This window comes from Lissotriton helveticus, chromosome 9 (assembly GCF_964261635.1).
Source record: "Lissotriton helveticus chromosome 9, aLisHel1.1, whole genome shotgun sequence".
NCBI classification, from domain to species: domain Eukaryota; kingdom Metazoa; phylum Chordata; class Amphibia; order Caudata; family Salamandridae; genus Lissotriton; species Lissotriton helveticus.
In genome coordinates, this window is record NC_136070.1 from 112695743 (window position 1) to 112839921 (window position 144179).

Genomic DNA, 144179 nt, shown 5'->3' on the forward strand with positions numbered 1-144179 from the left:
CGCTGCATGGCGCTAGCTTTACACCACCACTGCATCACAGAAGTGACACAGGATGGTTGAACAGGAAAATAGCCCCTTTCTAAAAGTGGTATTTTCAAAAAAGCTATTTAAAAACCATCTTTACTAAAAGATGTGTTATTAAATTCTGAGTTCAGGGATTCCAAACTCCATTTTTCTATCATATCCCTATGGGAAGATAAACTTATACAATATTACAAAGCATTCCCCATTCTGTCCTACGGGGCAAGATAGCCTTTCAATAGTGTAAAACGAAATTGGCCGTATTTCGCTATCAGGACATGTTACACACATCAGTGCATGTCCTACCTTTCACATACACTGTACCCTGCCCAGGGGGGTACCTTAGGCCTAACATAGGGGTGTCATCTATGCACGAAAAAGGAAGGCTAGGGCCTGGCAAGTGGGTGAACTTGCCAAGTTGATATGGCAGTTAACAAACTGCACACAGGCACTGCAGTGGTAGGCCCGAGACATCTTTTCAGGGCTACTCAGGTGGGTGGCACAATTAGTGCTGCAGGCCCACTAGTAGTATTTGATTTACCAGCCCTGGCACACTTAATGTACTTTATTAGGGATTTACTAGTAAATCAAATATGCCAATCAGGGAGAACCCAATCACAATAACAATTTACACAGGGAGCACTTGCACTTTGACACTGATCAGCAGTGGCAAAGTGCCCAAAGCATCCATGCCAGCAAAAACGAAATCCAGCACAACATCAAAAACTCAGAAGGTAGAGGCAAAAAGTCTGGGGAATTCACATCAAGGATGCCAGGTCTCACAATTGGATTGTGCAATACCTGTTTAAAAATGAGTGTCTAATGTGTTTATATTAGGTGACTTGTGGTGTACCCATACACCTATTATAAAGAAAAGATGTAGCCACTCCACTGTAATAACTTCTTACAGTGGAGTTCTGACATCACAATGCCTGCTGCCAGAACCAGAAGCAAAAGGGAAAGGCTGGTCAGGTCACAGAGCATAATTAAAGAAGCTGATTAAAGAACAAACACAAACTTATTTTCTTCTGCTATGTTTTTCTAGCTGTACAGTGACAAGCAGAAATGGGATTTTTATGGTAACGTTTATTTTTTTGCGTTCCTTAGGTCATTACGGAAAAGTTAGAATATTTCTGCATATTTCTACACATTCCACTTTGCACTTTTTTTGTTTTAAATGGCTTGCATTAAACTGAGTTACATCTTTTTGCAACAAATATCTAACAGTGTGATTAATTTTGAAACCGAGATTCTATTTTTATACTTTATGTTTACAAACATGCTCTCTCTTTCATGTGAAACGAGGTATGCACCAATGATGTAAGTGGTTTGAGGGAAAGATGATGGTGTTATCATGTATTAAATTGGATAAAATACCCCACCGTACATGATAAGGATATTTCAAGTCACCTTGGAATTCCATAATCTTAAAAAGGAACTCGGCATTCTGCCTCATTCCTTTATACGGGCATGGATCTCCTTGGTGACGTGCAATAAGTTTCTAAAATATGGAAGAGGGTACTTTATTCCATGTATAGCATTACACAGCACAGCACAGATGAGCATAACAGATTCTAACTCATACAGAAATCAAGTAACATAATCAAAATCAGTAAATCAGAGAACTAAACAGTTAAAATACAGACTTAATCAAAGAACTTAGGAAAGTTCCGGTCAGAAAAGAGTACATATCGGGAGAGAAATCTGGTATGGATTCACTTCCTACAATAAGTAAGAAAATATCCCAAAAGAGCATACTTTTATAGGGTTTCTGAACAAAGGATTTCATACATTCAATGCAGTTGTACACAGTTACCATAGAATAAATAAATCAGAATTAAATAGAGTAAAACAGCTGCAAGAAAATACATTTGAAATGTTTCTCATAATTTGACAACACTAGGAGCTTCTCGCCACTTGTACCAGAGCAAATATTGCAACATTTTGTGTAATTCTGCTAAAACAGATAGGCGAAATCTTGAATTTATACAGTTCTGCTTAAACAATATTTTAATATTCTTGAGAGGTCGTTGTTGTGCCCGTGAAAACAAATTCAAACATCATTTTACTAAAACATGAAAATTCGAGTTTGTCCATGAAGTATAGAACACTGGCAGCAAATGTCACAAACACAACGACGTAGGGGGCCTACAATTGGTATGTTACCAAGAGATCGATTTTTCATTAGTGCAATGCATTTATTTTTGAAAAACTAAAGGTAACACACTGTGATAAGAAAGACGACTGTTTATCACAGTGCTGCAGAAGGTGATTTCCCTGTATCAAGGGGCACTGACTGGCCGTTGTCCCTCCTTCGGAATTTCCCTGCATTTGCTGGGTTTTCTGATGTTATGCAACCTCCCGTTTATAGTAGAAACTACTGAGAAGTCTGTGTGACTCAGCTGCCCACCCGGTCTATCAAATATGTGAAAACAGCCGTTCAATGCGCGTGAATGGATGGTGCTCCAGACTGGTCGCCTCTCTGCTTCTAATATCTGAAAGAGAAACCGTGGCTGAGGCAGGCTCAGGCTGTGCTCAGGGTGATAACGGGATGCAGACCACAGCACGATCGCTCCGGGGTGGGAGGGGCTGAAACGTTACTTTAGTCACAGGGAAATCGAAACCGAAAGCGAAGACTAACGCTCATATAAAGAGGACCTGCAGACAACAAGACCACTGACTAGCATCCTGCCTACCGACTAGAGCTGTTTGGCACACAGAAGAAGCCACCATGGGTGAGATCACGTAATGTTTTTCCGTATAACCTTGGCATGAAGGCTTAGCAGCCGTGACTTTATATTATGACTTTTCACTTCTTAGGGGAGCTCCGAGGCATGTTTCCTATGTGTTATGTGTAGATTTGTGTGTTTTGTTCCTGTTGTGCATGTCGGTTACCAGCAGCTCTCCTTGAAGTGGCAGGCGTTCTTTAGTGTGTTATGGTGGGTTGTGAGAGAGCGCAAACTGATATAAATGTATGAGTACATCACACTTACCTATAGTAAGCACAAGTCATGATGAGAAATGCCATGAGTGCTAATAGTATCTGAAATTATATTCTAAATGTATAGCTAATATAGAGATTTAAGTAGAAGTGGAACTAATACAGAAATGTGTGACATTATATGATTTTATTAGACGTGATTATTTTGAATCTATGTCGTGTAGCTGTTAACATATAAGATGGTCTGTGGTAAAACGCAGAACGTGGTAGGCCTCAGGGCCAGAGCTGGAGCTAAAAGGGAAGGTGTTTCTTTTCACGACACAGATTGTTTAACGTTTTTGGTCATTGCATTAATGGGCCATGATTTAGAGTAATGTTTTCTAAATAATAGAATAAGAGTTTTAACATGCTTTAATTAAATGAAGAAATTGAATGCTATAATCATAATGTGAAATATTGTAGGCCTGAAATGTTTTAGCATTGATTTACACGTATATGTCTGGGCTGAGAAATGTTGCAAGCCTTTTTAGAAGTCTATGAGAGTTGGGTTCTTGGCGGCAGATATCTGTCTGCAACAGGAAAGGGGGGATCCAATTATAAGTGAATGAATAGAGGTCTGTTCAGTAGACGGCCCAGACATGGAGGAGGGTTCTGGAATGTTTAAGGGGTATCAGCGGGCCGGAGAAGAGACTGAGAAGCAAGGTCAACTCTAACGTCTGAGGCCCAATACAAAGCATCATGGAAAAAGCCTGAAGTTGCACCACGTGAGAGGCGTTTCGCAAGGGGCGTCTCAAATGTTGTTGACTGTTTTGTATTAGGGACAGCACCCCTGGGTGGAGTTAGAGCAGAGACCTGAGGACCCTTTAGAGAGCGGATGGGTAGGCAGTGAGGGGTCATGACTGGAGAACTTTAGGTTTTCACCAAGAGACTTAGAGTGGGTGACTTCCCTTGGGGGTCATTCATTGCTGACACCTTTGTTAGGTTGGGATTTGGTTAAGTAGGGATACCATCTAGAACAGGGTAGGGACGCCTAACCTGTGTTTGTTTTCCTCCAACCTAAATGAAGGAGAGATATGCGTCTATGTTGATAGCTTTGCTATTTTTAGAACTTGTGTTAGTGATTTCTGTTGCTCGTCTGAGGGCTTTTCGAGAGCACATGTATGTAATTGGACCTGTGTATCTCGTGAATCTCATTCTGAGATGCTTGTATTTGCAGCTCATTATATCTTTACAATAAACTTTTGAAACCTAGAAGTTGTCCGTGATCTTTGAGAGTAGAGTCCTTTCTTGGGTGAACTAATTTGCAGATAGGTGTACTGTTTCCTTCCAAGACAGGCAATAAAGGTTCAGTCGACCAGATCGAGGTTTGGATCAATAGATATAAGGTATCGATCAAAATCTCGCCCTTTCAGTTGGTAGCTATAGAGGATGGTTGCCTTCTTGAGGACGGTGACCTAGGCCAGGTTAGCTTACCCCAAGGCCCCTAGAAATCGATGATCGGAAGAACAGCCCGCAGATGAAGATCCGGATGACGTGAGACAGAAAAAGCAGCAGTATCAGAGAGAGTGAGTATAAAGGGTTATGCGTGTTAGATTGCGGTGTTTTGTATTGTATCTATGTTGTAATGTCTGGCGGAGTTGAATGTCTGTAGAGTGACTGTGGAACAGGTTGTGAGCGCGCGCAACCGGTGGAAATCTTAAGTTCAAGGAGAGCTTAAGTGGTTCGGGTGTATCGGACACCCAGAGTAATTGTCAACTAGTGTGAAGGGGGTCATGAGGTACCATTGATCACCCGAGAGACCGAGATAGGGGGAACGTAAGAGTGAGTGCGTGAGTAACGGACGCTGGTCGGAAGTTACTGTGTGTGTAAGTAACCTATCAGAAAGACGATAGACATCTCGTCAGTTGTGTTGACAATTACAGATAGACTGTGGACGTACAGTCGAGAGAAGTGACCGCTTGGTCGGAAGTAGTCATTTTTCAGTGTATGAATGGGACGCATGCATAACCGGGAGACGAGTTGAGAAAGGAGGGGTGCTGCTGCGAAGCGGAGAAAAGAGACGTCAGGTGGTGTCGCGCAGTGATTGGCTGACCGGAGAAAGACCGCGCTGTGATAGGCCAGCTAGCGAACACGTCATACAGGGTCGCGACGTGATTGGCCGACAGGAGAAAAACCGCGCTGTGATAGGCCAAGCAAAAAAAGCCGCGACAGGATTGGTGGATTGTCATCAGGAAGTAAACAGAGTAGCGAGGCTGGATTTTGTGCGCATAATTATGAAGTGTTTTAAATGGTTGAAAGCACTGTTTAAGAAAGAGAGGCGAGGATCGTATGAAGGGGAAGAAGCCCCGCCGGAGGGTACGCCAGCTCGTTATATGGCAGTAAATGTTGGGTTGCATACGATCCTTTGGATATCAGAGTGGAGTAAGATTACTGAAGGAAATGAGGAACTGACGTTCCCGAAGTACGGGACGTTCAGATTAGAGGTGTTACATCGATTGAAATCAATCATGACCTCAAAGAGACCCTTGCCTAGACCAACCCAGTTTGAAGCCCTTGAAGCATGGCTTAGGGCAGCGCATGAAAGGAATATGAACAGACGACAAGAAAGGGTGAAACGCTCGGTAAGGGCAGTACAGGATGCCAGGTGGGATGCGGATGCTAAAAGATGGAGAGTGCATAATTTGGAAATAAATAAACTGTACCCAGTGTTAGAGGCGCCAGTAAATAAAAGCCCCCTAGAAGAAGATGATGAGAGCGAAACAGAGGACAGCCTGATAAACAGATTACTGACAGACAGGCCACCCCCGTATAATAGAGCAGGGGGAGAGGTCGAGAATACAGAAGGAGAAAAGGGGGGCAATGCAGGAGAGCATAGACCGCTTCCCAGTTCAGAGTGGGATCCTGAGCCAAAGAAAGAGTTGCTCCAGCCTAGTCAGGTGCAACAGGTGGTCGGTAGGTTTGTGGTACAAAGAGCGCCGGAAACGGAAAGCGCCACATCCTACCCATTGCCAGATGCACTACAGGTACCTGTTACCATAGGTCCTATAATATCGATATATGACCAAGAGAGAGCAAGAGGGGAAGAACGGAAACGGAAAGACAGAGAAAGAGCAGAGCAGGCAAGGAGGAACGATACCACTAATTCCCCAAGTCAGATGCCGATACCCAGAGAGTGGAGCACCCCGATGCACACAGCAGGGGACCCAGGAGGAGATCCTGGGGGCCCTAGATGGCCAATGGATCTGAGGGGATCTGGACGAAAATCCTTTCAAGAGCTAAATGAGTACATGAAGCAGTGGGATGAGGCAGTGAAGGCTCAAAAGTGCATCAATGCTGCAGAAGCAGAAAGGGAAAGTCAGGACAGCAGAGCACGAACTCACTGCGGGGCTGGGGAGAGTAGCCCGGAGTGGGACTGTAGAGGGAGTAGGGGAGTCACCCATTGGGCCCGGAATGGAGGTAGAACAGACCTGGAAAACGGGGGCCCCGGGAGTGAAGGGGTGGCGTGCCCAATACTCAGTGAAGGGGAGAGGAGAGCGCAAGAGTACAGGAACAGCTTTAAGTGTCCACACTGTGTGCCTGGCACCAGAGAACAGAATGGGAGTTGTGAGAGGTCGCACCATAGTCCCTGTGATGACAGAAATGAGCGCAGCCCAGGGAATATGGGGAACCAGGAAGGATCGTATCGGATACTGAGCGATACGAGGCAAAGGGAGTGTAGCGACCAGAGGGAAAATAACAGAGAGATGTGCGGTGAGAGGAGAGAAGAAGACGAGAGTGGGCAGAGAGAGAGTAGGGATAAAAGGCCCGTGTTCCATCACCTTCCAAGATTGGATGGCCGAGCATGGGACCTGGAGAGATGGGAGCAAGGGAGGCCACCCATTAATTCTCCTGAGCCCAAACGCAGAGCTCGAAGTTGGGATGGTAGGGAGACCAGTGAGCCCCCTTCAAAAGACATATTGCGAGCTGAGATAAAAGCCAAGAGACTTGATGTCTCCAGCTTAAGGTCAGATCTGGATGACATGGTAGATGGTACCCTGCCTTTAGAAAGAATGGAAATGTATGAACAGGATGAAATACTGTATATGGCAAAGGACATCACACGAAAGGCGAGAGCAGTCCATGAGAAGTTAGTCGAACTAGCAGGCAAATATATGGTGGACTTGTCAAGAACCAAAGCATTACAGGGTAACCACAGGCTACATTACTCAGATCGAGATCTAGATGAGAGGAGAACGATTGGGCTGAAAACACACATAAGGGAATTGATTACTGGAATAAGGACATGGAGGGCACTAGATAAATGGGAAGAGAGGTGGTCCAAGAAAGGGACCGGCAGAAGAAGCATGATTGGTATAACACCAGGACAGCAGGGAATAGAAGCTTACCCTTTGCGTGAAGTTGCCAATGGGAGCTATGTACATGTCCCTTGGAGTAGGGGAGATTTAGCTGCTTTTACCACATCTTTCCCCAAGTTACGAGAGAGCCCCGTGGAGTGGTACAAGCAAGTCGAGAGGTTTGTAAAGATCTCAAAAGTCCTATGGATAGATCTGAACACGCTGTTTGACATTGTAGTACCAGGAGATCTGTGGACAGCATGCAAGGTTAGCGCTGAGTGGCCCACAACGGAGCCAGAGAGAGATGCTAGGACTAATGGGCCGTCCGAGATCGTGATGGCAAAATTCGAGAGAGTGATGACTTGGCTGAAAGAAAAAGTGCCAATGCAAGACATAGATTGGGTCAGAATAGACAGAACGAGACAGGAACCCAAAGAGACAGTCCATGAATATTACGAGAGATTGCTGAAGGCGTTTAAACAGTATAGCGGCTTGGATGTAATGGATCCAAAGGACATAGGGCAATTCGTGTCCAAGTTCGTCCTGGGACTGAGACCGGATATTAGTTTAATGATTCAGCAACACTCGATTTGTTGGCAAAGTAGACCCCTAGATGAAATACTGAGATATGCCAGGTACTGCTGTGATGAGGTAGACTCCAAGGCTAAGAAACTAAAAGAGAAGCTGATGGTGGTACAATTGCAGGCAGCAGGAAAGGGGGGACCGCAACAACAGCAGCAAGGGACAGGTACAGGAGGTAAGAAGCAGTACAGTCAGAACAAGGGTAATGAGGAGAGTACTACCTTCAGACCCAGAGTAGACATAGCTACCTTGAAGAAAACGACTAGGTGTCACCAGTGCAACGAGTTGGGGCATTGGAAACGCGAGTGCCCTTACAATGTAGAGATAGGAGAGCAAGAGATAGGGGAGGAAGAGGTCCAGAGCGCACCTATGAGAGGGGCGACGCCATACCAAGGAAAGGTGCTCAAAGGGGGGGGGGCTCCTCCCCGAGCCCAGTTCCCGCAACCTCCTCGAGTAGGGAGTATGGGTAAGACCTATAGACAAATGCCCCTGTTTGTGGAAGGTGAAGAGTGCTATTATGTGGACCCATTAACCGGACAGAGAGTGGAAAGAGAAGACTGCACCCTTGGGGCAGCCTTAGAGGTAGATCAGAGGGGACCCTATGTTGAAGCAGAAGTAGCAGGGTGCCCTACGACATTTCTGGTGGACACAGGAGCCACTAGATCCACGATCAGATCAGCTGCAGTTCCAGACCTGCCCATGTCTGGAGAGACCATACAGGTGGTAGGGGTCGCAAACAGGAGAATAACCAGCCAATTGACAGAACCGGTACAGGTGAAAATAGGGAAGTACAGCGATGAGCACCAATTTGTGGTTTGCGATTCAAGCCCTGTGTGTCTGCTAGGAAGAGACCTGTTGTGCAAATTGAATTGTACTATATATTGTACACCCCAGGGAGTGGAGGTATTGACTAATGATGATGATGCAGATTTCAAAGTTGCAAACTCAAGAATATGTGTGGAGCTGTACCCTACTTTGACAGTAGACGAGCTTCCCTGGGATTTGAGAGAGACAGTGGCATCAGAGGTATGGGATTTCACTGGGGAAGAGATTGGATTGGTCAAAGGGGTGGACCCAGTGAAAATTGTAGTGAAACCGCATGCTGAGTTCCCAAGAACACCCCAGTATAAATTGACTCCAGAAACGATTGCAGGCATAAAACCCGTGATCGAGTCCATGATTAAACAGGGAATACTGAAAGAAATCGTGGGTAGTCCATGTAACTCCCCGATTATGGGTCTGCAGAAACCAAATGGGAAATTTCGGATAGTGCAGGACCTTCGAAAGATTAATAACATAGTCGTTTCATGTTGTCCAGTGGTACCGAATCCATCAGTGATACTGTTTCAGATTCCATTCCAAGCTGAGTGGTTCACTGTGATAGATCTTTGTCAGGCTTTCTTTTCGATCCCTTTGGACGAAGATAGCCATTTTCTTTTCGCATTTAAGCTGGAAAATCGCGTCCTAACATGGTGTCGTATCCCTCAGGGGTATACAGAGAGTCCATCGATCTTTAACCAGCTTCTGAAGAAAAATCTTGAAAGTCTAGTGCTGCCCCAGAAGTCAGTTCTGGTCCAGTACATAGACGACCTCCTTGTGGCGTCAGAAACAGAAGAAGCTTGCAGGGAAGATTCCATTGCTTTGTTAAATCACCTAGCTGCCAATGGGCACAAGGTGTCCCCGGGAAAATTGCAGTACTGCCTGACAGAAGTACAGTACTTGGGACACAGAATTGAGAAAGGCAAACGAAAAGTGTCACCAGACAGGATAGAGGCGATCATGAAAATGAACGCGCCTCAGACACAGAGAGAGGTCAGGATGTTCCTAGGGATGGTGGGTTATTGCCGACAGTGGATCGTGAACTTTTCACTGAAAGCAAAGCCCTTGCAAAAACTGACGCACAAAGAGGTGAGTGATCCGGTACCATGGGACAAAGACTGTTTGATGGCATTCTTACAGCTGAGAGAGGACCTGTGTCGTGCTCCGGCATTGGGAATGCCTGATTACAATAAACAATTCTTTCTTTACTGTTGTGAGAGAGAAGGTTGTGCGTTGTCTGTGTTGGTCCAAATCCATGGGAATGCCCGTAGACCAGTTGCTTATTTTTCAGCTACTTTAGACCCAGTAGCCGCAGCGTTGCCCGGATGTCTCAAATCCGTTGCTGCAACGGGTGTCAGCATTGAGAGATGTGAAAATATCGTTATGGGGCACCCGTTAGAGGTGTGCGTGCCACATTCTGTTGAACTGTTGATGACCAGGACCAAAACACAGCATCTGACCAATAGCAGGCTCACGCGCTATGAGCAAGTTATTCTTGCTGCAGAGAACGTGACCCTCAAGAGATGCTCTGTTTTGAACCCTGCTACCTTAATGCCACTTCCAAATGATATTGATGATGATGATGAATATTCAGACCATGACTGTCTCGATGTGACTGAACTATGCACCAAACCCAGACCCGACATCGTAGATGAGCCACTGACCGACCCAGACGAAGTTTTCTTTGTCGATGGCTCATGTGTAAGAGACGAAGTTGGGCAGTTGAGAGCAGCTTATGCTGTTTGTACAATTGAAGGAGTTGTGGAAGCTGGGTGCCTGGAAGGAGTACACTCCGCTCAGGTAGCCGAGATTATTGCCCTAACACGTGCTTGCTTAGCAGGCAATCAAATTCGAGTCACCATCTACACCGACAGCCAATACGGGTTTGGGGTAGTTCATGATTACGGGCAGTTATGGTCTCAAAGAGGGTTCATGACTTCTTCAGGCTCTCCCATTCGCAATGGAGAGTTTGTGCGCTTGTTGTTAGAAGCATTGCAATGTCCAGCAAGTATCGCAGTTGTAAAGTGCATCGCACATACCAAAAATGAGGACTTTGTTTCGAAAGGCAATAGATATGCTGATGAAGTTGCGCGGTATTGCGCAGAACAAGGTTACTCTTTCACAGAGGTGGATGTGGGTGGAATAAATGTGAGAACTGAATTAGCCATGATACTGGAAACTGTTGATACTTGGGATGAATTGTCAACCATGCAAGAAAATGCTCCTGATTCAGAAAAGGAAACATGGGTAAAGGCAGGATGTGTAATGGGTGAGACTCATTTTTGGGTCTCAGCAGACGGCAGAGCAGTGTTGCCCAATGAGATGGTGAGTCCAATGGCTAGACTCATACATGGTCCCGTACACTTAGGGAGAGATGCTATGCTGAGAGTGTTTAGACAGACTTGGTACAATCCTAAGTTTAGAATAGCAGCAGAAGCAGTGTGCCAGCGTTGTGTGACCTGCCAGCAGCTGAATGTAGGGAAAAGAACACCAGTTGCACTAAGTCACATAGGAAGGTCTGGAGGTCCATTCAACAGAATGCAGATAGATTTCATTGAAATGCCAAGATGCAACCGCCTCCGCTATGTCTTGGTGGTTGTTTGTGTGTTCTCCAGATGGGTTGAGGCATACCCTACACGTAGGTGCGACACCCTCACAGTGGCTAAGTTACTGCTTAGAGAACTTATCCCTCGGTTCGGGGTGCCGGCCTTTTTGGAATCAGATAGGGGAACACATTTTAACAGCGAGCTTGTGAAGATGATTTGTGTTGCACTGAATATCGACCAAAAGCTCCATTGCAGTTACCGACCAGAAGCCTCAGGAATTGTGGAACAAATTAATGGCACGATCAAGTCCAGAATAGCGAAAGTTTGCTCCTCAACGACCCTGAGTTGGCCTGACGCCCTGCCATTGGTACTCATGAGCCTTCGTAGTACCCCAGACAGAAGAACAGGGTTGTCACCACATGAGGTGTTAATGGGGAGAGCAATGAGACTGCCATCTATTCCAGCTACTGCACTGTTAAATATCACAGATGATATGATCCTGGACTATTGTAAGGGGCTGTCTGACGCCATGCGTTCTGTGTCCCTTCAGGTGCAGGCTGCAGAGGTTCCAGCGTGCCAGGGCCCTTGCCATGACCTGTATCCGGGGGACTGGGTCCTGGTGAAGAAACATGTGAGAAGAAGCTGCTTGGATATTCGTTGGCGTGGGCCCTACCAGGTCATCCTGATCACAAGTACAGCTGTAAAGGTGGGAGGCCTGCCCAACTGGATACACGCGTCGCATACGAAAAGGGTTCCAGCACCTCTGGAAACAGCTCCTCTCTCGGATGGACGTCCAGCTGAGGACCAAGAAGCCATAGAGGGGGCTAGCCAAGCTGTAGAGGTGCCAGTGGAAGCAGGGAACGAGTCTGACCAAGCTGAGGACGGTCAGTACAACAGCGAAACAGAAGACGCTACAGAAGGAGAAGACAGCTGGGAGTACGAGTCTGACCCTGACAGGTCTGAAAGAGAGCGAGAACAGACCAGAAGGAGAAGGAGTAGAAGGGCACGTGGAGAAGCAAATTGGCCGCAAAGAAGAAGTTCTAGCCTGAGGTCAACTCCAGAAGCAACCCTTCCTCCGATATCAGAAGACTCAGACCCAGAAGAAGGTGCTCAGGGCGCTGAAGCATCAGACCGAAGAAGGTCAAGAAGAGTGCGTGTGCCTAACAGAAGATACTCCACACCTGAGTGGACATATCTGGCGACAAATGTCTGTGAAACCGGAGACAGGGAGGATCCGAGCGGTGGTGGTGTCCAGTTCTGAGCCCATTATCACCGTGGAAATACAACTGTTGGTACCCGGTGTCGAACAAGAAGGGTCACTAACATTCGTGCTCCCCAGACCTCCCCGCCTCAGCAAGTTAAAACACATGTTTCTTACAGAATTGAAATTCCCCGACTTTGGTACCACGATAACAGCACATGAAGAGCATACTCTTCGCATGGAAATATTGAACTATGCTATTGAAGCTGCAACCACAAATCTAATAGTCGATTGTTAAAGGACTTTGTAAATAAAGCAAGCAGAAGAAAAGAAGATTACCTAGCGCCCAGGAAGCAGAGAATTTTAGGGAACCCCTTGAGTGGATGGAGAAGGGCTAGGGTTGTCTTTTTGAACTGTGAAAGGACTTTTTGCGAAAAAAGGCTGTCAGCCTCCAGCTGTGTGGATTCTAAAGACAAAAAAAGGATTGAAAGAGACTGTAAAGGAACGAGAGGAAAAGAACTTTTTTGCAAAGAGAAAGGGAAAGCTAGATTGTCTGACGAAATGGAGGCCGGCACCCCGAATCGCAGAGCTAAATGTATAATAGGTACACTAATAGTAGGAGTGATAATATTAATAGCTTTAGTGGTAACAATTTCTTATGTAAAGGGACATGAGGAAGAGGTAAAGGTAACTGATGCGAATTCTGTAGTAACACTTACACCCACTGTTGCAGGTGAGAAAAGGGAAAACACTCAAGAGAAAGCGTTATTGGCTGCAGAAGCCCGCAGGTTACATGTAGACGAGTCCCAAGGAGACTTTAGGTCAAATGCTTATGCTAAACTTTTGTATGAATACGTGGATGCCATGGAGGTTAAGGATTGCTACGTCTGCATGCAGTTGCCTGCGTCTGTAGATGAAGGAATTCGATATCATCACCTCCCTCTGACATATGGCATTACATGTAGCTTATTGCTTAGTATATTTTATGAGAGAGATAGTTTTGAATACTATTTCTCCAATTATGATTCTGTGTTGCCAGAAGTCCCGAATTATAAGCAGATGAATAAATGGGATTACTGGAAGAGTGAAGACAGATTGGCCAAGTTCTTCATTCCTTGGATTACCTTAGATACTTCACATGCCCGTAGAAATAATCTGACATGCAAGGTGTCAGAAGTCGAGAAAAAGTTCATAGGGCAGGTGGATGATCGTTACAGGAGACAAAAGATTTTGAAAAAATCAGGACAAGGGAAATTAGATTGGACCGAGGAAGAGAAGTCACATAAGAGAAAGGGTAGTAGTGGTCCAATAGCTTTAGATAAAGCGCAGAAAGGAAAGTTATGTCTTCACCGAGCCAAAACGTATTATGAAAATGTATACGTGGGTGAAGTTGACTGTGAACATGCTTTTAATTTAGAGTACTACACTAAGGATTTCCTGAAGGGAATGCAAGTAATTCCAAATGTGTATTTTGTATGTGGAAGAAATGCTTACGTGAGACTACCTGACAACTGGTATGGATCATGTTACTTGGCAATTGTCTTCCCCAAAATATATCATGCACAAGACTTATTGATCATTGAGGGCCAGACATCATCGAGGGGAAGGAGAGATTTAGGCGATGCAGAAATGGTTGGAGATGTCTTTGGAGCTATGTTCCCTCTTTTGGGAATAATCCTTAATGATGTTAAAATTAGACGACTGGCAACAGTTGTCGACAGGTTGTCTGCCAGCACTGCTCAGTCCTTAATGCTGGTAGAAGGAGAGATGCAATCGATAAGGGCTATGGTTCTTCAAAATCGGCTTGCATTAGATGTCTTATTAGCAAAAGAGGGCGGAGTCTGTAAGGCTTTGAAGGTTCAGGAATGTTGCACTTACATTCCAGACCTTTCAAAACCCCTTGAGAAAGTTATTAAGAACATAACTAATATACACAAAGAGATCGAAGACTTGAGTAGAGAAAATGTCTGGGAAAAGGTGGGCCACGGAATGAGTACAGTTGGAGGGTGGTTTTCCACCTTAGGCAAAAGCTTTATTTGGTATATCCTAAAGCCTATCATCATAATATTGATCTGTGGGATAATATTGTGGGGATTGGTGAGAGTATTCAAATGGTACAGAGCAAGAAGGTCAGAAAGGGCCCAAAGAGAACAGTTGCAGAGATTGGCTGCCATACAAGATAATCAGTACAGGAGCCTGAGAGCTCTGGAAGCGCAGAGAATGCCAGCAATAACTGCAGTTTAAATGTTAGTGATGACCCCGAGAGGTCATCAAAGGGGGGAACTGAGAGAGCGCAAACTGATATAAATGTATGAGTACATCACACTTACCTATAGTAAGCACAAGTCATGATGAGAAATGCCATGAGTGCTAATAGTATCTGAAATTATATTCTAAATGTATAGCTAATATAGAGATTTAAGTAGAAGTGGAACTAATACAGAAATGTGTGACATTATATGATTTTATTAGACGTGATTATTTTGAATCTATGTCGTGTAGCTGTTAACATATAAGATGGTCTGTGGTAAAACGCAGAACGTGGTAGGCCTCAGGGCCAGAGCTGGAGCTAAAAGGGAAGGTGTTTCTTTTCACGACACAGATTGTTTAACGTTTTTGGTCATTGCATTAATGGGCCATGATTTAGAGTAATGTTTTCTAAATAATAGAATAAGAGTTTTAACATGCTTTAATTAAATGAAGAAATTGAATGCTATAATCATAATGTGAAATATTGTAGGCCTGAAATGTTTTAGCATTGATTTACACGTATATGTCTGGGCTGAGAAATGTTGCAAGCCTTTTTAGAAGTCTATGAGAGTTGGGTTCTTGGCGGCAGATATCTGTCTGCAACAGGAAAGGGGGGATCCAATTATAAGTGAATGAATAGAGGTCTGTTCAGTAGACGGCCCAGACATGGAGGAGGGTTCTGGAATGTTTAAGGGGTATCAGCGGGCCGGAGAAGAGACTGAGAAGCAAGGTCAACTCTAACGTCTGAGGCCCAATACAAAGCATCATGGAAAAAGCCTGAAGTTGCACCACGTGAGAGGCGTTTCGCAAGGGGCGTCTCAAATGTTGTTGACTGTTTTGTATTAGGGACAGCACCCCTGGGTGGAGTTAGAGCAGAGACCTGAGGACCCTTTAGAGAGCGGATGGGTAGGCAGTGAGGGGTCATGACTGGAGAACTTTAGGTTTTCACCAAGAGACTTAGAGTGGGTGACTTCCCTTGGGGGTCATTCATTGCTGACACCTTTGTTAGGTTGGGATTTGGTTAAGTAGGGATACCATCTAGAACAGGGTAGGGACGCCTAACCTGTGTTTGTTTTCCTCCAACCTAAATGAAGGAGAGATATGCGTCTATGTTGATAGCTTTGCTATTTTTAGAACTTGTGTTAGTGATTTCTGTTGCTCGTCTGAGGGCTTTTCGAGAGCACATGTATGTAATTGGACCTGTGTATCTCGTGAATCTCATTCTGAGATGCTTGTATTTGCAGCTCATTATATCTTTACAATAAACTTTTGAAACCTAGAAGTTGTCCGTGATCTTTGAGAGTAGAGTCCTTTCTTGGGTGAACTAATTTGCAGATAGGTGTACTGTTTCCTTCCAAGACAGGCAATAAAGGTTCAGTCGACCAGATCGAGGTTTGGATCAATAGATATAAGGTATCGATCAAAATCTCGCCCTTTCAGTTGTATGGCATTACAACGCGGGCTTTTACTCCGCATGCCATTACAACGCGGGGATTACAACGACAGTCATTACAACCACTTTCACTGGAGGGCGCTGGATAGTGGAATAGTTTAATTTTCTATTCCAACTCCAGCCCACGTTGACAGTAGGGAAGGTGTTGGATAGAAAATTAAACTATTCCCTATTCAACAGCGTTGTTACAGTTGTAACAACTTTCCTTGTAATCCCTGCGTTGTAATGGCAGTGCGGGGTAATCCCCGCGTTGTCATGGCTGTTCCCCGTTATGGTGAGGGTTGCACAGACTGCTACAGTTGTATAGTGTTATGTTTAGCAGGAACTTCAAGCCATTTGGCACCGAAAGGGGCACGTGACTTGTTCTTCTGCGCAACCCTTTCACACCTATCAATCATGACGATAAACAAGTCAGAATAAAGATGTCATGCTTTCCTATCTGTGCTGTATCTCAGATGAAATACTCTTTTAATTCATGGTGTAACCCTTAGGTGACATCATGAGAGTGCAGACCTCTGGAGCTTCCGAGGAGACAGCGCGGCAGGACAGACTGGCAGTGAGAGGTAAGCCAAACACCTTTTCACACACATGCAGCGTTGAATATTTGGTCTTAGAATAAAGACAAGACTGCAATTGCTCATTTAGTAGTGAATTCCCATTAACTGGTTGGAAATGTTCTTTAAAAACAGACACCTCCAGAATGGGTTTCACCACAAACACATTCAAAACATAGCCAAATATTGAAAAATAGTGAACCCTGCCCATATCTGCATATTTGTCTTATTTTTGGACGACCTATTTCTGATTAAATGCTGTCCCATTTCCAACATATTAACTCTTCGCCCAAAAATCAGTGTGGTCTTAATTAATTGTTGCCATTTCCCAAAGTGTTTTTATAATTTGTATTCATTTTCTGAGGTGCATAATCAGTTTTTTATTAGAAAAATGCCATTGATCTCATTTTCATCAAACCAAAAGCTCATGTTCTGCCCGAACTTGGTCCCAGGACAACGGGTCACACAAATTCAAAAATGCACTTTAATATTTGACCCGATCAGTTCATCTCAGTGTAGCTGGTCAACTCCATGGATGCCAGCGTCCTAAAAGTTGCGGAGTCACTTTTGTTTCCTTGATGACTGTAGGCACCCCAAAATGTCCACTGGGTAAGTGTATCATGCCCAGACAACCTCTTGGCATTCAAGGGCAGTTGGCTGTTCTACTTCCTTAGCTATAAAAGGATTAAAATAAGCACTTCTTGTTTTATGGCCGTATTACGAGTTTGGCGGTCCTCCAGCAGCACCGCCACCACTGCACTGGCATGAGGACGCCAATCCGCCGGATTCTGAGCTGAGTTGAATCCAGGGCGGGCGGTGCTGTGGTAGTCTCACCGCTATGGCTGTGTAGGGTTCATGGGAGAGCCTTAACAGCAGACCGCTGCAGTGACAACGCTTGCAGCACATTCCTGCACTATGTGGAATGCACCATGTTGTGCATGTCACACTGTGCAGGAACCGGGGTGCAATTCCAGCGGGGCATAGCGTATGCACAGCATGTGTCCTCCCACAAGCACCCCCAGGCCCAGAAGCACCAGCGGTCCTTGTTAGGGCTCTTACCCACACACTTGTGCTCTTGCCCACACACTTGTGTTCATGTGACACGTCTAATACACACCCCACTCCGGCCTGCTAGGAATGGTCTGATCCTGACCATTTCTGCTCCATTAAAGAGGATGTGTATCCAGATACATGACATCTGCCAAGAAAGGCTACTGCAGAAAAGGGATACTGGCGAGCGTGAGAGAGAGCATCCTATGTTAGTTAGTATGATATTCTTTATTATGACATTCTTCATGTTCACATTGATCCTTGAAAGTGCTGAAGTCATTAGCTAGTTACAAGGCTTTGAAGCCCGGTGGCTCAAAGGATCTGTAAAAGGAAGGCCAGCTGACATTGAACGCTTTCTTGGCTCCAAGAATGATCGGGGAAAAAAGGTTTAGGGGCACATGCATCAATGGAAATAGCATTCGCAAATGGTGCGAATCGCAAAATTCGTCCGTTTGCGAATGCAATTTTTGGGATGCATTATAATTTTTGTAATTTTCGCAATTTAATAAATCGCAAAATTGTGATTTCTTAAATTGCAATTGCATTTAATGAATCTCAAATTGAGATTCCTTGAATGCAATGCATCAAACTTTAAAAATTGGTGAATTAGCAAACAAGGGGAGCAAATTACCATGAAGTTGACCTTCGTGGTAATTTGCGAAAACTTTGAAAAATGCACTAAAGTGCATTTTTCAAAGTTCCATTTTACACACACACATGCCCTTGGGGCATGTGTTTGTGCAAAATGTACTTATAGGCAGATTTCAGGGGTGCAACAGGGTGTCCTTTGGACACCCCTGCACCCTTGAAATTGCATTCTCAATTTGCGAATTTCTAATGGTGAATCGCAAATTAAGAATGTCTTCCCATTCATTCCTATGGGCCTCTAGGCCCATAGGAATGGATGGGGAGGTATTCCTTAATTGCGATTCTCAATTAGAGAATCGCAATTAAGGAATTTTAAGAAATCGCTATTTTTTTAGCGATTTCTTGATGCATTGTAGTTTGCAATTCCTTAATTGCGATTCCCTATTTTTCGCAATTAAGGAATCGCAAAATGCAATATTGATGCATGTGCCCCTTAGGGTACTGTTGTTGGAGGTAGACTCTTGAAAATCTGAAAGGCAGTACCAAGATAAGTCAATTAAATAAAATACATTTGTACAGTGCACAGCTGCCTAATCAGAAGTGCCCGGTGGTTGTGGCTTAAGAAGACTGACATTAAGCGACATCTATCATTGAAGGTTAATCAAAGTGAAAGAGACATTTTTTTAACTCTCTTTCGAAGGTAGAGAGCGAAGGAGCACAATGGACATTGACAGGGGTAGCGTTTCACAACTTGGCAGTTAGGACTGTGAAGGAACTGCCTCCCCAACAATCCTTAAAACATTTTGGGACCTGCATCAGATGTAGATTATTGGACCTGAGTAATCTATCTTGCCGTCTCATCATCATGTTTCAAGATCCTACGCATGCTCCGAAAGATCTTCCGATGGATCCCCACCGAAACCAGGAAGACGGTCACCCAGGCACTCGTCACCAGCCGACTGGACTACGTAAACACCCTTTACACCGGGACCACAGCCAAACTACAGAAAAGAGTCCAACGCATCCAGAACGCCTCCGCATGACTCATCCTGGACCTCCCCCGACACAGCCACATCTCCGGACACCTGAGAGACCTGCACTGGCTCCCCGTCAGCAAGAGAATCACGTTCCGACTCCTCACCCACGCACACAAGTCCCTCCACGACCTGGGCCCTAGGTACCTCAACAACCGCCTGACCTTCTACACTCCCACCCGCCAGCTACGATCAACCAGCCACGCCCTCGCCGCCGTCCCACGCATCCGAAGAGCCACCATGGGAGGAAGATCCTTCTCCTACCTAGCAGCCAAGACTTGGAACTCCCTCCCCATCCACCTCCGTCTTACCCAAGACCACCTCTCCTTCAGGAAGCAACTCAAGACCTGGCTGTTCGAGCAGTAGCAGTCACCCCCCCTCCCCCCCCCCAGCGCCTTGAGACCCTCCGGGTGAGTAGCGCGCTATACAAATACCTTGATTGATTGATTGATTATAGGGTCCAAGACTGTTTCTCAGATAGAGTGCACCTTCCCCTTCAAACGTTCTCAACGCCAACGTGCTGGCTATGAATTTATTTCACAGCTGCTTTAGATGGCGATAATAGACTGCCGTAGAGGAGCTCTCCGGATAAGACATGCTTCTGCATTTTCAATAATCCAAAGTCCATGAATTTGAAAGGCGGGAAGGCCCAACCCGAGACTTTTGACGTAATTCAGGCAGGAGGTAATCAGTGTGTGAACCATTGTTTTTCGTGTATCACCGGGTATAAGGTGCAGCAGCTTCCTTAGCGATTTCAGATTGCTTCATTTGGGCAGAGAAGGAAATGGCTGAGTCAAAGATTTTACCAAGATTTCTTAGAGAGGCAGTGGGAATTGGGGTTCAATTTAAGGAAGTCCGCATCCATTTGTCCGGCCACTCCATTAAAGCACTCCTTGAGTTTGTTTAGAGTAACCTCAAATGTACCTGAAAGGGTAATAGGAGCTGGGTGTCACCAGCATATGATACCACCTGCACACTATAGAATTCAATCAGGCCAGCCACAGAAGCCATATATAGAATGAACAGAGTCATGTTCAAAGCTGAGCCTGTGGATTCCATATAGAAGGTGTTTAGGGGCAGATGAAAAAGGGTGAAAATGCACCCATTTGGATCTGTCTCCCAAAAAGGATATTATGCACAAGAGGGCCTTGCTTTGAATGCCATCTTTTTTTGTCTGTCCAGAACATGCTGCCAGACTATATCGAATGCTAGAAGACAGGTCCATCAGAACCATCATGGCGGAACGTCCACAGTCTAAGTTCTAATAATTTCCAAGACCTCCAGTAACTCAGATTCAGCTCTGAAGCTAGGAATAATGTCCTGCCATGGACACCTCAGATTGGGGCAGAAGCAGAGGAGCTCTTTGTACTTCAGCCAACAACTAATTAAGGTAACATGGGTGTTATTGCGGATGTGACCTTTAGCAGACGATGGGTCAGCATTGATCTCCTTTCTAATACCTTGGGAGAGGAGGTGCTTAATCCACGAGGCACACACCCAATCATAAGAAGTTTATAGGTAAAGGGAAATGTTGAGTCTAAATCATAAACTGAAATAAACCATGATGGCTCTTAGAGGCGTCACAGTGATTATTAAATTGCCTTCTATATTCCAGTGCCTCAGCTCATTCTCCAGTCATAGCTGCTGTCATCTCCAGTAATCCAATCCTAATCCTGTAATTAGTGCAATTTAAAAACATAGGTTTGGAAAAACTATTAATGGCTGGGAGCCCAGTGCTTGTGCTTAAATTAACAGGCCTGCCTTTTATGAATAACCGAGCATTAGCCCCATACACCGATATAGTTTCCCTTGGCTTCCAGGAGCTACGTGGGTGGAGGGAGGCAGTCGACATATGTAGATCGCCTTCTGCAATTTTTACCGGTGTTTATTAGAGAGCACATTGGCATTTCCAGGACTTAAAGTGACCAGGCTTTACAGTAATCTTAATGACATTCCTACCACTACTTTATGGGTAGTAGTGTAATTGCATTCTCCACTTACTATGCTTATGATAGTGGAAGTGCCCGGGTGCAGATATTGTTGTGTCCCTCCATGAATGAGTGATGAAGCAAGATCTGTGTTTCATAGATTCCAGACCATAGTTAGATTAAGAGCAGTACATCGTTTTGTTGGTGAGTGTAATATGGTTGCATAGCAAAGCATACTAGAGAAATGTCAGTGTTTTAAGGCATTGCATGGTAACTATATTGCCCATTGCAATTAAATTGAATATTTTTAAGCATTTATGGTTTTGATCCTAGTCACTAACCACAAAGTCCCAATCAGTATTTATAACTTCCTTACCTTTGTAGCAATATTTGTCTTATTTCATCCATGCTGTCTGCCACATCCTCTTTTCCCCTGCCCCAGACGAGCTAGGCACGCCCTTCAGTTGTACTCACCAGGTTTGGTGCAGAGGGGCATTTTCCCTATTACTTACTAGTGAAGACTTCACTTGTTTACAAAAGCTAGTGGACACCACTGACCAAAAGCCTGTGGAAACGGACAAGTACCATGAACAGTGGACTCTGGACACAGCGTATGGCATTCAACCATCCGCTATGCTAGTTCCTCTGCAAAAATAGCTAACCACCTCAACCACAAAAAGAGAGTCGCTAATAGCAACTCTGTGTTATAGAGAATATACAACAGTAGCCTTGTATAATGGTCCTATAGTGCCATAAATAAAACATCTGTGTGGCTTGCGAAAGCCACCAGAACCACAGGATTCATTTGAAGGAACATAACGTATGTGTTAGATCTGACAGCCTTAGGTTGGTCTTCCCCCAAACGTTTTGACTGCTTGCCTCCAATTTTGCTGAATTTTTGCTTCTGTTGGCCCTAGCACTCCATGCACCTTAACAATGCTAAACTGTACTAAAGTGCTTGTGCTCCCTTTCCTAAACATGGTTTAATTTGCATACCCCTAATTTGCATATTTAATTTACCTTTAAGTCCCTAGTAGAGGCCTGCAGTACTGACTGCTGCGCTGATGTCATGAGGCACTAGAATCTCCTGCACATCTCCTAGAATGTTATGCTTTGTTCAGCAGGCAGTTACAACCATACTTTGATGCTGGCTGGATGTTCACCTATGGATGGGATCTTTATTCTGAATAAACCAGAACTTATTACCTTTTACTTGTGGATCCTTATTTTACATTTGGCGACGCAGGATGGGATTTACCTGAAGAAAAGATCTCAACACCTACCTCTAAATATTTTTTAAAAAAAATAAGGAAACTTCACTTAGACAAAACCATGGACTTTACTTGGAATATTTTTCATGAGGTACTGCAGTGACATTCAACTCAAGAACATTACTCATATTTTGGTGGTATTCTATTAAAAGAAAAGACTTCAATTTCATCTTTCTCAAGGTAAGAGAAAATAAGGAAAAACAGAGTCTTTTGGCTCCTTTTAGCGGTGTGACCCTTTTTAGCCGGGTAACCATTGTTTTTACACCTTTACAGGCTGACCATTGTTTTTACACCTTTAAGATCGTCAAACTTTACATTTTTCGGGCTCGTTCAACACGACGCCCTCAATCTGCATCTTTTAAAAAGCTCCTACCTGCTCAACGTTCTCGCGAGCTGCCTTCTCAAAGAAGAACCCCATTACCAAGCAGAACTTCGAAGCCTCGCTAAACAAACAAACCGGCTACTTCGACTACCTCTGTTTGCAAAGCTTGCTGGGAAAGACGTAAGCGTGCCGCAAGGCACTCTGGGAGTCGTGCTTACGTAAGCGCCATCTTGGATTGGTCACTCTTACCGCTTTTCTCTTCAGGGCAAAGACTAAACGCTTGTTTTTGCGTTTTTCACACTGATCACCACTAACATTTTTATTGAACAGAAGTCTTCAAGGATTATCACATATTAAACTGACATACAAGGTACTATTTTAACCCTTATTTTACTCGTCAGGAATTCAAACAATTATTCGCCACTGAGCTGTTTTTTGTGTGTCCTGCTACTGTGACACACACACTTTTCCTCCATTCTTGCTGGAAGTTCCCTTGTGTGCACCTACTGTGACACACACACATTCCTTTGTGTGCACCTACTGTGACACACTCACATATTTGACTCTCATTATTGTTATTTTTATTACTATTTCCCTTGTGTTTTATTTCTCGTGTTCTCCTGTTTTTTGACAACATGCAAAATGTAACTGCTCCCCCTTTCTTCTTGTCCTCACCTGGAGATCCACCCATCAGGTGGAAAAAATGGCGTAAAGTGTTTGAAAGGTATGCAAGGGTATGTGGATGTAACTTGAGTGCTGAAAGAAAGACAGCTTTACTTTTACACTGTTTGGGAGCAGAAGGACAAGAGGTATTCGATCATTTGCCTGACCTTGATGATAGTAATTTAAATGAGTATGAAATATGTATTGCAAAACTGGATGAACATTATCTTCCTAGAGTCAGTACAATTTTAGAAAGATATCATTTTGGTCGGAGAACACAAATGGAAGAAGAGACAATTGAGAACTATATTACCGCTTTAAGGAAGCTTGCTTCCTCATGTAAGTTTGGTGCAAGTCTTGATGAACATATAAGAGATCAGTTCATGCTTGGATGTTATATTGAAAAGGTAAGGGAGGAATTGTGGCAAAAGGACGAACCTTCTTTAGAGGAAGTTCTTACTATTGCAAAGAGGATAGAACATTCTATCAAGTGTGTGGAAGTCATAAAAAAAAATGGTGAGAACAAAACTTCTAAAGAAACAGTGAATGTTGTAAAATCTACTCCTAGAGTAGGGGAAAATCACCAGAAAGAGTCTGGAAATAAAAATGTTCCAAGCAAATTACCCTATAAAAAGAAGGAAAACAGTTTTGATTTCTCCCAAGTAAAATGTTACAGGTGTGGTAAAATGGGGCATTTTGCTACGGATAGACAATGTCCAGGTTGGAAGGTCTATTGTGCTAAGTGCAAAAGAAAAGGACACTTTACTTCATGTTGTAAAGGGGGAAACTACAAAGGTAGAGTAAATGAGATATTTTATGATTTTGAAAATGAAAGTAATTTAGATGAGCACCTAGATTGTGGTCAAATCTGTATACAGACTGTAAGTGCTGAAGAAGCAAAGAATTCTCCTTGTGACGAAATTCTGGTAGAAGGTTTTCCCACAAAAGTTTTGTTTGATTCTGGAGCAAAAATCACTATTGTAGCGAAATAATTTTTCTTCAGTAAGTTGGGACAAAAACTTGAGCTGTCTCGCCCTGATATAAGGCCTTTTGGTTATGCTGGACAACCCATTAAACTACTTGGGGTTTTTGAAGGAGTCATTAATTATAAGAATAGGTTGACCAAAGCAAAAATTTATGTTTCTCAAAAAGGAGATAGCATAATAAGTTGGTTCGCTCTCAAGGATTTAGGCGTTATGCTTGATCCAAACTCGACACCTCCTATTGTTCTGAAAGAGCCTTTTCCCTGCACGTCTCAAACTGTTTCACTGGTTTCTCATGATTTCACTAGTGAACTGAAAATGAAATTTCCTAAAGTTTTTTCGGAAGACTTAGGGTGTCTTAATGATTATTGTCATCGTATCATTTTGAAAAAGGACGCTGTACCTGTTTGCTGCAAGGTACGAAATGTACCTGTAGCAGTCAGAGAACAAGTTAAAGATGAACTGGACAAGCTTGTCAAGGGAGGCATTATAGAAACTGTAGAGGGAACGGAGTGGGTTGCCCCGATTGTCGCAGCCAAGAAATCGGACAACTCTCTCCGTCTTTGTGTTGATTTAAGAGAGCTCAACAAGTGTGTAGTTACAGATCATTATCCTTTACCCAAGATTGCGGACATGCTTATGCTACTTAAGGGTGCTAAAATTTTCAGCACCATTGATCTAAGGTCCGCATACCATCAGATTAGATTGGAAGAAGATTCAAAGGATTTGACCTCTTTTGTGACGCCTTATGGCACTTTTAGGTTCATCAGACTACCATTTGGCTTAGTGTCAGCCGCATCAGTTTTTCAGAGGGCATTAGAAAAAGTCTTAAAAGGTTTACAAGGTGTCAGAGTCTATCAAGACGATATTCTAGTGTTTGGCATAGATAATTCACAACTTGATTTTAGGCTTTTTTGTGTCTTAGAAAGACTGTGTGATGCAGGTTTAACTGTCAAGATTGAGAAATGCAAGTTTAGGAAAACTTCCATTGACTATCTAGGTCACACAATCACTGAAGGAGGAATTTTACCCAAAGAGAATTTGATCTCCACCATCTCTAAGATGTCTCCCCCGCAGAACAAGGAGGAATTGATGAGTTTTTTTGGGGCTTGCTGAATATTATAGCAAGTTTGTGAAGGATTTTGCCTCTTTGTGTTCCAACATGAGGTATTTGTTGAAGAAAGGAGTGGAATTCGTTTGGGAAGAAAAATGTCAACAAGAATTTGAAGTCATCAAGGAGAGGCTAGCCTCTGCCCCGAAATTAAGCAGTTTTGATCCTTCTGAAAAATCCATTTTGATTACTGATGCAAGTTTGAAAGGTTTGGGTGCGGTACTTGTACAGAAAAGTGAGGGGACTGAGAGGGTCATCCTCTTTTTGTCAAGGAGTTTAAAAGGAGCTGAAACTCGATACTCTGTGATTGAGCGTGAAGCTCTCGCCGTTTATTGGTCAGTCAAGAAGCTTAAAAACTTATTATGGGGAACCACCTTTGAGGTTAGGACAGATCACAAACCACTTTGTGAAATTTTGAAGAAAAAGGGTATTGATGCAGTGTCAGGTAGGATCACGAAATGGGTTGTAGGTTTGCAAGATTATGATTTTGATGTGAAATACCTACCTGGAGTGGAAAACAAGGTGGCGGATGCTTTATCTCACCTTGTTCCTGTTTCCGAGGCTAGTAATAAGGAAGATTTTGATGAAGATGATTAAATGGTTTGTGTTGTTGAGGAGGCTGTCATTGATAAAGAGAGGTGGTTGAGGATGGTTCAAGAAGATTTGATTCTTGTGGAAGTACTTAAACTCTTAATGACAGGGTGGAAGGTTAAACCAAAGTCTAATGAAGGAGTTGAGAAATTTTGGCATGTCAAAGATCAGCTCTCAGAACAAGATGGCTTACTTTTTAGGGGCACTAGATTAGTTCCACCCCTAGCTCTTCGGGATGAGCTTATGTCTTTAGCACATATTGGACATTTAGGTGTCTCAAAAACCAAGGAGATTTTGAGGAGGTCATATTGGTGGCCAAATATGGATTTGGAAGTGGAGTGTAAAGTTAGGGATTGCATTGACTGTGCTCTTAGTGAGAGAGTGGCGAAACCTAAGGTCCAGCCTATGGTGATTAGGGACAGACCAAATACACCCTGGAAAGAGGTTGGTTTAGATATTTTGGGGCCCATTGTCTCAGGTGGTTGTGAGTGGTATGTTCTTGTTCTGGTTGATTTCTTTTCCAGATGGCCAGAAATCGCCATTACTCGTGGCATTGAGACTAAAAATGTGGTGGCCTTCTTGGCCAAACTTTTTGCAAGGGAAGGCATTCCTAACACCATTCTCACTGATAATGGTCCTCAGTTAGTATCTAAAGACATGGAACAATTTCTCTTAGAACAAGGTATCAAACACAAAAAATCATCCCTTTACCACCCAGAAACCAACGGTACTGTTGAGAGATTCAACCGTGTTCTTAAAGAAACCATCAGAATGGCTAAGTCTGCTGGCACAGATTGGAGGGCGGATGTTTTTAAGAAAGTTAAGGTTTACAGGATATCTCCCCATGCTGTTACTGGGAAGACCCGCTTTGAACTTTTTAGATCACGTACTCCTAATACACTTGTGGTACCCGCATGGGTTAATGATTTGCAACCATGTCCTCGTGATGTCAGTGATGATTGAATGGTGCGTGAATCTTCTAGGATTGAGAATAGAAAAAGAATTTTTGATGCAAGGAATTCTGTGAAGGTCACTCATGTCAAAGTGGGCGATTGGGTACTTATTAAAAACCCCTGTAAAAACAATAAGGCCCTTTCTGCTACCTTTAAGAAGCCTATCCGTGTTATCAAAGTTTTTAAAAACGCCGTCAAAACTGCAGACCATCGAGTTTGGAATTTAAACAGGGTGGTGGTGGTTAGAAATGATATTGTAGAAGCTTCTTGTAGTCGTCATTCTCAAACTTCTGTTGATAAACCTACCTCACTTCCTCGCAAGTCTGCAAGGGTTTCTCATTCTCCTGAGTATTTAAAGGACTACGTGACTGTGTAATTTATGCTTTAATTTTAACTCATTCTTTTTTGTAGTTTTGTTCTTGTTGTCAGAAGGGAGATGTGTAGCATCCTGGTTCTGTGTGTCTGTGCTTCATGACATCGCTGCACTGATGTCATGAGGCACTAGAATCTCCTGCACATCTCCTAGAATGTTATGCTTTGTTCAGCAGGCAGTTACAACCATACTTTGATGCTGGCTGGATGTTCACCTATGGATGGGATCTTTATTCTGAATAAACCAGAACTTATTACCTTTTACTTGTGGATCCTTATTTTACAGGTCTGCAATTGCGGAGCCTGTGTGTGCAGTTTTAAACTGCCATGCCGGTTTGACAAGATAAACCTCTTCCCAGGCCCAAACCTTAATTTTTAATACATATAATTCACCTCTAGGTTAGGCCCTAGACAGCCCAAAGGCCAGAGTGTAATATATTTAAAAAGCAGGACATGTACCTTTAAGATTTACATGTCCTGGTAGTGAAAAGCTCGTACATTTATTGTTCACGACTTCAAGGCCTATATCTCCCACAGGATAACATTGGGATTACCTTATTACACATTATAGATGCAATTTCCAAATGGGAAGGATTATGTTTGATGTCTCCAGAATCCTAATTTTAAATCCCAAGTTATGGTGAAGTCGGATTTTAAATTTCAATTCTGAAAATACCACTTTTAGAAAGTTGGAATTTTCTTGACTTAGCTATTTGGTGCCTGCAGTCTGTCTCTGGTCACATGACTGAGTGTAGTTGGCAGTTAGGCTTTGTGTATTCCACCTAAACAGCCACACACAATAGGAGCTTAGGTGTGACAGTGTGGGCAATCCTGATAGGATGGGAGGGAGGAGCTGGACCTAGGATCACTTACACCTGAATAGTCTGTGTCCTGTCCCCTCACAAAGGACTGCCTAGTTAGTCCTTGTAGTTAGTCTGGAGCAAGAGCTGACATGGAAGGACATCTGTGCACTTAAAACACTTGTCTTTGAAATCTCTCCCACTTCAAGGGCACCACAGGGTATAAGTACTCGACCTCAGACACTACCATTTCAGTACAATTCTGGAGCCATGGATACTCTGCCAGGAAGAAAAACTGTAATGCTGCTGAAGGAGTAGCACTCTGCCGGACTGGGCTAGTTGGCTGGCCTCCTGTTCTGAAGCCTCAGGGACTTAACATGCTTCCAACAACCTTGCATCTGCACCTGGAGTTTACCCTGCCAAGTGGTGCCACCCCAGACCCGGACCCTTGAAAGTGGGCCTAAAGCGCTTACCAGCTGAACAAATGCATATTCTCAGCTGAGCAGCACATCCTCGAGCCTAAGCAACACGTCTCTTTGGTTGAGTAGTGCATCTCTGAGCAGAATTGACGTATCGCTGCTGTTGCGTGGATTGGGCCTGTTGCAGAAGGTTCACATCGCCCTCACAGTCTTTAAAACCGACGCATTGCCAATGGCGTGGCGCATCTCCGATACAGGTCCTCGCATCTCTCCTTAACACCAGCTCGACGATGCCGGCCTGTGCATCACAGGTTTGCAGCTGTCTGGAGCGGTGCATCGCCAACTGTGTGCCACATCCTGGACGCCCGAACTATCATCACAAACCCTGTTGACGAGATTCCCGACAATGACGCATCATGACCTCGCACCGCAGTCTTGCCGCAACTTGGAACCAATGCATCACTTCAACTGTGCAATGCTTATTCGCATCAGATCCACACAATACTCTGCAATCAGGATTTAAGGACCTTTTTTCAGGCGGCCTAAGTGGGTCCCTGTAGCCTTCCTGCGCTCCATCGCGGTCAGCCTGAACATGTGACTTTGTCCCAATCCGGTGTGACCAGATTTCCCTTGTTGGCTCTTTGTGCTTTTGGGTGCTATTTTACCCGAAAACTTTCAAATTCAATATCTCAAGTTTCCCTGATTGTAGTTTTGTAGTTTTGGGCCTTGTTTTATTTATTAAATTCTACCTGGTTTGGAATCTTTTTTTGTGGTGCACTGTTTTAACTGTTTGAAGAGTTGCACAAATACTTTACAAATTGCCTCTAACTTTAGCCAAACTGCTCTGTGCCAAGCTATCAGAGTGTGAGCACAGGTTAATCTAGGGTTTGCCTGCCTCTGACTAGGATTGTGGTTGCTGTTCAACCAGGGCTCATACTCCAGTTAAACAGTAACCCAATTTCTAAGATTGTTGATCAGCGGTGAGAATCGGACTTTTGTCTGTGCAGTGCCATATAGTTTTAGTGTACACTACTATCCCTTTTACAATATATTTTATATATATTATTAATTACATTTTTAGTACGGTAAACTGGACAATTTGTTAAAATTGCTATTAAAAATTGTATTAGTACCAGTAAATAGAATGCTGTTTTGTTCTCAGTGCCTTGTAAAAAGAATAGAAACATAGTAAACTATATTATTCAGTAGGTAGTGTTTTAGTGAAGCCCTATTGGTGCCTATAGCTCCATTATGTAGTACTACTACAATTGTACTACTAAAATGCTACAAAATTCTATTCACAAACCTTCGGGTGTAAATCTCCACCTCTCCTTTGTTTTCTAAGGGGAGATCTACGTCTACCACTTAGAAAATATGTGAGGGGCAAGGGGGAGTGGCTGGACAAAAGTACATACTTACTACTAAATGTGAGGGGTTTACTGAGGAATAAGAAGGGGGTTCCACAAGTATGTAAGTACGTATTAGCGCGTTTAAAAAGGGACCCCTACAGGGTTACAAACAGTGATCACCTCTCACTTTACTGCCTATCCCCATACATCACTCATGCAGGTGAATTGTGTGTATCAGAGAGGTCATCCTACCTTAAGCTTTAGCATCAATACTGAAAGGGTATTCCCGTCGGATGCTGTTGTTACACAGTTAGATATCAGCGAATGTCCCTGATTACGGAACTGAAGGTAGAGGAGCATAGATATTTTGGGGGTGACAAAATGGTAGGGTACAATTAACTCTCACATGAAAGCAGCCACATCCTTGGTGATGCCCATTTAACTTTCGTTCTGCCATGTTTGCCGATCTTCACCATGTGTTCATTTTTTCTTTTTTTAATTTTGTAATTTTTTTTAACCTTAATTCCCTTGCTGCACTCTACTGTTTTAGAGGTATGCCCTGGTTTCTCCACTTTCACTTGATTTTCTGTTTATTTCCTTCTTTTTTTTTCTTGGCGGGAGAGGGGTGTTCCCTTAAGCCCCACTGCCATGAGCATGAAGCGACCATGATGCAATCATGAGGATCGAGTACTAAAGAGGCACTTGATGCTCATTTTTGGGCCATCGGTAAGGATGGCCCCTAGGTACGAGAGGTAAAATGCTCGAGTTGACACGAATGGAGCCCGGTAACCACTGTGTGCCCTGTAGCCTCCTGTATGTCATATTCCCTGAAATTATTGTGGTTTTATCCAGCAGATTTCCTAATCTACATAAGTGAACTAAAAAGTTTCACAGCAAAGAAAATGACAGGTGGGTCTCACACGCCCCGCTGAGTGATGCTTCTGTGGGTGAAGATGTTAGGAGACATCAAACCTGTTGAATAATCTCTCATGTCAAGGTGATAGTGTAGTGGCCTACCCCCAACCCAGAATCCAGGCAAACATACGTATTTGTATTTCACAACGAACTAATACTTATTGTGTGTTACTCTCCTGCAAAAAATATCAGTAAGAATTATAATTACTATAAACAACATTAGTAAAAGGCTGATGCAACCCATTCATAATTCATCACAAATTACTTACCTATTTGTCTCAGTCCTGTCAGTGTTATAATGAGCTGATTTAAAATTAATCTAGAATATTTAGGGCGATTTATCTAAAGCCCTTGCATTCCTTCATGCTCTCGGGCCATGCCCCTCCCATCACCTCTATCTTTTATACCTTTATCATACATGGGAGTCTATGGAGTGAGCTGGGGTTCACTCGCACTGAGCTCCTGTATGTGCCTCGGGTCAGATTTAGGAAGTGCACACTTGTTCTCGCTCCAGTTCCTCTGATGCGGAACCCTGCAAGGTCACTTGTACTTGCAGAACAAGCCTTTACTAGTGAGAGAGCACAAGTTTGAAAAATGTATAAGTGTACCATATTTACAAGCACGTAGTTAGTTAACATGTACTTTGCACCAGAGTGTTTATATTTAGAAGTGAAATACACAGAGTGTCTTATATTCAGTGGTGAAATGCATAGAATGTTCGAGTAGAGTAACAATGATCATAACTGTGTGAAGACTAATGTAGAGATGTTTGGGATGAATATGAAAACCTCACGTTCTCATGTTAAAGGAATAATGTAAGAGTTGAATGTAACTCTAAAAATCCAGTATATTGTGTAGGCCTCATGGCAATTCACAAGCAAATCTAAACGTGCTGCTAAAATAATGTGGGATGGGGTTAACGTGGTTCTTCCAAAATGTACTTTCGAATTTAGTTTGAAATATATGCTTTATAGATGTGTACTTTAAGAAATGTATGTTAGTTAAGAATGCTGTTTAAATCAAGTAAAATGTTTTCAGAGTGCAGGGACCCGCTTCATGTAAATCACGTAGGCCTGAACTGATAATGTCATCTCCTTTGATGTGCCATGTGCTCGTTAGAGGAGAAGTCGAGAGGTGCCAAGTACAGAGCTTCGCTTATATTTTATGACCTATAGATATGGTGAAGTCTGGAATTTGAGGCCCACTGTAGGACGGGCTGTATGCAGGTGCGAGGGTCTTAATCAGCTAGAATGAAAGGGGCTTTGTTCAGTGGCGCTTGGAGCAGGCCTGTAGGAGTTTCCAGGAATTTCAGGGGGTATCAGCGCACTGGAAAAGAAGCCTGGGAACCAAGGTCAACTTTAACGAGGGTCTTCAAGAGTACCATCATGGAGTTTGCCGCGCAAAGATGTACCACGTGAGGGGCGTCCCAAGGGGCGTTTCTTTTGGAAATGTGGTTTGGTATTAGGGAAAGAGACCCGGGAGGAGAGCAGAGCAGATGATTTTGGGAGCCTAAGGAAGCGGATGGGTAGGCAGATAGGCTGATCAGGAGAGACCCATTATCAGAGAAGAGACAAAGAGAAGTGCGTGATCTTCTTAGGAAGTCACCACGGCTGACACCTAGAGGGGTAAAGATCTTGCTAAGTAGGGATGTCACTTAGTATAGCGTAGGGACAGACTAACCTTAATTTTTCTTTTCTGTAATGACTTTGAGGTTGCAACTTGTATCCATTTTGGCAACCCTTATGGTTTTTGAGCTTGTACTTATAATTCTGTTTTTCAGACTCAGACTATTCAAAAAGTTCATGTTCATAGTGATACCGATTTATCTTCTTAATCTCATTTTGAGAAGTTTGTATCTTCAGTTATCTTTGACTTTATATTAAATCTTTGAAACTTAAAATTTGGTCAGTGGTCATTTAGAGTGGTGTAAGTTCTTAAATTGATTGATCTATTGAAAGATTACCTTTTACTCAATGACAGGTACCAACGATTCAGTCGACATAGTATGGGATTTGGTAAGGTAACTAGTAACCAGTAATCCCGCGTTAGCAGTTGGTAGCAGAGTGAGGATGGTTATCTTCTTGAGGAAGGTAATCTAGAGAGGTTAGTTTACCCCAAGGCCCCGAGACGTCGAGAGACGAGCAGCGGAAGAATCGTGTGCCGAAAGGTGCAGACGGTGCGAGAAAAGCAGCAGTATCGGAGAGTGAGTATAAAAAGGGTCATGCGTGAACAGATTGCGGTGTTTTGTGTTGTATTTGTATTGTAATGTCTTGCGGAGTTGAATGCCTGTAGTGTGAACGAGAGAAGGTTGTGAGCGCGCGCAACCTGGTAAGCTGGTTACCTGGTAAACGGGTGAACTGGTGAAATCTTAAGTTCAGGCCAGAGCTTAAGTGGTTTTGGGTGTATCGAACATCCAGGGTAGTTGTCGACCATAGTACGGAGGTCACGAGGTACCATTGACCGCCGTGGATCCAAGATAGGGGGAGTGTAAGAGTGAGTGTATGAGTAACGGACGCTGGTCGAAAGTTACTGTGTGTGAGTAACCTATCGGAGAGGGCGATTGTCTGGAAGTAAACGGAAAGACATTTCGCCAAGTTAAGGTGACAACTACAGAAAGACTGTGGGCGTACAGTCAAGAAAGGTGATCGCTTGGACGGAAGTAATCATTTTTTCAGAGTATGAATGGGACGCGTGCATGACCGAGGAGACGAGCTGAGAAAGGAGGGGAACTGCTTCGAAGGGGGACGGGTGACGTCGGCTAGAGCCGCGCTGTGATTGAGCGGTTGGTGGGACGTTAGCTAGAGCCGCGCTCTGGTTGGGCGGCTAGAGTGACGTCGGAGGAAAGTCGCGTACGGATAGGCCAGTTAGTGAGAACGGCGCTGAGATTGGTGGAGTGTTATCAGGAAGTAAACAAACGCAGAGAAAAGAGAAATCATGAAGTGTTTTAAGTGTTTGAAAGGGATTTTTAAACGTAAACGAAGTGAACATTATTACGGGGAAGAGGCTCCGCCAGAGGGTACACCAGCTCATTATATGGCAACGAATGTGGGGCTGCATACGATATTATGGATTGGGGCTTGGAATAAGCTTACTGAAGGGAATGAGGAAATGCAGTTCCCGAGGTACGGGACGTTTAAGTTAGAGGTGTTACATCGGCTAAAAGCAACCATGTCCTCATTGAAACCCTCGCCCAGACCAACACAGTTTGAGGCCCTTAATGCATGGATTAGGGCTGCACACGACAGAAATTTGAACCGGCGTCAACAAAGACTGACGCGATCGGTAAGAGCAGTGCGAGATTCTAAATGGGATGAGGAAGCAAAGCGGTGGAGGGTACAGGTTATTGAGGTGGAAAAAATGTATCCGATGAGGGAGGTGGCAGGAGGAGGAAACCTCATGGAAGAAGACGAAGAAAGCGAGTCGGAGGACAATCTGATAAACAGATTGCTAATGGATAGACCACCTCCGAGAGTTAAGGAGATAGAAGATAGAGGGCTCGCAAGGGAAGATGGGAATGCCATAGAGGGGTATACACCACTCCCTATATCGGAATGGACACCTATCAAAGGTGGGGAGACACCTCAACCTAGTACAGTACAGAGTGTAGTGGGAAGGTTTGTGGTGCAGAAAACGCCAGCCACCGAAAGGGTTGAGTCCTTTGGATTGCCAGATGCTCTTCAAGTGCCTGTTACCATAGGACCTATAGTATCGATCTATAACCCAGAGAGAGATAGAGAGGAAGAACAGAGGCAATTGGATAGAGAAAGGATCGAGATGGAAAGGAGGAATAACGTGACAAATGCATGGAAGCAATTGCCAGGTTCGGTAACATGGAACACCCCATTAGACACAACTGTCGGTCCCAATTCAGAACAGGGAGGACCGAGAGGACCAATGGATCTAAGGGGACCGCGGCCAAGACCCTATTCAGAATTGAGAGCTGATTTGAGGGAATGGGACGGGTCCATAGTATCCCCGAGTAACAGGACAAGGACGGAACCAGAGTGGGAAAGCAGGGGTAACGGGACTGTATCTCACTGTGGGGCCAGCGAAAGCAGTCAGGGTCGGGAAGGCCGAAGTCCCGAGAATAGAGGGGATGCATGTCCTACAAATCAGAGAGAACAGCAGGAACAGAATACGAGGAGTATGGAGTGTGAGGAAGTGTCTCGCCTCACGCAAACAGAGGGAGACCAAAGAACGCAAGAGTACAGAGATAGGTTTAGGTGCACTCATCACTCACACGCACCTGGGGAAAATGTACAGCACTGGCAAAGAGGGAACAGTGAAAGGTCACGTCATACATCGAGTGATCGGAGGTCACAGATGCATGAGGAAGAAAGAGGGAGTAATGGAACATCTTGCCCTGCATCCCGTGAAACTAGCCAGGATGGGGAGAGAGAGGCTAGGAGGCATGAAGGAGTGTTTCACCACCCACCCCGAGAGGATGGAAAGGCATGGGACCTAGAGAGATGGGAACAGGGGAGGACTCCCTATAACTCACCAATACCTAAACGTAGATCTCGGAGCTGGGATGGGAGAGATGCGGATGGAGGAGCTAAATTGAGTGTCTTGAAAGCTGAAATTAAGGCAAAAAGGCTTGATGTTACTAGTTTAAAATCAGATGTTGATGAGATAATAGATGGAACATTGCCTTTGGAAAGGATAGAATTGTATGAACAGGATGAGTTATTGTTCATGGCAAAGGATATTACTAGGAAAGCTAGAGCGTTTCATGAGAAACTGACTGATTTGGCAGACAGGTATGCCGTGGATTTATCTAGGACAAGGGCATTACAAAGTAACCACAGATTACAGTACGCAGACCAGGATCTAGATGAGAAGAGAACTATTGGATTAAAAACACACATAAGAGAGCTGGTATCAGGGATAAGAGTGTGGAGAGAATTGGACAAATGGGAAGAAAGGTGGTCGAAAAAGGGCACAGTTAGACGAAGTACAAATGTGATGACCCCAGAGGGGAGGGTAATGCAGATGGAGGCATTCCCTTTGCGAGAAATATCAAACGGAAATTATGTACATGTACCCTGGAGTAGAGGAGATTTAGCTGCATTTACCAACTCATTTCCGAAGTTGCGGGACAATCCAGTAGAATGGTATAAGCAGGTAGAGAGGTTTGTTAAAATTTCGAAGGTATTGTGGATTGATTTGAACACGTTGTTTGACATCGTGGTCCCATCTGATTTATGGACCCCTTGTAAGACTAGTGTTGAATGGCCAAATACTGAACCAGTGAGGGATGCTCGGACTAATGGACCGTCCGAGATTGTCATGCGAAAGTATGAAAGGGTAATAGCATGGCTGAAAGATAAGGTACCACCACAGGATATAGATTGGGTGAAAATAGACCGAACAAGGCAGGAACCCAAGGAGACAGTTCACGAGTTTTATGAAAGATTATTGAAAACTTTCAAGCAATACAGTGGACTAGATGTAATGGATCCCAAAGATATAGGGCAGTTTGTGTCAAAGTTTGTCTTGGGGTTGAGACCTGATATTTGTTTGATGATACAGCAACATTTAATCTGTTGGCAGAACAAACCACTAGATGAGATTTTACGTTATGCGAGGTACTGCAGTGACGAGATAGATTCTAAAGCCAAGAATCTAAAGGAGAAATTGATGGTGGTGCAAATGCAGTCCGCTGGGAAGGGTGGCCAGCAGAAGCAGGGGATGGGACGAAAACCAAACGGTCAGAACAAAGATAATGAAGAAGGGCAGAGACCTAGGATAGACTTTGCCACTTTAAAGAAAACGACAAAGTGCCATCAGTGTCACCAGGTGGGGCATTGGCGACGCGAGTGTCCCTTTAACCCTGAAAATGGAGAGCTAGAAGTAGAAGAGCAGGTTCAAGAAGTTCCAACACCAAAGGTGACAGTTCCAGGAGGCAAGGTGGCCAAAGGGGGGACTTCGGCCCCACGGGCCCAGTTCCCACAGCCACCGAAGGTAGCGACAGGGGGTAAGGTCTTTAAGCAGATGCCTCTCTTCATCGAGGAAGAAAAGTGTTATTACATTGATCCATTGACAGGACAACGTGTGAGCAGTGAAGAGGACTGTACCCTCGGGGCAGTCCTAGAAGTGGATCAAAGAGGGCCATTTGTTGAGGCAGAAGTGGCAGGGTGTCCCACTACGTTCTTAGTGGATACTGGGGCTACTCGTTCGACTCTGAGATCAGCGGTGGTTCCAGACTTGCCAATGTCAGGGGAAACTATTCAGGTGGTAGGAGTCGCAAATAAAAGAATGACTAGTCCTTTGACAGAACCAGTGTCTGTGAAAATTGGAAACCACATGAACGAACATCAGTTTGTGGTTTGTGACTCGAGTCCGGTATGTCTGTTAGGAAGGGATTTGTTGTGCAAATTGAATTGCACCATATACTGCACCCCACAAGGAGTGGAGGTACAGACTACCGACGATGATGCTACCTTTAAGGTGGCCAATTCAAAATTCTGTGTAGAACTATATCCTACTCTGACTGTAGAAGATCTTCCCCAAGATTTAAGAGATGCAGTGGCGTCAGAGGTGTGGGATTTCACAGGAGAAGATATAGGATTGATTAAAGGGGTAGAACCGGTAAAAATTCTGGTAAAACCAAATGTTGAGTTTCCAAGAACGCCTCAATACAAATTGTCCCAGGAAACGATTGCGGGGATAAAACCTGTGATCGAGTCAATGATACAACAGGGAATACTGAAAGAAATCATGGGTAGTCCTTGTAACTCCCCGATTATGGGTTTGCAGAAACCTAGCGGGAAATTCAGGATAGTGCAGGATTTACGAAAAATTAACAACATAGTCGTTTCATGTTGTCCCGTGGTACCGAATCCTTCAGTGATATTGTTTCAAATACCATGTCAAGCAGAATGGTTCACAGTGATAGATCTTTGCCAGGCTTTCTTTTCCATCCCATTGGATGAAGAGAGCAGGTATCTTTTTGCTTTTAAAATGGAAGATCGCGTTTTAACATGGTGTCGAATCCCACAAGGATTCACAGACAGTCCATCCATCTTCAACCAGTTGTTGAAGAAGAATCTTGAAAATCTAGTACTGCCGCAGAACTCGGTTCTGGTCCAGTACATAGATGACCTACTTGTTGCGTCAGAGACAGAGGAAGCCTGTAAAGCAGATTCAATTGCCTTACTGAATCATTTAGCCAAAAATGGACATAAGGTATCTCCGAGCAAGTTACAATACTGTCTGACAGAAGTACAGTATTTGGGGCACCGGTTAGAGAAAGGAAAACGTAAGGTGTCACCAGAGAGGATTGAGGCGATAATGAAAATGAATGCGCCTACAACACAGAGAGAAGTTAGAATGTTCCTAGGAATGGTGGGTTACTGCCGACAGTGGATAGTTAACTTTTCACTGAAAGCAAAACCCTTACAGAAACTGACGCACAAGGAGGTGAGTGATCCGGTACCATGGGATGAAGAATGTTTGGTGGCGTTCTTGCAGCTGAGAGACGATTTATGTCGTGCTCCGGCTCTGGGAATGCCCGAATATGAGAAATCCTTTTCACTCTATTGCTGTGAGAGAGAGGGATGTGCTTTGTCAGTCTTGGCACAGACCCACGGAAATGCCCGTAGACCAGTTGCATATTTTTCGGCTACATTAGATCCAGTAGCCGCAGCGTTGCCCGGATGTCTCAAATCCGTTGCTGCAACGGGTGTCAGCATTGAAAGGAGCGAGAGTATTGTGATGGGACATCCAGTGGTGGTGTATGTACCACATTCAGTTGAATTGCTAATGACCAGGACGAAGACGCAGCATCTGACCAATAGTAGGCTCACGCGCTACGAGCAAGTTATCCTTGCTGCGGAGAACGTGACTCTTAGGAGATGCTCTGTCTTGAATGCTGCTACTTTGATGCCATTACCTACTGTAATAGAAGGCAAAGGATGTGAAGACCACGATTGCCTTGATGTGACTGAACTATGCACGAAACCCAGACCAGATATTGTGGATGAGCCGTTGTCTGACCCCGATGAAATTTACTTTGTTGATGGCTCATGTTTAAGAGACGATACTGGTCGGTTGAGAGCAGCTTATGCTGTTTGTACTATTACTGGAGTTGTGGAAGCCGCTTGCCTGGAAGGAGTACATTCCGCACAGGTAGCAGAAATTATTGCCCTAACTCGTGCCTGCATAGCAGGAAACGGAAAGAGAGTCACCATCTACACGGACAGCCAATATGGTTTCGGTGTGGTTCATGATTTCGGGCAGTTGTGGTCTCAGAGGGGTTACATGACCTCCTCTGGTTCGCCCATTCGAAATGGAGAATTTGTGAGACTTTTGTTAGAAGCATTACAAGGTCCAGTTGGCATCGCAATAGTAAAGTGTGTAGCACATACTAAAAATACAGATTTTGTGTCACAAGGTAACAGATATGCTGATGAAGTCGCACGCTATTGTGCGGAACAAAATTATTCTTTCTCAAAGGTGGAAATAGAAGGTGCAGAAGAAAAGACTGAATTAAGTATGATGTTAGAAACTGTAGACACTTGGGAGGATTTAAGAATAATGCAGGAGAATGCACCAGAAACTGAGAAGAGGGCATGGGAAACAGCAGGTTGTGTGCGAAGTGAAATGGATTTTTGGGTTTCAGCAGATGGGAGAGCCGTGTTACCTGAAGAATTAGCTAATCCCATGGCGAGAGACATACATGGTCCAGTACATCTAGGAAGGGATGCTATGATGAGAGTGTTTAGGCAAACTTGGTATTGCCCTAAATTTAGAATAGCAGCAGAATCAGTATGTAAGCGATGTGTTACCTGCCAACAACTGAACGTAGGCAAACGAACACCAGTCACACTGAGTCACATTGGGAGGTCGGGGGGGCCTTTCAATAGAATGCAACTAGATTTCATCGAAATGCCAAGAGTTAATCGCCTTCGGTATGTGTTGGTGATTGTATGCGTATTTTCCAGATGGGTTGAAGCATACCCTACACGTAGGTGCGATACACTCACAGTGGCTAAATTGTTGCTCAGGGAGTTGATACCGCGCTTCGGGGTGCCTGCCTCTTTGGAATCTGACAGAGGAAAACATTTTAACAGCGAAATAGTGAAGATGTTGTGCTCCACACTGAATATCGATCAAAAGCTGCATTGTAGTTATCGACCAGAAGCTTCAGGAATTGTGGAACAAGTGAATGGCACATTGAAGAATAGATTGGCTAAAGTAGTGGCATCCACATCTTTGAGTTGGCCAGATGCTCTTCCTTTAGTGCTCATGAGCATGCGCAGCACACCTTACAGGAGGACAGGTCTCTCTCCCCACGAGATCCTGATGGGGAGGGCCATGAGACTTCCCACAGTTCCAACTACTGCCCTATTGAATATTACAGATGATCTGATCTTGGATTATTGTAAAGGACTGTCTGACGCCATCCATTCTGTGTCCCTTCAGGTGCATGCGGCTGAAGTTCCAGCATCGAGGAACCTGTGTCATGACCTGAACCCATGGGACTGGGTGTTGGTTAAAAAACACGTCCGGAAGAACTGCCTAGATGTTCGCTGGCGTGGGCCCTTTCAGGTAATCCTGATAACGAACACCGCGGTGAAGTGCGGGGGGCTGCCAAATTGGATCCATGCATCCCACACTCGAAGAGTTCCAGCACCTCTAGAAGAAACAGCTCCTATCCCAGACGAAAGCCCGGAAGTGGAAGAAGGGTCGCAAGAAGGGATTGCAGCAGCTGAGGAGGTGTCGGAAGAAGTTGGGAACGCAACGGATTCAGAAGAAGAGCGAAGGCAGGACGGCAGTGAGACGGAAGACGCAACTGAAGGAGAGAGCAGAAGTGAATACGACTCAGACTCAGATCCGTATCAGAGCGACCAAGAACCAAGTGAGAGGACAAGGAATAGGAGAATAAGGCTTGGAGCTGCCACTTGGCCAGCAAGGAGAAGAAGGCTAAGTTTGAGGTCGGCCCAGGAAGAAACGCTTACTCCTATACCCGAAGACTCAGATCCAGAAGAAGATATCCAGGATCAAGCCGAGGAGGGTCTTAGAAGATCAAGGAGGGTGCGAGTGCCTAGTAGAAGATACTCTACTCCCGACTGGACCTACCTCGTTGCAGATGTCTGGGGGGCACAGAACCGGGAGGATCCGGGAAGTGGACCTGGTCAGAACTGACCCGATCATCACAGTGCAAATAAGGTTTCTACTGCCAGGAGCGGAGACCGAAAGGTTGCTGACACTCAACATCGTTCATCCTGCTCTCCTGAGCGGAATAAGAAAATTGATTTTAGAGACAGTTGAGTTTCCAGTTTGCTGTTCACGATATCCAATATTGGAGGGAACTCTTCTTCGTTTGGAAATGCTTGAGCGAGTAGTAGAAATTCTAGGAGCACTCATTGTTGTGGATTAATACCATATTGCGAATGTCTTCAAGGGGGCGCAGAACTGGAAAGGTGAAGAAAGTGATCCTGATTAGAACGGACCCCTTTGTGATTGTGGATGTAGAGCTGATAGTACCAGGAGTAGAAATTGAAAAAACGCTAACTCTCAATTTCGTCCGTCCACTTGTCCTGAGCGAAATAAGGAGAATAATCCTAGAAAAAGTTGACTTTCCATGTTGTGGTACGAACTGCCCAGAACCTGAGGGAATGATACTTCGGATGGACATTTATGAAGACGTAGTGTCCCTCTTTGAGCCATACATAACTTTAGATGAAAATAAGACTTTTGAAAAGAAATTGTAAACTTGTTGCAAGATAACCTAGCGCCGAGTGGAAGAAGAAAAGTGATAGGGGTTTCCTTTTAGTGGATGGAGAAGGGCTAGGGTTGTCTAATTTCTATGGGACTTTGAACTGTTTTGCGGAAATAAATTGTCAAGCTTCCAAGTGTTCAAAAGAAAGACATTGCGAGAAAGAAAGACTTTTGGTTCAGGAAAGAGAAGAAGTGAATGCTGGAAGAAAGTCAAGAACTACACTGTTGGAGAACATGGAGGCTGGCAACCCGAACCGCAGGGCAAAATGTATAGTTGTTACATTTTTAGGAGTAGTGGTTTCTCTTATAATTTTAGTGGTAACTGTTCCATTCCTAGTGGGACACGAGAGGGATGAAACTGCAGTCAAGGAGGTCAAGGGAGTGTCAACACCGAAAACTACCATTATTAAGGAAAAGGGAAACATCAATGATAAAGACAAAGCGTTGTTAGATGCAGAAATAAAAAGGCTACATACAGATGAGTCACAGGGAAATTACAAGTCAAATGCTTATGCTAAATTGCTTTATGAATATGTTGATGCCATGGAAGTGAAGGATTGTTACGTTTGTATGCAATTACCAGCTTCTGTGGAGGAGGGTATCAGATACCATCATCTTCCATTGACATATGGAATAACATGCAGTTTGTTGTTGAGCATATTTTATGGACGAGATGGATTTGAGTATTATTTCTCGAATTTCGACTTGACATTGCCAGAGGTCCCGAATTTCAAGCATTTGAACAAATGGGACTATTACAAAAGCGAAGACAGATTACACAAATGGTTTATTCCATGGAAAACGTTAGATACTTCACATGCTCGAAGAAACAATCTGACTTGTCAAATATCAGAAGTTGAGAAAAAGTTTATAGGACAGGTAGATACTAGATACAGGAGACAGAAGATTTTGAAGGCATCAGGACAATGGGAAACAGATTGGACCAAAGAGGAAAGGGCACATCAAAGAAAAGGTAGTATTGGTCCAATTGCTTTGGATAAGGAGAAACGGGGGAAACTGTGCATACACAGGAGTTACTCCTATTATGAGAATTTTTATGTAGGTCAAGTCAATTGTGAACATGCCTTTCAATTGGAGTACTATTCTAAGGACTTTTTGAAAGGGATGCAAGCAATACCAAATGTATATTTTGTATGTGGAAGAAATGCTTATGTGAAGTTACCAGATAATTGGTACGGATCATGCTATCTGGCTGTTGTCTTCCCTAAAATATATCATGTTGAGAATTTAGACACACCAAAGAAAGAAATACCAACTAGATGGAAGCGAGGGCTGGGTGCAGCAGAAGTAGTTGGAGATGTACTCGGTGCTGCATTCCCTTTCTTGGGACTGATATTGAATGACATTAAGATCAGGAGGTTAGCTACAGTCGTAGATAGGCTATCTGCCAGTACTGCAAGATCATTGATGCTGATAGAAGGGGAGATGCAATCGATTAGGGCAATGGTTCTTCAGAACCGACTTGCTTTAGACGTTCTGTTAGCTAAAGAGGGAGGAGTCTGTAAGGCTTTGAAGGTCCAGGAATGCTGCACTTACATTCCAGACAATTCAAAACCTCTAGAGAAGTATATACAAAACATCACTGCCATACACTACGAAATTGAGGACTTGGCAAAGGTAAATGTGTGGGAAAAAGTAGGTCATGGAATGGGTAAAGTTGGAAGTTGGTTTGCCAACTTAGGAAAGGGTATCGTTTGGTACATACTGAAACCCATCATCATAATAGTGATTTGTGTAATCACTTTGTGGGGATTGGTGCGTTTGTATCAATGTTATAGAGCAAATAGGTTACAGAGAACTATGAGGAAACAAGAGGAAGAGTTGACAGCGATGCAGGACAATCAATACAAGAGTCTGAAAGCATTAGAGAGTATGAAAAGAAGTGGCACAGCTATGACTTCACTTTGAAGGGTTCTACATTTTAGTGTCTTGATGGTGATGACCCCTGAAGGTCATCAAAGGGGGGACTGAGAGAGCACAAGTTTGAAAAATGTATAAGTGTACCATATTTACAAGCACGTAGTTAGTTAACATGTACTTTGCACCAGAGTGTTTATATTTAGAAGTGAAATACACCGAGTGTCTTATATTCAGTGGTGAAATGCATAGAATGTTCGAGTAGAGTAACAATGATCATAACTGTGTGAAGACTAATGTAGAGATGTTTGGGATGAATATGAAAACCTCACGTTCTCATGTTAAAGGAATAATGTAAGAGTTGAATGTAACTCTAAAAATCCAGTATATTGTGTAGGCCTCATGGCAATTCACAAGCAAATCTAAACGTGCTGCTAAAATAATGTGGGATGGGGTTAACGTGGTTCTTCCAAAATGTACTTTCGAATTTAGTTTGAAATATATGCTTTATAGATGTGTACTTTAAGAAATGTATGTTAGTTAAGAATGCTGTTTAAATCAAGTAAAATGTTTTCAGAGTGCAGGGACCCGCTTCATGTAAATCACGTAGGCCTGAACTGATAATGTCATCTCCTTTGATGTGCCATGTGCTCGTTAGAGGAGAAGTCGAGAGGTGCCAAGTATAGAGCTTCGCTTATATTTTATGACCTATAGATATGGTGAAGTCTGGAATTTGAGGCCCACTGTAGGACGGGCTGTATGCAGGTGCGAGGGTCTTAATCAGCTAGAATGAAAGGGGCTTTGTTCAGTGGCGCTTGGAGCAGGCCTGTAGGAGTTTCCAGGAATTTCAGGGGGTATCAGCGCACTGGAGAAGAAGCCTGGGAACCAAGGTCAACTTTAACGAGGGTCTTCAAGAGTACCATCATGGAGTTTGCCGTGCAAAGATGTACCACGTGAGGGGCGTCCCAAGGGGCGTTTCTTTTGGAAATGTGGTTTGGTATTAGGGAAAGAGACCCGGGAGGAGAGCAGAGCAGATGATTTTGGGAGCCTAAGGAAGCGGATGGGTAGGCAGATAGGCTGATCAGGAGAGACCCATTATCAGAGAAGAGACAAAGAGAAGTGCGTGATCTTCTTAGGAAGTCACCACGGCTGACACCTAGAGGGGTAAAGATCTTGCTAAGTAGGGATGTCACTTAGTATAGCGTAGGGACAGACTAACCTTAATTTTTCTTTTCTGTAATGACTTTGAGGTTGCAACTTGTATCCATTTTGGCAACCCTTATGGTTTTTGAGCTTGTACTTATAATTCTGTTTTTCAGACTATTCAAAAAGTTCATGTTCATAGTGATACCGATTTATCTTCTTAATCTCATTTTGAGAAGTTTGTATCTTCAGTTATCTTTGACTTTATATTAAATCTTTGAAACTTAAAATTTGGTCAGTGGTCATTTAGAGTGGTGTAAGTTCTTAAATTGATTGATCTATTGAAAGATTACCTTTTACTCAATGACAGGTACCAACGATTCAGTCGACATAGTATGGGATTTGGTAAGGTAACTAGTAACCAGTAATCCCGCGTTAGCACTAGCATGAATTGTAAAATACTGCAGAGGGATGAAAAATCCCCTTTTGTGGCAACAGAAAAGTATGTGACAATGGAGCACGTATCATTTTGAAGTCGGTATGATGCTGAGAGGCCTGCGTTAGTTATGAATAGACCCGTCTTCTAGGGTCTAACCCACAGACAGGACAGCAATGCATTCAATGGACACAAAAATGACCATGTTGACATACAGCAAGGCCTAAGTTAAATAGCTAAACTTAATAAAAGCCATGCCAGGTTTGCCACAGAATAGTTCACTCCGTGCTGTGGTTCTTTCATCTGGCTTTCATTTGACCTAGGCAGTCCATGCATTTCTGTTGCCATACTTACTACTTTAGCAGAATTCGGAAGATCTGTAGATTTTTGACTGCTGAGGCCCTCACTCTTGTTATCTTGGCCCTGGTCATCTCCTGCATTGATTATGCAAACTCACTCTACTTTGGCATCCCATCATACCAACTTCGCCGCCTACAGCTGGTACAAAACCAAGCAGCTAGGCTTAACTTCCATCAACCTAAGCATCTACACGTCAGCCCTTTAATGAAGAGCCTCAACTGGCTCCCGGTGGCCAAACGCTGCATATTTAAACTGGGTTGTTCCATCTCCCTTGCTGGCCAGGGCCCAGCCTTCATCTCCTCTAGGATTCACCGCTATGCCCTTGCACGTGAACTCCGCTCCTCCCACCTCAACCTGCTCACGACCCCCTAATTTAAACGGAAAAAACATGGCGGCCTCAAATTCTCCTTCCTGGCTCCTCATTTCTGGAATTCTCTCCCGACTGAACTTAGATCTGTAACCTGCTACTCACAATTCAGAACACGTCTTAAAACCCTTTTGTTCTCACAAGCATATGAGCAAGCTTCCGTCTTTCTACTACTGTTGCCACCCCGCTGTCAGCGCCATGAAACCGCTCGGTGTAAGTGCGCTCTACAAATACTTTTAACATAACATAACATAACAGTGTAAGGTTAATCAGTCCATGCCCATTATAATTCAGGAATCTGATAGTACCTTTTCTGTCCTTATACTTTATGAACTTCACAGTGCCTTCTCTATGCCTTTTGCTTTAAGAATCTGACAGCACTTTTCTGTCACTTTTTGGTCACGAGCCTCAAACTAGTTTCTTTTTCTCCCTGCGACTTGAGTCTGAAAGTTCTTTTTTTTCTCCTTTAGTTTATGAACCTGACATTACCTTTGCTGTTTCCTATAGTTGTGAACTTAGCGCCACTTTCTCAATCCATTTCAGTAGACAAACCTGAACTTTGATTCTTTCATGCAATCTTTCTTGTTCCATTCACACTGTAGTTCCCAAGTTCTGTAACATTTGTATAAATTCAGGTCATATAGGGAAAGTCTTTCCCACAAGCTGGACTCAGAAGCAAGATTTAGCTTCCCCTTTTGCCAGTTTCGGTTGACTTTGCAAAGCATAATCATGGAGTCTGCCCCAAGTTATTGTTTCTGTTCAGACTGGAAACAGGTTGCAAAGCACAGGGTTGTGTTCAAGGTCTGTGAACCATTATAGGAACTGGGAGGAATAAACAGTCATCTGGATCTAAAACGAATTTAATTTTTTTTTTCATGCATGATTGTGAGTGAACAAGGACAAACTATTGATTTATGATTTCAGGAGTTGCCGCATCTCGTAAGATGGCTCAGACTGACTTCTCCAGGATGCAGAAATATAAGGGCCTTATCGAAAGCGTAGCAAGGGAGAAGAATGTACAAGTAGGCATTATTGCTGGGATAATGTCACGGGAGTCCCGTGCTGGAGCCGCCCTGAACCAAGGGTGGGGTGACCACGGCAATGCCTTTGGACTCATGCAGGTTTGTATGTATAAATTCCTGTTATCTTGTTCTACTGTCCTATGTGAGATTGTGGTTTTGCCTGCATTGGTTATCATCTGGGGCTCAGGGCTTGATGCACATGTTCTGTCCTAACTCCAATCCTTCCGATCACTATGCACAGATCCAGAATATCACTGGATATGTTGTTGACAAAATGCTGGAAGGCTGCAGTGACATTACAGAAGACGAAAGACAGTACCAGTATTCAAAAGGCCAATACTGAGTATTGAATGCCAAATTCCAATCATCCTTTTCACGTATCCCTACGAAGTTGTATGTTCCTCTGAGATCCAACTTATACAATACTTTAACAGATTTGACTTGGTCCAGATATACGGACATGAGGGATGGCAGATATTGATTTCTTATGATAATTACATTCATTCTCGACAGTTTATGCATGGCTGGTATTTTCCATTTGCCTTCGAGACAAAAAGGATTGGGGCCCCTGCTGGAAAGGTGGTCTGTCGAATGAAGCTTTTAGCAAAGTTTTATTGAAGTTATTGTTGTACTATTTCAGCCTCTTTCACCTTCAGTGCAGTGGACAGATCTTCCCGTGTGGAATAGGTTCTCCAGGTAATAGAAAAATGTGTCTGTCGTACTCTCATTGAGGTGGAAGAGTGTTAGCTCTTTTCTTGATTAACACATCTATAAATTCATGATAATTTGGATGAACAACCTCCACATCCTTCTGCACTTTTGGGGTGGCTTCAGAAGAATTTGTCATTGAAAGGCAGATGTTGACAAGATTTATGTGAGAATTTTCATAAGGCAGAAACTGGGATTGGTGCCATTTCTTACATGTCATATCCTATTTCTGTGCAGGGCTTTGATTTCTCTTTCTGTTTTTCAGGCTGATGGCCTAATTTAGAGTTTGGGGGGGCGGGTTAATCCGTCACACGTGGCGGATATCCGATCTGCCTTATTACAGGGCACATAGGATATAATGCACATATAATAAGGCGCATGTTTGTGACGGATTAACCCTCATTCCAAACTCTAAATTAAGCCCGAGTCTTGTCAGTGACTGATTTTGAAAGCACTGTGTATCGCAGTAAGATGAGTTAATGGTTGCGTATTCTAGTCTATATGGGAGTGATGTTTTCTAAGTCATGTAGAGACAAGAACAATAGAAAGGGATAGGATGGAACATTGATTAAATTGAAGTGAATCAGTAATGGAAAACATATCTGAAGTGAGAGCAGTCGCATCAATTCCTTGTTTTGCTTCCTTCACATTTTTCACCTTGATAGGAATCTAGCATCCAGTTTGAAATAGATTACCCATAAAGCAATCAGATGCTCCAGAATCTACTACAGCAAGAAGTATCACAAGAGCTCAAGAATTAACTTGCATGAAATCTATGCGATTAATCAGTAAAGCACAGTTCAGTAATTGAGAGCCATTCACATGCCCGTTGTACATGGACGAGCTGAGTTGTTTGCCTGTAACTGAGGATAGCCTCTCACCAAATGTCCGGTCTTTCCACAGTAGAAACACAATCATGTCTCCCTACGGCTTTTCCTTTCTTTGGTTGTCAGGGTCATTCACGATTCCCCAATCTGCATTGGTTCTGCTGCCTGAGGCGTAACATCAGTGCCATCTGGGAATTTATTAAGTCAAGGTCTTAAATTTTAAGTACATCCCTTGGTTTTCCGAATTTTTTTCTGGGCATCCATTTGCAGCTTTAGGTTGATTAAAGTCGCCAATGTGGTTGGTTGATTTAACACTAACCACAAGAAATCTTTGAGATCGTCTCCGGGACCCTGATGAAAGGCTGCAGTAGTGGACTCACCTGTCCAAGTGACCTCTGATGCCAGGTGTTGGAAATGAATGGCGTAATTCAGAAATTCCTGATTTCACAGTTTGAGCATTAATAGACCAGCTTGAGCTGATTGTGTAATACATTTTTGATATAAATATAATGGAGAATTGAGCCATCAGTTGAGTCCAGCTGGACAACAGCGGGCTTTGATTTAAGATAAATGACGTAGGCCACATCAAGGTGTCTTTCACAAGATAAAAGAGTACATAACTTTGGAAGTGACATTAAGAAGTGCAACTGACCCTGAGCTATAAAGTTTTTAAAATTCTGCCAATCCCCTCTGAATGTCTGTGGTGGGGATGAACCCATACTAGGGTAATTATCACAATTAGGTCCATTCCTGGACTGCTAACCACATTATCAGCACTGTTTGTAACACTCGTCATGTGTTTATCATCACGTCATGAGTTGGTGGTATAGCCGGCAGTACATGTTAAGTGGTTCAAACGGCTTGTGAGAAGAGCTCACTCTTGCCAGAAGTACTCCACTACCCCACTCTACACCACTCCACTCTATGCCACCACAGTCTACTCCACTCTATGCCCTTCTACTCCACGCACTTCCCCTCTTCGCCATTCTACACCTCTGTATGACACTTAACTTTAGTCCTCTCCACTCCAAACTACGCTACTCCACTATACAACTCTAAGTCCACTCAGTGGCATTCCACTCTACGGCACTCCACTCTACGCCCAACAACTTTACACCTCTCTGCTAAACGACACTACTTGACAACTCTCTGCTGTACAACACACCACAACTATTCACTCTACTCTAAACCACTCCACGACACTCTACCACACTCCACTCTATGACACTCCACACCACACTCTATGTCCCAGCAACTTTTATCCATGCTGAACAGCAGCCATGCTGGTGTACAACATGGCTAAAAGATATTGGCATACCCAATTGCTCTTGCATAGGTAAGACCTATTAGCTTTGTCAGTGCTTATTCTCTGTGGAGCTTGTAACAGTCAGTGATCAAAAACAAAATAACAATATGGATTGAAGCAGCATGGACTGATTGTTTTATTTAAATTTCATTTTGCCCACATTTACGAGGAAGGGTGTCGTGATAAACTCTGTCTCATTCTATTTGGTGATAAAAAAAATTGTTTTTTAATGAAAATCACCCTGTTCACAACAGTGCTTGAAATGAAGTGCCAGAGATGCAGGTACTCACCACCCTAGAGTATCTGTTGATTATTCAGAAGTGCCAGTACCGTCCCATTAGAAGTATTGCGCTTCTGCTGAAAAGTGGATTGGCTTTCATTATCTTAATAGTCCAGAAGGTCCCTTAATATCCGACTACTTCCATGGCCATGAGGTTGGACTCAGACAAGCTTAAATGAAGATGAGGCTTAAACACAAAACTGAAAGAGAAATCAAAGCCCTGCACACAAATAGGATATGACATGTAAGAAATGGCACCAATCCAGTTTCCTCCTTATGGAAATTCCCACAGAAATCTTGGCAACATTTGACTTTCCATGCAAAATACGTGCTGTCCGAATAGGTTCCAAATGCTTGACAGTGAACCAAACTATACAGGGAACTGTTATCCTCGAAGCTGAAAATAGAACCACACAAACAGAACAGAGAGAGTGCTTTGTGCTTGGAAGGGGATCAGGAAAATGTGGAAATATAGGAAAAAAGAGAAAAAAGAGAAAAGTTCAAAAGGGTGAGCAAATACATCAATTGAGATAGAGGAGATGGCGAAGAAATGGAAGACCAGGTCTGTGATATATTGACATCAAGGGAGGAAATAGCTACTCTATCTGTTTCTGCTTGCACCCCTCTGGGTTTGTTTGCACACATGGGATATAACCAGTCTGACAATAGCAGATAGATTACATAGCCATGATATATTGCTAAAGGTATGTAGCTTGCTGCATACTTTTAGCAATATGTGCTTTCTTTTTCTACTTATTTGACAGTTTTCAGTAGGGTTCCTAATTAGCACAGATAACTCCAGATCCATCTCTAAGCTGTAGAGGAAGTTTTTGTTATTGGTTATTAGAAATGTGGATATTGTGAATATTCTCTGAGCAATATTTTGTAAATAAAGCTGGCTATATTATTTTTGCTGTAGGCAAATTTTTTTATTGAATTGACTGAGTGGTGAAAGTCTCTAGAAAAGGCTTCCGATGTACGTATGTGATAGTATTTAAAGAGCATATGAAGCGAGGAAAGCTTGACTTGCCACAAGATATTAAAAGTCTCTACAACCACCCCACCCGGGACACTATCAGACTAGAGACAACGAGGTGGAAAAATGAAAAAACCATGACACAGATCTTGTCTATAAATGCATTCTGGATGTGGAACTCCTTCCCCATATCTGTCAAGGTCACCCAACTCTTCTTTAAATTATGAAAGAGCTAATCACACATCTCTTTGATGACCACTACATTTTTACACAGAGAGTAGTCCACATGTGCTCTCAGAACCCTGCACATCTCTGCTTAGATAGCTCGTCTGCCATTTACCTAGGTGTTGGAACCTGGGATGTCAGGTCACCTAGGGTAGCCTGGCCTAGGGTAAGTCACAAATACTAGAGGCACATGTGTGAAGGTTGCAAACCACCCAGCAGTAAATTAACGCATTAACACCCAAAAATGACACTACACCAATGTTGGAAAAATATGAGCTTGTTTATAAAAATTGTTTTTGCTCTTTTGTCTTTTAAAATTTCAGTTTAACACATTACAGTTTGTCATGAAAATAGAGACACTTTAACAGTTGCCAAATCTCTACATTAATCAGTTTTCCAATTCACTACGCTTTTACATTCAGTCATAGGATTTGTAACTTCCTCAAAATTGTCAGATTAGTCACTCTATTTGGCTTTAAAAGATCACATCACAGTACAGTAGCTCCCAAAAGAAGCAGCTTCTATACTTCACTTAAATGGCCCTGTATAGGCTCCTCACCAGTTCTGGCCACAGTAAGGGAAAGAGATTGGTTTAAGATAGTTTGTTCACTGAGGGAAAACCTCCTGTGGGGAAAGTGGATTCTTCAAAGTTCCCTAAAAGAGGCTTGGTATCATTCCCCAGTCTTAGCTCATCCCTTGTTTTGCCACACGGCAGTCTGATTCCCTTGTAGTTGACTCACTGGCCTCCAACTTCCCCCCCTTCGCATAACCTCCTTACTTGGTCTCAATGCGTGGGGCCCCTGAGGCCAGAATCTCTGTCCCACAGTGAGGGAGGTAACCAACCTCCTCTGGCGCTCGCTGCTGTCCCTCGTCCCTCCTCCCCTGCTCGGCACCGCTCCTCCTTGTTAGAGCGTTAGCAGAGGAAAAGGGGGGTTTCACGAGAGGGGAAGCGCCGGTGCTCGCTTCCCGCCTACTTTCTCACCGATCTCTCCTCAGCTTGATCACGTCGTCTCTCTGGCAGCAATGGTGTTTCCGCGCGTGCGCGGGTGACTAGCGGCACCAGACCGGAGTCTGCCTCAGCCACGCTACCGCTGACAGTGGCTTCCCCACGGGCCTTCTTACTCCAAGACCCCTCCTGGAAAAGGGAAGTGGATCCGCCTGGGGCATGCGCGATAGCGCCCGACTTCCTTCAGCCAGCTCTCTCTCTCTAGATCAGTGGCACCACCACAACAACGCGGCCGGTCCGGGGTCCTGCACACGGCGAGATCAGCGCTGCCTCTTAGAAACCGGCACTGCTCACTGGATATCCGGCCCCCTCTCCTTCCTCTGACTCGAGAGGGGAATTGGCGATCTGCCGACTGCGTGTCTGGTAAGGACCCACAGGGTCACAAGGCACTAGCCTGCTTTACCACTCAAGGAGATGGGGGATAAAACTAGTTCTCCTCACATGTAGGCTCCTATTCTCTACCCCTTTTCAGGGACTATTTAACCCCCGGTGCTGGGTAGAGGCTGGTGATAAAGGAGCACTCTTTCAAAGTCTCTCCAACTGGGCAGAGGACTGCGCTCCGCAGCGCTGCAGTCTCCTTCTCCTTTTCACCCCCCTGTATTTCTAGACTAGGGGTTGGTCAGGCGCCCAGGGTCTCCAGCCATCCAAAGCAGTAGGGTCAGGACAAGTAACCCAAGGGAGGAAGGGTGGTGAATCAATAAGACAACCCTCTGACTATCCTACCCCCACCTTCTGCTACAGCCTGTCCTCTAGCTGACTCTCTTTCTGGAAAGACAAAATGGCTGACCAGCATTCCGCCTTTTATAGGCTGACCCTCAGAGGTCCAGAAGGGACCAGAAGGTTCTGGAATGCCCTACTCTATCCTATGGGACAGATTCTAGGTTTGTCAGTTGGGACAGTTGGTAGCCACCATTTTGTGACTCCCAACTATTTTCCTGTCAGGAAAGGCCTCTAGGCCTGAGGTGAAAAACTATGAGGGTGAAAGAACACCTATCCCCTTTACCAACACCTTGAAAAAGCTAGTGGACACAAAAATTAATAAAAGTATGAGGGGCAAAAAGGGGACAAAATAAATAATAAATTGGAGGGACTACGCAAAAAGCCAGACAGGTCTAACACTAGGTTTGTTCTGTACAAATACATACGTACATACATGCATGCATAGATGGGGAGCAACTAATACTGAACATGGGTGGTAGAACTCTGAACCGTTTCAGGATGGTTTAGTGGCATAGAGTTGAGAGGTGGTGTTTACTGTGGTGCAAAAAGAGGTGTTTTCCTAAGTGTCCGATCCATTTCTGGATTACATGAGGATCTACCATTTTGACGTTGTCAGCTGTGTTGTTCCAGGTCCTGGGAGGGTGGATGGAAATGGCCTTTTTTCAGAATTTCTCTCTTTCGCTGATTGATATGTTTTGCTTCTAGTCTTAACAATTTCATGAGACAAGAGATCTTGTTCACGTTTTTTATAAATGTGATTAGTCATCTGGCAGGGAAGTGATTGTGGCTACTTCGGATATTGATAGTAGCTATGGCACGATGGGATCAGTTCTAAGCCTAGTTAGGAGAAGTGGGTGGCAAACAGACATGGTTATTCTCTGTAGATGTAGTAAATCACAATTCTGAACATTAAGGATGGTATTTTGATCTGTTTCTGTACTTTGTAGCCGACAGAGCATTTTGTGAGACTGTAAACTTTGTTGTATTTTATTGACAACCGTCTTGATACGAACACTGATGTTTGTTGCCACAACCAAACATTGTGGACTGCTAGTTTCTGAACTTTAGCCCATGACTGCTGAATTCCCTTCTACAGAGTTTAACTGGAGTCTTTCCAGCATGCTTGCTGCAGTACAGGTGAACATTAGTGCAAATCCTGACCCAGAGAGGTTTTGATGCCATTCCTTTCCGTGCATATATGGGCTAGTGAGTTTTAGGCAGAGAGCAGCAGGTACCCAACAAGACCACTTGGTTCTAACAAAGAATTTTAAAAGAAGGAAAACGTAAACTGGGAAGAGCTTAAACATGGAAAAGTTGAGTTTCTTCGAAGTTTACGGACCTTCAGGGAGGTCAACCGTGCATGGATGCAAAAAGGAAAGTACAACCACTTGGTTTTACAGATGATTAGATTTCTGTAGTTTATTTTGTTCTCTCCAAATCCTAAAAGCAGATAAATCTAACCTCATGTGACAAACTGCATACTGAATTCAACGTGGTCATCATATACCAAAGATCAGGAGCATAACTGTAGTGTAGTGTAGCAGAGGATATACTATGTGAAATAGATGAGACAAAAGTTGGCAGCCACAGCCAGTGCAGCTTTCAGGATGTGTCTGTAGGACTCAAGTTATTTATTGTTCACTTTCACTAGTAGCAAAGTGGTCCTTTTGAATATGGTTAGTCTCGAGCTTAGTTTCACCAACCCTACAATAGTCTACCTCAAGTGCGCAGCCTAGGTCCAGGAGGGCCAATGCCATGCCTGGTTTCAAAGATTGCCATATGTTACACATTGCAATAGGATCATTCTAAATGAGAAACATGTACACAGTCAGTGTTTATCCTACACACCCAACACGAATCTCCACTCCTGGAGCTGTATGAGCTATTGGGCACAATGCCCCAGCCTGTGCCTCAGCTCACACATAAGTGGGTGTGCCAAGCTGAGATGCTGCAGCTTATCATGAAAATGTGCACTCTCCCCAGGCAAGCTTCAACTCTGACAGATTGCACCTCTACTAGGGACAGCCCGTCAGGGAATGCAGGGCTTTAAAGTGGGTTCCATGTTTCACCACCACAAGATGAGTCTGCCTCATTTTCGAAAGGGGACAGGGATACCCTTGCAAGTGGATGGAGCGTTTGACTGCATCTGCCTGCACTGGGAAGCTTGAGGGGTCCCTGGGACCTCCATACCTCGCTTTCAAGGGGTACCCCATTATAATAGTGCATCACAATCCGTGTGCATGCAATGACTTGTTTGCATCTGCACCTGCACCTGTAATATGACATGGGTGTGATACAAAGGGTTTCCATCATTGCAAACAGCAGGCACAAATGTATCTTGTGCTCTGGGTATCCCATTGTAATATGCCCCCTCGCCCTACATTAGACACCTCATATCTAAGTCAATGGTCATCAAGACTCCCTCAGCAAGTTCTTTTCTCCATAAGGGTCGTGTGCAGAAACAAGTAGAGATGAAAGAAACATCAGTCTCACAAGCCAACTAGCTTAGTTGGCCACACTTCACTGAGAGTCATCACCACTTGATAATTCTGTGAGCTATCGGAACAACCAGAGTACGCTCAGAAGCAATTTTTAAAGAACAAATAAGATAAATGTTCTCATTTTAATCTGTTTGTCTTTCTTTGCATTAGGTAGATAAGCGATACCACACACCCAGAGGGGGGTGGGACAGCAGAGAACATATTTCACAAGCAACTGGAATCCTTGTTGATATGATTACCGCCATCCAGAAGAGGTGCTCAGATTGGACAAGTGAGCAACAATTAAAAGGTATGTTCTTAAATACTTGTCTTTTACATATATCATGAACTGTTTTGCAGCTGACAAAAATGGCCTATTCTGTGCTACAGAAGGCAATTGTGTTTTAACGCCATGCTTTACTCGATCACAGGAACAGCCATCGATTGTATTTTGAACATTGGAGTGTTGGGAGCTCCACCGAAGAGCATAGGCAGATTGCCAATAATGGCTCTTGTAGATCTCCTGATCCAACATTTCAAAGTTTGTTTTCCTGTAGCTCCCTGTTTAATTTAGAATTTTCTTTCCTCTGTGGGTGCAGTGTTCTAAAAGCATTTTTGTGGTCCTGGCTATATAGGTCGTTAAATGTCCTATTCCATGTAATAGTCCCTCTCCTGCAGCTCAGACCTTTAATTCTGGTAAAAGGTCTTTAGTGACTGGTGTAGACCAGGGCAGCGGGCTATAGTCAAGTGTCCTTCGAAAGTACTTGCCCTGCGTTGGGAGAAATACCCAGGCACTCAAATACCAAGGCACTCGTGCTTGATGCTGAATCTTTATTTGGGGGGTAGTTCTCTGGTTAGTGATTTGCAGCCTATAAAAACAGGCAAGCTTGAGTGACTGCATCTTCCAGTAACTCCCTCATTTGAATCCCTTCCTTCCTGCAGTGTACATTGAACCAGTATAGAACACTTTACGTCACACTCAAGTCTAGTTTCCTGTGAATACACACTAAGTTCATTTAGTCTTTTCTTTTTTTCTTTTTCTCTTCGCCTGCCCTACCTGGCTCATACTTTTTTTCATGTCAACAGCAATCTGATCTTCATAAGTTGATACGGCAGCTCAGCGAGTTGAGCATTTTATTTTCTCTTTTTTTTAATGAAAGACAATGTAGAAGTACAACATTGATCATACAAAGTAGAACAAGCAAATCTTTATAAAATGTTACAAAAATATTTGACGCAATTAATCAGAAACATATCTTAACCCCTTCAGCGCTGATGACAAAGCCAGCTCGTCATGGGCGTTACCTGCGCTATGCGCATGACGAGCTGGCTTTGTCACGATACGCGCTTTTTTAAAATTTCAGCGCACAGCGGGAAAACCCGCTAGCGCGGTAGAGGTTAATCAAGAATAAAGAATCGAAAAACAATTGACTGATTTGTCTCCGAATCTTATCTGCAGCTCACTTGGACCACTGTGAGCTGGTAGCCGCGTCAGATGTGGCCTCGCTAGACCTTTAGATAGCAGGAACATCTCCAACCCACATAAATATACAGACTTCAACTACCAAGTCCTCACACGAGGAGGAGCAGCATCAAGCCAGGTTCTAGCTGTAAAGAGCCAGGTGGTGATCAAAGCAAAAAACACCACCCCTTCCTAATCTGGTTGATCATCCAGAGACGTATAGAAGGATAGGAGAGGGTACCAATGTGGCACACTGCTGTGTGTTTACATCTGAAAATACTTTATTCCTGTATTCTTTGACACTCTCGCACTTGACAAACAGGTGCACTGTGTGGAGGCCAGGAGTCCCTGAGCATTTACTCAACATCCTATTGATGCAACGTTTTTTGGAGTGTAATATACAATGGAGTGCCCCTACACGCGGCTCTCTGTAATCTTCTCCACTGTCTCAACCTTCTTTAGATTGGCCAACAATCCATCTGCCAAGTATTACAAGTTTTCTGTGTGTCCTAATATAGGGTTGATAGAGTCGCCTGATCATATCCCTCCTTGATGGGGCTCTTAATACTACAGTCGGAGGAAATGTGGCAAAGCTGATATCATTTGACGACTCACAAACATTCTTGCAGTTGTAAGTAATTGAAAAGCACATGCGTGGAATTGTTTACTCGGAAACACATCTATCAAAAGACAAAAGCACTTCAACTTCCAAAAGTTAACCAACCTTAGCAAGAGCAGAATTTTCCCATTGACCAACAAAAGCATGATTAAATTAATCTGGAAAAGATAGGTTGCACCACATTGATGAATACCTAGCAGTACTTCTTTTTGACTATGTTTACTAATGCAGTGGTGTCTGGCACGGATCGGGGGTGGCGGAGCTGGGGGGGTGAGAGAAAAATAAAAACTACACTCCCCTTCCTCTGCGTTCCTCCGCGGTCGTCTTTCTGCATCTCTTCCAGCCGGAACCAAGCAGGAAGCACACAGGTTCCACTAAGCCAGTCACAACGCTGCAGTGCAGCGTTGTGATGGTTTGAGAGCTGTGGTTCGGCACTCAGACAGGCAGTGGGAGCCTCGGCATGTTCTCCATCCAGGCTGTCATACAGCCTGGGTGGAGAACATGCAAAATGTGCATGACTGTTTGGCCGGCCCATGACGGCCGGCCAAAAAGTCATGCGCACTTACAAAGTGCTCACCACTCCTTCCCCTGAACTGTGAGCAGAGCAGCCCTGCCCAGCAAAGCTGCCGCTGCAGGAAAGAATAAAGTAATAATAACATTGTGTTGTCATTTTATTTATCCTTTTTGCACTGCTGAAAAGCAGTGGAGAGACGCTCCTTCACCTTAGTGGAGGAGCGGCCACTGTACAAACCTCTTCATAGACCACAAGAATGTTAAACTTTAGGTTTGAAGAATCCTAGACGATCTGAGCAGTTGTTATAATCGGCCAAGGCATGCTGAATAAACAAAGTACTCGAGAAATCCTAAAAGCAAATGCTTCAAAATCATTCTATGTCAAGCTTTGAAATGCCCAGCCCCCTTATTGCAGAGAAGTCTGTAAGTACGTTGAGGTCAAATAAGGCTCCTTATAACGTTTTTAAACTACTCCTTGATAAGTCAACTCGATGGAAAATAGCTGTGGTGACCAGCAAAGGGAGTGGGTGAACAAGTGGTAGAAATCTGGGCAGCAGAACCATTTTAATATAACACAAGTGGGAAGACAATCCCCTCTTATGAAGAAGTGCAGTTGAGGTTACAAGAAGAGGCTTATTAGTCAGTCTCTCCATCCCTTCTGTTTTTACTGAAGTAGTTATGACAAGATAAAACACAGATGATATAAAGTGGACATCTTTTCCTGGCATGGAAGAATTTGATCAAATTTGGGGATTTCCTTAATTAAGAGAAACCCCGAAACTCTATCAAAACTTCTGAGCCTCTGTTTCAGTAGGGCCAACAGCCTTATGAGCATCTGAGGTATAAAAAACCATGTCATATGCATTGGCGGCTATTATACAGACTGCCCCGTTCAAAATAACAGATGGAATATTAACAACTCCATTCAGATGGTACACGAATGGTTCAAGATGTAATGTAAATAGTTCTGGAGAAAGTAAGCAGCCCTGCCTAGGTCCACAGGCTGACTGTTATCATGTATCACATACTGATCCCATGTAGACATCTCAGCAGATATTGCTCTCCATGACTCCATCCAATCCCCTCTCGAACCTCAACCCAATCCCAAGTCTTTAGTGATATCTGGGTCCTGTGAAATATCAATTTCCATGAAAATTTTTCCTCTGCCAAAAAGGACTGAAAAGGACTGAAATAATTTCAATACCCATGGATTGTGATCCGCAACATTGATTGGGCGCAGTGTTCTAAAACATTTTTGTGGTCCTGGCCCAGGCTGTATAGGTCGTTAAATGCCTTATTCCTTGTTATAGTCCCTCTCCTGCCGCTTAGACTTGTAATACTAGTGAAAGGTCTTAAATGCCAGGGCAGCAGGTTATAGTCAAGTGTCCTTAGAAAGTAAGGGGCATATTACCAACAAATAGCGATATTTATCGCTAAGTAGGGTTAGCGGCAATATTTTTATCGCCGCGCATCACCAGTTTTTATCGTTGAGATAACTTGCTATTAGCAAGGTTTATCTCAAAAGCGATAAAAATCAAGCTAAATGCGTAAATATCGCTGAGAATACAGCGATATTCACGCATTAGCGACGAAATGCTCTTAGCCATGTTATCCACCTCCCATTGGATAACATGGCTAAGAACTGGTCTGAGAAGACGTTAGTTTTTGGCGATAGCGGGAATATTTCCATCGGTACGCTTGCCTTGCTAATAGGCGATAGCGACGTTAGCGACTGCTTTCAGTCGCTAACAGGTTGGGTACGCCCACTTTGCATGTCATTAGCGATTAACATCGCTGACATGCAAAGCGGGCCCCAAACCACTCGCTATCACCTAAAAGCTGTCGCTAACATCAGTTAGCGACAGCTTGCTAATAGGGCGATGATATTATCGCCGCTTAGCGGACGAAAACGGTCGCTAAAGCGGCGATAATGTCATTTCGCCAGGCTTGATAATATGCCCCTAAGTGCCCTCTGGTCGGAGAAAGACCCAGACATGCGTGTGGATTCTGCATCTTTGTATGGTGGTTAGTTGAGTATATAGTCAAGGAAACAATCCTTGAGTGTGAATGGACTGTGGAGAATGCTGTTAGATCTTTAGCTACAACAACCATGTCAATCATAGAATACTGTTTGTGGGACGCTGAGTAATGCGTGAATCTATCTGCTGATGTCCAGCAGGCGTGCCAGGTACCCACTAGTCCATAAAATTCTGAATATATATAATCACGGCCTCTGACTGACGCATTCTATTTAGCATTACCATTATTGGATGCACCAAAAGCTGGAGCTAAAGGTACGTTAATAACCTGGCAACAGAGGATTGCTTTACAGGCAGCAATTTGTGGGACTTCCGTACATTACACCATTTGGAGTAGGGCTGTTCAAGCCAGGAAGGAGAAAGACCAACTCTGGTACCTACCTCTTCTAAAATGTTGGCATGTTTGCCCTTGTCCGGGGTCGCTGTCCCCAGAGTGGCCACCGCTCCTGTCATTCTTAGCTTCCTGCTATCTACAGGACTGTAATTGTCGAGTCTGGAGACCCCTGGCACAATAATATCAGATTTTAGAGCTGTGGCAGCTGTTGTGCCAGGTCCCTGCCCTCCTTTAAGGGCAGTATGAGGTGGCAGCAGGGTGCACTTCCCTCTCCTGCTCTGCCCTTTCCCCCTGCCCCATGGCACCCATAGGACTGCAACCAGCCCTCAACATATTTCCTGCCACAAGCAGTTGATAGATGTGTGTGGAAGGGGGAAAAGCACGCAGTATCGAACGCGTTATTCCCGGGTCTGCATGTTTGTCCCCATTCTGACAGAAATAACTTGTGACCCCTGGATTTGCGGATACCGGTCGGAATGGGAGATCCCAGCCTTCTGGTAGTTCCGCAGCTAAATCTGGGGAACTCGTAATGGGGGCCTAAGACGTAAAAGTGGGGGCGTTTGGTTGACTTTAATTGAAAATGCCAAAATCTGTAGGACATAAGCCATCAAGTGCCAAGACATGCCTGGTGGTCACAATTAGTTAATACAATAATTGGGCGACCATTTATTTTTTATTGCACGTGCCCCATAAGCTCCAGGGCTTTGGAAATTAAGCCAAGGCCGCCTGGCTTAACTCTCCTGGGACGTGGCCTTGCAATGTTCTGGCCTGCTTCATTCTAAAAATAGAGCCTAAATCGAAACACACGAGGCTGCAGTCCTCACGATTTCGGGATGTCTTTAATCCCGCCAGGAGATCTGTGCTTGTGTGTTTGGACAGAAACCAAGACAAGCAGTCCAGACCCCTCCAGGTGCCGAGCAGACACAAGGGGGCCAGTCAGCTGCTCCCAGCCGCTACACGACTGCTGTGGAGCTGGGCTACCCAGAATCGACAACAGTCCATATTATCGCAGACTACTTACCTCCTGCTTCTAAAATATACATAGGTAATAGATGTGAAGATTTACAGAGCCTTCCGAAGATGATCTATTTCAATTTTATAGGAAGGAATCAACTAGCGAGAGTCATATTTGTGTTTGAACATGCAGTTAAATGTTCGAGTTGTGCTGGCCAATCAGAAAGTTTAGCACGCGGGCACTATTTGCCAATAAAGGCCTTTCTTCAGCAACTATGAAGATTGTGATGCAATAGAGCTTCACCAGCCAACAAGAATGTGACTCACCATTTTCTGTGCAGTGTAGCTTTTTTTTTCTCAAAGGTTACTTTATTTTGATATAAATAGTTTGCAGTTCGTTTCGTTAAACTTTATAATAAACAGTACCGATATAATTTGGTACACAACTCAATATATAAAATGCAAAGATTACTTCGAAAACAAACTACCATTGATTGAAATTAATATTTATGAGACATCATCACCCTCTTCGCGTAATTGCTGGATTGTGATCAAACAATTGCCCGTAATCAAATAATTACCCATTGTATATACCTCAGATAAGACATTCTAACTATTATGAAGTGTCAGACACTGGCTGGGCCTCTGGCCTGAAACAGTGGGATGGCGAATCGAGAAGAAGAGGGGCCACGCCTATGAAACGTGCTGCACAGCCTCTTACGTCTACACAGTCGGCAGAGCCGTATGTCACTATGTGTGCCGTGCCCTGCACTGGTGAGATCTCCAACCTGCAGCACCCTCATTCTTAACAGCATGCAAGTTCTCCTTATGTGCACGGACAACCTTTGTTTGAAGTAGTAATGTACGTGCAGAACCTACTGCACGCCTGAAGAATGTCTGTTTTGCCAATAGGGAGATGCTTCCACAGACCGGGGATATTTTCCAGTGAATGCACCTACCACTGCCTTAAAAAGGCAATATGAACGTCTGATCATTAAACAAGTCCTGTATGCCCTTAAACTCCAAGATTTAATTGAGGTGATAAAGTCTATTGATTGGTATTGATATAATTAGCTTATCTTTTATGAGCTTCAGTTGCAGAATTTTGTATTTTAGCTTTTCTATAGGGCTTTTTCTCCCTAGGCGAATCTCAAAAACCCACTCTGGTTGTTCGAGTAAGTAAATACTTCACTGTCTTACATGGCTGTAGAGGGTGTTGGTTGAAGGGTCACCGATGACTGGTGTGTTTTGCTGGTGTGCGTGAGCCCCTAAGGATGTGCTGCAGACCTGGTGCAGAGGCATGTAGCAGCAAGTTACACCTGCAGCAGAAGACTAAGGGAGTGTGAGGGATAGATTTGCAGTTTGCGTTTTCAGACCTGTAAGACTCGTGGTCTGAGTCAGTTGACAAATATTTGGGAACCCCCAAGAAGCCCAACCACTGAAACCACTATTAAGCTACTATTAAATACTAAATGAAGTCCACCCATGTGCAACAGAAGCCTAACCCATGGAAACCCTGTAAAGCCAACAAGAAATACTACATGGCATTTACACAGGAGTGACAGAAGACCAGTTCTTTGCAGCTTGGTTAAGCAACCACAGCATGCTATCTGAGGTTTTCAATGGAATGAAAGGGGAACAACCATTGGGCAATCAGCATTAGTATATGCATCGAAGTGTTCAGTTAGGCCTGGTAGGGAACAATTGTGAAGAGTGTGCTATGAGGTCCACCCATTAGAGGCGCTCACACGACCCTCTGGGGTGGGTGGAGATACGGTAACCAAAGCGAGAGGTAGAGTGCCATCTGTAAATATTCACTTTGCTGGTGTCAGGAGTAGCAAGGAACCTCATCCTGCCAATTCAAGAGGGCTTCCATTGCAAAAACCCTGTTCCGATTTCAGGTCTAGCTTCAACTTACCTGCCTCATAGGCCATGGGAATATATAGGCCAGTAGCCCACTTCCGCTCATGACCCTAAATCACGATTATTGCACAAAAGCGCCATACATTACAATAGGGAATACCTTGGCTGAATATGCCTTTTAGAAAGCCAGAAGCAAGGAACCACTGTGCTTACCGTCGAAACTTGCAACGCCACTAACTACAGTTCTCAGAACCTGTTGTTTTCCTCCCGGAATAACGATGCCTGATTCATGCCTGATCCCTTTGTAGACCTGAATATCTGTACCTTTCTATGGGATCAAGTTTGTTAGTACCCTTAAGCCAACAATACCTGGCCCCTCTGAACTCAATGCATATGTCATTCTTTTTCTCACAGTTTACTATTAGATTAATCTTGGGTGAATGGCGTTTGATGTCAGAATTTCCATTGATTTCAATCCTTCCTTTGACATCAACATCTGAGACATTGGGGCCCATTATGATGTCGGGTGGATTGCCCCCGCCAGGCTGGCGGTAGCCATCGCCAGCCTGGCGGGGGCAATCCGCCTGACATCCACACTCGTTTCCCCCCCCCCGTCATATTAGTATGGCGGGGGGGACCTCGGCGGACGGAAACACCGTCCGCCGCTTTTCTGCCCCAGTCGCCTTGCGGTCGGGGCGGAAAAGGAATAATATGGTGGCAGTGGCCATCAGACACCGCCAGCCATATTATGATGGGGTCTTTAGGTGCCTTTCCGCGGCGGCGATGCCGCCACAGAAAGGCATGCGGTCTTGACTCTGGGGGCCCCCTGCAGGCCCCTAGAGTGAAGGAGAGGTGGGGGTGCACATGGGGGGTACCTGTGGTACCCCGTTCATTTGCATTAACAAAGCAGCAGGCACCGCGCGGTGCCTGCGGCTTTGTTTATGCAAATGCATCAATGCATTTTTAGCATTGTGGCGGGCGGTGCAGAGAGCACCGCTCGCCACAATGTTAAAAATGCAGGATGTGCCCGCCACTGTGGTGGGCACATCCTAATACCCCCCACGGGACCCCCGCCCTTATGGCGGGCGGTCCCGAATTCTGACAGGATGGCAGGCGGACAAAGTCCGCCCGTCATCCTAATGAGCCCCATTGTCTCCATTCAAGCCCATGATGTCTAGATAGAAACAGCCATCTCATTGTTTATGTATCAACATATAAGATCAAACTAAGAGTCCTGGAAAGGACACAGTCTGTCTTGTTCCTGCTAAGTCGGCTTTTACTTTAAAAACGTAGGCATCACTGGTCTAAATTTCTTTCCTTTTATACATTCTCTGTCGCACAGGACGTCACTTTGTTCTTTCCCACGCAGATTTGGTACTCTTTGCAGATCAAGAACTGCACAGAATTGAAGGAACCAAGTAAGATCAGGATTTCTGAATGTTTTGTTACACCTCAATGAACACCTATCCAAGAGATGCCACACCTCACAGACACACAAAGGCACTTCTACAAAGCACCTTACAGAGACTCAATTCCAGAGTTGCAATGGAATAGTTTCTTCCTAAATTATCGCCACGCTTGACCATCAAACGTCTGTCCCACTGACAATATTGAGATTTTTAAAAACGTTTTAATTTGTTCGCAGCAAATCTAAATATTCCATACTGAAGTCCTTACACCAATACGTCTCTTGGATGTACCTAAATAAGTTGAATGTCATGTGGAAGAGATTTTGCATTGGATTTTGGCATAAAAGCAGAAATTACAATGCTTGCCAAGAAGATAGCTACTTACTCTCTTATCTACCGTGCTTAGCGAAAACCCATGTGCTCATGGTACTTGCCGCAGCGACCATATCTTATGGGAAGGATCCTTCACCACCCTCCTTTTTACCAGCTCAGTTGTTGTCACATTGCTAATCCAAAGTAAGATGGACTGTCAACTGAATAATGCTAAGATATCAAAAACTCCTATACCTTAGATGGAGACTGAAAGTCCACTCAACGGAGAGGAAAAACTGCTGGAAAGTCACTGTAGAGACAAGTTTCCATTTCTGCCACATGTAATGCAGGCACATGAAGGTATTTTCACAACTCTACTTTAAAATACGGTCTAGTATAGCTGGGTATCCAAATGGGGCAGGCTTCTTGGCATTACCTCTTTGGATAAATGATAGATCCCTGCCTGCCAGAGCATGTTGGATTACAAGAGGCTTGCTATGAAGGCACAGGATTACATTTTCAGCGTGGTGAAGCAGCTTTCTATTTTTTAAAGTTTTACAAGTTTTATTAAAAATATGTTACACGTAGAACATAGGCCGGAAGCCAACAAGTTAATAATTAACATATGAGATACAAATAGGCAGCAAAATGTAGTAGAAAGCTGTTTACATTTTAAGGATTATGTAGTGGGTAGAAGGAAGGGAGAAAGGGAAATATAGAATATACTTTGCAACTAGAGATCGAATAATAATAATACTCTAGAGAACCGGAAAGGACATAATAACCTAATTACATATGTATAATATATTGCTAAAGGTTAGAAAGAAGAGAGGAAAAAAGCAAAGAAAAAAGAAATAATGGAGGTCGGAAATCTTCAACAACAATTGCGAGATACTTGACTAGCTGAAATCTTATTCAAATAAATAGTTAGTGGTAACCAAAATAGGTCACTATTTATATGCAGGTTACAATAGGAAGCAAAAGCAGTATCCAATCTATGATAGTGGCATACAGTGTTCCACCGGGTTTGATTGAAAGCTTTGCTGAGCATTTCCAATTTATTGTAATTTGTTGAAAGGCTAAGGCTAACATCAGATCAAACAGCCCTTTTTCGTGAGATAATAAACTTAAATAATCTGATAAACTCCCCATGAAAAGAAGAACATTTGATATAGGAATATGCAAATTGAAAATGGTTGAGAGACAGGACCAAATCTGTAACCAAAAAGAAGCTACGGGAGGCCATTGGAACAAAAGGTGAAACAAGTCAGCCAAAGGAAAATCACAGGACCAACAAGTCTTATTATTAGTGTGTGCAAAATTAGCTATGGAGATGTGAGTGACACATAATCTGTGATTAAGAAAAAACATAGATTGAGTGGTGATGTGGATCTAGAGGTTCTTAACGATCTAGCCCGATCTTATTCCATAAATCAATGCTACATTCACAACCCAAATCTATTTCCTAAGCAAGTTCCATCTTAGTCTTAGAAGGCTCTGGTTCGGCAGAGTAAACGTATTTATAAATCAAGGAGGCTTTTGGAAGTAATACCAAAATTCTAAGGAGTGGATCTTGTGTAGACAAGGAGTCATCAGGAGGAAGGGAATAAAAACATCCAGAATCACCTCCATAAGTATCGAAGATTTTTGTAAAAATGAACGAGGACAATTAAAAGTGGCTTGGAATTGAGGAAAGGAACAAGGAGATATACTGTCAAACAAATCCTGAACCCAAATAATGTTTCTAGTCCTCCAGGAACTCCAAAACAAGGGTGAGAGAGCGCAAACTGACTTAAATGTATGAGTACATCACACTTATCTGTAGTAAGCACAAATCATGAGGAGAAATGCCATGAGTGCTAATAGTATCTGCAATTATATTCTGAATGTATAGCTAAATGTAGAGATTTAAGTAGAAGTGGAATTAATACAGAAATGTGTGACATTATATGATTTTAGTAGATGTGATTATTTTTGAATCCATGTCGTGAAGCTGCTAAAACATAAGATGGCAGGTGGTTAAACGCAGAACGTGGTAGGCCTCAGGGCCAGAGCTGGAGGGAAAGGGAAGGTGGTTCTTGTCACGATACAGATTGTATTAAGGTTTTTGGTCATTGCATTAAATAGGCCATGATTTATAGAAATGTTTACTTAATAATAGAATAAGAGTATTAACATGCTTTAATTAAATGAAGAAGTTGAATGGTATAATCATAATGAGAAATATTGTAGGCCTGAAATGTTTTAGCATTGATTTACACGTACATGTCTGGGCTGAGAAATGTTGCAAGCCTTTTTCTTTTAGAAGTATATGAGAGTTGGGTTCTTGGCTACAGATATCTGTCTGCAAAGGAAGAGGGGGGATCCAATTATAAATGAATGAATAGAGGCCTGTTCAGTAGACGGCCCAGACATGGAGGAGGGTTCTGGAATGTTTGAGGGGTATCAGCGGGCTGGAGAAGAGTCTGAGAAGCAAGGTCAACTCTAACGCATGAGGCCCAAGACAAAGCATCATGGAAAAAGCCAGAAGTTGCACCACGTGAGGGGCGTTCCGCAAGGGGCGTCTCAAATGTTGTTGACTGTTTTGTATTAGGGACAGCACCCCTGGGTGGAGTTAGAGCAGAGACCTGAGGACCCTTTAGAGAGCGGATGGGTAGGCAGAGAGGGGTCATGACTGGAGAACTTTAGGTTTTCACCAAGAGACTTAGAGTGAGTGACTTCCCTTGGGGGTCATTCACAGCTGACACCTTTGTTAGGTTGGGATTTGGTTAAGTAGGGATACCATCTAGAGCAGGGTAGGGATAGCCTAACCTTTGCGTTTTCCTCCAACCTAAATGAAGGAGAGATATGCGTCAATGCTGATAGCTTTATTATTCTTAGAACTTGTGTTAGTGATTTCTGTTGCTCGTTTGAGGGCTTTTCGAGAGCACATGTATGTAATTGGACCTGTGTATCTCGTGAATCTCATTCTGAGATGCTTGTATTTGCAGCTTATCATTTCTTTACAATAAACTTTTGAAAGCTAGAAGTTGTTTGTGATCTTTGGGAGTAGAGTCCTTTCTTGGGTGAACTAACTTGGAAATAGGTGCACTTTCTTTCCTTACAGACAGGCAACAAAGGTTCAGTCGACCAGATCGAGGTTTGGATCAATAGATATAAGGTATCGATCAAAATCTCGCCCTTTCAGTTGGTAGCTATAGAGGATGGTTGCCTTCTTGAGGACGGTGACCTAGGCCAGGTTAGCTTACCCCAAGGCCCCTAGAGATCGATGATCGGAAGAACAGCCCGCTGGAGAAGATCCGGATGACGTGAGACAGAAAAAGCAGCAGTATCGGTCGAGAGTGAGTATAAAGGGTTATGCGTGTTAGATTGCGGTGTTTTGTATTGTATCTATGTTGTAATGTCTGGCGGAGTTGAATGCCTGTAGAGTGACTGTGGAACAGGTTGTGAGCGCGCGCAACCGGTGGAAATCTTAAGTTCAAGGAGAGCTTAAGTGGTTCGGGTGTATCGGACACCCAGAGTAATTGTCAACTAGTGTGAAGGGGGTCATGAGGTACCATTGATCACCCGAGAGACCGAGATAGGGGGAACGTAAGAGTGAGTGCGTGAGTAACGGACGCTGGTCGGAAGTTACTGTGTGTGTAAGCAACCTATCAGAGAGACGATAGACATCTCGTCAGTTGTGTTGACAATTACAGATAGACTGTGGACGTACAGTCGAGAGAAGTGACCGCTTGGTCGGAAGTAGTCATTTTTCGGTGTATGAATGGGACGCATGCATAACCGGGAGACGAGTTGAGAAAGGAGGGGTGCTGCTGCGAAGCGGAGAAAAGTGACGTCAGGTGGTGTCGCGCAGTGATTGGCCGACCGGAGAAAGACCGCGCTGTGATAGGCCAAGCTAGCAAAGCCGCGACAGGATTGGTGGATTGTCATCAGGAAGTAAACAGAGTAGCGAGGCTGGATTTTGTGCGCATAATTATGAAGTGTTTTAAATGGCTGAAAGCAATGTTTAAAAGAGAGAAGCGGGGATCGTATGAAGGGGAAGAAGCCCCGCCGGAGGGTACGCCAGCTCGTTACATGGCAGTAAATGTTGGGTTGCATACGATCCTTTGGATATCAGAGTGGAGTAAGATTACTGAAGGAAATGAGGAACTGACGTTCCCGAAGTACGGGACGTTCAGATTAGAGGTGTTACATCGATTAAAATCAGTCATGACCTCAACGAGACCCTTGCCTAGACCGACCCAGTTTGAAGCTCTTGAAGCATGGATTAGGGCAGCGCATGAAAAGAATATGAACAGACGACAAGAAAGGGTGAAACGATCGGTAAGGGCAGTGCAGGATGCCAGGTGGGATGCGGATGCTAAAAGATGGAGAGTGCATAACCTGGAAATAAATAAACTGTACCCAGTGTTAGAGGTGCCCGTAAATAAAAGCCCCATAGAAGAAGATGATGAGAGCGAAACAGAGGACAGCCTGATAAACAGATTATTGACAGACAGGCCACCCCCGTATAATAGAGCAGGGGGAGAGGTCGAGAATACTGAAGGAGAAAAGGGGGGCAATGCAGGAGAGCATAGACCGCTTCCCAGTTCAGAGTGGGATCCTGAGCCAAAGAAAGAGCTGTCCCAGCCTAATCAGGTGCAACAGGTAGTCGGGAGGTTTGTGGTACAAAGAGCGCCGGAAACGGAAAGCGCCACATCCTACCCATTACCAGATGCACTACAGGTACCTGTTACCATAGGTCCTATCATATCGATATATGACCAAGAGAGAGCAAGAGGGGAAGAACGGGTACGGAAAGACAGAGAAAGAGCAGAGAAGGCAAGGAGGAACGATACCACTAATTCCCCAAGTCAGATGCCGATACCCAGAGAGTGGAGTACACCGATGCACACAGCAGGGGACCCAGGAGGGGATCCTGGGGGCCCTAGATGGCCAATGGATCTGAGGGGATCTGGACGAAAATCCTTTCAAGAGCTAAATGAGTACATGAAGCAGTGGGATGAGGCAGTGAAGGCTCAAAAGAGCATCAATGCGGCGGAAGCTGAAAGGGAAAGTCAGGACAGCCGAGCTCGGACTCACTGCGGGGCTGGGGAGAGTAGCCCGGAGTGGGACTGTAGAGGGAGTAGGGGAGTCACCCATTGGGCCCGGAGTGGAGGTAGAACAGACCTGGAAAACGGGGGCCCCGGGAGTGAAGGGGTGGCGCGCCCAATACTCAGTGAAGGGGAGAGGAGAGCGCAAGAGTACAGAAACAGCTTTAAATGTCCACACTGTGTACCTGGCACCAGAGAACTGAATGGGAGTTGTGAGAGGTCGCACCATAGTCCCTGTGATGACGGAAATGAGCGCAGCCCAGGGAATATGGGGAACCAGGAAGGATCGTATCGGGTACTGAGCAATACGAGGCAAAGAGAGAGTAGCGAACAGAGGGAAAATAACAGAGAGGTGTGCGGTGAGAGGAGAGAAGAAGAAGAGAGTGGGCAGAGAGAGAGTGGGGGTAACAGGCCCGTGTTCCACCACCTTCCTAGATCGGATGGCCGAGCATGGGACCTGGAGAGATGGGAGCGAGGGAGACCACCCATTAACTCTCCCGAGCCCAAACGCAGAGCTCGAAGTTGGGATGGTAGGGAGACCAGTGAGCCCCCTTCGAAAGACATATTGCGAGCTGAGATAAAAGCCAAGAGACTCGATGTCTCCAGTTTAAGGTCAGACCTGGATGACATGGTAGATGGTACCCTGCCTTTAGAAAGAATGGAAATGTATGAACAGGATGAAATACTGTATATGGCAAAAGACATTACTCGAAAAGCGAGAGCAGTCCATGAGAAGTTAGTCGAACTAGCAGGCAAATATATGGTGGACTTGTCAAGAACCAAAGCATTACAGGGTAACCACAGGCTACATTACTCAGATCGAGACCTAGATGAGAGGAGAACGATTGGGCTGAAAACACACATAAGGGAACTGATTACTGGAATAAGGACATGGAGGGCACTAGATAAGTGGGAAGAGAGGTGGTCCAAGAAAGGGACCGGCAGGAGAAGCACGCTTGGTATGACACCAGGACAGCAGGGAATAGAAGCATACCCTTTGCGTGAAGTTGCAAATGGGAATTATGTACATGTCCCTTGGAGTAGGGGAGATTTAGCTGCTTTTACCACCTCTTTCCCCAAATTACGTGAAAGCCCAGTGGAGTGGTACAAGCAAGTGGAGAGATTTGTAAAAATCTCAAAGGTCCTTTGGATAGATCTGAACACGCTGTTTGACATTGTAGTACCAGGCGATCTGTGGACAGCATGCAAGGTTAGCGCTGAGTGGCCCACAACGGAGCCAGAGAGAGATGCCAAGACTAATGGGCCGTCCGAGACTGTGATGGCAAAATACGAGAGAGTGATGACTTGGCTGAAAGAGAAAGTGCCAATGCAAGACATAGATTGGGTCAGAATAGACCGAACAAGACAGGAACCCAAAGAGACAGTTCACGAATATTACGAGAGATTGCTGAAGGCGTTTAAACAGTATAGCGGCTTGGATGTAATGGATCCAAAAGACATAGGGCAATTTGTGTCCAAGTTCGTCCTGGGACTGAGACCGGATATTAGTTTAATGATTCAGCAACACTCGATTTGTTGGCAAACTAAACCTCTAGACGAAATACTGAGATATGCCAGGTACTGCTGTGATGAGATAGATTCCAAGGCTAAGAAACTAAAAGAAAAGTTGATGGTGGTACAGATGCAGGCAGCAGGGAAGGGGGGACAACAGCAACAGCAGCAAGGAACAGGTACAGGAGGAAAGAAGCAGTACAGTCAGAACAAGGGCAATGAGGAGAGTTCCACCTTTAGACCCAGAATAGATATAGCTGCCTTGAAGAAAACGACTAGGTGCCACCAGTGTAACGAGGTGGGGCATTGGAAACGCGAGTGCCCCTACAATGTAGAGATAGGAGAGCAAGAGATAGAGGAGGAAGAGGTCCAAAGCGCACCTACAAGAGGGGTAACGCCATACCAAGGAAAGGTGCTCAAAGGGGGGGGGGCTCCTCCCCGAGCCCAGTTCCCGCAACCTCCTCGAGTAGGGAGTATGGGTAAGACCTATAGACAAATGCCCCTGTTTGTAGAAGGGGAAGAGTGCTATTATGTGGACCCATTAACCGGACAGAGAGTGGAAAGAGAAGACTGCACCCTCGGGGCAGCCTTGGAGGTAGATCAGAGGGGACCCTATGTTGAAGCAGAAGTAGCAGGGTGCCCTACGACATTTCTGGTGGACACAGGAGCCACTAGATCCACGATCAGATCAGCTGCAGTTCCAGACCTGCCCATGTCTGGAGAGACCATACAGGTGGTAGGGGTCGCAAACAGGAGAATAACCAGCCAATTGACAGAACCGGTACAGGTGAAAATAGGGAAGTACAGCGATGAGCACCAGTTTGTGGTTTGCGATTCAAGTCCTGTGTGTCTGCTAGGAAGAGACCTGTTGTGTAAATTGAATTGTACTATATACTGTACACCTCAGGGAGTGGAGGTATTGACCAATGACGATGATGCAGATTTCAAAGTTGCAAACTCAAGAATATGCGTGGAACTGTACCCTACTTTAACAGTAGAGGAGCTCCCCTGGGACTTGAGAGAGACAGTGGCACCAGAAGTATGGGATTTCACTGGGGAAGAGATTGGATTGGTTAAAGGGGTGGACCCAGTGAAAATTGTAGTGAAACCGCATGCTGAGTTCCCAAGAACACCCCAATATAAATTGACTCCAGAAACGATTGCAGGCATAAAACCCGTGATCGAGTCCATGATTAAACAGGGAATACTGAAAGAAATCGTGGGTAGTCCATGCAACTCCCCGATTATGGGTCTGCAGAAACCAAATGGGAAATTTCGGATAGTGCAGGACCTTCGAAAGATTAATAACATAGTCGTTTCATGTTGTCCAGTGGTACCGAATCCATCAGTGATACTGTTTCAGATTCCATTCCAAGCTGAGTGGTTCACTGTGATCGATCTTTGTCAGGCTTTCTTTTCGATCCCTCTGGACGAAGAAAGCCATTTTCTTTTCGCATTTAAGCTGGAAAATCGCGTCCTAACATGGTGTCGTATCCCTCAGGGGTATACAGAGAGCCCATCGATCTTTAACCAGCTTTTGAAGAAAAATCTTGAAAGTCTAGTGCTGCCCCAGAAGTCAGTTCTGGTCCAGTACATAGACGACCTCCTTGTGGCGTCAGAAACAGAAGAAGCTTGCAGGGAAGACTCCATTGCTTTGTTAAATCACCTAGCTGCCAATGGGCATAAGGTGTCCCCGGGAAAATTGCAGTACTGCCTGACAGAAGTGCAGTACTTGGGACACAGAATTGAGAAAGGCAAACGAAAAGTGTCACCAGACAGGATAGAGGCGATCATGAAAATGAATGCGCCTAAGACTCAGAGAGAGGTCAGGATGTTCCTAGGGATGGTGGGTTATTGCCGACAGTGGATCGTGAACTTTTCACTGAAAGCAAAGCCCTTGCAAAAACTGACGCACAAGGAGGTGAGTGATCCGGTACCATGGGACAAAGACTGTTTGATGGCGTTCCTACAGCTGCGAGAGGACCTGTGTCGTGCTCCGGCATTGGGAATGCCGGATTACAATAAACAATTTTTTCTTTACTGTTGTGAGAGAGAAGGTTGCGCGTTGTCTGTGTTGGTCCAAATCCATGGGAATGCCCGTAGACCAGTTGCTTATTTCTCGGCTACTTTAGACCCAGTAGCTGCAGCGTTGCCCGGATGTCTCAAATCCGTTGCCGCAACGGGTGTCAGCATTGAGAGATGTGAAAATATCGTCATGGGGCACCCGTTAGAGGTGTGCGTGCCACATTCTGTTGAACTGTTAATGACCAGGACCAAAACACAGCATCTGACCAATAGCAGGCTCACGCGCTATGAGCAAGTTATTCTTGCTGCAGAGAATGTGACCCTCAAGAGATGCTCTGTTTTGAACCCTGCTACCTTGATGCCACTTCCAAATGATATTGAAGATGATGATGAATATACAGACCATGACTGTCTTGATGTGACTGAACTATGCACCAAACCCAGACCCGACATCGTAGATGAGCCACTGACTGACCCAGATGAAATTTTCTTTGTCGATGGCTCATGTGTAAGAGACGAAGTTGGGCAATTGAGAGCAGCTTATGCTGTATGTACAATTACTGGAGTTGTGGAAGCTGGGTGCCTGGAAGGAGTACACTCCGCTCAGGTAGCCGAGATTATTGCCCTGACACGTGCTTGCTTGGCAAGCAATCAAATTCGAGTCACCATATACACCGACAGCCAGTATGGGTATGGGGTAGTTCATGATTACGGGCAGTTATGGTCTCAAAGAGGGTTCATGACTTCTTCAGGCTCTCCCATTCGCAATGGAGAGTTTGTGCGCCTGTTGTTAGAGGCGTTGCAATGCCCAGCAAGTATCGCAGTTGTAAAGTGCACCGCACATACCAGAAATGAGGACTTTGTTTCGAAAGGCAATAGATATGCTGATGAAGTTGCGCGGTATTGCGCGGAACAAGGTTACTCTTTCACAGAGGTGGATGTGGGTGGAATAAATGTAAGAACTGAATTAGCCATGATACTGGAAACTGTTGATACTTGGGATGAACTGTCAACCATGCAAGAAAATGCTCCTGATTCTGAAAAGGAAACATGGGAGAGGGCAGGATGTGTAATGGGTGAGACCCATTTTTGGGTCTCAGCAGACGGCAGAGCAGTGTTGCCCAATGAGATGGTGAGTCCAATGGCTAGACTCATACATGGTCCTGTACACTTAGGGAGAGATGCTATGCTGAGAGTGTTTAGACAGACTTGGTACAATCCTAAGTTTAGAATAGCAGCAGAAGCAGTGTGCCAGCGATGTGTGACCTGCCAGCAGCTGAACGTAGGGAAAAGAACACCAGTTGCACTAAGTCACATAGGAAGGTCTGGAGGTCCATTCAATCGAATGCAGATAGATTTCATTGAAATGCCAAGGTGCAACCGCCTCCGCTATGTCCTGGTGATAGTTTGTGTGTTCTCCAGATGGGTTGAGGCATACCCTACACGTAGGTGCGACACCCTCACAGTGGCCAAGTTATTGCTTAGGGAAATCATTCCTCGCTTCGGGGTGCCGGCCTTTTTGGAATCAGATAGGGGAACACATTTTAACAGCGAGCTTGTGAAGATGGTCTGTGTAGCGTTAAATATCGACCAAAAGTTACATTGCAGTTACCGACCAGAAGCCTCAGGAATTGTGGAGCAGATCAATGGCACGATCAAGTCCAGAATAGCTAAAGTTTGTTCCTCAACGACCCTGAGTTGGCCTGATGCCCTGCCATTAGTTCTCATGAGTCTTCGCAGTACCCCAGACAGAAGGACAGGGTTGTCACCACATGAGGTGTTAATGGGGAGAGCAATGAGGCTGCCATCGGTCCCAGCTACTGCACTGTTAAATATCACAGATGATATGATCCTGGACTATTGTAAGGGGCTGTCTGACGCCATGCGTTCTGTGTCCCTTCAGGTGCAGGCTGCCGAGGTTCCAGCGTGCCAGGGCCCTTGCCATGACCTGTATCCTGGGGACTGGGTCCTGGTGAAGAAACATGTGAGAAGAAGCTGCTTGGATATTCGTTGGCGTGGACCCTTCCAGGTCATCCTGATCACGAACACTGCTGTGAAGGTGGGAGGCCTGCCCAATTGGATCCACGCGTCACATACGCAAAGGGTTCCAGCACCTCTGGAAGGAACAGCTCCTCTCTCGGATAGACGTCCAGCAGAGGACCGAGAAGCCATAGAGGGGGCTAGCCAAGCTGTAGAGGTGCCAGCGGAAGCAGGGAACGAGTCAGACCAAGCTGAGGACGGGCAGTACAACAGCGAAACAGACGACGCTACAGAAGGAGAAAGCAGCTGGGAGTACGAGTCTGACCCTGACAGGTCTGAAAGAGAGCGAGAACAGACCAGAAGGAGAAGGAGTAGAAGGGCACGTGGAGAAGCTAATTGGCCGCAAAGAAGGAGCTCTAGCCTGAGGTCAACTCCAGAGGTAACCCTTCCTCCGATATCAGAAGACTCAGACCCAGAAGAAGGTGCTCAGGGCGCTGAAGCACCGGACCAAAGAAGGTCAAGAAGAGTGCGTGTGCCTAACAGAAGATACTCCACACCTGAGTGGACATATCTGGCGACAAATGTCTGTGAAACCGGAGACAGGGAGGATCCGAGCGGTGGTGGTGTCCAGTTCTGAGCCCATTATCACCGTGGAAATAAGACTGTTGGTACCCGGTGTCGAACAAGAAGGGTCACTAACATTCATGCTCCCCAGACCTCCCCGCCTCAGCAAGTTAAAACACATGTTTCTTTCAGAATTGCAATTCCCCGACTTTGGTACAACGATAACAGCACATGAAGAGCACAATCTTCGTTTGGAAATACTGAACTATGCTATTGAAGCTGCAACAACAAATCTGATAGTAGACTGTTAAGGACTTTGTAAATAAAGCAAGCAGAAAAAGAAGATTACCTAGCGCCCAGGAAGCAGAGAATTTTAGGGAACTTCCCTTGAGTTGATGGAGAAGGGCTAGGGTTGTCTTTTTTGAACTGTTAAAGAACTTTTGCGAAGAAGGTTGTCAGCCTCCAGTTGTGTGGATTCTAAAGACAAAAGGATTGAAAAGAGACTGTAAAGGAACGAGAGGAAAAGAACTTTTTGCTAAGAGAAGAGAGAGCTATATTGTCTGACGAAATGGAGGCCGGCACCCCGAACCGCAGAGCTAAATGTATAATAGGTACACTAATAGTAGGAGTGATAATATTAATAGCTTTAGTGGTAACAATTTCTTATGTAAAGGGACATGAAGAAGAGGTAAAGGTAACTGATGTGAATTCTGTAGTAACGCTTACACCTACTGTTGCTGGTGAGAAAAGGGAAAACACTCAAGAGAAAGCGTTATTGGCTGCAGAAGCCCGCAGGTTACATGTAGACGAGTCCCAAGGAGACTTTAGGTCGAATGCTTATGCTAAACTCTTGTATGAATACGTGGATGCCATGGAGGTTAAGGATTGTTATGTCTGCATGCAGTTGCCGGCATCTGTAGACGAGGGTATTAGATACCATCACCTCCCTTTGACATATGGCATTACATGTAGCTTATTGCTTAGTATATTTTATGAGAGAGATAGTTTTGAATACTATTTCTCCAATTATGATTCAGTGTTGCCAGAAGTCCCAAATTATAAGCAGATGAACAAATGGGACTACTGGAAGAGTGAAGACAGATTGGCCAAGTTCTTCATTCCTTGGATTACCTTAGATACTTCACATGCCCGTAGAAATAACCTGACATGCAAGGTGTCAGAAGTCGAGAAGAAGTTCATAGGGCAGGTGGATGATCGTTACAGGAGACAAAAGATTTTGAAAAAATCAGGACAATGGAAAACAGATTGGACCGAGGAAGAGAAGTCACACAAGAGAAAGGGTAGTAGTGGTCCAATAGCTTTAGATAAAGCGAAGAGAGGAAAGCTATGTCTTCACCGAGCCAAAACGTATTATGAAAATGTATACGTGGGTGAAGTTGACTGTGAGCATGCTTTCAATTTAGAGTACTATACTAAGGATTTCCTGAAGGGAATGCAAGTGATTCCAAATGTGTATTTTGTATGTGGAAGAAATGCTTACGTGAGACTACCTGACAACTGGTATGGATCATGTTATTTAGCAATTGTCTTCCCCAAAATATATCATGCACAAGACTTAGTGATCATTGAGGGCAAGACATCATCGAGGGGAAGGAGAGATGTAGGCGATGCAGAAATGGTTGGAGATGTCTTTGGAGCTATGTTCCCTCTTTTGGGAATAATCCTTAATGATGTTAAAATTAGACGACTGGCAACAGTTGTCGACAGGTTGTCTGCCAGCACTGCTCAGTCCTTAATGCTGGTAGAAGGAGAGATGCAATCGATAAGGGCTATGGTTCTTCAAAACCGACTTGCTTTAGATGTCCTATTAGCAAAAGAGGGCGGAGTCTGTAAGGCTTTGAAGGTCCAGGAATGTTGCACTTACATTCCAGACAATTCGAAGCCTCTTGAGAAAGTTATTAAGAACATAACTAATATTCACAAGGAGATCGAAGACTTGAGTAGAGAAAATGTCTGGGAAAAGGTGGGCCACGGAATGAGTACAGTTGGAGGGTGGTTTTCCACCTTAGGCAAAAGCTTTGTATGGTACATTCTAAAGCCTATCATCATAATATTGATCTGTGGGATAATATTGTGGGGATTGGTGAGGGTATTCAAATGGTACAGAGCAAGAAGGTCAGAAAGGGCCCAAAGAGAACAGCTGCAGAGATTGGCTGCCATACAAGATAATCAGTACAGGAGTCTGAGGGCTCTGGAAGCGCAGAGAATGCCAGCAATAACTGCAGTTTAATTGTTAATGATGACCCCGAGAGGTCATCAAAGGGGGGAACTGAGAGAGCGCAAACTGACTTAAATGTATGAGTACATCACACTTATCTGTAGTAAGCACAAATCATGAGGAGAAATGCCATGAGTGCTAATAGTATCTGCAATTATATTCTGAATGTATAGCTAAATGTAGAGATTTAAGTAGAAGTGGAATTAATACAGAAATGTGTGACATTATATGATTTTAGTAGATGTGATTATTTTTGAATCCATGTCGTGAAGCTGCTAAAACATAAGATGGCAGGTGGTTAAACGCAGAACGTGGTAGGCCTCAGGGCCAGAGCTGGAGGGAAAGGGAAGGTGGTTCTTGTCACGATACAGATTGTATTAAGGTTTTTGGTCATTGCATTAAATAGGCCATGATTTATAGAAATGTTTACTTAATAATAGAATAAGAGTATTAACATGCTTTAATTAAATGAAGAAGTTGAATGGTATAATCATAATGAGAAATATTGTAGGCCTGAAATGTTTTAGCATTGATTTACACGTACATGTCTGGGCTGAGAAATGTTGCAAGCCTTTTTCTTTTAGAAGTATATGAGAGTTGGGTTCTTGGCTACAGATATCTGTCTGCAAAGGAAGAGGGGGGATCCAATTATAAATGAATGAATAGAGGCCTGTTCAGTAGACGGCCCAGACATGGAGGAGGGTTCTGGAATGTTTGAGGGGTATCAGCGGGCTGGAGAAGAGTCTGAGAAGCAAGGTCAACTCTAACGCATGAGGCCCAAGACAAAGCATCATGGAAAAAGCCAGAAGTTGCACCACGTGAGGGGCGTTCCGCAAGGGGCGTCTCAAATGTTGTTGACTGTTTTGTATTAGGGACAGCACCCCTGGGTGGAGTTAGAGCAGAGACCTGAGGACCCTTTAGAGAGCGGATGGGTAGGCAGAGAGGGGTCATGACTGGAGAACTTTAGGTTTTCACCAAGAGACTTAGAGTGAGTGACTTCCCTTGGGGGTCATTCACAGCTGACACCTTTGTTAGGTTGGGATTTGGTTAAGTAGGGATACCATCTAGAGCAGGGTAGGGATAGCCTAACCTTTGCGTTTTCCTCCAACCTAAATGAAGGAGAGATATGCGTCAATGCTGATAGCTTTATTATTCTTAGAACTTGTGTTAGTGATTTCTGTTGCTCGTTTGAGGGCTTTTCGAGAGCACATGTATGTAATTGGACCTGTGTATCTCGTGAATCTCATTCTGAGATGCTTGTATTTGCAGCTTATCATTTCTTTACAATAAACTTTTGAAAGCTAGAAGTTGTTTGTGATCTTTGGGAGTAGAGTCCTTTCTTGGGTGAACTAACTTGGAAATAGGTGCACTTTCTTTCCTTACAGACAGGCAACAAAGGTTCAGTCGACCAGATCGAGGTTTGGATCAATAGATATAAGGTATCGATCAAAATCTCGCCCTTTCAAGGGTCTATTATTGAAATTAATAATGTGATTATACCAAAGAGGAGAGCGTAAGAAAATGTTTCTAGAAATTATTTTTGGTTGACAATGAGGCCTTAATAATGAACATGTATGTTTAAATAGTGGATAGTGGAAGAGATGTATGAATGGTTTTGGCAGTAAATGCAAGAATCTCTTTTATAGAAAAAAGGGGTCAATAAACAACGTTTAATAGTGACCCATAAAGGAGCAAAGGGAGAAGCATCTGTAAGAAGCCAGAGAGAAGCTTGTTTAAGACAAAAAAGGTTATATTAAAAGTCTGGAAAATTTACACCGCCAGTATATTTTTGGCTTTCTAAGATGAGACAAAGAAATTCTAGGGTTTTTGTTATTCCACAAAAATTTCGATAGAAGGGAAATATATTTTTTAAAAATAGATAAAAGCGGCGTGAACTGGAATCATTGAAAAGAAATATGGTAAAATTGGAGTAAATATTTTGATAGAATCAAGGCGACCCCACCAGGAAAGGAAAAGAAAAGAGGATTCCAAGAAGAAAGAAGTTTGGAAATGCGGTCAAGAGCTTCCTTCATATTTATTTTGACTGAATCTAAAATGGAGTTAGTAAACCATATACCGAGGTATTTAATTCTAGAGCTGTTCCAGTGAAATCCAGTTATATCAAAATGCTCCTTCAGGCAAAATTTGGAAATAGGAAGGATCTCTGTTTTGGCAGAAATTATTTTGTAATCTAACACGGCAGAAAAATCTGAGAATTCTTGTAGCAATGGAGGAATAGAGGTCACAGGGTTTGATATAAAAAGTAGGATATCATCTGCATAGGCAGAAAGTTTCTGTGATAATCACCATAAAGAAAACCAGAGATAGAGGTATTGTAGCGAATCCGAGATAGAAAAGGTTCAAGGGATAAGATAAATAAAAGAGGGGATAGGGGGCAACCCTGTCGGACACCACAATGAAGAGAAAAACCTTTTGGTAACAAGATCATTAACTATGGTGGATGCCGTAGTGCTGAATAAAGTAAAGAGACAAGAGAAATGAATTTAGAACCAAAACCATGCCAATGAAGAGCCCTGAAAAGAAAAGACCAATCTACCCTATCATAGGCCTTCTCCGCATCAATAGAGATCGCAGCTAAGGAATAAGACAGAGAAGATGCCTTGTTTAAAACATTAATGAATAGCCGAGAATTATCAGTAGTTAATTGGCCTTTGACAAAACCACACTGATCTGGACCAATTAACCCCTTGGCTGCTGGGGTAATTTTCCTGCTGTGCTGGGGGGCGGGGGGGGGGGCGCGCACAGCGCCCCGGTGCTCATGACGACCTCAGCTCGTCATGAGCTACAGTGCTCCTGTGCTCATGACAAGCTCAGTTCGTCATGACCACACCCGTTTCCTCAGAACGCTCAGCACAGCAGGGGAATTATCCCAGCGTGCGAGCGTTCTAATGGCCATGACGAGCTCAGCTCGTCATCAGCACATGAGCACCGTGGCTGATGATGAGCTGAGCTCGTCATCAGCATGGGAGGGGTTAAATCTGGAACGAGAGACTCAAGATGTAACACCAAAAGTTTAGCGAAATTTTATAGTCGACATTTATCAAGGATATAGGGCAATAATTCTTACAGAATTTGGGATCCTTCCCTTCTATATGAATAAAACAAATAGATGCTTCGAAGAAGGTGCAACTCCCTGTACCAGTATGACAGAAATATTGGAAAAGATAAAAATTTTTGGGAGTAACAGCTTGGAGAAATGCAAGTAGAATTCCACCGAAAACCCATCCGGGCCAGGGGATTTATTTTTCTTTAGGGAGTTAAGGGAGGTAGAAACTTCCTGAATCGAAAGGTCAGTCTCCGGGGAGGTAAAGTCAAGATCTGTTGAAGAAGGGGGAGGAATATTGCTAAGGTAGTTGTCAATAAGAGAATACGATGCAGGTATTTCTGGAGTATATAAATTCTCATAACATTTTGTTAATCCACCTAGAATGTCCTGATCTTTAAATAAATGTTTACCGTCCATTGACTGGATAGAGTCTTATCAGCCCCTTTTACTTCCTAGATTTAAGATAATTAGCTAAGAGTGAGCCAACCTTGTTTCATCCACCATAATACCGAGCACTACTTCGAAGTAAAGTAGAGGAAGCATTATCAGTTGACATTTTATTAAAGTCCAGCTTAGCACGGATAAGCGTCGAGGTCTTCCAAACGTTTGATGTTGGTTAACAGGGCTTTATGTTGACTAACAATCTTTTTCCTGGAGACAAAATCAATGATAAAGCCTCGAGCTGTGGCCTTAAAACTATCCCACACCACAGCAGGAGAGATTGACGGATTTTCATTTAGAGAGAGAAGAATTCTTCTGCAAAGGAAGTGAAGGAGGAGGAAAAAACTGGGTCATGTAAAATTAAATCGCCATCTAGAGGATTTGGATTGTGAGCGGAGCAAATCAAAGTCAGCATCACTCGAGCATGATCAGAAATCAAAATGGGTTCAATCGAAAAAGAGATAAGATTTTGAGCTAGGGGCTTGGAGAGGAAAATATAGTCTAATCGGGTTAGGGACCCATGAGGAGGGGAGAGAAAAAAGAAAATTCTGTCTGATCAGGGTTACAACGTTTACGAGGTGTGCTTGTGTAATGTGAATTTGCTTGTGAGTTTTATGGGGAGTAAAACATACCGGTGATTTGCGGTCTATAAAGGGGTTCATAATCTGGTTACAATTGCCTCCAAGTATAAAAAATGTTGGGCAGATTTACAAGCCCCTTGCGCCTCTTTTACGCCGTTGTTGCATCACTTTTGTGACGCAGCGGCGGTGCAACAGATGCACCATGGTACGGGATATTTACAATGTGACGCATCTGGGAGTTGCGTCACGTTGTAAAGCCCTGCGCCAGAAGGAGGCGTTCGGGCACGGGGGGGCGTTCCGACGCAGGAACGCCTCCTTCCTAAAAGTGGCTGAGTGAAATCTACAAGATTTCACTCAGTCACTTTGGGGCCCATACTGCGTCAAAACCCTGCGCTTGCTTGAAGCAGGAGTAAGGATTGACGCAGCAATGTAAGAATAGGCCCCCCTAGAGCATTGCTGGAGCTGCGTCGCACTTGCATCGCAACTCCAGCAATGCGCCACTTTTACGGCACAGATGCGTCACGCATTTGTGCCGTTTTTGCCCCATTGTGCGCCGCATTGTAAATGCGGCGCATCCATGGAGGCGTAGGCATGGCGCACAATGAGTGGCGCAGCCCTGCTGATATGCAGGGATGCGCCACTTATTGTAAATCTGCCCCTTAATCTTTATGCTGAATACACTTACTTGAAATTGTAGGCCAAAAAGAATAATCTGGTTGAGTTGGACCATATACATTAAATATAGTTAAAGGAATGTTATTAATAAGTAATTTGACCAGAATCCATCTACCCTCATGTCTATGTCTTGAGTAACAACATAGTATTTCATTTTTTTATAGCATAAAATAATGACAGCATTCTTTTTTGTATTTGTGGAGGAAACCAGAACGGAACCAACCCAATTACGTTTAAGCTTAAGGGCCTCAGATTCCATCAAATAGGCATCTTGTAATAAGACTAACTCAGGGTTGTAGGAGGCTAAATGGGAAATAATTCTCTGCCTTTTTATAGGGTTAATAAAACCATTTACATTCCATGTAACAACTCTGAATGGAAGTAAATAACATTATATATGCAACAGTAAAGTTAACAATAACATAGGAGTATGAGAAGATTAATAGGCAAAGTAAGAATAGAGAAGGAAGATAAAAGAAGAACCATAGAAACAAGTAGTAGAAAAGGTGTAAACATTAAAAGGGAGAGAGATAGAATAAGAAAAAAGTGCAATATCATAAGGAAAAGGAAAAGGAGAACATCACTGAAAGGAAAAAGTAAGAGGGAAGAAAAAAGAAGAAACAAGAAAAGACAGTACATGTCAGACATCTGACAACTGCAATGCATACCTTTACAGGGAGACATAAGGTAAAATGAGAAGTAGCAATGGGCAAAATGAAGACGGCACACCCGACAGGGAGGGCAGCGCATCACATCGGGATGCTGTATTGAACATAAATAGGAGCAGGAACATAAGGCGGGTATACACTAAATTCCACGGATTCTGTAAAACAAAGATAACAATACAGAATGAGAAAAACAAAATGAATCAAAAAGTCTATCGATCAAAGAAACATGCTTCAATAGAGACAAAAAAAGAACAAATGCAAAAGAATAAATGTTAAAGTTCAAGTTAGAGATGAAGGATCAGCAATCTCCTTCGAGGATAAAGACTGAGAATGGATGAAGAGATCAGCGGGGTATTCAAATGAAGAAGTCTTGTAAGAAGGTGACGTAAACAGGCAAGGGTTAAATTGTGTGCACCAAGAAAATGAAGAGCAGGATGCAGATCTAGGAATTCCTTTCTACGTTTAGCAGTGGCCAATGAAACATCCTGAGAAATTAACAGTCTTGTACCTGTCCAAGAAAGCTGCTTTTTAAGTTTGGCTGCATTTAAGACTTTTGAAAGGTCAGTTAATTCCAAAAATAGAAGTATTACTCCACGAGGCTTGGAAGGAGCAGAGGAGGAAGACAGGCGCGGACCTAATCGATGTGCGCGTTGAATGTTTAATTTGGTCACTGTGGAAAGGTCTAGAAGCTGTGGTAGGAAAGTAGTGAAGAAAGCAACAGGGTCATCACCTTTAAGGCCTTCAGGAAGACCATATAAACGGAGGTTGTTGACATGGTTTTTGTTTTCCAGTTCTTTAGATGATTTTTTAAGTTGCAATACCTCTTTCTCCAAGAAGGAAATTCTGGCCGATGAATCTTGTACTTCACTCAACTATTGCTCCACAGTGGACAAGCAAGAATCCATACCTGACCATTTGTTATCCAAAGTCTGTAAGCGGAAATTGGTATCTTCAATGAAAGGTCGCAGCGCACGTATCTCCTCCAAGACAGTGTCCAAAAAAACAGGGGACATAGTTTTAGGTGGAGAAGGTGGATCCTGTTTGATTCTTTTGTTAGTAGATGAGGGCAATTGTGCCTTGGAAGCATTAGTAGGTGGAGTCATAAAATGAGAGGACACCGACTGCGCCATTTCCTCAAACGACTGTGAGGAATTATGTGAGGGTATAATCCGAGTAGAGCAAGAGGCTAGTTTGTTGGGAGAGAGACCTTTGGCAGAACATAGCAATCCCTTGCTCCTTCCCATGGACCAGCACCCCAAGCTATCAGAAATTCCTTATATAGCAATGTAAATCAGACAGCGTAGAGCACTACGTCAGAAATTAAATGAAATCCCCACAGGCAAATATTCCTTGCACTATAGAAAAATCACTCATTAGCAAAAAATAAGAAGAAAGTTAATAAAAATAGAGAAAAATAACATTCCGGAATAATGTAGGTCATTTTCTGAGGCGAAATATGCAGGTAGTAAATACAAAATGGCGGCCACTGAATAGCCGGAGGATTCACCTGCAAAAGTTAATGCTCAAACAGGAGTAAATGACCTAATAAAGATAACATCTTGAAGGGTGGGTGTTCCAATGCCTGGAAACACCTAAAAACTGCCGGAAATATCTCTGGAATCGCCGGAATCACATCGGCAGTCTCCAATGTGGCGCGGAGCTCCACAGTTAGGCGGCCATATTGGGTCGCGTTGCGCGCATCCTCCATGAAGCAGCTTTCTGTCTGGCCCATTTACCTTTATTTCTGCTAGGTTTTCTTTTTAGAAAAGGTTACTGTTTGTTAGATCCCCAGACTGATAACACACCAGAAAGATCTAAATTGCAATTAAAATATTTTTTAAAAGGGAAAAAGACAATTGAAATTGGTTAACGCACCCTCTGGATTAGCATCAATTCTGCATTGATCTTTATATATAACATGCTTACTTCCCATGAGAACTATTGGCTTTGCACACACATTATGCTTGGGTGGCCAACAGCATGAAAATCAGTTCTTGTGATGCTTTTAGTTGCAAGATCCCTGTTTTCATGATTAATTTGTAACCATGAATGATCTCTTGTTAGGGTGATCAGGCGCCGGGACAGTACTGGTTTTTCAGGAGCAGTCTCTGCAGATTTCGGTAAATTTAGCACGTCCCAATTTCGACTGAAAATATTTTAATGTTTTACAAGGCAGAACTAGGTAGCCGCTCTTATTACAAAGCAAATTAATAAACACTCATTATTCTGGGTTTAACAGTTGTATTTAATTTATATACTTAGAGCCTCATTCTATGTGTTCTATATTGATGAGAGCTGTCATTTAAATCATTCGGTGCACTTCAGTTGATGTAAAATTGTAGTCCTTCTATTTTTGTGAAAAGTTCTGGGCTTTGTTTAACTCTCCTCTACACAGGGCATGCACTGTGCTGTGAGACATATTGTTTTCAATTCCGTGGGCTTATACCTACACATAAACTACCATTAGTTATTTTTGTTGTAGCTCTCACTTGCATTGTTCAATGGCTTAGATCTCATAGGCTTCCCATCCTTTCTTGTGTTAGTTCCTCCCTGGAGCATGCACCAAGTACATGTGTTCTTCGTCGTCTTTGCCATCTCGTCTTTTTGCTATGCACTATTTTGTTTTTGATTTATATGTATTTCAATATTATTCCTGGGTGTGTAAAGTGCTTTCCAATTTTTAACTCAGGCATATGTCTTCTTATTTATGTTTCATTCAATATTCACTGTATCTGCTGTCTCTAATGTCCCATTAGTTACTTACACCCACATCTGTACTGCTGAACCCCACTCTACGTCATTCCTCTCTATGCCACTCTACTCCATACCACTCTACTTTGCACCATTTTACTCCACCCCACGTTATGCCACTTTCCTCTACGCTACTCTATACCACTCTACTTTATGCCACTCTGTTCTACACCACTTCACTCTACACAATTCCACTGTACGCCACTGTGCTCCAAGCCCCTGTATACCACTTCACTCTATGCCACCCTATTGTATGCCACTCTACTCTACTTCACACCATTCCACACCACTCTGCACCACCCTACTCTACTCTACGCCACTCTACTCTATACCACTACACTCTACCCGACTCTACTCTATTTTACCTCACTATACTCCACTCTACTCCATGCCATTCTACTCCACCCCATTCTATGCCACTCTATGCAACTCTACACTATTCTACGCTATGCCACTCCACTCTATACCAATCTCTACTCTATCCCACTCTACTCTATACCTCTCAAGTCTACACCACTCTTTCCTATCCCCCTCCACGGTATGCTACACCACCCAACTTTACGCAACTTCACACCATTCCACTCTACTCCGCTCCACTGTATGCCATTCTACTGTATGCCAATCCATTCCACTCTACGTCACTCCACTCACCGCGCTACACCCCTCTATTCTACGCCACTCCATTCAACTCTCTATCACTCTATCACTCTGTGCACTGTACTCTGTCACTCTAGTGTATGGCACGCTACTCTGTGACACTCTATGCCACTCTATTCCTTGACACTCTAAGCCACTCCACTCTACTCCACGCCACTCTATGCCACTCTACTATATGCTACTCTTCTCTGTTGCCACTCCACTCTATACATATCTACTCTACTCCACTCCATTCCAGTCTTAGCTTCTCCACACCACTCCACGGCACGCTAGATCACTCCACTCTATGCCACTCTACTCCATCCAACTCCACTCAAACACCTGTTTACCTCATGCCACTCTGCTGTATGCCACTTCACTCTATGCCACTCTATTTACCACTCCACTCTACGCCACTCCTGCTAACCCACTTCACTCTACACCACTCCTTTCAAATCTACATCACTCTATGCCGCTCTACTCCATGCCACTCTACTCTGCACCACTCTACAATAGGCCAGTCCATTCTACACCACTCTATTCTAGACCATTCTTCTGTACACGACTCTCCTGTATTCCACTCTACTGTTCGCCACTCCACTCTTCGCTGCTGTACCCTAATTTACACCTCTCTGCCATTCCAATCCTACTCTACTTCACTCCACTCTGTGCTTCTCTATGCCACTCCACGCTACGCTACGCCACTCTACTCTACGCCATGCAACTAACTTTTAGCCATGCTGAACAGCTGCCACGGTGCTTGGCAACAGGATTTACCAAAAACTAGCTAAGTGAGTAGCTCTCACAGGCGAGGCCTATTAGCTTTGCCAAGGCTTGTTTTTTAAATCTGGTCACCCTATCACTTATACCTTTCCCTTGCAATATGGCAAGTAGGTCTGTAAAAGTAGCAATCACAGCTTTGAGGGCAGGCATCCTCTTTCACTGTTCTATGCCCTGTTGATGTTCAAACCAATTCTTGGACAAAAGAAGGATATATGTTCACAGTAGGTGTAAGGAAAACATGAAATTAACGAATCTAGGGTTAGCCCAATAAGCAATACAATGGAACATTCAGATGCGTAATTCAAATTACAAAAAGGCCCACCAATATTCTAATTAAAAATAGATTTTTATTTCTTGCTAAAAATTCTCTGGAACCCCACAAATGGCTGGGTCTATCAGTGTTTATGATTTCTGTGAGCATTCTTAAAAAGCAGCCATAGAATTACCAGAAAGTAACTTTTCCTAATGCTGTATTAAAATGACAGGGTCTCTTTGGTCTCTTTGATGCTCGACAGGACAATGGTGAGCCAGGCAGGAGACACAAGTTACTACGATGTGCCAATGTCAAGGAAGGAAGTGTGAAGGCAGGAAAGTGCTATTTGCACATTAAAATGGCCATTTGCCACTTTTGCAGTTATCATGTAGAGCCTTCCAGCATGTATGTACTGGGGTCCCACTGGCGTAGCTTACATTGGTGCAGCAGGCGCAGTGCACCGGGGTCCAGATGCGTGAACTCTGTTTATTATAATTCAAACAGCAGCGCTTGTGTGCCAATTTCCGTCACTGCACTAGTGCTCAAGGCACACTGGCCACTCTACTATGTGTGCCTACTATCATCCGAGAATGCGACTCCAACATAGGCCCTATGTAGATTCCCTTCCATTTTCTTTCTCGTACAGAAGCACTGCAAGGCCAGATCACTGAACCATGTGGAAATGTCATGAATAATGAAGCACTAGGCGATTGGAGCTGTGGTAAATGATTCATTTACCAAAGGCTATTCATAAGGGAGGAGCTGATAAAGCGTTATAAAGTATAAGGGGCGAGTTAATATTAGGTCAAAGGTAGTAGAATCACAAGAGCTGACCTGCAGTTGCTGCCGTCGGACTGCCCTTTATCCCTTAGGCACAAGGGGTACCGCCTAAGGAAACCGCTACCACTCGCCGCACCCGCTTCGTGGGTGCCGCAGCGTGGTGAGAGGCGAGGGGCTGGTCCTGGCGCTTCCCGGGTCCAGGGACAAGAGGAGGAGCTACTGGTGTGCTGCAAAGGGTGGCGACAGGCAGGGACTCGGTAGTCCAGGAGTCCCTGCTCAGCCACAGTGATCTTGGCCGCGCCCCCTGGAAGCCGCGCCCCCGCCCTCTACGCTGACTATTTCAACACCACACCGGGCGCGTAGCGGAACGCGAGCGGAACGCCGAGGGAAGCCCGGGCAAAGGGCGGGCCGTCTGTGGCCGTCAGATCATTAAAGCACTGTTTCTTTTTGGCCATAACCGTCTTCTATACTATTTGCACATTGCTTGACCAGCCCAGCGGGAGTCCTTGAGGTGGGGCACCCGACTTCTGACGCATCCCAGTTGTCACTGTTTTTGAAATATTCCACTCCCAAAATGAATAGACGGGGAACTAAAACTATAACCCCTGCGACTCGATCTCACACTAAGCTGTAGGCAGCCAACCCACAACCTCTACCAACCCTGACAGCCATCGATAAAATGTTGCAACAGACTATCGGCGTAGTGGTAAACGCAATTGAGAACACAGAGAGGAGGCTATCGATAACCCCCACGTTAGGCATGCAAACTTTGGGAAAAGACACTTCAGATACCACGATTGATGTCTTGGACACCAACTCATTTCTGGCTCCATCTTTTGTTGACTTGCCCTGCAGCCAGCTGCCTGATGAGACCCCCATAGTTATCCAGGAGCAACCAATTATTTTATCACCCCCTCCTCGGAGAAAAGGATAGCTGCACGTAAATCGTACGTGAGGAAAAAGAGAGGAAATACTATACATAAAGTGGGCAATAATAAATCGACAAACCATGACCTGGTGACACCGACTACCAGCACGAATGGTCCAACACAAGGAATACCATGCTGGGTCACAAACATGGTTGCCGACCTTCAAGCTTCCCTGGAGCGGTCTATTGTTGCCCAGCTCAAGCCACTGGTCTCAAAAATTTATAAACTTATTGCTGCCACTAACTCAAAAGGGGGTGGGCCTTCTGAGTCTGCTAAACAAGCGTTAATCTCTGTGCCTCAAGCTATTGATACATCGTGCAAAAGCGTTCCAACTAACAGTGTAGTGGGAAGTAATAACACCCCAATACAGACCACTAACGCTGCTGCCACACTAATTTCCCAGAAGGCCACACACGCCCCGCCCCAATACCTGCCAAGGGCTAACCCTCAAAAACAGTATTCCCAAGTAGCAGGTAACATGCCAAAATCTAATGAGAAAGACTACCCAAAGTCAAAAGAGGGTGACAAGGTGATGATCAGTGCTAGCTCACCAACAAAACAAGGTCAAACATCTAGAACCTTTCCCCGACAACTGCCAACAATTAATCTACCCCCCGATGCTCAATCCTATGTGGTGGCACTCGTAGGAGTTCCACCGCTAATCGAGGGGAAAAGAGAAAGGGAGTCTGAGCTGAAAAATAAGTGTATACAGTGGCTTAGAGTAAACAGACCCCTTCCGGGGAACGTCTCGGGGGAAATTCTGTCAGCAAGAAGAGTGGGCTGGATTGGGAGGAGTCCAAAGACTGTAGCCGGTGATGTGATAATCCTGAATTTCAGGGATGTCTCTGCTGTAGGGTATATTTGCAATGCCCCGCACTATAGTGCAGACACGCAAATATGCCCTATGCACCTCTCGTATTTTTATCCCACCCCCAGACTGGAACCTTGTCGTACAAGACCCATACACACTACTAGGGGGGGCCCGTCCATACGACATAGAACCACAAATGGGGAGGTGTTTAGGCAGGACATGTTCTCCTATGGTCTACTACCCCCGATACAGCCACACTGGAATAGGTTTAGTGCCCTGGAAGATGTAGATTGACTAACTCAAGGTGAAACCCCACCCATAGAGGCCACAAATGTAGAACTCAGAAGCACAGGGGTACTAAATGAGAATATTCTGCCCCAAATGCTGAAGGAAGCCCCAGAAACTGTTAACCTAGAAAGGAGAAGGATCTGTACCAGGGATATTAGAGGAGCTGAAGGACGAAAAAGCTCAGAGGAAGGCTGTTTGAAGGTAGTTTCCTGGAATATTGCCGGGTTAAAAAACAAGCTGTTTACTCCCGAGTGGGTTACTTTCATGGCAGCACACGACATCTGCCTGTTGCAAGAGACATGGGCACTAGAAGAGAGCTCAAGCCCGACCTTTGCAACATTTGATACCCTGGCAATATCTACTGGCAGAGGCCGCCCATCAGGCGGGCTATCAATCTGGATAGGAACTCACCTGGGAATCCAAGCCACCAAGATCCAAACAAAATCCCCGGACATTCAGTGTATCCTAATACAACCCCCAGGTCGTCCACAAGTAGCAATAATAAACATCTACTCTAGGCCATCTAGGAATGGACAGGAATCGGCTACATTTAGAGCTTTGAACTCTATTATTCAAGGGCTAGACCCCTCTATTCCAATAATCCTTGGAGGGGACTTTAACTGCCAATTCGAACCTTTGGACAGCATAGAACTGGGTGATCAAGATGAGGTAGATGCACTATGGCATATCCCGGACCCGAACATTGCCCCCGTCAGGGCGTGGACACCTCTTGTGCTCCAAATAAAAAGCTTCTCCCTTGCGACATCCCTGCGGGCGTGCAACGGGAAATTGGAAACTGACCGCCCAGCAATGGCAACTTTTAATCGGGCAAATAAAACTACCATCATTGATTATTTAATGGTGGATGCAAAAAACTGGGATAGGCTGAAAGAATTCAGGGTAATCCAAAGACAGGACAGTGATCACAATGCCCTGGTAGTAACTTTTAAACCAGGGTCATTTAGATTAACCACTGCTGAACACATACCTGCCTTGTTAACACTTCCTCTTATGCTAACTAACAACAGAAGGAGGGTTAAGTGTCCCCACCTTGTAGACTCAACCGCGAAACTTGCCAAAATCTACCAACTTGCTATCCCTTTTATAGAACAGATGGGTGTCTCGCCTAGCTGGCAGCAGGCGCTAGATACGCACAAACAGCTGGTTGAGGTTCTAGGGGATGTGTTCTATCCTATAAGTAGAATTAAGAAGTATGTTCCAAAAACACACCCCTGGTTCAACGATGCGTGTAGGAACTCGAAAAAGGAGCTCCTTGCGGCAATTAAGGCTAAAGATAGACAGAACATTAGGGCAGCTTAACAGAACTACAACAAGGAGCTGACTTGGGGCAAAAGAGAGTGGGAAGAAGATAGGTGGGAAGCACTTAAAGGTGCCCTTGCGACCAAAGATCCAAAACTATTCTGGGCACTAGTAAATTCTGGTACAAACGATGGCGGGGGGACTTCTTTACCTAATATACCCCCCTCAACGTGGGAGGTGCATTTCTCTGCACTCTACACTGGCCCTGTGATCGGCCAAAGTGACCATCCAGACAGGTCCGGGACTCCAGAGTCTGAAGGTCACCCCTGGAATTCTCCTGCCCAAGACCCCCCGCACGAGTGTTGACTGCGGGGTGCCTCGGGCACGGGACACCAGCTAGAACACAGCGACACTGAGATGAGGATGGCCTCGAAAAGTGGGGAGAGTATCTCGGCCAAGGAGGTGGAGACAGTGATTAGTAGACAACTCCCTAACAAGGCGCCAGGCCTTGACAGGGTACCAGGTGATCTCTTCCGTTCCCAGCCAAAGATATGGGCTCCATACTTAACTGTATTATTTAACGCAGTTCTGCAGGGGGCTAAGATTCCTGACACATGGGCGGGGGCTGAAATTGTCCCAATTTTTAAGAAGGGGTCACCCCTCGAGCCGTCAAACTATAGACCCATAAGTCTTCTGGACACTGCCCAGAAACTTATGGGCCGCATACTGCTGGATAGAATACTGGGATGGGCGGAGGAAAAGGAAGTAATGACTACCCTTCAGGCTGGCTTTAGATCTGGGATCTCAACCACGGACCAACTTTTCAGGCTGCAGGTCCTCTACTGGAAGACCATAAGTATTGAGGGTGGCAGCCTCTACTTGGTCTTCGTTGACTTGCGGGCCGCTTTCGACCTCGTGCCGAGGGAGAGCCTTTGGAGGGCCTTAAAAGACCTTGGCCTTCCTCTCTACCTTTTGGAGGTCCTGAAGCGGTTACACGAAGGGAACTATGCCCGGGTGAGGTGCGGGAAGAACAGGGAACTATCCGCACGCTTCCCAGTCTCCAGAGGCGTACGCCAGGGCTGTGCCCTGGCCCCCACGCTCTTTAGTCTTTATATAAACGGTCTGGTGGGGGAACTAAATAGAGTCAGGGATAGTGATGCCCCTTGGTTGGCATCAGGGAGGGTGCCTGCTCTGATGTTTGCAGACGACACTTTATTGTTGTCACGAACATCAACAGGCATCCAGAGGGTTTTCGACGGGTTTGTTTCATTCTGCGCCTCGCGGGGACTCGAGATTAATTTAGAAAAAACAAAATTTATGATCTTCGGTCCCCCAAAACGCACCCGCCCTAGCCCTACGTTAAATGGTATCCCGCTCGAAAGGGTGAGAACTTTTGTATACCTGGGGGTCACCTTGACTGAGGATTTTGGCTGGGGCCCCCAGGTAGCCAAATCTACCCTAAAGCTCGCACAGATATCAGGGGGCATTGGTAAGTTCCACCGAACAACGCATTTTAAGCCAGTCTCCCCAGTGCTTGAAATTTATAGTGCCCAAGCTAGACCTGTGGTAACCTACGGTGCTGACCTTTGGGGACACTCAAGTATAATAAGCCTTCTTAGGGTTGAACGGGCCTTTATGAGAAATACGATTGGCCTACCTCAAAGTACCCCGCTCTTACCCTTGACATTCGACCTAGGCATGGAGCCCATCTCTGAACTAGTAGCGGCCCGACCCCTCCTGTATTGGAGAAGGCTCTGGACAGTACCTGAGCTTGCGGACTATAGAGCTGAGTTCGCTGCTGTCTGGGGGTCTTTGAAGAGTAAGAAAGTACCATGGTTGCTCCACATTAAAACTACTGCCCATCGAATAGGAATGCCCCAAATATGGGAGTCCCCGGCGGAAAGTTGCCCTGTGGTGCGGAGAACTGACCTGCTGACCTGTCTGAGGCACTACAACCTAAGCGTGTTGCACCGCCTGCCAAACATGGGCAGGATGTCCTCGGAATTTCTGCAGGTACAACTTGTGCCTAGGAGGGAGGACTTCTTGGACCAAATTGAACCATCCTTAGCAAGAAAATTATACACACAATTCAGGCACGGCAGCCTGCCACTTGGGTCCTTGACCTGCAAATGGGCAGGCCAAGAGGAGGGAACCTGCCCTGCCTGTAACAATAGCAAAGAAGACACTGCCCATGTTTTGTTTTTTTGCTCGGCCTATAGCACAATTCGGAGAGCATGGTTGGTACCATTATGCAGGACACTGGGACTAAAATGCTGTGGCCAAGCTGTAAGAATTTTAAAATATGATACTTCTCCCCTAATTGTATTCTCGGTCTCCCGCTTTTTGCATGGTATGTGGCGGAGAAGGTCTACCTTGATAAATTGAAACTCAATTTTCACTTTCTTGATAACCGACTGTTTAATAACGTTTTATCATTTGGTTCCTAATTATTTATGTATTTTATTGTATGTACATATTTTATCTGTGCTTTTATGGTCATTGACCGAAATAAAGTTATCAAAGTGAAGTGAATAAATACTTTTCTTGCTGTGTCAGGTACGGCAAATAAAAGAGGAAGATGAGATCGTGCACTGGATATGTGTAGTGTTTTATGAACATTCTAATGTTTCATGATGTACGAACATTCTTTAAAGGGCTGCACGCTGGAGCACCTAATAAAAGTCATTGCATAATGGTAGCCTCCGGTCTTGTAATGAAATATCAATACTGGTCATAATTGGAAAGCTAATATTTCAACAGGATACATCTGTTTTTACTATGTCCCCTAGGACTGAATTGCACGGGCTTGCATTAGGTTCTTGTGCTTTACTTGATATCTTGGTTTACAGGCTTTTTAACCGTGAACCGGCTTCCGTTAAATCAATGGCCTCCCCATATAATCAAGTTTCAGTACAACCTGATATTATCGAAAGATCATTTGACATTTATTCTGACCCAGACAGGACAGAACAATCAACAACAAAAACTGCTGTGTATTTTGTATACGTAAATTTGGATACCGCCCCACTAGTGGGCTGGTCCAAGCAGAATCCATTATAGTACCACGTGGCGTTTCCTCTTTGCTTATTCTTTCTGGTACATTGTTTCTGCAGTGTTTCTCCAACCCTTTGCTGATGGCGAAGAGACAGAATTTCTGTCCCATCAACCCTAGCCAAATACGTGTGTGTGTAAAAATAAGCTAGGTAATTTAAAATGAAATTCTCGAAATGTATTGATCTCAAGGTGTCAGTGGTATTGTTGGCATTTCTGAAGCAAATCTCATGAATAATTTCTCATGTTACACTGATGGAATAGCCAGGAGTGTTGTTTCTTTCCAGCATCAAACAAGTTGGTGCCCTTAGGTAAAAAAGTGTAAATGGATTTCTTTCGGGGCTGTATTGGCAAATAATCCTACCTTCCTCAAAACTCTGAAAGCAGCCACTGGTCTCATAATCTCCAAACCCACCTGTTTTTTTCTCTCTGTCCCACATGCCGTGCCCACTCCAGTTGTGCTTGTGAGACTGCACTTTGGGGAGATGATGCTTTGTATGTGTTTTGAATCCCAAGGCAGGATTTTCGGAAGGGATCTTATGTGGGGAGGGGGAGTGTTGAGGTGTAGGTCCATTTTTTACGCCAAACCCTAATGCCCGCTAAAGACTACATGTTGTTGTAATAGTTTCAAAGTAAACACATCGCATCTTGGGTTATTAAAAGTACTTTGAATGTGCCCTCTATAAATGGCATTATTAGCACAGCCTCAAAGAGGCCTGACAGATGTTTAAAAAAGGCTAGCTAGAATCCCACGAGCTAGAGTTGAACATGCTAGCCAGGCTCCTAGCTCTGGGTGTAGTTTTTCATGCACATTAAATCAGAAGTGCTCCAAAGCAGGCTGAGCCATAAATAACCTTGAACTTCCATTGACACCCTGCTTTTCACTCTCTGAGATGGACAGCAGCATCCCTATCGCTTGCATCCATCTGTGTGCCATAGGGGCGGTCTCGCGATTCGGTGCACCTGGGAGTATGGAGGTGCAGTGACCCTAAGGAACTTCCTTTGATTTGGAGAGTTGTTTGCAAAACAGCATTGTGTTTAGCTGCAGGTGTGCGCTGTGCTCTGCTACTTCTGAGCTATGTTTAACTTCTGGGTGTCATTTGTGGAATTCTCTCTCTGAGAAATGGCCTTGAAGTAAGGCCTGCCGTTCCTTGTCAGAGATACTACAGGGAGATACACTGTAAGTAAACAGGATGCATAAGTTCATATTGGAGCATTTCATGACAGCTGTTGAGTTACAGCCTGCTTGGAGCCAGTTACATGCTAATACTTGTCAACTTCATGATCGTACACTTAAGTGGTTTATTTTTTCTGATCTCAGGTGTCTACTGAGAGAAGTAAGAAAGGACAATGCAAGAAACAAGCAATATGTTCTTTCGCTGCTTAAAGTATAGCTGAGGAACTCGTCAATTTAATGCAAAAAATGTTGTTTACTTTTATGAATTCCACAAAGTAGCCCAAGGAACGTGTGTTACAATATTCCATGAACACATACCAGAGTCCTCCTAGGACAGGGTCGATTAATCTGAGACAATGCTTCCATGATGTACTTATTGCTATGTCCTGCATTGTTCATTTGTTCCCACCAGTTTCTTCACATATTTCAATTCTGTTGTGACTTTGGGTTCCCCAACGCCTTTTAACCCCTCCGCTGCGCCGAACGTTCCGCGCTGGTACGGAACGTTCTATTGCGCGGGCGGGGCCGGAACGTTCAGCGGACGTGCGCAGCATTACCGAGGGAGTTCCCGCGACGTCCGCTGAACGTGCGCCGCAATGAAGGGGTTAAAAAACTGACTAAAACATCAGAAATCAACTTTCAGAAAGGTTTCCCTCAGATCTCGCAGCATACAAATTATGCCCTAAGGGGCATATTTACAAGCCCTTTTGCTTCAGTTTTACACCACACAACATGGTGAAAGAGCGACGCAAATTAAAAATGAGATTTATGAAGCCATGCAAGGCCACCTTAAGGGGCCCTGAGTGGCTTAACCCCTTGCATGAGCAGTGAATTTTCGTGCTGTTTTGAAGTTTTTTAAAGTGGGCGGGATTCTGACGGCCCCTGGCCGTCCTCCGCACATGCCCACAGTGACTCATGATGGCCGGGGGCCGTCATGAGCATGCAAGGGGTTATGGAAGCTCGAGTAGTGCAACACTGCGCAAATCGTTGTGTTGCATTACTGTGCGATAGGGAGGCATTTCCATGGATGTTGTGTGGGAACGGATTTTGGCGCATTCCCAGAATTACCAAACATGGAATGTGCCAAAAACCTACGCCTCCCCTGGTGAGACGTAAGAAGGTGAAATATGTTTGTTTCTCCTCATTTTTTCCTTTTTATAAGTGTACTGCATTCTGCAGCACACATCGACAAAGCCTCAGTACATTGTTTTTGTGCCAGAAGGTGTACCTTCCGGCACATAAACAATCCAGTTTACAATGCAGCCACCCTTGCACTGTTGTGCAAAGGTGCCTCGGTAGGTCCTAGGCAGCCAAAAGGGCCCCAGCGCAGGGTAAAAGGAAGGGATGCGCAGTATTGCCTTAAATATATTGCATTCCTACCCTTTCCCTGTCACGCAGCACAGCACTGTGACTTGCTGTGCTGCACTGTGTGCCTTGGCCATAAATATGGCCCTAAGTTTTCGTAGTCTGAATGTGCTTAATACAACTTGGAGGCAGCCAAGTATCTCAACCAATAAAAGACTAGCAAAGCCTGGCTAAAAAGAAATAGTTTATGCGAATACACTGTAGGCAGAAAGAAAGTCCCTGTGTTAGCCACGAGTTCTAGAATTCTTCAACGGTCTTGTAGGCAATTGTTATGTTTTTGAAACTATCTGGTGGATACATTTCAAATTTTCTGGCAAGAGTAGTAAAACCAGAAACAATACTGTTGGACTTCATAGAGTAGACTGAGCTTATGCTAAGGTTACATGAACACTTATGCATAACCGCACATTGGATGGGTGAGACTCTTTTCAGTCTAGTGCAGAGCATCACTTGCCTCGTCTGATCTGGCAGGGGTCACCCTTGGATTCTCCATCTATGATCTATCTAGTAGGCTCTCCACGGGTGGCTTTCTGAAAAAGTGATGGTTTGGCAAGTGAATGGTGGCAGTGTCTGCATCTGCCCTGGGGAATAACAGGCTTCTGAGGCCTCTCCAAAGGACCATCTCTGTCACTATTGCTTGGTCCAAAATCTATACACTCCTAGAAATCCTCACAATTCACTTAAGAAAATGAGGGGCATTTGAGCCAGTCTCACTACCACTGCCATTTCTGTGTTCTTACTGGTTGCACTGTCTGTCTAGGTTTGCCTATTCATGTCACTCCTTATGCGATGTTTCTGCTCCTTGCCATGGTGGCGGGGATGCACCTGAGGATTGATGTCTTCACCCTGAGCATTTTCCAACTGTGCATGCAGTGTTGTACTGGGGAGCATGAATGCGTGTAGAATGTGACAGTGATATGAGTGTGGATTATGTGAATGAGGTTTGGGGAAATTGTTTCTTGTTTGGAAAATTGGTTTTAGTGTCTCAAGAAGAAATGTTAATGAGTTTTTGCATAGATTATGATCATTACAAAACAAGCATTTACAATGGAATGGTTTCGCCTTTTGAAATGTTTGAGCTATTGGCATTGTAAATGACAAAATTTGTATTTATGTGTTGGTTTTGAAAACAGATAAATAAATGGCATTGTCATTTAAAATGCCAATAGTTTAATCCCCGACCTGCCTTGGATACCTACTTGCCAAAAAAGTGCTTTAACACCCCATTGGGGGTAACAAGCGCTATATAAATGAAAACCACGGACAGCGGGAGGGGGGACGGGCACACGGACAGCGGGGGGGGGGACGGGCTCACGGACAGCGGGAGGGGGGACGGGCTCACGGACAGCGGGAGGGGGGACGGGCACACAGACAGTATGTCGACAACGTTTTTTGATACTTATGTTTAAGAAATACAGTTAAACGTAATTATTATGTTAGCTATGGAAAGAACATTGGCTATGGAAAGAAGCTCGCATTTAAGCCACAGGATGAGAGCTGCCATTCCTAGGAAATAATAAAAATAAAAAGATTAGCCCGAGCATTGCTACAATACAAAAAAAGTAATTGGAGGCACAAGGGAACAAGCTACATCCAAGTCGCCATGACAGGGTCTCGGTCTGAAGCTGCAACCCCCGCCCTGTGGGGGGGGGGACGGCGGCGCGGACTCACCGGTGGTCCCGAAGATTGGAGCCCCCTCCGGGCTCCACGCAAGACACAACGGACTCGGATCCAGCCCCACTGGTGCGCAGCCAGCAGTTATGGCCAGAGAGGAGCACCACCAACAACATGGGCAGCCTAACCACAGGGGCCCCCGGCATTTTGCCCGACTATCTCCCGCTCATGTAAGAAGCCAGGGATAGATTTCCCCCGCTCCCAAAAGCCAAGGGGGTGGACATTAGGCACCGGCGCGCGGGCAGGCGGGGGGCGCGCCGTTCATCAATCATTGTGTGCAGCATTAGCCGCAGCCGGGGGGGGGGGGGTCCGTAGGGCCCACCCATGCCGCCTGGGAGTGCCGCTGCTGTTCCGCGGTGGGTGGGGAAGGTGTGAGTACATGCCACGGGAGGCGAGGGAGGGGGCACGGGGCTGGTGCCGGTGGCGGGGGGACCATGCGCTTGACATCACAACTAATTGCTATCAGGGAAAGGTGAAGATAATTTCTTGCATCTGTGCTCCACTTCCATTAGGGCAGAGAGGGGAATCGCTCTTTTGATTTCTCTCCACTTGAATAGCAGTGGAAACACGCCCTTTGACCCAGAGGCTGCACCAGATTTGGTGTGCGGCCATGACACTGTAAGAAAAAAAAGTTAAAAAATAATAATAAACTTTCTAGTTTTGGTCCATTGCACAGGCAGCACCTGATTAAGCTGGGATGAAGGTGCGCCGTGGACCATTGGTAGAAACAGTAGTGTAGTAAGGAGGGGAGCGGCCCGCCCAGGGCGGCACGAGTTTTGGGGGCCCCCCGCTCTTACCTGCAGCCACGCGGGGCGGCAAACACAGGATTAGTTCGCCAGCACCCTCTACTTTATTTATTTATTTATTTTTAAAATTTCTAAAGCGCACAAATACCTTGCGGTGTCTCGGCGCTAGAGTTTGCAGATTGCGGGGGTACCACTGACATCTTACTGATTAAAGAGCCAAGTCTTGAGATGTTTTCGAAATGAGAGTAGCGAAGAATGGTCTTTGACATAGGAAGGGACCTGATTCCATAATTTTGACGCTGCCACTCCAAAACGTCTATCTCCCCATGTTACCTTTTTTGTGCATGGAATTTGGAGCTGTTGGGCCGAAGATGAACGTAGTGTTCGACTGGGTTTGTACACTTTGAATGCTCTTTTGAAGAAATCAGGTCCGTTATTGTTCAAGGCCTTGTGAATAATACACATGGCCTTAAACTTTATCCGGCTTCTTATTGGTAGCCAGTGGAGCTCACGAATTGTGTGAGAGATGGAAGTGTGCTTAGATATACCCATGAGAATCCTTGCAGCAGCATTTTGAATAAGCTGTAGTTTGCTCAAAACTTGCTCCTGTGCGTTAAGCAATAGACCATTGCAGTAGTCAACCTTGGATAACACCAAGGAGGACATTAAGGTTTTACCTGCAGTTGGGGGAAGAAAAGGGAGCAGTTTCTTCACCATTCTTAGGGTGAAGAAGGAGGCTGAAACCACAGCATTGGCATGGCTCAGAAACGTAAGCTTGTTATCGAAAAGCACGCCCAAGTTTTTCACCTTGGCTACTGGCAGTGGAGGAATTCCCAGTTCCGAAGGCCACCAGACCGGAGACCAAGACGGAGTAAGTTCGCCAAAAACCATCACCTCCGTCTTGTCAGAATTTAGCTTTAAGCAATTCCGGTTCATCCATGAACTGATGGCCTTCATGCCCTCCTGAAAATTAGCTGCCACTGCTTCTCCATTTTTGTGTATCTCCAGGATCAGCTGTGTGTCATCGGCATACGATGTTAAGCCTATACCGAATGACTTGATTACCCTCGCCAAGTCCGACACGTAGATGTTAAAAAGTGTCGGACTTAGCGAGGAGCCCTGGGGAACGCCACAAGGGAGAATGAAGTCAGGAGAGCAGAAACACCCCATCTTCACGGACTGTACTCTATTGGCCAGAAAAGATGCCAGCGTTGCTCTGGCCCTGCCCTGGATGCCAATGGCAGCGACACGGTCGATCAAGATGGTATGATCGACCGTGTCGAAGGCCGCAGATAAATCCAGGAGTATCAAGATAGCTGCACCACCCCTATCCATGATTATCCTGACCTCCTCAGCAGCTTTTATCAAAGCAGTCTTCGTCCCATGGCCCTTCCTGAAGCCAAACTGCGTGTTGTCAAGTACCCGCTCGTATGGCCACCGCGGCATAGGCTGGGACTGCCACATGGCTGCTAACTCCACGCTTACTGCTACCTAGAGGGGTGTCTTTTGATCTTCGGGGAAGGTGTGAGTACATGCCACGGGAGGCGAGGGAGGGGGCACGGGGCTGGTGTCGGGGGCACACTCCCCTACATGCCTCATTTGTAGGGTGACAAAATTGTTCCATGTCACAGGGAGACCACTTTAACATTACTGTAATTAACTTTTACCTATTATTGTTATCAGGTGTGTTGGCCCCTTTGACGCCTTCAAAATGAGCCAGGACTACAACTCACGTAATGCACTGATAAGTTAAATCAAAACCCAGAACTGGAAATCTTGTGTCTTGGTGACATGCATGCAGCCATTTGGTCACTCAGCTCATTTTGCACACTGCCCTCTCTGCACTTTAGCTGACACAATGCTGCTACAATGAAGGGGGTCGAGTCTGGGGGTCGGCGGTTCCCTCAGCTGAAACATCATGGGGGCTCGAGACCCACAGCCGTTTAGTGGTTGGTACCTATGAACAGGATTTTGGTCACTTTGGTTGCTGCTGTCTAAACAGCTGCTTCGGTGCGCTTTGTCCGTCTGCCTCGGAGTGCAGCAAGTGCCGTGAGGAATCAAAACTTACAAGTAGGCCTTGTGACGCGGAAGGGTCAACTCTCGGGCAGAAACACCCTGCTTCCGAGGAAACAAAACCGAGAGATGGCCCAGGGGAGTGTATTGAGGAGGAGGCGGACCTGAGGAGGCGAGGAACGACCTACTTTAACCTTCCTCCCTTGCTGCGGTGTAAAGTGTAGGAAGGGCGATCATTGGGCCGTAATCTAAGTGCGTGTGACGTAGTAGTGTCGGGAAGGAGGACTCTAGGCTGGAAGTGCCTGGAACAAAACCTATTCAGAAGAGAAACCTGATTTTAACACAAATCTCTTTAAATTGATAGAGAAACCGAACTCCAGCATTAACTTGACCGGCTAAGCTCGGCTATGTTTGGTTTATATTGTTGTGGTGACATTTTTACATTCCGTGGTAGTTTCTCGGCAGTAGAGATGAACGACACAACGAGGGGGGGGCGAGCTACACAAACGAGGGAGAAGAGACAGCAAGCACAACGAACGCGGCGGGGGCGGCGGGGGCGGGCGGGGCGGCTGCACAACCAAACGAGGAAGATGGGACAGCAAGCACAACGAACGCGCGGGGGGGATCAGCACAAACGAGGAAGAAGGGACAGCAAGCACAAGGAGGTTTTACAGCATGGTGAACCAGCAGAACTTCCAGGACATCAAACCCATGCGAGACCAGATCATCCATGTCAACCGGTAAGCAGACTGGGGAGCCCAGAGGCCGGAGACACGGACAGCGAAAGGGGGGGCGGGAACGGGTACACGGACAGCCGGAGGAGCACTCACCTGGACTTCTTACGGCGGCGGTCGGCCTGGAGAAATGACCAAAAACACCCTTCGAAGAAAAAAAAAAAAAAACGCCCACAGCCGCATGACGCACGAAAATGGGCGGGATGAGTAAAAATCGCCGGAACGCCCACGAATCTGCTCGGGGAATGACGAGCAGATCCCTCTTCCAATGGCTAGCCTCCATTTATGGAGCTAGCCAATGGAAAGAGAGGATGGGACAACTCACACATATTGTAAACATTAGATTTCGCCTGCTCCGAAAAGCTGCGCAGTGCGCAGCTTTCGACAGGCGAAACCTAAAAATGCACTATTGAAAACTGCTGATGTATTGTCAAGGATAAATAATGTTTAAAAAATGGTATAATGAAAATCTAAATCTTTATTTGATTGTTTTTAAAGATGTGTATAATAAAATAAAATAAATTATATGAAATTTAGATTTATGTGTGGAGAAAATGTAAGTCAATGGCCCGAATCTATGCTACATTAATTTTGGCGGGGATGTTTGTGCCACCCTGCCTCAGTTGCCAGTTAACTCCGGCCTGATTGACCCTTCAGCTCAGATGCCTTTCAATTCATCTATGTAGCCAGGCTGGAAGATTGTGTTATAGGGCCTAATGTAAACAAAGACAGACCTGTCCTATATTTATATGTGCTACGCCTTGACTGCAGAATCTCGGCAGTCGTAAACTTACTATTAACTCGTAGTTTGTGAGTACCAAAAAAAAACTTAAACTTACACAAACGTTTAAATGTACCTTTATGAATCAGGCCCATAGTGTTAACAGTAAATTCTGAAGCTCAAATATAATGTACAAGTCATACATTCATTTGACGATTGTCAATATATAACATAAGTGTATAAAAGTGTCATAATGTCAATCGGTGTAATAAATACACTGACATGGAGTCAGCAGTTAAATCATGAAGAGTCTGAATAGTGTTAACTGTGCACCCAATGTAGTAAAAGCCCAATAATGATGCACTATGCATTGAGTGGTGTTAAGCATCACCTTCAAAGAATATCACACGCCCCTTATCAGAATAATATTGTAAAAGAGTAGTATATGCACAATAACTATATAGTAAGCGTCGGGGGAAACTGTAATCTGTTAGTTATTTTGGCAAAGAGGGCCCATCTTGTGTACACAGCAGCCCCTGAGCCAGTCTGAGTCTGTGTTCACCTTAGTCATTGACTGACACCTCTCTCCCTCTGTCTTTCAGGTGGAATTGCAGCCTACAATTGTGGCCCAAATGGAGTATCTAAAAATTATAACGATGTGGACAGCAGTACTACAGGTCGTGACTACTCAAACGATGTGGTGGCCAGAGCTCAGTGGTATCAGCAGAACTGGTAAAGCCAGAAATCGCAAAGTTAGAGCAACACCTCATCCAACGCCTCTTCTTCCTGCAACGATAGGCAGCAGCTGCCTGGGCAAAGAGGTGCATGGTGCTTGTCTTCTGCCAAATGTCAATGTTCTTATAGAACTGGAGAAAGGCTTTAGTTTCTGGGTTGTTGCATAGTGTTGACACTTTTCTGGTGCTATTGCTATGCCCTTGGTGCTGATGATGCTAAGCCTGTTGACCCACTCCTTTCCCTGGCTGCGAATCAGAAAGATGCCATCAAGTTGAGATAAAACGAGGCATGGAATATGTCACTGTAATCAAATCTGCTTAACCGCTGTGGTGTGGTTGGCATTCTTTCATTTGCTGCATGCTATTTCATTTATTCCAGGTCCTTCAATTATGTGGTCTTTTCCCTGCCCCCACACTGCTGTGTTCATCGTTCTGCTGGTTCCAGTTTCTAAATGATGGGATATCCTGTAATATACAATGTTTTCCTCACGATTATCTGTTTTGTAGCTGTACATGGTCTTTGCTTTTGCAGTTATTTTAATTTCTGGACTGATTATGAATGCAAATAAATCAGATTAAACGGGAAACAGGAAAATGAATATTTCAGCATGATGTGACTGTCGCAATTACCACGCATTCACTGGCCCCAGGTTAGAGAACACCGTACCAGCTTTGCAGATACAGTTGTCGTCATCCCTGTTCTTGGAACCTCAGTCACCCCTAGTGAGGTCTGTGAGTAAGATCTTGTGCTTACATACTGCTTTTATCCTGCAACCAGAACTGTGATACAAATGAAAGTTGCTAGGTCAATGTGGTGTCAGAAATTAGGCCATAAACTGTGTCGTGTTTGGTTTGTCATTAGGGCAACTGTAAAATTAATAGTCAACTATTGCACATTGTTGGAAACTAGCTGTTGGGCCACAACTGGTGAGCAGCCAATGTTCATGACTAGCTGAATTCTTTCCACCAGTTTAAACGAACGTTCTGCATAGAGAAAACTTTCATTTTTCTTAAGGACAAGGCACTGCTCAGTGTGACATCTGAATGCTAATCCAAATTGGTACCTTTTATCACCTGACCAGATGTTATTGGTCAACTTCCCATAACTCTGTTGCTGTTCCCATCAAAATATAAATGGTACATGAGTAGATTTCTTATCAGGAGTTACCAGTCCCATCAGCAATTACGTGATCTGTGGGAACCTTGCAGATCTAGCGGATTTCACTTGAAATTTCAGCTGCTCAAAGTGTCATGTGGCTCATGGGGACATTGTCATCTTCACTAAGTTAGCATGAGCACGTTGCAGTCTGTCTGCTGCTTTGCGCACGTTACTACATGTCTTTATTTTTTTGCAATATTTCCCATGGCTGCTTTCTCATGAGAACTCATCACTGTGTCACTCTCTGCATGTTCCTGGGATTATGACTGAACATTATGTGCAAGGTCGAACAACAATGCCCCTTGTTATTTTGTTCTGGCCAGACCTTAGCCCTTAAACAAAACATACTGATGCAGCTGTTGTTTATAACAACGTACTTTGGTTTTTAGTGGGATACACAAATAGGTAACACACACTTGGAGAGGGATCTTTCCAGGTAGAAGAGCGAGAGAGCACCTATGATGTAGATCTACCATCTATAGGCTAAGGTATGGGGTCTGCTGACGAAGCCCAGAGATCTTCTGATATATAATAATACTGCTACGTAGCAACAGGAGGGAGGTTAGCTTCTATTGTCTATGATGACATCTCTCTTCATGATTTATGGACTAGCTGTTATGCTGACTATATTTGTACTATATATTTTCCTTGTTGTTGTGGCACTTATACTGCATGTTAGGGCACGTTAGTTAAAATAAAAATTTTAAACTGTTTTGTGTCTCTCTCAGATCTTACTGTTGGAAAGTACAAGAGTGCGAGCGAAAGAGTGTCTTGTTACCGCGATTCCTGAGAGATCTGGGAGTGTTGTGTTCTGGGTGTCTAATCATTTGTTTCTCTGTGAGTGAGTAGGAGAGCAAGTGAGACACTATAGCTAGCTGGTCCTGGACTTGTGGGTACTAAGGTGGTAGGAAGACCCAGTCCCTATACAGCAAGGTCCTATAATCCTGCGCATAGTTCTATGTTTGTGCAGAATCCCTGCTACAGAAGTTGAAGTCTCTGGGTGCTGCGCAGCTGGGCGCTGCTGTACAACATGGTAAACATAATTGACAAAACCAAACCGCTCTACTATATGGCAATGCTAAGATTTTTTTAAGTGCTATGATTCAACCAGCGTTTACCATGTCATAGCACTTTTTTTGTGTACTTCCAACCAAAGCTCCATTGATGTACATGGCTAAAATCTCGCATGGGTGAGCCCTATTGGCTTTGCTAATACTTTACACTCCTCAGACAGTACTAAAGGGCTTGCTTGCCTTCCAATCTTTCTATCTACAACACTCTACTCCACTCTAAGCAACACCATCTGCTCCACTCCACTCTGTCCTATGCCCCCCACCACATTCTATGCCACTCGACTTTCAAACACTCCGCTCTACACTTCAATGCACCACTTCACGATACTCCACTCCACATCACTCTACTTCACCGTACGAGTTTCTACAACACTATGCCACTCCACTGTACTCCACTCACCTCTACAACACTTTACTGCCTCTATGACGCAACATTCTACACTACTCCATGACACTCCGCTTCACTCCACGCCGCTACGCCACTCCACGACCCTCTACACCGCCACTCCATAATACTCTACTCTACTCAACACAACTCCACTTTACAAGACTCTGCACCACTCTTTTAGCCATGCTAAACAGCAGGCATACTGGTGTACAGCATGGCCAAAACACATTGGCAGTCAGTAGCTCTAGGGTAGGCGAAACCTGTTGGATGTGCCAATGCTTGTTTCCTGTTTGTTAGTTTTATTAATTAAGTAGTAAGTGTTGATAAGCGTGGCTAAATACCACCCGAGTGACTTACCTCACTCGCATATAGTTACCCAAAATAAGTCAGCCGGACAGTGGAGAAGAATAAACAAAGCAAGTTTATTAGGCCACAAACTCCCATATGAGAGGGCCCTATATCGACCTCACCCCTAAGAGTGTGCCGAGGAGGACTGCCTCACACCATCATAGTGATACATTATATTACGAGAAGGCAGAGTAAACACGCCCATAATGGAAAAGTACTGGTCCACCAAGAGTGTGGACAATGGCCTCATACAAGAGGCATCTGCACCTGCAATAGCAACACTTGTTATCATCTCCCAAGGACACAGAGCCAGGCCGCTACATCTCCAGCACATGAGAACGGCCTGATAAGGAGTTTCGCTAGCAGGAGTTTCAGCTACAGTAAACCAAGAAATGAATATATGCTGACACGAGGAATTATTCCTATTCCTACGGGAGGGGGAATGAGCAAGTGCAGTTTGCACGCAGAGAGAAATAATTCAAAATGGTGGCACACATGCTAAGCTAAGAACACTGAAATGATATCACACGCATAAGTGAATAACTGAATAATGAGAACATAAATGTAAATGCGTAAATGCAAGTAATTAGTTAGACACATTCCGCTAACTCATAAGCATAATGTACGAAGGGGGCGGGGCTTGGAATTGACGCCTATCAGACCCTCCTTTTAGCGGACTGTGGCTAACACGTTTGTTTCCATTTATTAACCAAAAGGAGGGCCTTTACAGCAAAATCTATGGACTGAAAAAAAACTGGAAAGTCATACTTAAACCAGAACATCATCATGAATCAGTATCAGCCAATTAGCATCAGTAAGCTCAACATCATTGGATACAGGATATTGTTTCAATTGTCTCTTAGACTTTCGCATATTGCTGGCACACATGGAGCAACAAGGGGGAAGGCAGTAAACACAGAGGCAGCATGACAGTAGGAAACCTATTACACCTACAATGACCATGAATATTTTCCAACCCCAGGAAGAGAAAAGACCCCACAACCATGTCTGTAGGGACCAGGTACCAGTATCTTGATGAAGTTCGGCAGCTAACCTATGAAGTTTCTGCACAGCCAAATTAACTGTCGGGGCAGAGTCAGGAATATACACGCAGCAAGACGTCCCGATGACGCGACAAGCTCCACCCCTATCTGCCAGGATGACGTCAAGAACCATCCTATTCTGAATCGTAAATAATCTCATAGCCTGCATCTCCAGTGACATATTAGCTGCAATATCAGCTTCAGTATTCACTACCTTTTCCATTACCATTGAAAGACGTCTGATGGTCCTACTATTGAAGATAGGACCCCAGAATGGCAACAGGCCTTTAGAGAAATCAGTAAACTGCTGTCCAGCGGTGTCCGTTTGATCTACGTCATCAACTTGAAGTTCCCTCCTTTTTCGCTGTCCTTGCACCACGTCAAACCTCCTATGTGTCTTATGATAATCCGAAGGTGCCACGTAAACAGGAGGGAGTAAATACGCCAGGTAACATGTCCCACCCCAACCCTCAGGCAACCACAGATACCCACTATCTCCACATACAAAGTAGACATTAGGGGGAGTGACAAGCGAAGGACTAAGGGTCAGGCGAATCGAGGTAGTCACATTACAAATACTGTCACCCACCTTTATCGGACCTCTACCCCGAATACAGAAATAAGGCGAGGGCCCCACTACTGCTAGGGGCACCAGGGAATGACCACTACTATTTGCTACAGGAGAGCGTCGGTATGCTAGAGAAGAGTTCAACTGTAGAAAACTCTCTCTTACTTTATCAGTGTCATTGGGTATCAGGAATTTGTCCACCTTTTTCGAGCAAGTCTCTAAAAATGTTTGGTCAAAACGTCCATCAGTAAATAATCGTCCAAGGGATGAGGGGGGCAAAGGACGTACTCGCATCGTCAGTGTAGACTTACTGTTGGGGAGTCGTGGGGTGAGAGAGTCAGGCTGCTGAAAAAACTTTACCCTACCTATCAAGGTGTACCAGCCCACGCAGCTATTCACAGGGGTCAATTGCAGTGCTAATAACCTATCCTTCTTATATGCTGCAGAAGGAAGCAACCCACAGACCCAGCAATCTGTCACATTGTATACAGCGTGTGCATGATGTAGAGTTTTTATGAAGACATTATCACGATAACCTTTTCTCATACATTGCTCACCATAATCAACAGTAACCATATTGTGTTCTGGTAAGGGAGAAGGGGTAGGAACCAGTTTGTGGACGGGGTAATCTTTATCCAGAAAAAACAGTATCCCAAGCATTATCAGGAAAACAATAATGAGCACCACAATAACCACAATTTTACTTTTTCGTGATAGGGCACGCCATGGTGAATCTGGTTCTGGTATGCGAGGAGCAGCGAAAGGCTGTTCCTCGTCTGGGATCGGACGGCCAAAAGGATACATGTCTCCTAAAGAGCGGGGCAAGGGATATCCTAAAAGTTCAAAAACTAGGGACACTGCTAAAAGTTCAGACACTCCAAAACCGGCCAGAGGGGTTCTTCACCCTTCGATGGGCTGTTCTCCCTATGTCCGTTAAAGCCTCATAGGCAGGCTTTTGACCTCGCAAACCCTATTCCCTCGACGGAGTCACACAACTGCAGCGACTCAGAAGCACAGAACTTGGGCCCACATACAACTCTAATGTTTCGTTCAGCAATGTCTCAGAAGTGCACCAGGGCTCTTTTTAGCAGTCCAACCCTATTGCTATGGTAACCTATCGAATATAGTCCACTCTTAGTCCCTATCTCAGCCCTTCTTCCAGTGCTCAGTGCATTTGCCTCTCTTTCCTGGGCCGCAAGTTATAGCGAGTGCTCCCTCGCACTTCGGGGTCTGAGAACAGAATTGGTGGGTCGTTTTGAAAAGAGGTTGTTTCGGTCGCTTGAGCACCGTGACCAATGGAAGCCTCGCTACTCGCACTCAGGGCTGGCTTCCGTGCGTTTTCGTCGTGCTCCTCCCCAATCAACAAAGCATCAGAGAAGGGAAGATACTGAGGCAACGACTCTGTTTCGTGATCTGCAATGCCACCTCTTACCCATGCATCATAGGGTAAAGGTAGTGGAACTTTCTTGACATGGGAAGCATGCGTCCACGCCTTTCGACCCTCCACTCGAAGTGCGGTGCGGGTGGTGAGCAGCACCAACCGTGGCTCAGACCATCTAGGCTCCAAACAGGACTTCCGCTGGTACTTCAAGACGACGACCCAGTCCCCTGGGTTGATGCCGTGGCTGGGCCCCTCAGGCAGCGGCTTCAGGGTGTCTGCTACCTGCTGGTGAACAGAATGGAGATCTTTAGTCAAAGCATACAAGTAGTCTGTCAACATAGGATATTCTATCTCTGAGAAACATTTAGGTCTAGGAACTCCCCACACATTGGCTGGTCTGCCAAATACAACTTCGTGGGGAGAAACACCTGTCTTGGAATTCACTGTAACTCGTGTGGAGAGTAGAGCAAGGGGAAGAGCATCTGGCCAGCGTAGCCCAGTACTTTCCTGTATCTTGGCCATTTTTAATTTCAGTGTACCGTTAAATCTTTCAACTAAACCCACGGCCTGTGGGTGTAGGGCTGCGTGGAATTTTTGAGAGATCTGTAATCCCTTACATATTTGTTTCATCAGTTCAGCATTGAAGGATGTACCATTATCACTCCAGATCACTCTAGGTAACCCGAACCTGCTAAAATATTCCTTAATCAACATCTTAGCTGTCGACATGGCTGTACAGTCTTTTGTTGGAAAAGCCTCCACCCACCTACTGAATGCGCACACCACCACAAGTACGTATTTAAGGTTGTTCACTCTTTCCATTTCAATGTAATCCATCTGTATTACTTCAAAGGGATATGTTGGGGGTGCGAAATTGCCCACAGGGACGGGTGTTCCCTTCCCAGGATTGTGTCGTAAGCAAATCATGCACTGTTGTACCAAACGTGTGGCCACCCTGGAAATGTTTTTATTACTCCACACTGGGTCTAATAATTTACATATTCCCTTGGCACTTATGTGAGCTGGTCCATGAGCCATTGTCACCACTGGGAGGACATATGCATTTGGGAGCAACCATCGTCTTTTGTCTGTTACATCCGTCCAACACTCATCCGAGTCCAACTGTCCCTTTCCATTCTTCCATTCTTTCAGCTCCTCCTCAGTCACTTTCTCTTGTATGTTCCGCACACTCTGTACAGTATCTGCAAACATGTTAACGTCTGGTACCCATCTAGCTGGTCCAGCCACAAACATTCGCGGGAGTCTTTTCCTGGCAGTTTCTTTAGCCGTCTGATCTGCAAACGCGTTTCCCCGCCCTACGTCATCAACCACCGCTTTGTGTGCACTACACTTTATTACTGCTAGCCGTTTGGGAAGCGTTAGAGCTGTCAGCAGTCGCAATATCAATGGGCCATGTTGAATTCGTTGTCCGTGTGATGTCAAAAATCCCCTCTCTGCCCACAGTCTTCCATAACTATGAGCCACGCCAAAGGCGTATTGGCTGTCAGTATAAATGTTCACGTCCAATCCTTCACTCAATTCACATGCACGCATCAACGCTATTATCTCTGCAGCTTGAGCTGAGTTGTACGGGACTCTAGAAGTCTCCCCCACTGTTTGTAAGGTCGTAACTGCATATGCTGCTGTTGTGGTACCGTCCGCTAGTTTAAAACAAGACCCATCAACATACAACTCTCCGTCAGGGTCATCTAGGGGCTTATCCGTCAAATCTACTCTCCCTTTTGTTTCCTCCTCTGTTCGGAACAGGCAGTCATGCACTTCACCATCTTTCTCATCTGAAGGGAGAGGCAGCAGTGTGGCTGGATTCAGGGTAGCGCATCTTTTTATCGTTACATGTGGGGCAAATAGTGTCATCTCATAACCAGTCAGACGAGCGCTAGTTAAATGCTGCGTCTGTGTTCTGTTTAGCAAAATGTCCACCGCATGTGGTACCATTACCGTAAGAGCTGAACCCAGTACGAGCCCTGCCGATTGTCTTATCGAGACTGCAGCAGCCGCTGTAGCCCTTAGACAGCTCGGAAGCGCTCTTGCCACGTTGTCGAGCATTGCAGAGAAGTAAGCACACGGTCTCTGTTTCCCTCCAAAATCTTGTGTTAAGACAGACAACGCGCAACCTTCCGCCTCGTGCACATAGAGTACAAAAGGCTTCTGGTAATTAGGTGTTCCCAAAACAGGTGCAGAACATAGAGCAGTCTTTAGTAACTCAAACGCTTCTTGGCATGCAGGTGTCCAAGGTAGGGGCTCGCGCACCTCTTTTGTAGTCAGATACAGCAGGGGTTTTGTTAGTAAAGCATAATTAGGTATCCACTGGCGACAGTACGATGTTATGCCCAGAAATGCGCGCACCTCTCGTTGTGTGTTAGGTACTGCCATGTTAGTTATCGCCTTGACGCGCTCCGGTGTCAGCCTTCTCCCGTCCTTCGATAGGAGATGACCGAGGTAGGTGACCTCCTGTCGACAATATTGGAATTTAGGGAGAGACACCTTGTGTCCCTTACAAGCCAAATGGTGTAACAATTTAACAGTAGACTCTCGGCACCCCTCCTCATTGTCGGAGGCGATGAGAATATCATCCACGTATTGCAGCAAGACATTTCCCTGTGGGAGCTCCAAATCATCTAACTGTGCTTTTAATGCTTGGCTGTAAATACTGGGACTTTCTGTATAGCCTTGAGGAATTCTACAAAATCTAAAACTGCGGCCAGCCAATGAGAATCCGAAGAGGTACCTGCTATCTGGGTGTACAGGTATACTAAAGAACGCATTCTTACGGTCCAGCACCGAAAAATATTTAGCTGAGGGAGGTATCATAGTCAAAATGGTAGTAATATCAGAAACCACTGGGTACTGGGGTTCAACGACCTTGTTAATGTGGCGTAAATCAATCACAAAACGATAGACATCAGGTGTATTCTCACCTGCGTCACCTGAGGGTCTTTTAAGTATTGGAAGTATTGGACTATTACAAATATTTGAGTACGTTTCCTCGACTACCCCTGTTCCAATCAAATCCTGTATAATCTGCAACAGAGCCTTCTCTCCATCTCTAGATATCTTGTATTGGGGTATGCGAGGTAGCTTCGCTCCCACCTTAACATTTATGGACACCGGTGCAATGTCCATTTTTCCCACATCGGTATCGCTACTGGCCCACAGACTCGGGGGGACATCCCTGAACTCAACCGGGAGGGGCTCGTCCTTTGAAAAACATTGCTGCGCACGCGCGACAGAAGGACCCATCGTAAGGTACACACCATCCGGGGAACAGTAAATCGTAGCATGCAGCCTTTTTAACAAGTCCAAACCCAGTAAATTCTCACCACAATTCGAAGTCAGGAGGAAGGAGGAGTCAACAGTGAAGGGGCCAATCATAAGTTGCAAGGGCTTAGAGATGGGGCTAACCACCGGGGTACCAGAGAACCCCACTGAAATATTAGTCTTGCCAGACAGAGCCGCCCCTGGAACCTGGGAACGTGCTACAGAACTTTTCGTAGCACCTGTATCCAATAAAAATTTCTGATGGGATCCCGACAAGTCTGCCGTTACATAAGGCCCACATTGATCAACATCCACAGAAACAGGTCCCACACTCTGCCCTACGCTATCCTAGTTATAGGAAAATCCCGTGAAATCATCCATAACATACGCATCACTGTAGAACTGTCTATCCCTGCCGTCATCGTCCTCCCTTTGAAAATGCTGTCTATCCTTCCCTCCGTCAAAATAATTTCCTCCCGGTCTCCTGCCCTCCTCGGACTGTCTAGTATCCTTATTCGCATCTCCCCGACCCCGTCCTCTGCCAGGTCCAGTATGGGACCGTAGCAGTGGACAGTCTTTCCACCAGTGCCCTTCCTGTTTGCAGTTAGCACACTGGTTGGGTCCTAAACGCTCCCTTCTCTCTCCCCTTCCGTAGCTACTTCCTCGACCACCCGACACGGGCGGGGCACCCCGTCCTCTGCCCTTCGCTACTTGCTGCAACAAAACCTTTGTCTTCAAATCTTTCGCCTTCTTTTCTTGTCTGTCCTTATTCTCATTCTCTCTATGTTCATAATACTGGGCCATGCTCAAAATTCCTGAGGGGTTAGATGTTGTCCATGTACTCTCTGACGCTTGCAGTCGGGCCGATATTTCTGGCAGCAGATTCGTAACGAATCTGTTGACAAAAAGACGTAGCCCTCCATCTTGAGAGATATCTTGTCCGCTAAAATCCATAAATGTTTCTTCAAAACGAGTGAAGAAATCTGAAACTGCCTCATCCTTCTTCTGTCTGCAAGCCGTTAACTTATCCCAATCTACCTTCTTGGGAGGAATGAGTGAATGCATATATTTAATTATACGCCCGGGTAATGCTAATATCTCAGGCTTCGGCTTCTCACCTGGCTTTCGTTCCTTATCCCAATCTGTAAATTCTTCCCAAGTACCGCCTAACTCCTCTCTATGTTCCGAACCCTTCACCTGTCTCCACACGTCCACGGGAACCAATAATCCCAAAAATAGTTCAATGTCTGCTAATGTCATGACTGTTGAGGAAGCTGCCTCCGTTAATTCTTTGTAATAAGCCGTTGGATTTTTTCTCGAGTCGGGTAACTGCGCCTTCAGAGCTAATACCTCGCTCCTTTTCCAGGGCGTATACACCCATTGTTCTTGGAAATGGGCTTCTATACGAGTTCTAGTCACTACCTTGGTAGTCGGGTCTACTATTTCAGGTACCTCAGGGTGAAATATAGGGTGCACTTCACGCATCGGATGTATCCCGGGGAAATGGGTCTCACCTGTAGCTGTTAGCTCATTTCTGTACTCCAACAAGTACCTCAAACTACGGAGCACTTCCGCTACTCCAGTATTAGCCTTATAAGCATGAGTCTTAATATCGCGAAGAATCGCTGGCGCCTCACCACCATATCCCTGCTCCCATAGCGCTATTAGTGTCGTTGACATGTGCCACAAAGCATGCTGTTGCATCAAAGGCTCATAATCCTTCATACTAGACCAAATATCCTCTAATGAATAAATATTATTCCTGGCCCATTGACAAGCCTGATTAGCTACCATGGTCTTCTCATCTAGTGGTACATTAGCACGCGTAAGTAACTTCCGTACCTGAGTAAATAGTCCACCTTCCGCTCCTCTAACAGGTGTTTGCAACGCGCTCTGAGGGGTGGCGCTGGCAGAAACAGTGGGGATAGCGGGGCCAGCAGAGAACACCGGGGATAGCGCAGCAGACGCAGGGCTCGCCGCCGAGAAAGGGAGCAAGGGTGCAGTGGTAGAGGGGGAAGTATGTCCCCCTGCAGAGGAAACAGGTGTACCGGACAAGGGAGGGGCACTGACTTGGGGAACTGAAACCACCGCCTGTGAGGCGGAATCTCCGAGCACGGGGTACAGGGGCTGTGGAGCATATGGGGGAGGGGGTCGGGCGTTCAAAATATCTTCCATCTCATCTATGTCCTCTTCCTTTACCACATAACACTTGTTATCCAATAACCTAAAACGCCTATCTGCGCGCTCAATTCGCAGCTCATTCTCTTTCTTAGTGTGTTCCCTAGCCTTCTGCGCCATGGTCTGTGCCGATCTTTTCTGAGCTACCTTCTCCTCCCTCATCTGCCGTTCTCGTACCTCCTTCTGCCACATTCGCAAAGAATCAAACATACTCTGACGGCTGCGCCTAGCAAACAATTTGTCTTGTAAATAATCTAATTTTACTGCATCAAAAGAGCCCAGTAAAGGCCACTGTAAATCCACATTATCCATTGTATACTTATGCCACAAAGAGGAAAACAAAATAGGAGGTAAGCCATGCTTGACATACATGTCGAAATTCGGAGAGCCCTCCGCCGGGGCGGGTTGGCTCTTAGCCAATCTCACATCTGAAACCTCATCACAACACCCGAAACACCGCAATTTACTAAAGCACGGCATCTTGTTCTCCTACAAACACACAACGGCACAAAAATTCAGTTTCAATATACATATATTTATCACATAGAATTCGCACCAAAACACGTGTTACCAAAATGAGACAAGGCCCGTCGACCAAGTCCTGGGAAACCTGGACCCTACCGCAGACTGAACAGCACACACCCGCTGTTCCGAGACTGGGAAACCAATCCGTTTCCCGGGCAGCACTACAAATCGGCAGGCGCCACACCGCGCGGGACCCGGCACTCTCCCACAAACCACCACATTAGGTGTTCGGGTGAGCCCAAAATCCTCACGTAGCAAGCCGCTCACCAACCCGCAGTACTATCCAGTCGGATTTTTACAAACCAACGTTCCCCAATCTCCATCAAGTCTGTCAGAGCACCATCTGCACTCTGAGTTTCCCGGAGCACACTAGCCCCAGAAGCACACCGGCTCCTCCAATCACCAGAGACACACCGGTCTCACGGAGCACTCCGGCTCCTTCAATCACCAGTCGGACCACTTACCTTCCGTGCGCGGTACCGACCTCTACCGTTCTCCACTTCCATCTGCCTGGACCAACACGGTCAGCTCCAAAGTTCCGCCTTCTGGACTCCGGCGTAGGATCCTGGACCGAGACCTCCTCCGATCAGCAGGGTGGGGCAGCGCTGCGAGAACCAAGCTCGGCATCAAAGTGGGTACCCAGACCCACCGTGCCGACCAGGGGGTCTCCGGCCTTCTGCTACCCACTTACGGGTGAGAAAGGTCCTAATCGCGGAGTCCCTGTTCGGGCGCCATCTGATAAGCGTGGCTAAATACCACCCGAGTGACTTACCTCACTCGCATATAGTTACCCAAAATAAATCAGCCGGACAGTGGAGAAGAATAAACAAAGCAAGTTTATTAGGCCACAAACTCCCATATGAGAGGGCCCTATATCGACCTCACCCCTAAGAGTGTGCCGAGGAGGACTGCCTCACACCATCATAGTGATACATTATATTACGAGAAGGCAGAGTAAACACGCCCATAATGGAAAAGTACTGGTCCCCCAAGAGTGTGGACAATGGCCTCATACAAGAGGCATCTGCACCTGCAATAGCAACACTTGTTATCATCTCCCAAGGACACAGAGCCAGGCCGCTACATCTCCAGCACATGAGAACGGCCTGATAAGGAGTTTCGCTAGCAGGAGTTTCAGCTACAGTAAACCAAGAAATGAATATATGCTGACACGAGGAATTATTCCTATTCCTACGGGAGGGGGAATGAGCAAGTGCAGTTTGCACGCAGAGAGAAATAATTCAAAATGGTGGCACACATGCTAAGCTAAGAACACTGAAATGATATCACACGCATAAGTGAATAACTGAATAATGAGAACATAAATGTAAATGCGTAAATGCAAGTAATTAGTTAGACACATTCCGCTAACTCATAAGCATAATGTAAGAAGGGGGCGGGGCTTGGAATTGACGCCTATCAGTGTTGATCATATTGGGGGGGAGTCTTTGCAGTGCATGAGAAAGAGAACTCTTGTTTATCAGTTCACTTTAATTTTTGATTATTTAATACGAAGGGCAGCTTTTCAAACTATAATAAATACTGATCTACTGCTTGGTGGGTGGCCTTGTCAGTGGCTGATGTACTTCATGTCATTAAGGTTATTTACGGTATGCGATATTTGTTTGATACTGTAGGAAGGTAGATCCCTGACTATGGTTGCCCCCAACTTTTTGCCTGGTGTTTTGCTGGTTTTCTGACTTAGTTGACCTGGGGCCCTGCTATTCAGGACCCCAGGCCTACTGCTCTCTCTGTAAAATGGATTCCATGTACCTTAGGTACATATCTAATTGGATACTGAGTCACCTTATCAGTCCCTGTACAGTGTACCTTAGGTACCCAGGGCATAGGTGTACCCAGGGCCTACCAGGGGCTGCAGCATGTATTATGCCACCCCTGGCTGGCCATCCAAATCTGACACAACTGGCTGCACGACAGCTGGGGCAAGGTGGTGTAATCACCCTTTGCTTTAGATATAGTATACCTATATCTAACCCTAAAATGGACACACAGATCTCCTATCAGTCACTCCTATGGCAGGCCTTAACAATCCTGAAGGCAGAGTGCTTGGAATCGTGTGAGATGGTGCTCTGGCATGAGCTGAGCCTGTCTGCGGCTTTCGGGATCTATCCCTTAGCCGTTTCCATGATATGGCATACCATATACTCTTAAGAGCATTATAATCCTCGCGGGTATATGCCAACTCTGGTATCGCTTTATCAAAACATGTCGAGTAAGGTGTCATACGAATTGGAATACTAACCCCTCACCAATTCTGGCGACGGGGTTAGCATTCCACCCTTCTAGAGGGACACGGCATGTATGTAACCCCTAACCCCGGTTAAAGTCAAACAGAGCCTCAGCTCCACAAAATGGATGCTGCCACCGAGACACAAGTCTGCCCTCCTGCTGCTGGGAGTCCTCCCAGAGCAGGAGATAAGGACAAAGGGTTTCCTGCCAGGGGCGGTGCCAGCACCGTCCCAGACAGGATTTTGTGTATCCTAGGTAGGCAGGGCTTTAGAGGAAGGTGACTGCAAGTGGCACCCCGGTGCTCACTGTGCATAGGCCGGCTGAAACCAGTTCCAGGGGCACTCCAGCCCCTGGCCTGGGGAAAGCCCGCCAAAGGAGAGGGGTGTAACCACCACCCCCCTAGTCCCACCCATAGGGCAGGACTTAGTCGCGTGCCAGCCCCTTTTTGCAGGATAAAGGTAGGAACTGGCCCCCTTCCAAAGCAGATCATCTTTGAATCCTGAAACTACTTTCTTCAAGAAGGAACTCAAGACTCTTCCTAAGATTTCTCCCTTGTGACTAAGGAGTAGTCACCCTGCAGCAGCAGGCACCAACCAAGCATCGCGGTTTGTTGCCAGTCTCTCCTTCGGATCAAGACTGCTCCAGCACGACGAGAACCGGCTTCCCTGGCACCTCTGACCTCAACCTACATCATCAGCCCAGCTGTGATCCGTGGGTGTGACGAGACCTCGAGGGACCGGCCATCTTCAGAACTGCACGACGCTTGTCCAGCACGACGCCTGAGTGACCCTCGACTGAGTGCCTTGGGGTAAGAGAAGCCCCGACCCTGAGCAGTTCCAGCACCGAAGTCCAGCCCCCCTGCATCCACGAGATCGGCGTGGGGCCCTTCTGCTTTTTGCTGCTCACCGCGTTGTCCAGGTCACTTGCCCGTTGGCTAGTGGCCCCCTCACGACGCTCCACGACAACTAACACTGCTGGTTTGGTTGCTCCAGACTAGCCCGTGCTCCCCTCCAAAAGAGGAGCACCCTGGACCCTCCTGGTCCACTCAAGACGCCATTTTAGGTCCACCGCGTGGGCCTTGCATTTGCCAAGACTTGTTGCCCAATCCTGGGTCCAGCGACGTCAACAGCAAGAACCTTCGTGGGACAGCTCGCACCTCCATCCTGGTCGCCGACAACGCCTCCTGGTCCGAGAGACTGCAGAGCCCAGCAGCGCCCACTCACCTGACTGCGGTGACTTCGCCCGGTGCCATCCTGGTGCCCACTTAATCACCGGCTAGTGATTCAAGAACTTGGTCCCCTCTGCTTTCAGGTTTCTTCTCCCCTGATCCAGGCTTGGATCTCTTCGAACTTTTCTTCACTGGCCGCCTGCCAGCAACTTCTTCTTCAGGCTCCTGGTTCGTCAACGAGGAATCCCGACGTCTTTTCAGACCTATGCAGCCGCAGCCCCTGGGCTAGGTAACTTCGGCATTTCGGTGCCCCAGCATAGCCTCACTATCCAAGGGTCCAGATCCACTGTCGTTTTCGACCTACCTAGTCGGGTTCGCCCGAGAACAGTAACTTTGTGAGTTCTAGCTTCCATAGGCTTTTTCCCGCCTTACGCGTGAGAGTTCCCACTCTGCACGTGGTGTCCCTAGGCCTCCTGCTCCTAACCTGAGTGTTTAGTATTGTAGGCCTAGCGTTTCTAAAGCCTCTGAGAATTGTTACTTACCTGCTAGTAATTCGCATTCCACTTTTAAAGTATATGGTTTTTCGTGCCCCTCGGGCATTTGTGTAGATTGTGCGACTTAAAGTATTTTTATAAGAGTTTTGTTGTGTGCTTAGCTCCCTGTCTCATAAAGAGCCAGGGTAGTCTTGTTATAAATAAATACACTGTTTATTTTCATAACAACTTGTGTGGTGTCCTTTCACTGGGTGTTCAAGGGGTAATGTGATGGTAAAACAGCTGGCTTAACACGCCCTCTAGAGTCTTAGCCTTAGACTGCTCGTATCCATGCTACTAGGATAGCTGGTCTATAAGGTTGACTTACAACCAATCATCAATAAGGGTTGTTTGGACTGATATATAGTGATCACTAGAATAGTGAGCACTGCACATCAGGCCAACTTCTCACAGATACATACATCAGCGTTGCAATTTAAGCAAAGGACTGAGCTACTCCACTCCACATTTTTTGCAGCGTGCTATGTATTAAATTGATGTCTGCTGTTTTTAAAACTGAAGATACACTAGCAGTAATTAAGGAGCGTTCCTTCCAGCTGGGGAAAGGACCAGAGTGTGCAGATATCAGCACAGAGCCCTCTCTGAAAGACTGGCTCATACTCTATATCACAAGCTATATATTGGAGATAAACCATGTTGGAGGCTGCCATAGGTTAAGTAGCTCTCTAACCTAGCAGTGCCACTACATTTGCTTTTTATGGGTGTGCTCTGGTGCCCCCTGCCGGCAGCACACTATGTCGCCTCCTAGTATTGGCTTGTTCTAGCATTTTTCTCTGGGCTATGATATATTTTTAAGAAGATATTGGGGGCATATTTACAAGCCACTTGCACCACCAAAGTGTCACTTTTTTTGACACTCCGGTGGTGCAGTGTGATGGCTCATATCTAGAAGGCCACACAAAGCCACTCTGCTTGACTTTTCTTGGCCTTGTAAATATGCCCCCCTTTCACGCATTACTCTGTGTGAAAAGGGAGTTCCATTGGTGTTGCTGTGGGTGTTCCCAGGCAACACCCATGGATTCTGACGCTTTTCCAGATTTACAAGGTTTCGCAAACCTGGAGATTCTAACGCCTCCCCGGGGAGCCTTTAAAGTGGGGCAACGAGGAAAAATACCTTTATTCCTCCTTATTTTTTGCTCTTTGTATTTGTGCAGCATTCTGCAGCACACATAGGAGGAAAATGCCATCAATTATTGTTTTTGTGGAGGTAGTGTCCCTTCCTGCACAAAAACAATCATCCCTGCAACGCAGGCACCCTTGCTCCATGGTGCAAGGGTGCCTGCGTTGGCACTAGGCAGTCAGTTTTGTGCCAGCACAGTGGAAAGCACAGGGATGCATCATATTGCTTTAAATATGATGCATCCCTGGACTTTCCTAATGATGCCGCTTGGCGCAGCAAGATGGCTTGCAGCGCCGCTCTGCGTAATTTTATCGTAAATATGCCCTCTAGTGTACCATTGATTCCTCTACAGAGGCTTGTCGAATTTGAGGGACATATTTTCAAACGCCGCCAGGTCTGTTGGTGGACTTTTGCCTCAGGAACGGGCAAGTGCTTACATGGTAAATGAGGATGCCTGTTATCCTCAGATTCGAGAGAGACAGTCGATTTAAAAAATAAGCTCTTTTAGTGTCTCTTCACCAGGGTCTTGGGTATCGTTGGTGCAGCCTGTGCAGTGTCACCCGGACCCAGTGCACTTTGATTATGGCAGCTGTTTACTACATAACTAGCGCTAGGAGAGTATTTTCCTTAATTCCATTAAAACCTTCTTCCCTGCAGTCACCCCATTTTTGTGTGCGCTTTGAAGTCCCTCCTGATAACTATGTAGATCAGTCGCTTTCTAGACACTGCACAGTTGCTGTTGTTTTATTTCAACACATGAACATTTGTTTGGCAAATTCTAAATGTCCTATTTTCCCTGATGCCTATTTTTCTATTTCCCTCTTGTTGCCTAGGCTCATGCACCCGTCCACGTCACCGCTGACTCATATCCTGCTGTACACTAATGTAAGGAAGTTATAGCTAGAAAAGGATATCAAACACAATTTTAGACAAAAATACCTCTCTTGCTAGTAGAATACATATAGGTCTCTAGATAGGGCACCCTGTATCGACAATATACACACTAGAAAGAGATATAATGATATATTTAATGAATTATTTTCAAGTATAAAGTTTATGGTTCATGTTTCAATTGATGATATAAAGTTACATATAAAATTAACATTCATCATTTCATGAGATACATTTTGTCATCAGCATAAATATATACAAATCCGAATGATAGACGAGGCGTTGATTCAGGCAGTGCGGCAGATGTCTACTAAAAAGCCATATCCTGCTGTACACCTGTCTTCTCTCTCACTATCTCATGATCACAAAAAAATGCCCTCTGCTTCATTACTAGAATTTCACCGATAGCTATTTTAACTGGTTTATGTCACCGCTTTGATAGCACAATGTGAATGATGCACTGCAATAGAAGTGCCCCTTTATTACTGTAGCCAATGATGAACTGCCCATTTCAAGATGTCAGCCAGAGTCCATTTTCAGTACAGGTACGTTTGCCTCTGCTTGATATGCTTAAAGCTTCCGCCATTTAGACAGCTGTAGAAAGCAAAGCTCGGGGAGAGGATGAGGAGTGACCATAATTGCCTCCTGTGGAGCTGGTGAACCTGGTTCGAGTCTGGGCGTGGGCTCAACATCCTGTGATTCTGTGCAAATGGCATAATCTTCCCGTGCCTACCTAGAAATGAAATGTGATCGTTGCCCACGTAAAGTGCTCCAATAGGATCGGCTCGAGTTTGCACGTGAAAAAAAGGGGAAAGTAATTTTTCTGGGGGTACAGCACAGGGAGGGGAGGATCCATTGAACAGAAATAATGTTCCAAAACAGCGCAAGTACAAAAATATATGCAGTCAGTCAGTCAAAATGCTTTATTGCGATAACTTAATATCATACAAAGACAATGGCAAATATATAAAACAAAAATACAAACAACACATACATTAAAAACAGTTAAAAACAATTTAAGATTAACAAGTTAAAAAAGTTAAAAAAGACCATCATACACAATGTTACGTTTTTACATCAGCATAACTAGTACAAAGTGCAAAGTGCTAAAGTGCAAAAGTGCTAAAGTGCAAAGAAGGCTTAAATAAAGGTTTAAAAATGCTAAGGAGGTCCCCAACAAAATATTTAGAACTGGCAACTACTAACCCTGTTACAGTGCTTTCTAAGAATGCTGTCCCAAGAGGTCACCAGCGAACAGACTAACTAGAGTGTTGGTCTATACTACAAAGGGAGGTAGACACATTTTTAAGTCTGATGTTCCTGCTTCTAATAGCTCTCACCAGGAAGCTAGCCATGTAAAACATAACCCTGGGAGTTTGTAACATTTGTAGATAAATAAGAGCAGGTCTAACTAAAATAAATCCTGCTTCCTTGAGTATAGGTACAAGAAACAATTTCCGAGCTTCATTATAGTGGCTACAAAACATTATAAAGTGCATAGTACTTTGCTCAGAAAAATGGTCGCAGGAACAGGGTGGTGCCTTTTCAGGGGTACTCCAAACGGGATAAAAACCCAAGCTAAAATGTATCAAATTAAATCGAAAACGAGTTAAAATAAACCTGTGGTAGGGATGGATCACCACGTTGAGGTAACTGTCAGCACCATTGGGTATAGCCAGCAAAACGCTGGCCCTGACACAGGGTTTCTTCAGCTCAATTTCTTCCCTCTCCAGGGATAGGAGCTCCTTCATTCCAACTTTGGTGTAAACAATATCTTTAGATGTTACGGAGTCAATAACAGTGTAAAGTTCAGGCCTCCCCAACCTCAAAAAGCTTTCCTTAATGTACATCAACCACCTGATCCTGTGTACATTATCTAAGGTCAAACAGTCCCTCATTATGGTATGATTAAGAGGAATTTCTGTGTTAAGCCACATCCTCAGCCAGGCGACTAAAGGTGCATCAGGTCTGAGATGTAGCCTTCCCCCAGTTCCATGTGGACGGTATAGGACGGGGTTGACTGAGGGACACCCAAAACAGATCTAAAAAATTTGTTTTCCATTGTCTGTATGGGTTCCACTCCCCTATGTCCCCACAATGAACCACCATATGATGCAACTGAAATGCATTTAGCCTTGTATATTTTACTGACAGCTGCAAACGGCCTACCCCCCAGTTTTTTAGAAAACCCTTGGAGGGCAGCAGATGTCCTGGCCAGCATGGATGCTCTGCTTTTAACATGAGGACCCCAGCTACCTTTCTCGTCAAAGGTGAGCCCCAGGTAGGGAAAGGAGGAGACGCGTGCGAGCTTTTCCTGCCCACAAAGAAAGGTTTTATGAAAAGGTCTCCTAGAGGCCCTACCCATGAGCATAACCTGCGATTTTTTCGCGTTTATTTTCAGGTCAAGTGAGCCCATAAAGGATTCAAAGGCATCCAGGAGTCGTTGAAGCCCCACCCCGGTACGAGCAAGAAGAACCGCGTCATCCGCGTAAAGGAGAACTGGTATCCCCTGCTCTCCTGCACGTGGAATGTCGCTTGTAACGCCCCTGAGGGCAGGCTCCAGCGCGTTCACATAAAGCGTAAATAACAGTGGTGCCAGAATACAACCCTGTCTGACTCCCTTTTCAGACGCAAAGACATCTGTACACCTTCCATTCGAGGATACTCTGATTTTAGCAGTAAGGCCAGAGTGTAAGTCAGCCAATAAATTGACTATGGATCTATCCAGGCCCATGTCAAGTAATTTTAACCAGAGCTTGGTTCTGTTGACCATATCAAACGCAGAGGAGAGGTCCATGAACCCAAGGCACATGGACCCATCCTTAGCCCTGGTATATTTCTCGATCAACAGGTGGAGATTAAGGCACTGATCCAGGGTACTTCTTTTAGGTCTGAACCCATATTGCACATTACTCAAGATATTATTCACAGTGGCCCATTCGTTCAATTTGGCTAATATGACTCTCCCTAGAATCTTAACTGAGGAATCAATCAGTGAAATTGGTCTATAACATGCAGGATCCTGCCTATTTCCTTTTTTAAAAACAGGAATAATTATTGATGTTTTCCATGACTTGGGTATATTATCACGGTTTAAGGCATTAAAGACCCTGCAGAGCAATCTTGACCAGAAGTTAGGGAAGCATTTAAAGGCATCAGCAGGGACACCATCTGGTCCCGGTGCCTTTTTTTTCAGAGTACAATCTATTGCAGATAATACTTCACTGACTTCAAAGTGCAAATGGTTCCCTAATGGTATGATATTCACATCCTGCTCCCTGGTTTCAGCGTTATTATGAACTGAATAGATGTCTCTGAAGTGTTTAATCCAACCCTCATCAGGGATATTAGTTTGTAGGGGGGAGTTATCCTCCCCTGTGAGTAAGGGTTGGTTGACAATCCTCCAGAATTCTCCGCTATTTTTTAGTATGGCTGGATCAGTAAGTTGTGTCCAGGCTTCATCTTTAAGCTGTTTTTTCCTTACTGCAATGGCCTTTTTGTATAGTGCTCTACTATTACTGATGAGGTCACGATCTTTCGGAACAGTTTTTAAAGCATTGAGCAATGCAGAATGTGCTTTTGAGCAACTGTGATCGAACCATCTTTTAAGAGGTTTCGACTTGGGTTTACTAGTCACGGAAAGCCTGCCGTTTATCTTGCTACATATGCTGCTAAATGCAAGGATCACTTCCCCATCATTAGAGTCACTGGATAAACAAACTCCGACCTCCTCCTCAGCCTCTAAAAGAACTTCTTGAACAAAGGGTTCTGGGATTATACTATCCCATTTCAATCTCCGTCCCTGATCCTTAACTTTAAGCTTTCTTTCTTCATAACAAGGACCATGGTTTCGCCCTAAAAGTTCAGACACTACTAGGTCCATGGAAACAGGGTTATGATCGCTAAAAGCGGAAACCACAGTTCTATACATTAAAACCTTGAATAAAAAACATGCAGAAATAAAAATATAATCAATAATAGAGTCATTGTCTGAGCCCTTGAAAGTAGGGGCCCTAATCCCCCCCTCCCCACAACTGGATTCGTATAGATTCCATCTTGCGAGGAAGTTCTCTAAACAACCCCCCTGTTTGTTATGTTCAAGATGGACCAGTGCACAAATTGGAGGGGATTCTGAGTCATCGCAAACGCACATAAGTGAACAAGGGTGTATATTAAAATCCCCCCAAAAAAATGATTTCAAATGCATTAACATCTTCACTATAGACTGACAGAAAGTAATCCAATCTACCTAGACTATATGATGTACAGTCAGCAGCGTTGGAATTATAAAAATTAATAAACAAAATATTGGGAGATTCCACACGAGACAATTCAACAATAAGGCATTGCTCAGATCCTGAGTCACATTTCTTGAGGCTACCTTTGATGTCTAATTTGAAGATGCTTAACAGTCCTCCCTTCGCTCTTCCTGCTGTGCTAGCCACAGCAGGAATACAAAAATAACTGTAGCCATCAAGAAAAAAACTGTTATTTGTTTCCCAAGTTTCCTGCAAAGCAATGATGTCATACTTAATTATAAAAGTCAACCATGTTGCATTACCTACTTTAGTCTTTATGCCTGCTATATTCCAAGTAAGCATACTGAGTACTGGCACACTATTCTCTGTCTGACTAGAATGTTCTGACAATTATGATCCAAAAAGGATAAAGGTGCAAATCGATTAGACAATAAGAGGGGTTGAGCAAAAAGATTCTGACGTACTAAGGGAGCGGATTGGTTTACAATATTCCGATGTTGTTCACGGCCCCATCTATAGTTTAAATCAGAATTAGTATCCCATCCAAAGGCTGGTGTTTTAGGGTAGGTGACGTTCTGCTGCTCACCATAAAAAAACTTCGGAGTTAATGGTACAACAGAACCCTGCCTGCGTTGGGGTGGGAGTAGATTAGTAAGGATGTTAGGCAACACGCCTGAGTGTGAGAAGCTTACTGCCACGCAATCCCCCTTAAATTTTTTGGGGCGATTACCTAGCCATGGGACCCTTTTAGCAGTTTTAATCTCTTGAGCAAGCAGTTGACCCCCCCCCCTGGGGCTAACCTCATATTAGTTGTAAGCCACTGCAAGGCTTTATTAGACAAAGAAGAAGGGGATTCTTCAGCACCGGCTTCTAAGGGTGGTACATTTGCCAGTACTAAAACAACAGGGGAGGCTTCAACTATAAATTGAAGAGGGTCAGTTAACTGAGCATATGCAGGGGGTACCTCAACCGTTAACAGACCGTCCCCTCTAATAGTATTGGGTCCATTAGTTTTTGGATCAGGAAGCTGAGGTGGTGGATTATTTGATATGACATCTGTATTCTCCCCCTCCTGATCATCAACTTCTCTACTATTATTGTCCAGGTTTGATACCAACATCGTGACATTATCAACACCCTCTGTTATTTTATTCAACTGCCCTCCCAGCTTTTTGACTTCAGATTGTAATTTATCAATTTTAGAGAGTAAAGGTTTAACAATGGATTTAATTTTACTATCAATTAGGTCAGCAATTCTATCATACAAGTCCTCATCATGGCTGACTTTAGTCTTAACACTTCCCCCTTCAACTTCCTTGAGGTTTGCTTTTGGGGTGTTTACCCTCTTCCTCCTGGCCCCAGATCTTAATCCCCCCCGTCTCGGCGGGTTTTTGATTTTCACAGAGTCTGATCGTGAAGTTTGTTCAGTGATAGAAATATCTTCATCTGTAGGGTCAGCACAAATTTCCTGATCCACATCACTGTCAGATTTATTTTCAAGCTCCACGATAAGGACCTCGGGACCAGACAACATATTATCATTTAAGGAGCCGGATTCCAACATGGTGGGACAATTGGAACAGGCATCAGAGAAAGTCTGCAGGGACACTAAGTCCTCAGGTGAGGGGGATGAAGATGAAGATGGGGACAAACAGTGTAAGTCAGGTGACTGACTCAATCCCAGCGATTCTCTCCTCTGTAGATTGATTTTTTTCACTGTTTGCACCAAGTAATTTTCCATTGTGTTGGCTGGTGGTGCAGATCCCTTTTTAGGCATACTGATAATTATAACAAAGAGCTAAAACTCCTCAAACCACAGGGAAATATGTATCACAAACATAGAAAGAACAAAAACCAAATGCACACCAAAATACAGTATAGAAAGAGATGCCTCAATGGACATAAAAAGTTCAATTAACAGTGATCGAAGCAAAGGGAAAACGATTGTAGTACGATTCCTCTTTTATTGCATGGATGGCCAGCCGACACGTGTTTCGTCGTCAAGCGGTAACAGTGCTTGCACGACTCATCAGGGCTGTAGCGAGAAGGGGAAGGACCACAGGTCGCTTAGCCGGTGATACTTCCGACCCGGCCCCTGCTCGAGACCAGGTTATAGGTTGTTAGTAGATGTGTCTCCAGATCCAATAGAATATTGTGGTAAAAATGATGCTCTACGTTAAGTAAACAGTGCTCCAGAATCCTGAAGTACGTTTATGCCATCAAAAGGTAACTAGCATTCACTTCGAGATACAAGAGTATCTGAGTAGTCGATTCAGTGGTGATAGACAAGAGTCTTGCGATCGCTCTATTCAGCGGGATCAGATATCAGGGCGAGAGTCAGCGGGACGGGTGCTCCCACACAGCGGTTCCGGGTACGGACCCGGAACCGCTGTGTGGGAGCATCTCGAAGTGAATGCTAGTTACCTTTTGATGGCATAAACGTACTTCAGGATTCTGGTCTCGAGCAGGGGCCGGGTCGGAAGTATCACCGGCTAAGCGACCTGTGGTCCTTCCCCTTCTCGCTACAGCCCTGATGAGTCGTGCAAGCACTGTTACCGCTTGACGACGAAACACGTGTCGGCTGGCCATCCATGCAATAAAAGAGGAATCGTACTACAATCGTTTTCCCTTTGCTTCGATCACTGTTAATTGAACTTTTTATGTCCATTGAGGCATCTCTTTCTATACTGTATTTTGGTGTGCATTTGGTTTTTGTTCTTGCTTTGTATGGCGTGTGCTTCGCACACTCTTGGAGGGGTTTAGGGCCTTTGTCCCCTCACCTACTTGCACCCAGACCTATCTATACCCAACACTAACGTGTGCTGTGCGCCTAGTATTTGCCTGTACTCCAAAAAAACCCAGTTCTACATAGGCTATGTATCACAAACATAACAGTCTTACTTGGACGATAGGATGCCTCACGAACCTTGCGCAGGGTTTCTGGCCCTGCCCTGCCTCCTCGTGCCGATGAGGGCCGTAGAGGGCCCGCCCTTTGCCCGGGCTTAGCCCCGGGCGTCCCGCGACGCGGGGGATGTCCTGGCTTTATCCTCTGTTTGGCGCTCTCAGGGCGCGACCCGCGTCACTCTGCACGCGCCGCCGCAATGCCTGCCGGGATTTGTAGTCTCCCGGAGCGGCGGCGCGGAGTCCGGTGCCCTTGGACTCTTGGCGGTGGCGGCGGTAGTTCCTGGAGTCTTCTCTGCGGCCGTGTGACTCTCGGCAGTGGCGGCAATAAGGTCTGTGTCTCCCCCGCTCTGCCGGGGATGTCCTGGCTTTATCCTCTGTTTGGCGCTCTCAGGGCGCGACCGCGTCACTCTGCACGCGCCGCCGCAATGCCTGCCGGGATTTGTAGTCTCCCGGAGCGGCGGCGCGGAGTCCGGTGCCCTTGGACTCTTGGCGGTGGCGGCGGTAGTTCCTGGAGTCTTCTCTGCGGCCGTGTGACTCTCGGCAGTGGCGGCAATAAGGTCTGTGTCTCCCCCGCTCTGCCGGGGATGTCCTGGCTTTATCCTCTGTTTGGCGCTCTCAGGGCGCGACCCGCGTCACTCTGCACGCGCCGCCGCAATGCCTGCCGGGATTTGTAGTCTCCCGGAGCGGCGGCGCGGAGTCCGGTGCCCTTGGACTCTTGGCGGTGGCGGCGGTAGTTCCTGGAGTCTTCTCTGCGGCCGTGTGACTCTCGGCAGTGGCGGCAATAAGGTCTGTGTCTCTATGCAGTCAAAAGAGACCTAGTTTACAAAGAAAAAAGTAGTTCCAGCTAGCTACAAAGAATAGCAGATGAAGACTTCAAAAAAAGGAGTACTTGGTCCAGGCTCCAGGCTCCACAGAAAAGACAAACACACAAGAGAAGAGAAGCCAGACATCTACAGGAAATTACACACAATAACCAATAAAAAGCAAGGAAATCACAGTGTCAAGTCAACAAACTAAAAGTAATGGGCAGGCTATAAGCCCCTTTTAAGATTTCTTTTTTTTTTTTTTTAGTTACAAGAGATTTCACAAGCACTATGCAAGCAAAGCCTAAAAAAGAATCCTCACCTTAATTAGCAAACGATGAAGGGATCGTAGATGGGTGGCAACTGAAGCACACCAAGGAAGTCTCAAAATTCAACGAGCTGCGGCATTCTGGACTACCTAAAGTCGAATATTCAGGCCTTCCCTAGGTAGAGGGCATTTGCAAGGTGAGATCTCAAATTTATCAGCGCATGAACCATCGTCTTCCTAGAGGGAAGAGCCAGCAAGAACAGCAATTTCTTAGGGGCGCAGAGCATTCCTGCTCAATAATGCCCCCTCACTTCTGCCCACTGTACATAATGCACATTTATTCATAATCATTCACACATGTATTCACATGGTCTGTTACTGCGACTCAAGTTCACATGCAGAGCCAAGCATATTTATAGTATTATACTCATATGCATACTCAAAAGCACTTACAGATATCCCCACAATGGCACACAGATATCCACTTAGTCATTCTCACCTCAGTATTATTAGTAGCAATTGATATGTAATCATTTTACGGACCCTGGATGAAAGTAAGGGTAAATAGGCCATGCCAGGGTCCAAATTTGTGATTTGCAAATCACCACGGATGACAGTCGCAGGAAATTATTTTTCTGAATTATCTTGGTTTGTGGCATTTTAGGTTCCGACTGAATTTTCCTGATTCATGCCCTTATATATGTACAATTCACGTTGCCCTTATATAGGCATAGAAATTAAGCCCTTATTTAGGCATAGCCCATGCTACCCAAATACAGGCATGGCTACTTCATCCAAACGTCACAACTAATTCTTGGAAAACCAGCCGACAGGGACTTCCCCTTGCTTGAATATTGATTTCTCCAAGAACTCAGTTAGTTTTACAATGAACAACTATTCCCCAGGAGTTCATTCATGACGTTCATATGCCCGACTTTACGTCAAACATGGCATTCCTAAACACCTTCAAGGTATAAATATACTTTCACTTGCTATGGCAAAGGATGATGGTTCAGAGCAGATCGACAACCTACTTGCCCGACGCAGCTCGCTATAGCAAGTGTCGAAGGAAACAGACTCTCCATTTGATGCACTGATCGGGAAGCTGCCCTCCTCTGCTGAGAAATCCAGCTCCAGTGTTTCTGACTCCCCTTGCGGGGTGCTGGGAAATCGAGTCCCGAGAAAGAGATACCAGCCTCCTTCATTCTAAGGTATGGAGCAGATTAGAACCTAGAGAAACCTTTGGTAGGTTCTTGGCAAAAGACTAGGTACATTGGGGTAGGCGTATTTTAGAAGCACCAGTTGAGTACTTTAGTCTATGTTATTTATGTATGTATTTTTATGGCTAAGAAACCATACAATGCTGTTACAGTATTATTTTATAATACTATTCTCACTGTACGCATTACACTTTGCATTCTGACTAACAATTGTAGCAGTTCACCTCTCTAGCATGAGAAAGAAGACTGTTCAATAAACCTTTTATTGAAAACGCCAGTCTCACAATTTCTCTGCACACTCTAGAGAAACGAAGCATGCTTGATTGACTGAGTGAAATACTTATCTATTGTTTCAATGACTCTAAGAGATATTTTCCAGTCCTAGGGAAACAAAGATGTCATGTTTATGCGGTTGTCAGAAACTAATCCCTTCTTCAATCAATCAATCAGAGAACTTGTAAAATGAGCTACTTACCCGTGAGGGTCCCAAGGCGCTGAGGGGGGGGAGTGCTGCTACTGCTCGAAGAGCCAGGTCTTGAGGAGCCTTCTAAAGGTGAGCAGGTCTTGGGTCGGCCGTAGGTGGGTGGGGAGGGTGTTCCAGGTCTTGGCGGCGATGAAGGAGAAGGATCTGCCACCGGAGGTCATTCGCTGGATGTGACAGACGGCGGCAAGGGTGAGGCTGGCGGAGCGGAGTTGGCGTGTGGGAGTATAGAAGTAGAGTCTGTCCTTCAGGTAGGCTGGTCCGGTGTTGTGGAGTGCTTTGTGTGCGTGGGTGAGGAGTTTGAAGGTGATCCTCTTGTTGATGGGGAGCCAGTGCAGGTCTCTTAGGTGGGAGGTGATGTGGCTGCGGCGGGGGACGTTGAGGATCAGTCGGGCAGAGGCGTTCTGGATGCGTTGTAATCGTCGCAGGCGTTTGGCCGGGATTCCTGCGTAGAGTGCGTTGCCATAGTCCAGCCTGTTGCTGAAGAGGGCTTGGGTCACTGTTCTTCTTGTTTCGGTCGGGATCCACTTGTAGATCCTGCAAAGCATGCGGAGGGTGTTGTAGCAGGAGGAGGAGATGGCGTTGGCCTGCTTCGACATGGAGAGGGAGGAGTCGAGAAAGAATCCTAGGTTGCGTGCGTGGTCCGTGGCTGTTGGAGCTGCTCCCAGTGTGGTGTGCCACCAGGATTCGTCCCACGCAGAGGGGGTGGGACCTAGGATGAGGACCTCCGTCTTGTCCTGTCCGCTAGGTACTGTGGTCGCTTCATCCGGAACCTTGTGTCTTCGTCCAATCCCCTGAGAGGTCTCACGACGACTGGAGTACACAGGGAATGGACCGCCAAGGCAGAAGAGTCATTCCGAGCAGACACCATGGTACCATGCACCTCCGTGACTTCTCAAAACATCAGGTTCATACGGCATGCAATATTTCCAGCCTGGATGTCGGTGCTTAACAAGTACATGATCCCCCACGCGGATGTCGGTCACCTGCACCTTCCGGGCCTGGCTAGCCTTTACGTTGGTGGCCGTTATCCTGGCTTGCTTGGCTTCCAGGTCATGAGGCAAAAGTGACAATCGTGAGCAAACAAAATACAAGAGGTGGCAAACGGTGCATTACAGGAGGAAAAAGTGACATGTGTGCAGGTTACAAAAGCGTACAAAGTACAAGTAGAGGTATAATACTGCAATAAATGGAGGACACTCATACACAAGAACAAACATTACGTAGGCAATAGTGGCACTTGTGCAAGTATCGAAAGCAAACAAAATGTAGGAGGTAGCAAACAGTGTGTTACAAGAGAAAAGTGACGTGTACTTGTTACAAAAGAGTACCAAACACGGGTAAAAGGGTAATACTGCAATAAATGGCAGACTCTCAAACCACAAGAACACACTGGGAAGGCACTTCCATAGTCATCGAGAATAGAAATTTTGTTTACTAAACGGTCTTCCTTCAGATAAAAGAGAGGGCATGAATTAACTTTGGTAGTGTCTTTGAAGGAGAACTTTGAGGTCAGTTTTAAAGGCCTGGGTGGAGGTGGTTGTCCAGAGCTGAGGCGGAAGTGAGTTCCAGATTCTCACTGCGTTGCCTGAAAAGGATTGGGCCATCGATCTTTCCTTCTTGAAAGTGGGAGGTTCAAGCAGTAGATCTTCCGCATTCAATGCACAGAAAATGTACATCTTTCAGCTCAACTGACAAAAAATATCCGCAGAACCATGAGATTCCTGTTACATAATTCACATGCACATGTGAGGGCCCAGCGTAAACACAACTTGGAAGGGTTGTGGTTTTCCGGGGCAGGCCACGTTTGCGTGGAGTGGGTGGTCTTCCCCGCGATGCCAGCCTGCCTTGCCAAGGATGCCAGAGGGAATCTGGCAGTGTACACAGAGGGGGTTGTCAGTTTTCATTGGGGGCTCCAGGGCACGTAACCGAAGCCCGAGCGAGACAAAAGTATCCCCGGAGGTGGTGGGACTTATTGCCCAACAAATAAACAGCGAGAAATGTTTTGAAAGGTTAAATACTGGTTTTTCTAAAGCTCCGGGGTAACATAATTAGAGCTTCCCTGTGGATGGCTCCAGGTCCCTGTGGTTACAATTTAAGCTCGGGAAGGCATTGAGGTGGCGAAGATAAATTACATATCAGGGGGCAACAGAGAGTAAATTATATCTTGTGACGGCCGATCCAAATCTGTCAAGAGGGCGAGGAACCACGAAAAACATACTGGGTCACAATGTAAAACTTGGGAGCCTGGGAAGTGAGCTGATTTTAGAGATACTGACACAACAGCAGTGTCTCCGGGTTGAGATGGAATACATCTTTAGTGTGCGATTGGCGCTTGTGGAAAGAGATGCAAGGTTGGAAAAGGTAACAGCTGAACCCGCCAGGGCCATTGCACAAAAAATGCATGACAATTGTACGTGTATTTTCCTCGCTTTTTCCACCCACCATTGACTTCCCAATTACGGTCCAGAAACTTCAATGGAGTTTATTTTGAGTTGAGGATAAAGGAATATATTCAGATTTCTTGAAAAAGCACTAAGTTCAAATAATGATTTTTCATGACATCCCAACTATGAATCGAGCCTGCATGGGCAGTTACCCTATTGAGAGCAGAATTGCTTATGAAATGAAGCCTTCCAATGACAGTTCACTTGGGTTAGACAGTTGAACCTGCAGTCCTGATGCAGAAGTGTGTGTGACCCGTGTAACATTAATGAGGTGCTGTTGTTGTGTGCCATCAGAGCAAACAATACTATGTGCATTGATAAAGTACATACATTTAACACAGAATTCCTCTGGGTGATTACACTGCAGATAGTGGATCTCAGAAACTTTGAGCCATGGTTGGATCTCTGTTTCTGAACTGCACAGTCGCCATCTTATTATCTATCTGGGAGGAATTCCTAGGCAAGTCTATGCCCTGCTGAATTGCACATGTTCATGATATGTCCCCTGACTTAATGATGCACAGTGCCAATTATGCATGGCACTAGGCTGAGGCAAACAATGAGTTACGTCATTGACTATATAGGCAGGCACAGCAGTATCATCGTGTTGAATCCATGAAGAAAGGAGAGGGTAGGGTGTTTGAGGGCCACTTAGTCTGTCTCCACACAAGGGCAGTTGTTTTATTTTGTTTTTATTGACTTTTTGACGCACAGCGGATTTGCTTGAGGGAGCAACAAACACTGATCAGATAACACGTCCCATGCACGAGGTACTGCTCATTACAAAAGGATCAAGTCCAATTGACTCTGGAATAGAATAAGCCAGATATGATGGGGACTGGGGTCGCCAATATATACTAGACATCTGAATGAACAGTTGGCATCTACATTACACATTTATACCTTTTGTTGCACATATTTACAACTTGAGGATACAACTTGAGGAACGGAAAAAATGATATGCCAAGTGGCATACAAAAAGATTCATATTCTGCCAGCTCTTGCGTGTGTCTAAATAAGTGGCTGTGGTTCATGTACAAGTCCCCTGATGTAATTGAAGAGATCCTGAGTTAGTGGGGACACCGGGGAAGATTATAGAGGGAACCTCCTGATATCATTCTCAAACCTACACGCAATAATGAATTTTTATGTATTTTTATTTTGAAGGTTTCATATAGCGCGAATAAGGCCCTTGCGGGTATCAGAGCGCTTTACATGTCATAAATTGAAAACAAGAGTAAGTAATGAATGAATGAATAGAAAGTGCTAGGGTTGATTGATTGATTGCAAGTAGGTCCAGTTGGGTGCATTACATATCACTCCAATACCAATTCGACTAGAAGAACTCGCCGCGTCATCTGAAGATGGAGCCCCGGGACGCTGGATAGACGGTAAGTGCTTTTAATGTACTTTAAAATGTATTTTACATTAATAGAACCATGTAGAAGAGGGCGGGAGGGAGGCGGGCGGAGCGTAGTGGGGCTACGCGAAGTGTGTGGGTGGGCGTAGCGCCCTCCCCACTTCACGAAGCTTCGCGTAGCCCCACGCCCACCCTTATTAAAGACCTGTTACGTGCTCGGGTGCTGCTGTGTGTGTGTGTGCCCGGGCTGGCACACAGGCAGGGTGAGATGAGAGGGAGTGACAGGGAGGGGGACGGAGAGGGAGTGAGAGAGAGGGAGGGGGACGGAGAGGGAGTGAGAGGGAGAGTGAGAGGGAGTGAGAGGGAGGGAGAGGGAGTGAGAGGGAGGAAAAGGGAGTGAGAGGGAGGTAAAGGGAGTGAGAGGGAGTGAGAGGGAGGGAAAGGGAGTGAGAGGGAGGGAAAAGGAGTGAGAGGGAGTGAGAGGGAGGGAAAGGGAGGGAGACAGAGAGGGAGTGAGAGGGAGGGAAAGGGAGAGAGGAGGGGGAGAGAGAGGGAGGGAAAGGGAGAGATAGGGAGGGAAAGGGAGGGAGAGGAAGACGGAGAGGGGGTGAGAGGGTGTGAAAGGGAGGGAGACTGAGAGGGAGGGAGAGGGAGGGAAAGGGAGGGAGAGGGAGATAAAGGGAGGGAAAGGGAGGGAGAGAGAGGGGGAGAAAGAGAGAGAGACAGAGGGAGTGAGACAGAGGGAGAGAGGGAGAGAGAGGGAGTGAGAGGGAGTGAGAGGGAGTGATAGGGAGTGAGAGAGAGTGAGAGGGAGTGAGACAGAGGGAGACAGGGAGAGAGGGAGGGAGAGAGCTAGAGAGAGGGAGGGAGACCGAGAGAGAGAGAGAGAGAGAGAGAGAGAGAGAGAGAAAGAGAAAGAGAGAGATGTGTGTATGCTGGTGGCTCAGTGGACGAAGATGTCCGCTGCAGGGACCTGTGATCAATCTCATGGCCAGTTTTTTTATCGATCTAGCCCCGCCCCCTCCCCCACTGACCCCACCCCCACCGGTGCGGCCCTCAGACACAAACCAAACCAGTAAATTTGGCCCCTGAGAGAAAGTTTGTGAGTACCCATGTTCTAGACTCTTCCCTTTCCATCCCTCCAATATCTTATTTAATTAACAGACTGGCATGTTCAGTGCTCAATTTAACTCGTTTCCCTAAACTAATTCACCACTAATCTTTTTGGGCTCCGGCGTAGTGTACTACTCACTGAAAAGCACTTTAACTCCTTTTCGGTAGTAGTAAGCACTATATAAATACAATTACAATGCAATGCATTGCATGGACGGTGCATCTTCATCTTGACAATTCGATAGCGTTATAAATAAAAAAAGTGGGCAGGATTTGGCAGGTATGACCAGGTGAGTTACGTTGCCGCCGTCCATCTTGTCTAGCTCTGACAGCCTCAGGAAATTGAAATCTTTTTACCTTCAAGTAATAAACAAAACATGGTTTTCCGAATGGTATTTGGAAAGCTGCAAACATTTAACAATGTCTCCTGAAAGAATTTAGATAGGATAACGTGTTCCCTTTGGTAGAATTCCTTCTCCTTGTTATTTCTCACTGTAGTGGTTAGTGCAACAGAGACAGTTGTAGCCCAGGGCCACAGTGGTGTTGATTTACAGCACCACAACAAAGGAGGTGCCAATTATTCTCGAGGGCTTTAAAATTAGAGAGTGTTTTGGTTCCTGGTGTGTACCCGCCCTTTTACACCCACCGCGCTCGAAAGTGATTGTAAGGGATAGATCTCGAGAGAAAACATTTAGGGGCATATTACCAACCAATAGAGATAATTTTTGTCTCTAACTTGTTTAGAGACAAAAATTATCGCCGCACATCGGCGTTTTTTATCGCAGATAAACCTTGCTATTAGCAAGGTTTATCGCAAATGCGATAAAAAACGGCCGCAATGCATGAATATCGCTGAAAAGTCAGCGATATTCATGCATTATCGAGCAAATGCTCTTAGCCATGTTATCCACCTCCCATTGGTTAACATGGCTAAGAACTGCTCGGGGCAGGTGTTAGATCTCCAAAAGTTGGTAATAGGAGATAGCGATGTTAGCGACTGTTTTCAGTCGCTAACATCTTGGCACGCCCACTTTGCATGTCATTAGTGATAAATATCACTGACATGCAAAGCGGGGCCCAAGATGGTCACTATCTCCTATTAGCTGTCGCTAACTGGTGTTAGCGACAGCTTGGTAATAGGGAGATAATTTTATCTCCGCTTTCTTGGCTTTTAAAGCCAAAAAAGCGGAGATAAAGCCCCTTGATAATATGCCCCTTAGAACGGTGTGCTTGGACCAGACCGACAAAGCCAGGCTGTTGAGGGCTGGAGATGGTGTGACTAGTGGTGTCAGAGTGCTGCCATGTGCTCCACCTGGGCTATTCTGAATGCAGCCTTAAGTGGTGTGATGGACTGGCTGTACAGGACGCAGTGCTTAATTTGTTTAAAAAAAACTGTAAAATATGAGTGCAATGGTGCCAGGTGTTTTAAATGTGTTTTATGGGCCTCCCACCAAAGCTGCTGAATGCCAAGGCTGCCTGGTCATGAATCATGATGACACGTCTGAGCTCTTTCTTCCTCCACCCTACACTTTTTGTCTCTCCATTTCACCCTTGGTTCGATTTCATTCCAAGTTTCTTCAGTGTCGTTCTTTTCCTTCCTTTCTCTTTGTTTTTCTTTCTCTCTTTTCTACCTTTAAATTTCTTTTTTATGTCGAAATCGGATGATTGGAATTAATTCCCTTCTCCCAAAAGATGAGTCCTGGTGTCCCCCACACAGAGGAAGGGTGGGCACCAGTGTAAGCCAGATAAGCAGGGGCCATAGATGGCTTCCTGTGAACTCAACCCACCCAGCCCCGCTAGCTGCTCTGTGACTGCGGCACAAGTGTTTTGATTTATAATTAGCGTCTTAGTAATAGCACCCTGGACACAGTGTCAGATCATGAAATATTTGAATATTATATGAGTTGCTGTCCCTGTTAGTAAACTTGGCAGATTGTATTCATATTCTTGGACTCACGATTTATTTTAATTTCCTGTGGGTAGACTCCCTATGCCCCACCCCACATCCCCACCCACCCTCACTCGCGCTACCTGCATCTGCATTGGTAGCTACCGTTGATATTCTGGACAGATGCTGAAACAGCTGGGTGGTTCAGCCCAGACTGAGGGTCCTGTACTCCACCAGCTTACAGCTCTACTCAGTCCCTGCTCTACAGGCTCCAAGCATTGGTCTGTGCCCCATTCTCCATGAATCCCCTGCTGCTCTACCAGAACATCTCTAAAGTGTATCTAGGAGTGAGAGACAGAAGGCAAGGTAGGCCAGGGGTGTCCTTGGCTCTGTGAAAACTTGTTGTGGATACACAACCCTTAATAATTAGAATTAATTTGCAGTAATGTGGTCTTAGAGGATCAGATATTAAAAGAGATAGGGTAGAAATCACACAGGGCATGCATGCTAAAAAAGTCAAGAGTGCCTAAAAGTACTTTGGAACAAGGCGGTAAATATTGTTTACCCTTAAGTGAGTATTTAAGGGGAGAGGAAATACAACCTATTTCGATTGTGTCATGGTAGAATGAGGCATAGGAGAAAGAATTGTTGTTTATTTCGAAGATTACTTGTTTTCAGCCATTTTATTGCTGATGAATTTCACCTCGTTTTTCAAGGAAAAACTGTAAGTAGATAAAGTTGTGACTGTGCGAGCCAGATGTGTTACTGCTGTACTTCGAGGTCCTGGGAGTTTTCTTCACCATGTTGCTGTAATGGCTTACTTTTTCTCGGGAGGGATATTTTGCATGTACTAGGGGCTGTGGGTTCCCTCTGTGCACCTATAGGTATTTTACTTTTCTCAGGACGATGCCTCATCTCGCCCACCTCTTCCTGATTTTGTTCTATGGATCGCCATAGCACCGTTTCTGCTTCCCCTCTTGACCCTACAGATTTGCCGGGGTGCACAAGAAGTATTGGTATTCTTTTTTTGGGGTGACCCTGAACAGCACTGGGTACCATGCCACTCCATCTGTGGCCACCAGGTCATCCTGCTGATCTTCTTAAGAGCATCCCTGTGCACCCACAGACAAAATTAAGGTCAGAGATAGACCACAGATTATATGTATACATAGGTGATGGTCGCAGGGTTTATTCATTAGGAGTCGTTGCTCCCTGAGGTAGGAAACCAGAGAGTTACTTCACTCCTGGCCTGCACAGTCAGGTAAAGCATGGGGAGCATGCCACAAGTATGTATATTTGTGGCACTATGAATAAACTGAAGGCAGAGGGGTGCTTACCTTCAGACCAAGGGCTGGCAAAGGGGACTCATTTGAGGTCCAATCCATATGATTGTATGGTATCTCACTAGCATATGTCACATTATCATAGGTGGCAAGAGCTCCAATGATTAATGGTCAACATCAGGGGAGAAGTACCACAGCTGCCTTGGTAGACATCTCGGCGGGTTGGTAAACTAAATTAGCCACTGGCACAGTGATCGCTACAACTGGATACATCATAGTAATATTGTAGCGGGTAGGGAGCTAAACTGGACAAGTGGTAGGTCAACCTTCGTTCTCTAGGTTAGGTAATGCAAGTGACATCACACCGACACTTCAGGAGGGGCGGGCGGGCATCTCTTGGGGTGAACACAAGATCTGTTGGTTTGATCATTCCTTTTCCCTCAGAGATTGTTGAGGAGGTGGGAGAGATATAAAAGCCATCTGACAGAGGTTGGGAGTCTGTTCCAATGGGAAATCTCTACAAGTGGTAAATTCTTTCAGCTACAGCCACATCCTGAGTGGGCCTCCACTTCAATAGACCAAATTCCACATTCTACTTTTCGCACTTTCAGCTGGGAGTTCACTAACTAGTGTTGCCCAGTTTACATTTAAACTGCCTGTTGGCCTAGAATGTTGGTCAGCATGTCAGCTCACTAGCAGAGCAATAGTGATCAGTACAGGATCAATGGGATCAAAGCAGTCAGTCCCCAAGATGAGAAAGACTGTTGCATAAAGTGTTGCTTTTAGAAGGGCTAGGTTAATTTTATGAATACTCTAGAGAATGGTATACCCATAGCCTAATCTGAGAGGACTAAGGCTTGGATTACTTCTTTGATGTCTTGTATTTATTGCTGTGGCTCGAAAATATGAAGTGTTATGTAGTTTGCCATCTGTTTACTGTTTTGCAGCATCAAGGCCATTACAGACCACTAGGGTTCAGGTTCAACAGTGATGGTAAGGGTGAAATGTTTCCCAACTGTCGATTTTTTAGAACGTGCAGTTTCGTGGGACAAGTGACTGCCCTGGCAGCAGCCTTCCATTAAGAGAAAAGATCAGAGTACTTTATAGAGACGTCAGATCCGTTCTCTAAGGTTGTTACCACCTCTGGCTTTGATCTCCCATTCCATTATGAAGCTTTTACAGGTAAAAGGAGCTGCAGCGCTGCTTTAGAAATCCAATTTTTCACTGCTGCCCCACAAGAGCACACCAATCTTCAAGTTTCATGTGTAGACTCAAAAGCCATTATGCAATTAGTAGCCGCTGTTTTATATTTCAGTACATGGCTCACAAAAGCAAGGAGGCCTGCAATGACGTCATGATGGGATGGCACCCAGAAACTATGCAGACATCATGGCATGCAGAAAGGTTTGATATTTAATTAACCTTTATATTTTGCTTCAGGCATCAATAAAGGTAAGAAACTGTGCTCCTCTTAAAAAGAAAAAAACAGTAAAGTCAAAGTGGATGTTGTGTTGCAAGAGGGGAATGTTTCTCTGTCAGAGCTTTAAAGATAAATGCCATGAGATGAAAGTCGTGTGTCGACCGTGGAGTTAGGTTTGGTAAAATAGTACAGTTTCGTTTATTGACTGTTTTTTTAACACTTGTGGTAATTGGTGCATTTGGCTTCAGGTTGGGTAATACTTGCCTACAAGAATTTCCTTTGCTTTTTCCACTTCTCAAATGGGGTCCAGTCGAACAGGCTAGAGAAAGAGTCCCAGACCTCTCTACATTCGAGAAATAGAAACACAAGTTCAAAGGAAAGCTCTCATAAAATGTCAGGCAAAGACACAAATTGCACAATGCATTAGAGGTACACGTAATAATTGTGCAAGTGCCATTGATGACACCCTGGTATGTAAACTCTCGAGAATACATTGCCAAAAGGCATGCCCATTTAGGTAATACCATGTGTCGATTTGGAGGGAAAAGTTGACTTCTTTATGGGCAAAATGGAATTTCGGTAAGCAAGGGATTGCAAAAGAGAACACACTGGTGAGCATACACACACACACACACACACACAGTTGTTCTACACCAGTACCAACAGCAAAGCGATTGACTTCTACAATGTGAGAGAGCACAAAATCTGAAAAAAATGTATAAGTACACCATATTTACAAGCACGTAGTATTAGTTAAATTGTATTGCACAAGAGTGTCAACTTGTGAAAATATATGAGTGTTTGTTTTAATTAGAATAAGATGCATATATAAGAGTGGAAAACTAATGTAGAGGTTGTAGAAATGTTAAAATGATGTTGGAGTCACACGTTAGATAACTAAGTGAAAACGAAATGTAATTCTGCAAACCATGAAAATGTGTAGGCCACATGGCATTTCACAGGAAACGAAAGATGCTGCTACACTTTTAGTGACGTGGATTCTAAAGTCATTCGAGTGCAAATGTATTATTAGGCATAGTATTGAAGTATATGTTTTACATAGATGTGTTGCATTATATTATAGTAATATGTGTTAGTTAAAATACTGTTTAAACCAAAGAAAGGAAATGTTTTAGAGGGCAGAGACCCGCTTTATGTAAATCAATTAGGCCTGAAAAGACCAAGTCATTCTCTTTGATCTAAAATGTGCTCGTTAGGGGAAAGTTGTGCTAGGTACTAACTGATAATTCTTATACATGTTTTATGGTCAAAGATATGATAGAGACTGGAATTTGGGGCCTACTGAGAGGGTGTCTGTTTGCAGGTGCAAGGGTAACTTAAATCAGAAATAATGAATAGGCCCTTGTTCAGAAGTGCCAGGCACAGGCCTGTAGGAGTCTTCAGGAATTTTAGGGGGTACCGCTTGGACGGAGAGAAGCCTGGGAAGCAAGGTCAACTTTAATGAAGAGTCCAGAGGAGCACCAGGACGGGATTTGCCGCTCAAAACTGCACCACGTGAGAGGCGTCTCAAGGGGCGTGCCTATTGAAAATGTGATTTGGTATTAGGGATAGCACCCCGGGGAGGAGTTAGAGCAGATGATCTGAGGAGCCTAAGAGAGCGGATGGGTAGGCAGATAGATAACTAACAGACTTCAATTTTGAGACAAAGACTAAGGGAAGTGTGTGATCTTCTTTGGAAGTCACCACGGCTGACACCTTTTTAGGTAAAGATCTTGTTAAGTAGGGATGTCACTTAGTCTAGTGTAGGGACAGACTAACTTGTATTTTTTTTCTTTTCTGTAAATGACTCTCAGGTTGCAACTCACAGCGATTCTTGCAACGCTTATGCTCTTTGAAGTCGTTTTGATAATTTCCTTTTGTCGTTTAAGGATATTCAGAGAGTATCTTTTTGTACTAATACCTGTATACCTTTTGAATCTTATTCTGAGATGTTTGTATCTCCAGATACTTTTGGCTTTGAATTAAAACTTTTTAACCTTTCCCAGTGGTAAGTGGTTCTTTAGAGTGGTCTAAGTTCCTAATTGACTAACCTAGTAGTAGATTGTCTTTTACTCAATGACAGGTACCAACGATTCAGTCGACATGATTAGGGATCTGGTAAGATAACTAGTGACCAGAAACCCTGCGTTAACAGTTGGTAGCAGTTTAGGATGGTTATCTTCTTGAGGAAGGTAATCTAGGCTAGGTTAGCTTACCCCAAGGCCCCTAGTGCTAGACAT

The 144179-nt window shown here is 45.0% G+C and overlaps 1 protein-coding gene across 1 annotated transcript; it reads left to right on the plus strand.

The window, feature by feature from the left end:
• The first annotated feature begins 2377 nt into the window (after window positions 1–2377).
• Window positions 2378–106439, plus strand: LOC144780984 (lysozyme g-like). Its single transcript, XM_078659583.1, has 5 exons — window positions 2378–2756; window positions 16639–16710; window positions 46884–47080; window positions 55681–55819; window positions 104437–106439. The coding sequence occupies exons 1-5, from the start codon at window positions 2753–2755 to the stop codon at window positions 104568–104570; spliced, it is 546 nt and encodes a 181-aa protein (XP_078515709.1). The 5' UTR covers window positions 2378–2752; the 3' UTR covers window positions 104571–106439.
• Window positions 106440–144179: the final 37740 nt, after the last annotated feature.

Bases quoted from the DNA above. Each gene is read 5' to 3' on its own strand.
- LOC144780984 (XM_078659583.1), top strand. The intron at 47,081-55,680 runs GTTTGTATGTAT...TCTTTGCATTAG, and splicing joins ATGCCTTTGGACTCATGCAG to GTAGATAAGCGATACCACAC. The intron at 55,820-104,436 runs GTATGTTCTTAA...TCTGTCTTTCAG, and splicing joins AAGTGAGCAACAATTAAAAG to GTGGAATTGCAGCCTACAAT.